The sequence below is a fragment of the Oncorhynchus gorbuscha genome, linkage group LG12 (assembly GCF_021184085.1).
Source record: "Oncorhynchus gorbuscha isolate QuinsamMale2020 ecotype Even-year linkage group LG12, OgorEven_v1.0, whole genome shotgun sequence".
In the NCBI taxonomy this organism is placed as follows: Eukaryota; Metazoa; Chordata; class Actinopteri; order Salmoniformes; family Salmonidae; genus Oncorhynchus; species Oncorhynchus gorbuscha.
In genome coordinates, this window is record NC_060184.1 from 58885448 (window position 1) to 58993473 (window position 108026).

General features: G+C 43.7%; 1 protein-coding gene and 1 long non-coding RNA gene across 3 annotated transcripts in view; one reads left to right on the forward strand and one right to left on the reverse strand.

The window, feature by feature from the left end:
• Window positions 1–20102, reverse strand: part of LOC123991163 (matrix metalloproteinase-16-like) — a 77558-nt gene extending 57456 nt beyond the window's left edge. The window contains exons 1-3 of one of the 2 annotated variants that reach the window (XM_046292443.1): window positions 19576–20102; window positions 1935–2083; window positions 789–911 (exon numbers count right to left, since the gene is read on the reverse strand). In XM_046292443.1, the coding sequence (XP_046148399.1) occupies window positions 789–911; window positions 1935–2083; window positions 19576–19701 (398 nt within the window). In that variant the 5' untranslated portion in view covers window positions 19702–20102. The remainder of the gene's footprint in view (window positions 1–788; window positions 912–1934; window positions 2084–19575) is intronic. The other variant, XM_046292444.1, reaches the window with a different exon arrangement.
• A 21261-nt stretch (window positions 20103–41363) lies between these two features.
• LOC123990326 lies at window positions 41364–99746 on the forward strand. The gene is made up of 3 exons (XR_006830625.1): window positions 41364–41632; window positions 98515–98675; window positions 99081–99746. It is a non-coding gene; the product is annotated as an uncharacterized LOC123990326 (long non-coding RNA).
• The last annotated feature ends 8280 nt before the right edge of the window (window positions 99747–108026 follow it).

Consider the following 108026-nt stretch of genomic DNA (forward strand, 5'->3'; position numbering starts at 1 on the left):
TGTGGGAAAAGTTTAAGGGTCTGAATACTTTCCGAATGCACTGTTATAATATAATATACTGTATAGGCACTGTCTGATGAAAAATGTAACTCAAATGTATTTATTTTTGTACATACTCAATATACTTTCCGAGTACTCTAGGACCAAGAGATGGTATTCGAAACAGCTTCTGAAGTTTGGCAATTCGTTAATGGGAAAATAATGCGGTTTTAAAACATTTCCTAAGAGGTTTCATCAGACAGCGACAATATAATACAATGCATGTAACTAAAACTGTAGTTTTTATCCAAAGCGACTCACAGTAAATTAAGTGAATCTCTTTTCAGTATGTGATCCCTGCAGCTACTGAACCGGATGACCTTAGTGTTGTTCGAGCCGCGATCTTCACAACTGAGCCGCACGGGACCTTTCAGATGTAGCCTAGCTGAGAGGGTGTCACATGTCTTCACCTAGTCAGACATTCTTATCTAGACTCATGAACACAGACATGTAGCCCAGACACATCCTCAGGCACATGTCAGACCCATAGAGTAAAGCCCATGTTTTAAAGTACTGTGTGAATTGTTTTAACCAAAAATCAATCCCTAATCCACCAATCACCAACCTACCATCCAACCAACCAATCAATCAACTCACCTGTATGTGATATGTTTATGCTGCCAACCAACCAACTAATAACAAACCAAACAACCAATCACCAAACAATCAAACAACCAATCACAAACCAACCAACCAATCACCAACCATCAAACCAACCATCCAACCAACCAACCAACCAATCAACTCACCTGTATGTGATATGCTTATGCTGCCACTTCTGCCCCGTGAGGGCGTACCGCTTTTTCCGGACACTGAATTTGGACGCCCCTCCTAGCTGGTCTGGTACACCACATCGGGGCTTCTTCATCCAGCTAGGAAGAACCGAGAACACCATTAGTCAAAACAGGATGTATGCTTGGCCTTGGCTGAACAAACTGTGTGGAATGGAATCCTGTCATTACTTCCAATACAGACATACTAGTTATCACATACTAGTTATACTAGTTATCACAAAGTCACACACACACACACACACACACATCTGCAAAGAAATAGACATAATAAGAGATACGCCTCACCTTACTGTGTAATCGCTAACGTCATTATACGAAGCACAGAGAAACAGAAAATGAGACTTTAGCATGCAGGTTAGTCATCACAAACCCCACCACATTATTGTAACTCATTTCATACACACATCATACAATTGATCTCAGCAGCAAAAAAAAGGTACTTGTCTCTCTAATCCTTTTAACACAACCAAACTGCAGCTTCTTTTGTGCATCCCAAATGTCACCCTATTCCCTTTTAGTGCACTACTTTTAACCAGAGCCCTATGAGCCCTGGAGAAGTGTCGTGCACTATATAGGGAACAGGGTGCCATTTTGGATGCAACCCTAGGGACCCCTACACATGTTGATTGGTTCAATGAGCAGCAGAGAGGCAGACAGGCAGACAGGGAGACTGAAGCTGTCATTCCCTTTTCTAGGCTTCTGGGTTCAGAGTAATACTGTGGCATTTACCCCAACTCTGATCTGCTGGTGTAGGTGTATCCGCTGTAAAGGAGCCCTTTGATCACATTAAAACGGGACACTTAACCTGTGTGATGCTAACTCTCTGTCTGGGAAACGCTCCCGTCTGTTCTCTTCTCTTCCGGAATGTCAAGCAGCGAATCAGAACACCCTCACAGGTGCGTTTATAACGGTCTGTGACTGTTTATTGGGCGTTTAGGGACGTTCATCAACCTACAATGAAGCTGTACTGCACAGGATGAATGATTTATAAAGCAACTTGCAGCCCAAAAATAACTACTCATTCTGTGATCAAGATGAATAATTATGGTCATCTCCTCTCTCACACCGATCCCCTACAACATGCAAAGTGGTGAGACTCACTCTATCGTGTTCCTGTCCAGCGATCCTGTGACGTTGAGGCCATAGAGACGCTGCATGGCAGCGATAGCAGACTGCATGGTCTGGGCCGTCCGCAGGACCGACATCCTGGGGTCTGTAGGGGGAAGGTAGCCATACGTCTGAAGCCATGTCTGAAGGGGGGAGAGGGAGAGAGAGAGAGGGAAAGGACACAGAGGTGAGAGGTCAGCAAATGGTCAATATGGGTCATATAATGTACAATTCCAATAAGGTAGGCTTTACATATAGTACTTCATAAGAGGCATTGAAACCCACACAACCATGAAACAGTGGTGTAAAGTGCTTAAGTCAAAATACTTTAAAGTACTACTGAAGTAGTTTTTGGGGGTATCTGTACATTACTATTCATATTTCTGGCAACTTTTAGTCTTACTCCATAACAATCCTAAAGACAATGATCTACTTTTTACTCCATACATTTTCCCTGATACCCAAAAGTACTGGTTATATTACGAATGCTTAGCAGGACAGGAAAATGGTCCAACTCCCACACTTATCAGGAGAACATCCCTGGTCATCCCTACTGCCTCTGATCTGGCGGACTCACTAAACACAAATACTTTGTTTGTAAATGATGTCTGAGTGTTGGAGTGTTCCCCTAGCTATCTGTACATTTAAAAAAAACAAGAAAATTGTACTGTCTGGTTTGCTTAATATAAGGAATTTGAAATGTTTTATGATTTTACTTTTGACACTTAAGTACATTTTAGCAAATACATTTACTTTTGATACTTAAATATATTTAAAACAAAATACTTTTAGACTTGTACTCAAGTAGTATTTTACTGGGTGACTCACATATACTTGAGTCATTTTCTATTAAGGTATCTTTACTTTTACTCAAGTATGAAAATTGGGTACTTTTTTCACCACGGCCATCAAATATGATTCAAGTGAAAAAGTAATATACCCTAAATTCAACCATAACCCTGCATGTAAAAAACTCTTAGTTGGAGAAGCAATGCCATTTTCAATTTTGGTAGTTGTTGGCACTTCAAATAATTTCCCAAAAGCGCCCATGCTAAAAATGTCAAGTGTCCATCCAGGCAGGAGGATTTCAGTAGCCAGACAGCAGCCTCTAGCCACAGTGTTAGTGAGGAGACAGGCAGAGAGACAGAAAGAGAGATCCTCTGATGACCTTTCAGCGTGGGAATGTTATCTATTATCACATCGTCTGCTTGTCAGAAAGCACTCTGATGTAATGGAGCTTTCAGGGCACCCAATAAAACCTGAGATCTCTAGACCAAGGGAGGAGAAGAGAGGAGATGAGAAGAGATGAGAGGCGAGGAGAAGAGAGGAGAGGCGAGGCAATGCGAGGCGAGGAGATGAGAAGAGAGGCGAGGAGAGGCGATGCGCAATGCGAGAGCGAGGAGATGAGAAGAGAGGCGAGGCGAGGAGATGAGAGGCGGCGAGGTGCGAGGAGGCGAGGCGAGGGATAGGCGAGGCAAGGAGAGGCGAGGCGAGAAGAGGAGAGGCGAGGAGAGGCGAGGAGATGAGAAGAGAGGCGAGGTGAGGCGAGGCGAGGAGATGAGAAGAGAGGCGAGGTGAGGAGAGGCGAGGAGAGGCGAGGCGATGAGAGGATAGGCGAGGCAAGGAGAGGCGAGGCGAGGAGATAAGAAGAGAGGTGAGGTGAGGAGAGGAGAGGCGATGCGATGAGAGGCGAGGTGAGGAGAGGCGAGGAGAGGAGATGAGAGGCGAGGAGATGAGAGGCGAGGCGAGGAGAGGTGAAGAGATGAGAGGCGAGGCGAGGAGATGAGAGGCGAGGAGAGGCGAGGAGATGAGAGGCGAGGCGAGGAGATGAGAGGCAAGGAGAGGAGATGAGAGGCGAGGAGAGGAGATGAGAGAGGAGAGGAGGTGAAGAGATGAGAGGCGAGGAGAGGTGAAGAGATGAGAGGCGAGGCGAGGAGATGAGATGCGAGGAGAGGCGAGGAGATGAGAGGCGAGGCGAGGAGATGAGAGGCGGAGAGGAGATGAGAGGCGAGGAGAGGCGAGGAGAGGAGATGAGATGCGAGGAGAGGCGAGGAGATGAGAGGCGAGGCGAGGAGATGAGAGGCAAGGAGAGGAGATGAGAGGCGAGGCGAGGAGATGAGATGCGAGGAGAGGCGAGGAGATGAGAGGCGAGGCGAGGAGATGAGAGGCAAGGAGAGGAGATGAGAGGCGAGGAGAGGAGATGAGAGGCGAGGAGAGGCGAGGAGAGGAGATGAGAGATGAGAGGCGAGGAGAGGCAAGAACGGCGAGGCGAGGAGAGGCGAGGCGAGGCGAGGCGAGGAGAGGAGAGGAGAGGAGAGGAGAGGAGAGGAGAGGAGAGGAGAGGAGAGGAGGGCCTTGGTCAAAAGCAGTGCAGAATAGAGGGAATAGGTGTATTTGGGACACAGTCATGGAGTAGTAAGCCAACAGCACTGAGCTGGAAGCAGGGAATAACCAGAGCATAAACACACACCTCCCTACAGAGCTATTATGGGGCTGCATTACTGCATTACACATGAAAAAGACCCACTCCTCTCATCTTCTCTCCTGCCTGGGAGTAAAACACAATCTCACACATACTGGAGCTCAAATCCATATCCACTCCACTCAGAGAGGGGGGGAGGGGAAGACACAGAGAGAAAGAGAGAGAGAAAGAGAGAGAGAGAGAGAGAGAGAGAGAGAGAGAGAGAGAGAGAGAGAGAGAGAGAGAGAGAGAGAGAGAGAGAGAAGAGAGAGAGAGCGAGAGAGAGAGAGAGAGAGAGAGAGAGAGAGAGAGAGAGAGAGAGAGAGAGAGAGAGAGAGAGAGAGAGAGAGAGAGAGCTGCACAGAGAAAGGCTTGGAATAGTCTTACCAACAGAGTCTCATTACCCCAGCAATGTGTTCACACAGACTCTTTTATGACCAACACAACCAATAGGCTACAGTGGACAGGCCTAGTGGTAGAAAGGAAACAACCTGACATACAGACATGTGTGAAACGTGTCCAAAACTACTATATTGGGGGCAAGCGTGAAAATACTGCCATCGCAGCAGAAAACCCCAAGGAGACAGCTATTGTAGTATGACAGTATGACGTCTCAATTGACATCCCATATTTCAATCAGATATAGTGATTGACACGTAACAGGACAGGGGTTTGACTGATCCTTGACTCCCTGATCCCAAAAGACCCCGGGAAAGGGAGTGAAGTAAAGAGAGTCCCACACGCAGTGGCAGTGACAGTTTGTCACTTGACTGTCTTCTACATGGCACCTGTCAAACTGCTGTGTGGAGAAATGGTGTGAGAAGAGGAGAGACGAGGAGAGGAGCCAGGGGAATAGAGCAAAGACTAGGTTGAAGCCTTGTGATTGCTCTGATTCATCACAGGAAAGCACATAGGACTAGTACCGTACCGTATGCATACGGCCACACTCACATCCAGGAAGACAGAGAGACCAGCGAAGAGCGGCGAATGTGACAGACAGACAATGGGACAGATTTCCAACAGTTGTCATCCTCCTCACATTCAGTCTCAACCTGCATCAACCCACTGCTGACCTTAGCAAGACTCACACGCTACGATATTGTTCTATTCGAACCAGACCTAACGTGAGGGATAATGCCAGCTGCTCCATGCTTCAGGACGGTAGTGATCTGTAATAGAGTGTGAAGTATGCAGGCTAGTTTACGTTCCACAGAGCACTCGCTACATCAGACATTGAGCTGTTGAGAGGGCTTATTCTGCCCCACTGCTCCTCCTGAATCACACACACCCTTGCAAACACACACACACACACACACACACACAGAGAGAGAGGGAGCCTTTCAGGATAGGATTCCGTGTGAACTAGACATGTCATCAGTCCTTCCACATCCCTGCACCTCCACCACCGCATCACCTCTCTGTGTTCTTCCTGCTGGATAGAGTCCCAAATGTCACCCTATTCTATATTCCCTATGATCTGCACTCCTTTTGAACGGGACCCAGAAAAGCCTGGGGGAGAGGGAGATGTCTTATTTAGATGACCTCTTTCTTTCTTTCTTTTGATATTTTCTGTAATGTTCTTATTTGTCCACGCAAGGGTTAAAACACAGGGAGCTGTTAAAGGTGTCTCTCTCTCTCTCTCTCGCTCTTCTCCATCTGTCCTTTGGGCCTTTCTCTCCTCGTCTTCAACCTCGCCTATTCTCTCCAACTTTCCCTCTCTATGCGAGGGGACGATAACACATACGCTAGATTACAATCCGGTGTGATTCCTAGTGAACTAGTCAGGTAATGACACTAGACACCACCTATAAATACACAGAAACAGACACACTGTACTGTACAATACCCAATAAGGAAAACAACGCAAATAGACTGATCATCGAATTCAGTGAACGTTGCGTTTTATAACTTGCTAGTGTATTGGAAAGCCACAACCCTCAGCTTTCAGGTACACTTGATAATCAGCAGATTATACAGTCATGAGACAAGGATCGATCCATCACTGTAAACTTGTAGAAAAACACGAGGGATCTGCAGGCCCTGAGAAATGTACTATAGAGGATCTCTCTTTCTCTATCTGTCCTTTTTCTTCTGCACATCTCTCTCCCTCTCCGTATCGCTCTTTCTCTCCCCCCCCGCTCTCTCTCTCTCTGCACATCTCTCTCCCTCTCCGTCTCCCTATCGCTCTTTCTCTCCCCCCCCGCTCTCTCTCTCTCTGCACATCTCTCTCCCTCTCAATCCCTATTTCTCTCTCCCTCTCCGTCTCCCTATCACTCTTTCTCTCCCCCCTCCCTCTCTCTCTCTCTGCACATCTCTCTCCCTCTCAATCCCTATTTCTCTCTCCCTCTCCGTATCGCTCTTTCTCCCCCCTCCCGCTTTCTCTCTCTCTCTCTGCACATCTCTCTCCCTCTCCGTCCCCCTACAGCTCTTTACCCCCCTCCTGCTCTCCCTCTCCCTATCACTCTTTGTCTCTCTCTGCACATCTCTCTCCCTCTCCGTCTCCCTATCGCTCTTTCTCCCCCCCCTCCCGCTCTCTCTCTCTCTCTCTCCTTGCACTTCGACCACAGCTCCTGGACGACATGGAAGCTGTTACAGTAAAAGACTATCTATGATTGTGCTGTCCCAGCACTTTTCTGGTGCTTCGGGGGGTATAACAGAAATTAGGATGAGAAGTGCACCGTTTAGACATTAGGTAAACAACGCCACCGCTATTCACAAGCGCTATCACTTTGTTTCCTGTGAGTCAAATGGGGCTCAATTGTTTGGCTAGGAATTAAAATATACATATATTTCAATGCTCAGCGGGGAATCGCTTCGATTTGGAAAAATGTGGTTGTACCACTGTCGATGTGCTGTTCCAGAAGAATGTTGTGTTCTGTGTGGAGGAGTATTATGTCAAATGTAAAAGCTATAAATAAAACAAAACAACAAACATCTGCGTTGGAGTTGTATATATTGTGAGGCATCCACATCCCAAATGACACCCTATTCCCGATTTGGTGCACTACTTTTGACCAGCACCCATAGGGCCCTGGTCAAAAGTAGTGCACTAAATTGGGAATAGTGTGTCTTTTGGGATGAAATCAAGTCCCCTAACACACAGCTCTTAGTTCAGAAGCTAATAAAGTTAAGCCTTGGCCGTTAGCATTGTGAAAAATGGGCTTTCAGGCTATGAGAACAAACTTTCTTATCTAAAAGCACAAGTGTTGCAGAAAGCTGAATTAGTATTTTAGAAAACTGGGGCTCACAGTCACAATTATGATATAGCCCAAGGGATTACAGTAACACATTGTCAACAAAAACAAAAATTGTCTTGTTAAAATTTCTATTATGATAGCTGTGTCTTTGAATTAGGCTAGGCTATGTAGGCTACTTAAGCATTAACCTATTTAAAAATCTTGCCAGAAGTCAATGCTTGTGTTCCAAACGACACCGTGTTCCCTATTTAGTGCACTAACTTTGACCAGGGCCCATAGGGGCCTCTTAGAAAAAAGGGTTCTTCGACTGTCCCCATAGGAGAACCCCTTTTAGTTCCTTGTAAAAGCCTTTTTGGTTCCAGGTAGAACTCTTTTGGGTTCCATGTAGAACCCTCTGTGTAAATGGTTCTACTTGGAACCAAAATAGTTCTACCTGGAACCAAAAAGGGTTCTTCAAAAGGTTCTCCTATGGGGACAGCTGAAGAAACCTTTTAGGTTCCAGATTAGAGGTCTGCCGATTATGATTTTTTCAACGGTGATACCGATAACGATTATTGGAGGACCAAAAAAAGCCGATACCGATTAATCGGCAGATTTATATACATATGTATTTGTTTTAATGACAATCACAACAATACTGAATGAACAATGAACACTTCCATTTTAACATACATAAAATCAATTTAGTCTCAAATAAATTATGAAACATGTTCAATTTATTGAAATAATGCAAAAACACAGTGTTGAAGAAGAAAGTAAAAGTGCAATATGTGCCATGTAAAAAAGCTAATGTTTAAGTTCCTTGCTCAGAACATGAGAACATATGAAAGCTGGTGGTTCCTTTCAACATGAGTCTTCAATATTTCCAGTTAAGAACTTTTAGGTTGTAGTTATTATACGACTATTTCTCTCTATACCATTTGTATTTCATAGACCTTTGACTATTGGATGTTCTTTTAGGCACTTTAGTATTGCCAGCCTAATCTCCGGAGTTGATAGGCTTGAAGTCATAAACAGCGCTGTGCTTCAAGCATTGCGAAGAGGTGCTGGCAAACGCAGGAAAGTGCTGTTTGAATGAATGCTTACGAGCCTGCTGCTGCCTACCACCGCTCAGTCAGACTGCTCTATCAAATATCAAATCATAGACTTAATTATAACATAATAAACACACAGAAATACGAGCCTTAGGTCATTAATAACTATAATTCGAAAACAAAACATTTATTATTTCAGTGAAATACGGAACCGTTCCGTATTTTATCGAACGGGTGGCAACCGTAGGTGTAAATATTACTGTTACATTGCAAAACCTTCAATGTTATGTCATAATTATGTAAAATTCTGGCAAATTATTTACGGTCTTTGTTAGGAAGAAATGGTCTTCACACAGTTCGCAACGAGCCAGGCGGCCCAAACTGCTGCATATACCCTGACTCTGCTTGCACAGAATGCAAGAGAAGTGACACAATTTCAGGTACCACATTGATTATATGCAACGCAGGACAAGCTAGTTAAACAAGTAATATCATCAACCTTGTGTAGTTAACTAGTGATTATGTTAATATTGATTGTTTTTATAAGAGAAGTTTAATGCTAGCTAGCAACTTACCATGGCTCCTTGCTGACTGCACTCGCGTAACAGGTGGTCAGTCTCCTCGTGGATTGCAATATATATATGCCGATTACCGATTGTTATGATAACTTGAAATCGGCCATAATTAGTCGACCATTCCGATTAATCGGTCGACCTCTATTCTAGATAGCACCTTTCTTTCTAAGAGTACAGTGCAAAGGGTGCCATTTGGGACAAAGACCAGGGAAGTCAAATGTGGACACGTAAAGCTTGTGTTCCTGTCAAACCAGCCATCGTACCAGCTACATTCTACAGCCATCTGCCAGATCCATCAACACAGACAGATTGATTTAGAGGGATCAGCTCTGTCGTGGTTTCCCCATCTCCCTGTGGGACAATAACCATGACAATCACATAACCCTTTAGCATTAGAAGGGAAGAGGAAGGGGGAGGGAGGGCGGCGAGGGGGGAAACGACTGGATGTACCACCGTCAGTCATTTAGTGTTCCTTTGTACGGTCGTCCAGTCATGTCTCTCTTCTGTCTTGAACGCCATGACACCACTTCAACTGTTTGAATCTCGCAAGAGCACGGGCAGATGCAGAGAGAGCAAATGATGAGTGTCGCATGCGTGTCTCCTTTCTCATGTATATACAGTGTTCATTCTCACCTTGATCTGGTGTTCTATAGCACCGGTGTCTATGTAAGGGTGCAGGACTAAAGCACAGGCTTTTGGCTTTTCATGTCAGACAGGCTCCCACTCAATATACTCGTATTTCTCTCCCTGTCCTCCTCTTCCTAACTCGATAATGATCAAGCTTGTAAGGCCCAAACAACTGTGTTCAATAGAATCGGAATGGGCAACTCTTGGCCTTCTGTCATTGTGGATCACCTCAACATGACTTGGACTCTTTCAAAGGTCACAAAACTGCACAAAAGAGCAACCTAAAAGTGTTAGACAAAGAACATGTACCAATCAGAGATGACACATTACACATCATCACAAATGACAATGACAATGACAACATACACCTAGCTACAGGTAGTTAGTGACAGACAATAATGTATAATATGAAAATGAACTACAGTAGCTTCTCTGTCAGTGTCTGTGTGTTGGTCACCTCAGTAGCTCCTCTGTCAGTGTCTGTGTGTTGGTCACCTCAGTAGCTCCTCTGTCAGTGTCTGTGTGTTGGTCACCTCAGTAGCTCCTCTGTCAGTGTCTGTGTGTTGGTCACCTCAGTAGCTCCTCTGTCAGTGTCTGTGTGTTGGTCACCTCAGTAGCTCCTCTGTCAGTGTCTGTGTGTTGGTCCCCTCAGTAGCTTCTCTGTCAGTGTCTGTGTGTTGGTCACCTCAGTAGCTTCTCTGTCAGTGTCTGTGTGTTGGTCACCTCAGTAGCTTCTGTCAGTGTCTGTGTGTTGGTCACCTCAGTAGCTTCTGTCAGTGTCTGTGTGTTGGTCACCTCAGTAGCTTCTCTGTCAGTGTCTGTGTGTTGGTCACCTCAGTAGCTTCTGTCAGTGTCTGTGTGTTGGTCACCTCAGTAGCTTCTGTCAGTGTCTGTGTGTTGGTCACCTCAGTAGCTTCTCTGTCAGTGTCTGTGTGTTGGTCACCTCAGTAGCTTCTGTCAGTGTCTGTGTGTTGGTCACCTCAGTAGCTTCTGTCAGTGTCTGTATGTTGGTCACCTCAGTAGCTCCTCTGTCAGTGTCTGTATGTTGGTCACCTCAGTAGCTTCTCTGTCAGTGTCTGTGTGTTGGTCACCTCAATAGCTTCTCTGTCAGCGTCTGTGTGTTGGTCACCTCAGTAGCTTCTCTGTCAGCGTCTGTGTGTTAGTCACCTCAGTAGCTCCTCTGTCAGTGTCTGTGTGTTGGTCCCCTCAGTAGCTCCTCTGTCAGTGTCTGTATGTTGGTCACCTCAGTAGCTCCTCTGTCAGTGTCTGTGTGTTGGTCACCTCAGTAGCTCCTCTGTCAGTGTCTGTGTGTTGGTCACCTCAGTAGCTCCTCTGTCAGTGTCTGTGTGTTGGTCACCTCAGTAGCTCCTCTGTCAGTGTCTGTGTGTTGGTCACCTCAGTAGCTCCTCTGTCAGTGTCTGTATGTTGGTCACCTCAGTAGCTTCTGTCAGTGTCTGTGTGTTAGTCACCTCAGTAGCTTCTGTCAGTGTCTGTGTGTTAGTCACCTCAGTAGCTCCTCTGTCAGCGTCTGTGTGTTGGTCCCCTCAGTAGCTCCTCTGTCAGTGTCTGTATGTTGGTCACCTCAGTAGCTTCTCTGTCAGTGTCTGTGTGTTGGTCCCCTCAGTAGCTTCTCTGTCAGTGTCTGTATGTTGGTCACCTCAGTAGCTCCTCTGTCAGTGTCTGTGTGTTGGTCACCTCAGTAGCTTCTCTGTCAGCGTCTGTGTGTTGGTCCCCTCAGTAGCTCCTCTGTCAGTGTCTGTGTGTTGGTCACCTCAGTAGCTTCTCTGTCAGTGTCTGTGTGTTGGTCACCTCAGTAGCCTCTCTGTCAGTGTCTGTGTGTTGGTCACCTCAGTAGCTCCTCTGTCAGTGTCTGTGTGTTGGTCACCTCAGTAGCTCCTCTGTCAGTGTCTGTGTGTTGGTCACCTCAGTGCTGAACTCATATGAACTTCCTGTGCCTGTCCCAGCTGGGTAGTGTCAGTGGATCGCTAGATAACGAGCTAGCGCCACATCATGCAGGCTCACTAATTAGCCTGGCAAGGAAATCAAAGGCTAACCTTTAAGGCAGTGGGAATACTTCATTAGAGAAGAGACACACACTTCCAAGAAGAGGAGGTAGCCATAGCAACATGCTTCTGGGACAGTGGCTGTCAACAAACAGTGCACATGGCTGGTATATCAAATCAAATCAAATTATATTTGTCACATGCTCCGAATACAACAGGTGTAGATCTTACAGTGAAATGCTTATTTTCCAGCCCTCAACCAACAATGCAGTTTCAAAAGAATTCTAATAATAAAATAACCCCCCCCCCCAAATAAGAATAAGAAATAAAAGTAACAAATAATTAAAGAGTAGCAGTAAAATAACAATAGTGTGACTCTAGGATAGATGATGATTTTCTTGCCGTGTGGCTGTGATCCGTCTTTAGATCGTAAACAGATATTCTCATGCAGACTACCTTTTAACAAATGACATTTCAGAACATGACACCGGCCTCTTGGGGTAGCTGACGTCACCTCTCTGCTCCTCGATGTCTCACCCTCGCCTCGGCCTGCTTGAATAATCCAGTAGGACACACGCCAACCGACCAGCAAGTAGTGCCAACCTTACCCAGGGTCGCCAAGGCAACACAGCCTGACCCACCTGCCACCCAGTGAAGAGATCGCTAAGTACACGGATCGCTCCGAGCACTTAGGCTGTAGCCCTATTAGGACCAATTTCAACAAAAATCACAATGTGGTCATGACACCAGCGATACTAATGATTATTTCCTGTTCCTCTTTGAAAGTGGACATTCTGAAATACTGACTAAATGTTTATGTCCTGGACCTAACAGAGCGCTCTATCACTTCTGAAATTCTAGGCTTCGTTCTTTTTTTTCTTTTTTTATGTAGACACACAAATCCAACTACTATTAGGTAAATGATAGCGTAATCAAAGATATTTTAGAACTAGTTCATCTGTGTCGTTTTCAACGGGAGCAAATGAGTGATAGTGGGCAGAACAAGCAAGGAGGTGGGCAGAGCCAAGCGCGAGCCAGCGAGCTCCTATTGGCGCGTTCTATTATGCATTTGCATACTTCCGCTAGGGAACGCCTACTCCGTGAAGTGCACGTGATAACTCAATCCACCCGTGCTCTCCTTGTAAACAACTTTTTACAACTTTGGCAAAGGGTAAAGTCTACAAAACGTAGTGCTCTCTGTTTGTCAGAGATGGTAGTTTTGGGAACAGAAAACTGTATTGAGATCAGGCTTTTCTTAGATGCCAAAATGTGCAGAATGTCAGCCCAGTTCCTTCTCGCTACATACTCTCCCACTGTCGGCACCTGGGCTTCCTCTCATCACCATATTTGGTCGGGAGTGGAAATTCCTGTCCGGATGCTTCAGATGTATACATCCGGTGAAACATCTGGCGCCATGTTCTATCTGTGGCGTAATGGCTCTGTCTCACAGTGTCATGTTCCCACGACAATGGATAGTACTTAAAACACACGACAGGCCTACTGCTGGTGACGACTACAGACAGCATCGCCTGTGACAGTGTGACTCTACCCTAACTAACACCGGACTCTTCAGCATCATTAAAGATTTAATAGCTCACAGAACTGCTATTAACCACGACCTCTATCAATGTATGCCTATGAAGTCTCAGAGAGATGCAGCGTGTGTGAGCAGTAGAGTGGATGATAGATAATGGAAGTGAGAATAATGAAAGAGAGAAAGGTTTGAGCAGGAAGTAGAGAGAGGGGGGGGGCAGAGAGAGAGCAAGGGGGGCTGGCAGAGAGAGAGAGGGGAGACAGAGAGAGAGCGAGAGGTGTGGTGAGGGGACTGGACAAATAAACACACACCAAACCAAGCAGCCCCTGCCCTGACCATTGAGCAGCCATTAGTACAGACCTCAGCATTGGCCTCGGTCCCACCATGGAGTCATCATAACACTGTTGGCCGCTGGCAGTACGAGACACACACCACACACACACCACCCGCTTTCAATTATTCAGTCAGCCAGGCCTCCCAGGCAGGGCATGCCAACTGGTAACATGAGTCATGTTAGGAATGGGCTCTGTCGTTACACTTGTGCCTATGTTGTGAGTCCTAGTGACAACACATCATACCCCATGCTAGATATTTAGCATGTGGGACTGAGATTGGCATAGCTGGCTAACTGTTTGTGCTAATTTTTGCATTGTATTCAAAGACACTTGCTATTGTATTGAGGTGTAAGGTCATTGTTGATTTCATAGTTTATTTCTATCAGAAATAGTACAGTATAGGTACAGTAGGTATACTTCATCTCTATATTCTATTCTCCCTCTGGGGTGATTTCTGTGTTTAATGTTCTTGGTGTAATTCAAACCCTTTGTGACTAATCATGCAACAGTTTTACACCTGATTCCCCGCTGAGGGAAACCACTGCATGCTAGATGTGGAGTGCCAGATAGTGGGCTCACAAGGTTATATTGCCTCAGTGTACGTCTGTAAGCATAAAGTGCCTTCGGAAAATACCCCTTGACTTTTTCCACATTTTGTTATGTTACATCCTTATTCTAAAATGGATGAAATAAAAAAAACTATCCTCAGCAATCTACACACAATACCCCATAATAACAAAGCTTAAATAGGTATTTAGAAACGTTTACAAATGTATACAAAAATAAAAACAGAAAGACTGTATTTAGACCCTTTGCTAAGAGACTTGAAATTTGAGCTCAGGTGCATCCTGTTTCCATTGATCATCCTTGAGATGTTTCTACAACATGATTGGAGTCCACCTGTGGTAAATTCAATTGACTGGACAGGATTTGGAAAGGCACACACCTGTCTATATAAGGTCCCACAGTTGACAGTGCATGTCAGAGAAAAAACCAAGCCATGAGGTCGAAGCAATTGTCCGTAGAGCTCCTAGACAGGATTGTGTCGAGGCACAGATCTGGAGAAGGGTACCAAAACTTTTCTGCAGAATTTAAATCCCCAAGAACACAGTGGCCTCCATCATTCTTAAATGGAAGAAGTTTGGGACCACCAATAGTCTTCCTAGAGCTGTCCGCCCGTCCAAACTGAACAATCGGGGGAGAAGGGCCTTGGTCAGGGAGGTGACCAAGAACCCGATGGTCACTCTGACAGAGCTCTAGAGTTCCTCTGTGGAAATGGAATAACCTTCCAGAAGAACAACCATCTCTGCAGCACTCCACCTATCAGGCCTTTATGGTAGAGTGGCCAGACGGAAGCCACTCCTCAGTAAAAGGCACATGACAGCCCGCTTGGAGTTTGCCAAAAGGCATCTAAAGACTCTTAGACCATGAAAAGCAAGATTCTCTTTGGCCTGAATGCCAAGCGTCAAGTCTGGAGGAAACCTGGCACCATCCCAACCGGTGAAGCATGGTGGTGGCAGCATCATGTTGTGGGAATGTTTTTCAGCGGCAGGGACTGGGAGACTAGTCAGGATCGAGGGAAAGAAGAATGGAGCAAACAACAGAGAGATCCTTGATGAAAACCTGCTCCAGAGCGCCTCAGACTGGGGCAAAGGTTCACCTTCCAACAGCACAACGACCCTAAGCATACAGCCAAGACAATGCAGGAGTGGCCTTGGGACAAGTCTCTGAATGTCCTTGAGTGGCCCAACCAGAACACAGACTTGAACCCGATCAAACATCTCTGGAGAGACCTGAAAATATCTGTGCAGCAACACTCCCAATCTAACCTGTCAGAGCTTGAGAGGATCTGCAGAGAAGAATGGGAGAAACTCCCCAAATACAGGTGTGCCAAGCTTATAGCGTCATACCCAAGAAGACTCAATGCTGTAATTGCTGCCAAATGGACTTGAACAAAGTACTGAGTAAAGGGTCTGAATACTTATGTAATTGCGACATTTCAGTTTTTTATTTGCAATAAATTAGCGGGGGAAAACTACTGTTTTGGCTTTGTCATTGGGGTACTGTGTGTAGATTGATGAGGGACGACATGTTTTTTAATCAATTTAAGAATAAGTCTGTAACCTAACAAAATGTGGAAAAAGCCAAGGGGTCTGAATACTTACCGGAGGCACTGTAAAGGTTACAGCTGTGGTTATTGAATAATGTCGTCTTCATTTCCAGGAAAAATCGGGTCTTTTTGTATGACTACAGTTATAAAATGTAAAGAAACAAGTGCTGAATGAGAGCGAATGGAAATGCTGCCTTGAACTTTATTCTGTCAATGTATACAATATATATACACACACACACACACACGCACACACACACACAAATATACCATAGAGTAGAGGGGAAAATATATCGAGTACCATGCCAGCAATTCGATTTTTTGCCATTTACTCTACAGAGAAACAACGACCTTGAACATAAAGTAGTTCAACTTTACTAGTTGAACCTTACTAGTAGTTTGTAGTAAAGTTGTTTCACGTAAGGCAATGACGTGTATGCTTGTTGGATCAGTACACTCTGATTCCTTTTAGTGTCTCTCCATCAGGGTCATATTCATTACTGGACACTGTGGCAAATGTTTTGCAACAAATAATGAAAACAGCCGTTTGTTATTGGTCAAGTTCAGGTAGCCCCTCCCCATGTTGGCCCTTTTGCTTCCGTTTCGTGCCTAGTGAATACAACCCAGGTAACATCACTGTGGTACTGTAGCCTACAGTCAGAGGAATGATTCTTATACATGTCTTTACCTTACCAGTCCCAGACACAGACAGGGAAGCTTAAAAATCCATTGTCTCACTGTAATTACTTTGTGTCTATAGTTCTAGTTTGGTTTACATGCATAACAATAATGTACCACTAGATACTTCACTTTACTGACAGACACAGTACCCAATGCTTCCTTTGTCCATCACAAACGTTAACGATGTCTCCTACACACATATTCTTGATTATCCATTGGGAAACATGCCACTTGAAAAGACACGAAACCATAAAAAAAAAAATAAACGACATCATTTGGTTCTCTCTCTCTTCCATTATAACAAGGGCAGACTAATGTGGGGGAAATTGCTTTTTTAGCAGAGTGGGAGACGGACCAAAAGAGTGATAATGTTCAGAAATGCTCGGCAAAATAAATACTGTACAATGCCTGCTGCATTGGAGAAGAAGTGAGCAAGTTCAACTTCAGGCCTCTCTGGGGTTATAGGACTCTCAACTAACAACCAATCAGATACAGGACATTGGGACCATTATTAAACTCTCCTCCAAACCCAGTGAGAATTTCTCTTGAATATAGTCTTGACCACCAATTACAGAGCAGCAGGTTTATGTCAACCGTCATCTTTTATTGTCCTCTGTGACCTATATGTGTGTGTGTGTGTGTGTGTGTGTGTGTGTGTGTGTGTGTGTGTGTGTGTGTGTGTGTGTGTGTGTGTGTGTGTGTGTGTGTGTGTGTGTGTGTGTGTGTGTGTGTGTGTGTGTGTGTGTGTGTGTGTGTGTGTGTGTGTGTGTGTGTGTGTGTGTGTGTGTGTGTGTAAAGAGTTGCAGGAGAGACAGGCTGCCAGACCCACCCTGTACTGTCCAAACCACACAGATTCACCACAGTACACCAGACCAACAACCATTTTTTAGTATCAGAGGGATTTAGGGATATGAATCATAGAATTTTGGTTCTCGTTCACTTCCTCGCGTAACAATAAACACCACACACTCTACACTGTATGAGCTTATATTCCAATGCCCATTCATTGTGTTGTGAATTTTCAACAAAGGAAAAGGTTTCATCTTAGTGCAAATGGAATAATACACCTATTGAGCTTTGTAAGGTCACACAAATGTATTTTGCTGTGGAATGACAAACATTTCCTTCCTGCTTTATAATGCAGTTGATCTGTTAGCCTTATCTCCATGCACTGACGGCAGAAAGAAGGGACTAAAAGCTCAACGTATTTGCATTACAATATGCTCTCAGCCATCTGATCTGATCTGAAGCCAGATCACAATGATCAAGGTTCTTCAGTTTCAGGCTCCTGGCTATGCTTTTGACCGTGCACCAAGACATGACGGCTTCCCAAATGGCACCCCGTTCCCTTTAAAGTGCACCACTTTTGACCACGGCCCATAGGGAGGGAGTAGGGTGCCATTTGGAATGCAGCCATGAGGTGGGGGATAGGGGGGGCAGCCCCCTTGTCATGTTGGCTTTGACATCTATTACTGCATGACCGGTATCATCTGTTTTTCATCTTCACAGGTTTGTATATGTTGGGCTTGCATGTCATGTGGATGTAAATCTTCTATTAGCAGTGTTAACATGCCAAATGCATAGAAATCCTATAATTCATCCTATATGTAAGTATATGGGTAAATGCTTGGTAATGGGATTATGTCCATTCAATTGCAAAGGAATGACAGAGCCATTTGTTCACTCACCCTAGAATTGACTATTAACATTTGACTCTATACATGTTTTATAGTTTTGGCACACATGTTATGCAGAAAGTCTACTTCTGGCACGGACTTTGACTTTACCACACCCTCCTTTAATTTTAGGGAGTGCTGGTCAAACTTCAGCTGGCACCGCCCTCTTGGCAGAATACTGACAGTTATAGTGGGTAATAATTTTGAACTTTTTATGAGCACCCGGTGCAGGATGGGGAGACGTGAACCTTTCGAAAGAAGGCTATGTTGTTGTGTTTATTTGATTTATTTTTGATATTTACAGAAACATTTGTGTAACATCAGAAACAAACCAGGCTGCGTAGGCCTGTAGCCTACTGTATACGCGTTATAACAATGCATTATAACCACGTTATAAGGTTGAAATAAATTATTAGGTTACAGCATCCACAAAGCACTCCCTTGCTAGATATTACAGACAAATGCGTCGAGCAGTTAAACAAATGGGATAAATAGTTGACCATTAGATATGTAGGCTACCGATGTATCCTGTTTGCTACTACAGCAGGAAAATAATCCGGCAGCAACTGAAAATCTGAATTATTATGTGGATTATAATTATTGGACATTTTTGTAGGGGTTGATACATTTTTCATCGGGGAAAATGAAGTCTCAAATTTCAAGTGGAAATTACAAACTTCCGAAGCCTTTTTAAAACCTCAAATATACTGCAAGTGTAACATTTCCTGTGTTGCAGGACATTTCTCCTACAACAGGGTAATCAAGTTTAAAGATCCTGATCTGTAAAGTGGGGAGTGTAAATAAATGTTCTCTAAATCTCATTCTTATTTGCCTTGGGTTGTGTGGGACTTCACAAATCCAATTCCCATCTTTGCGGTAGAGGCAATGGCATCACCAAATGAGCCAATAGCCCATGGTGCTACGTTATGAAAATACAAGTCATATTTGAATTAGGATACATAATCACAAGTTAGATCTCAGTTCATTATAATACCATTCCAATCGATGTTCAAAGTTAGTGACCAGATATATCAGCTGGATGTATTTAACAACAACCATTGAACCATAGAAGCATGCTTTGCTTCTAAAATGGCCTAACATATGGCTACAGGCACATTTCCACGTCTAAAATAGTAATAGTGTGAAGGAAAGGTGGACAGAATGGAACAGTACTGTTGTAGCCTGTCTAGTTCGCACCTCGTAAACACTCACAAAGAGGTCTGCTGTTGAAGCTCAATTCAACTTCATCCCTAAAGCATGGAGGGCTCATAAGCGGTTCTTATTCAAAAACCCAGGCATAAAATGGCATGCATTATGATCATATTTATCTTGGTAACTAGGAATTATTATGCATAAACCACCAGTGAAAAAAAAGCTAGCAGTACCCCGTTCCCATTCTTACCTCTACGCTGAACGGTTGTTCCTCTCCATTCACGGCACATAAAATCCACAGCAAGAATTGCAAGCACAACGTCCCTAAATAAAAGCTATTCAAACGTCTCCTAGTGTGAAATGCTAACAAAATCATAATGAAGCCCCTTAATTGTTTCTGCTTGTTTTATTAATAGTCAATCAAAACAAACGGACAAGGAGTAAATCCCTGGCGTCTCAGGCGGAGGCTAGGAGGAACATTGGCGGTGACCGTATCTCTCTCGCATGCCCGGGGAAAGAATGATCGTCGCCTCGGCTCGTCGAGGATGGAAGAGGAAGTTATCCGGAGAAGACAATAATTCGCAATTGTGTTGCAGATGTTCCGTTTTATTTGTCCACTGCTCAGTTCTCCTCAGTGGATCCACCTCTAACGCTGTTGTCAGACACATTTAGCTGGGGTCCTACACTGCGCGGCATAGCTGCTAGTTTTCAACCATAACTCGGATGACTGCGCCTGCGCTCTCTCTCCGAACCCCCATCAGAGCCGCATATTATAACACTCCCATTTTGGAGCCTGCGCGGCTCAGAGCGTCACGGAATCTTGGATCATATACCAAACTATATCATCGCTATATCGTACCTTATGGACAGTGGTGGAAAAGGGAGGCGATAAAGGAGCCCGAGGTTGTTATTCCTGGGGCCAAACACAAACGTGCTACCTTAACCAAACCAGTATGACAGAGTCTGTGTTGCCCATAACATCGTTGGTTGCTGAAGGTTGTTGTTGATGATGATGATAATGACGATGAAGCGTTCGATTATGATTAGCCTATATAATTGCACAGGCGACCTATTTCACTCATTATTACATGTTATTAGCCTACATGTTGCCCGTTCCATTGATGCTCTTACAGAAAAAGCTTTTTAAATATTTTAACACGAGGCTACTGTCAAGCAGCAACACTTTCATTTCAGATGTTCTCTGTACACTTTTTCAATTGCTAATGTTGAAATGTTTCTTGTTAAATGACTTCCGTATAGTCCGTGACAGCCCAGCATATACATCTTATATGTGGTTGTATTTGAAATGACACTATTCACTTTTATAGTGCACGACTTTTGACCAGGAGCCATGTGGATTTGGTTAAAAGTAGTGCACTATGTAGGGAATAGTGGTGCCATTTGGGATGTATACACCGTGATTGTACAGTAGTAGGCTATGATAAAAGCCGAGGAAATGCACTGTACGTTGTTGTTTGTCAAGTCCACCAGAGGGCAATGACAAGCTAAATGTGATATTCGATGAAAGGAGACGTGTCAGCTTGCTTACTGTACAGTACAATAGTACAATAGTTACGTATATGCATATACGTTATGTATATGCAAACACACAATGTCACAGTCCCAAGGATCTGTACAATATTTGCATTGAAGAAGAAAATGTACACAACAATCTAAGTGGAGTTAAAATTACTATTGCCCCAATCCAACCCCCCACCCCCACCCCCCTTGGTATGGCAACTACTTGGCATCCGAACGCAAGACGCTACAGAAGGTAGTGTACCGCCCAGTACATTACTGGGGCCAAGCTCCCTGCCATCCAGGACCTCTTTACCAGGCAGTGTCAGAAGAAGGCCCTAAAAATTGGCAAAGACTCCAGCCACCCAAGTCTATCTGTTCTCTCTGCTACTGCACGGCAAGCAGTACCGGAGCGCCAAGTCTGGGACCAGAAAGCTCCTGAACAGCTTCTACCCCCAAGCCATAAGACTGCTGAACAGTTCATCAAATGGCTACCCGGACTATTTTCTATTGAGCCATTTTTTTTGTTTAACTGACTCTATTGCACTGGCTCTATGCAAACTCACGGAACTCTACCCACACACTCACACATATTACACTGACACTCCATCGCACACACTCACACACTACATACGCTCACATACACACACACATATGCATATATAATCCTAAACCTAATCACCGACAGTGACGAGAAAGCCTATAGGGAGGAGGTCAGAGACCTGGCCGTGTTGTGCCAGGACAACAATCTCTCCCTCAACGTGATCACGACAAAGGAGATGATTGTGGACTACAGGTGAAAGAGGACCAAGCACACCTCCATTCTCATCGACAGGGCTGTGGTGGAGCAGGTTGAGAGCTTCAAGTTCCTTGGTGTCCACATCACCAACAAACTAACATGGTCCAAGCACACCAAGACAGTCGTGAAGAGGGCAAAACCTATTCTCCCCAAGAGACTGAAAAGATTTGACATGGGTCCTCAGAGCCTTAAAAGGCTCTACAGCTGCACCATCAAGAGCATCCTGGTTGCATCACTGCTTGGTATGGCAACTGCTCGGCCTCCGACCGCAAGGCACTACAGATGGTAGTGCAACCAGCCCAGTACATCACTGGGGCCAAGCTTTCTGCCATCCAAGACCTCTATACCAGGTGCTGTCAGAGGAAGGCCCTAAAAATTGTCAGACTCTAGCCACCCTAGTCATAGACTTCTCTCTGCTTCTGCACGGCAAGCGGTACTGGAGCGCCAAGTCTAGGTCCAAGAGGCTTCTAAATAGCTTTTACCCCCAAGCCATAAGACTCCTGAACATCTAATCAAATGGCTGCCCAGACTATTTGCATCCCCCCCCCCCTCTTTTATACCGCTGCTACTCTCTGTTGTTATCATCTATGCATAGTCATTTTAATAACTCTACCTATATATACATATTACCTCAACTAACCGGTGCCCCCACGCATTGTACCTGTACCCCCTTGTATATAGTCTCGCTGTTGTTAGTTTACTGCTGCTCTTTAATTACTTGTTACTTTTATTTCTTATTCTTATCCATATTTCTTTTAACTGCATTGTTGGTTCGTGGCTCGTAAGAAAGCATTTCACGGTAAGGTCAACACCTTTTGTATTCGGCACATATGACTAATACGATTTGATTTGATATTGATGCCACACTCTTTCACACTCTTCACATATGCTGCTGCTACTCTGTTTATTATCTATCCGGATCACTTTCACCCTTACCTACATGTACATATTACCTCAATTACCTCAACTACCTCGTACCCCTGCATATTGACTCGGTACCGGTACTCCTTGTATATAGCCTCGTTATTGTTATTTCATTGTGTTACGATTTCCTTTCTTAATTAGCAAATTTGTCTTACTTTCTAACTCTGCATTGTCGGGAAAGGGCTTGTAAGTAAGCATTTCACGGTAAAGTCTACACTTGTTGTACTTGGCGCATGTGACAAATACATTTGATTTGACTTTTGATTTTGATTTGAATCTAGTTTAATGAAGCAGACCAATGATTTTCCACTTAGAGTCAAATGTGATGGAGAAAAAACAACCAGAGAGTAGGTAGAGGGTGGCGAGGGGAGCCTCGACACCATTAGTTCTGTTGATGAGGTTTCAATTTGCCTGGCCTCCCCCTTGGGGGTCTTGTTGTACACAGTGTGTGTGTGTGTGTGTGTGTGTGTGTGTGTGTGTGTGTGTGTGTGTGTGTGTGTGTGTGTGTGTGTGTGTGTGTGTGTGTGTGTGTGTGTGTGTGTGTGTGTGTGTGTGTGTGTGTGTGTGTGTGTGTGTGTGCAGCAGCAATAAATGGGCAGAGAGACTCAATCTAAAGCCTTCACAAACATCTGCATAACATTGCTCTTTCATCCTTGTTATTGTGTTGAGAGATTATGCTGCTGATTTCATATGAGCCAATGTGTCACGCCCTGACCTGAGATATCTCTGTTTTCTTTATATTTTGGATAGGTCAGGGTGTGACTAGGGTGGGTACGCTAGTTTTTGTATTGTCTAGGTTTTTTTTGTATGTCTAGGGTTTTTGTAGGTCTAGGTGATTTGTATGTCTATGGTGGCCTGATATGGTTCCCAATCAGATGCAGCTGTTTATCGTTGTCTCTGATTGGGGATCATATTTAGGTATCCATTTCCCATTGGTGTTTGTGGGATCTTGTCAATGTGTAGTTACCTGTCAGCACTCGTTTGTATAGCTTCACGGTTTGTTATTTTGTTAGTTTGTTCAGTGTTTCATTCTTTAAATAAGACTGTACGCCTACCACGCTGCACCTTGGTCCGATCCTTATAACGAACGTGACACAATGGTTGAAATCCGCTGAAACTGAATGGTGTATAACTTTAGCAGGATAGCCTGCAATACTTTTTTTATGATCATTATATTCTGTATGTAGACTTATTTTATGGGAGATGTTATTGCTTTCTAAGTAACTGTTGTGTAGTTCTAAAATACGATGAATCAGTTGTTGGGAATTGTAATGGTAATTAATTATCTAGAATACCTACAAACTACTTTGTTCTATTCCGATTGGTCAGGTGTTAGTTAATTGCTGGAAGAGAACAGGAAGTAGGTGAGTTGATGAATGGCTGTAAGTTAGGTTAGGTCAGGGTGTGACTAGGGTGGGTATGTCTAGGTTTTTTTGTATGTCTAGGGGTTTTGTAGGTCTAGGTGATTTGTATGTCTATGGTGGCCTGATATGGTCAGTTGGTTCTTCATAAAATCTACTAAAGGATAATCGGTCTCCACCCAGTGTTTGTCTACAGCGAGAGTTATCCATACACCATCTAAAGAACCCACAAATATAGTAGACCAAATTCACCAGGTGAGCCATGGGAGCATACAATTGGAAAATATTATTGTTTTGAAGGTTTCAGCTAGTGATTGCTGGAGTAGCACACAATATACACTACCGTTCAAAAGTTTGGGGTCACTTAGAAATGTCCTTGTTTTTTAAAGAAAAGCACATTTTTCATCCATTAAAATAACATAAAATACAGTGTAGACATTGTAAATGACTATTGCAGCTGGAGATGGCTGATTTAAAAAAAATGGAATATCTACATAGGCGTACAGAGGCTCCTTATCAGCAACCATCACTCCTGTGTTCCAATGGCACGTTGTGTTAGCTAATCCAAGTTTATCATTTTAAAAGGCTTGTTGATCATTAGAAAACCCTTTTGTAGTTACGTTTGCACTGCTGAAAACTGTTGTGCTAATTAAAAAATCAATAAATCTGGCCTTCTTTAGACCAGTTGAGTATCTGGAGCATCAGCATCTATGGGTTCGATTACAGGCTCAAAATGGCCAGAAACAAGTAACTTTCTTCTGAAACTCATGTCTATTCTTGTTCTGAGAAATGAATGCTATTTTATGTGAGAAATTACAAAGAAACTGAAGATCTCATACAACACTGTGTACTACTCCCTTCACAGAACAGACTGTCTCTAACCAGACTAGAAAGAGGAGTGGGAGGCCCCGGTGCACAACTGAATAAGAGGATAAATACATTAGAGTGTCTAGTTTGAGAAACAGACGCCTCACAAGTTTTCAACTGGCAACTTCATTAAATAGTACACGCAAAACACCAGTCTCAACGTCAACTGTGAAGTGGCGACTCCGGGATGCTGGCCTTCTAGGCAGAGAGGCAAAGAAAAAGCCATATCTCAGACTGGCCAATAAAAATAAGATTAAGATGGGCAAAAGAACACAGACACTTTACAGAGGAATCCGGAGTCGCCTCTTCACTGTTGACGTTGTGACTGGTGTTTTGCGGATACTATTTAATGAAGCTGCCAGTTGAGGACTTGTGAGGCCCACCTGTTTAGCTATGAAAAAAAAAATCTAATATATTTGTAGCCTGTTTTTTACATTGTTTTGTTATTAATAAATGTCACATATCAGTTTGCAAACAAAGTCAAAATTATATATACATTGAGTTAATATAGCCGCACACAAACGTGGTCTCTGTTTTGCTTTCTTGAGTAAGACCGCTCCAAAATTCTGGTGTTTCATTCTAGCTCAGTGCTTTCTGTGGTGAAGGGGTAGCCAGCGGAAAATACAGAGTGTAGGTTGTTGGTCATCTTCTCTAGTTGTGTTCGGTGTTCTGTCACCGCAAAATATACAGGGAGAGCTTGAAAGTTCAATCCCCCTTGGTTGCTGCCATAGATTTACGTTAGAAGTGCCCATCCAAGAAGGTTCAAGGTCATTGGCTACAGATAAAATGACATCAAATCACATTACATCTACCGTAGTTTTGATTGGACCGATCATGTCAACATCATACTTTCAAAGTCTTAGCTAGTAAGGTTGACAAGCCGTCATCACCATGAATCACGTCAACAATGTACTGGCAAATCCTTTTCAATCCTTGTCATACGAAGAGAAATGATAGATAAAACGTATCGGTGCTCATAGGCCATTGGACATAAACATAACACAACAAGTTGGAAATCGCAAATTCAACAGTGAGTGAAGGAATTAGTGGCTAACTGCAAGCTTTGCCAAGGAATCCCTATTTTGCTTCCGATGCCTGCTATTTGGTGGAAAGGGTGTGTGGTCCAAGTCTGGGTTTAACGATAAACATTTACCCACAACACCATGTGCCAGAAAAGATTGAATACATTGGCCAAGCACGACTTCTGCCGTGTTCAAAACAAATAGAAACTTGGAACTGGGAAATGTCATGTTTTGTCATATATCGTCATGTCTTGTCCCTGTGCTTTCTCTTCTATTCGTTTCCCCCTGCTGGTCTTATTAGGTTTCTTTTCCTCTCTCTCTATCCCTCTCTCTCTCTATCGTTCCGTTCCTGCTCCCAGCTGTTCCTCATTCTCCTAACTACCTCGTTTGCTCTTTCACACCTGTCCCCTATTTTGCCCTCTGATTTAGTCCCTATTTCTCTCTTCGTTTCTGCTTCTGTCCTTGTCGGATCCTTGTTTGATGTTTGCTGTGCTGTGTTCTTATTCCGTCGTGTTTTTGCCTTCTTCAGATGCTGCGTGTGAGCAGGTGTCTATTTCAGCTACGGCCTGCGCCAACCCGAAGCGACCTGCAGTCTGTGGTCGCTTCTCCTGTTGTTCCCCTCTGAGTTGGTTGACCGTTCAAAATGTATTTTCCCAGTCGGCGCTCGTGTTTTTCAGAGATCCCAATTGTCTTGAACTCACAGAAGTCTAAGATTTCCTGTTATGCAGGTGAATGAGGACCCAAAAGCGACTTAACAGAAACAGAGTTTATTCCAGTCTTAACAGAAAACGAGTAATCCTGACTTCTTTCACAGGTAATGTCCAAACAGGAATAACTGAAATCCTCTACTGTAGAGGGGAACAACAGGAGAAGCGACCACAGACTCGAGAGCCAGACTCTGTCCCCCTGTACATAGAAGATACATGTTTGACTCGAGAACTAAAATAGTATCACCAAGTTAAGATTGATCGAAAATTCTCTGTGCTACACCAAACAGTATCTAATCTATAACTCCCAGTAATGGATACCAAAAATCTTTGGTTAAATCACATTATCTGGTGTAACAATCTGCAGCTACTTTTTGAACTGGTAGTAGAATGAAGAAATTACCAACCTTCAGATGCTTCAAGAGACTAATAGATATGTAATAACAATGGACTCTAGATTTGTTATTAAGATAATATGCACTGAAAAATAAATAAACGCAACATTTAAAGTGTTATTAAATGTTCCATATGCACAAAAATATTATTTCTCTTATTTGTTACCATCCCTGTTAGTGAGCATTTCTCCTTTGCCAAGATCATCCGTCCACCTGACAGGTGTAGCACATCAAGAAGCTGATTAAACTGCATGATCATTACACAAGTGCACCTTGTGCCGCTGAAAAAAAAGGCCACTCTACAATGTGCAATTTTGTCACACCACGCAATACCACAGATGTCTCAAGTTTTGAGTTTTGCAATTGGCATGCTGACTGCAGGAATGTCCACCAGAGCTGTTGCCAGAGAATTGTATGTTTCTCTACCATAAGCAGACTCCAACATCATTTTAGAGATGTTGGCAGTACATCCAACTGGCCTCACAACCACAGATCACGTGTATGGCGTCGTGTGGGCGAGCGGATTGCTGATGTCAACATTGTAAACAGAGTGCCACATGGTGGCGGTGGGGTTATGGCATGGGCTGGAATAAGCTATGGACAACAAACCACAATAGCATTTTATTGATTTCCTCATATAAACTGTAACTCAGTAAAATCTTGGAAATTGTTGCAAGTTGCATCTATACACTATTCTTGTTCAGTGTATTGAACATATTCTTTACTGTAGTGGATAGCTTGCTCTAGTTGTGCATTTGTCTTTGATGTTATCTCAAGCTGGTGATATTGAACACACACACACACACACACACACACACACACACACACACACACACACACACACACACACACACACACACACACACACACACACACACACACACACACACACACACACACACACACACACACACACACACACACACAGGCAGCAGAACAGAGAACAGGTGCAGCAGCCTCATGGATGGTCTGGTCTGTGTCCCAGACGTTCAGTGACGCCACACGGCATCCTAAAACTAGAGCACAAGCAGTCAATTTACCTGCCATCTGCACCACAGGCCCCTTTAGTTTCTCTCTCTCTCTCTCTCTCTCTCTCTCTCTCTCTCTCTCTCTCTCTCTCTCTCTCTCTCTCTCTCTCTCTCTCTCTCTCTCTCTCTCTCTCTCTCTCTCTCTCTCTCTCTCTCTCCCCCTCTTCATCTTACTCTCCATTCCCCACTTCCTCTCTCCCAGTCTCTCTCTTTTCCTCCTCTCTCCCAGTCCCTCTCTTTTCCTCCTCTCTCCCAGTCTCTCTCTTTTCCTCCTCTCTCCCAGTCTCTCTCTTTTCCTCCTCTCTCCCAGTCCCTCTCTTTTCCTCCTCTCTCCCAGTCTCTCTCTTTTCCTCCTCTCTCCCAGTCTCTCTCTTTTCCTCCTCTCTCCCAGTCTCTCTCTTTTCCTCCTCTCTCCCAGTCCCTCTCTTTTCCTCCTCTCTCCCAGTCTCTCTCTTTTCCTCCTCTCTCCCAGTCTCTCTCTTTTCCTCCTCTCTCCCAGTCCCTCTCTTTTCCTCCTCTCTCCCAGTCTCTCTCTTTTCCTCCTCTCTCCCAGTCTCTCTCTTTTCCTCCTATTTCCCCGTCTCTCTTTTTCTCTCAAATCCTATTTTTTCCCATTTAATTTCCTGCTCTGTAATCTTCAGAGGAGTCTTTAGCCTGCTCCACCACCACCACCAACACATTGCTTCTCTCCTCCACTCTCCCTGTTCCTCCCACGGTGCAGTCCTGCCAGGGCTAGGCAGGGCCCCACAAACCTCCAACCTCCCTCTCCTCCTGTCCTTTCAATCCCCCCCGCCTCATTTCCTCTCTTCTGCTCTCCCTCCATCTATCCTTCTCCAAATGTGACTCTACATGTAATATCTGCATCTGTTCTTCATTCACCCAGCCTTGTCATATTGGCAGCTCTGCTCCAAAGCCTTCCTTCTGCTTCCTCCTACTTCTGAGGGCCAGAAATGAATGAAAAAAAGCCCAGAAGCCTGCTGTAGGCTTCATAGGTGCACCACATTCTGCTCAGGTTAAGTAGTTGGAATTTGTTTGTCCCTTCTCCTTTGCTCTGTCTTTCTCTACCCCTCTATTCTCTCTTTTTTTCTGTCTGTTTCACTCTAGTTCCTCAGTTCAGTATCTCCCTCATAGGATCTATGGATCTAAATGTACTGGGACTTTATCCAACAAGGTTTGCAACCACATTGGAGAAAAACAATGTCCATGTAATTCTGATCGTGTCTGCCTGATGTAAGACGAACATTAGCTTGGAGGCTAACATCCAGCATAATCAGTGCAGCTACTCTACACCAATGGCGGATTTAGGTAAAGGCGACATGGGCAGCCACCCAGGGCGGCATCTTGCCGGGGGCAGCACAGGGCGCCGAAACAAAAACAATTGGAATGGTGACATTTGTGGGATCGGTTTTCTATCACTCATTTGCACGTCACGTCAATGATATCATGTCACCGTGTGGAACTGTGTGTCAATTAACCTTGTCAGAGTGGGCACCCTGATTCTAGTTTGTGAGCTAGGCAGGCTACTGCCTGGGAAGGTCTCCCACTTAGAAGTATGAAATGGGGAGGGGAGCTGGGGTTGGCTGACCTCAGGTCTCCCCACCGGAAGCCCGAGGTAGTGGGAGCGGGGGAATCTATCAAATAGCGCACCTCTGGCGTTGTACAGTACTAATGGAATTAGTCAAATCAGTCACACTACTGTAACGGCGTTCTTCATTTGTCGAAAGAGAGTCGGACCGAAATGCAGCGTGGTGGTTACTCATGGCTTTAATAAATGAAGAGTGATACATGAAATAACTTATACAAATGCAAAACAACAAGCAGAACGTGAAAACCTAATTACAGCCTATCTGGTGAAACTACACAGAGACAGGAGCAATCACCCACGAAATACAAAGTGAAACCCAGGCTACCTAAATACGGTTCCCAATCAGAGACAACGAGAATCACCTGACTCTGATTGAGAACCGCCTCAGGCAGCCAAGCCTATGCAACACCCCTACTCAGCCGCAATCCCAATAACTACAAGACCCCAATACGAAATACCACAAAATAAACCCATGTCACACCCTGGCCTGACCAAATATATAACGAAACACAAAACACTATGACCAAGGCGTGACAGAACCCCCCCCCTAAGGTGCGGACTCCCGGACGCACCTCAAAACCATAGGGAGGGTCCGGGTGGGCGTCTGTCCATGGTGGCGGTTCTGACTCGGGACGTGGACCCCACTCCATAAATGTCATAGTTCCTCCCCTTCGCGTCCTGGGATAATCCACCCTCGCCGCCGACCATGGCCTAATAGTCCTCACCCAGAACCCCACTGAACTGAGGAGCAGCTCGTGACTGAATTGCAGCTCGGGACTGAGGGGCAGCTCGGGACTGAGGGGCAGCTCGAGACTGAGGGGCAGCTCGGGACTGAGGGGCAGCCCGGAACTGAGGGGTAGCCCAGTACTGAGAGAAAGCCCAGTACTGAGAGGAAGCCCAGTACTGAGAGTAAGCCCAGTACAGAGAGGAAGCCCAGTACCGAGAGGAAGTCCAGTACTGAGATGAAGCTCAGGCAGGTAGTAGGCTCCGGTAGATCCTGGCTGGCTGGCGGATCTGGAAGATTCTGGTTGACAAGCAGATCTGGAAGATTCTGGTTGACTAGCAGATCTGGAAGATTCTGGTTGACTGGCAGATCTGGAAGAATCTGGTTGACTGGCAGATCTAGAAGATCATGGCTGACTGGCGGATCTAGTTGCTCTATGCAGACTGACAGCTCTGGCTGCTCCATGCAAACTGGCAGCACCTTGCAGACTGGCAGCTCCTTGCAGACTGGCAGCTCATTGCAGACTGGCAGCTCCTTGCAGACTGACAGCTCCTTGCAGACTGACAGCTCTGGCTGCTCCATGCAGGCTGACAGCTCCTTGCAGACTGACAGCTCTGGCTGCTTCATGCAGACTGACAGCTCTGGCTGCTTCATACAGACTGACAGCTCCTTGCAGACTGGCAGCTCTTTGCAGACTGACAGTTCTGGCTGCTTCATGCAGACTGACAGCTCAGGCTGCTCCGAACAGGCAGGAGGCTCCGGCAGCGCTGTAGAGGAGGAAGGCTCTGATAGCGCTGAACAGGCGGGAGACTCCGACAGCACAGGAGAGGCGAGGCGCACTGTAGCCCTGATGCGTGGTGCTGGCACTGGTGATACTGGAGCGAGGACACGCACAGGAAGCCTGGTGCGGGGAGCTGCTACCGGAGGACTGGTGTGTGGAGGTGGCTCTGGATAGACTGGACCGTGCAGGCGCACTGGAGCTCTTGAGCGCCGAGCCTGCCCAACCTTACCTGGCTCGATGCCCACTCTAGACCGGCCAAGACGAAGGGCTGGTATGAACTGCACCGGGCTATGCACCCACACTGTAAACACTGTGCGCTCCATAGCATAACACGGTGCCTGCCCGGTCTCTCTAGCCCCCCGGTAAGCACAGGGAGTTTGCGCAGGTCTCCTACCTGGCGTAGCCATACTCCCTGTAAGCTCAATAATTTTTTGGGGCTGCTTTTCGGGCTTCCAACCGCGTCGCCGTGCTGCCTCCTCATACCAGCGCCTCTCCGCTTTCCCGCCTCCAGTTCTTCCTTGGGACGGCGATATTCTCCAGGCTGAGCCCAGGGTCCTTTTCCGTCTAATATCTCCTCCCAAGTCCAGAAGTCCTTTGATCGCTGCTCCTCACGATTAACAGGGAGAGTTGGCTCAGGTCTAACTCCTGACTCTGCCACTCTCTCCCTGAGCCCTCCCCCAATACATTTTTGGGGGTGACTTTCGGGTTTCTTTCTGCGCCGCCGTGTCTTTCTCTTCGACTCCATTCTCCTATAGCCCTCTTCGCACTGCTCCAGCGAATCCCAGGCGGGCTCCGGCACTCTCTCTGGGTCGACCGCCCACCTGTCTATTTCTTCCCACGTCGTATACTCCAAGCCTCTGCTGTCCATAACGTCTTCCCTTCGCAGCTCCTGCTGCCTGTTACCACGCCACTCGGTCTGTGTGTGGTGGGTGATTCTGTAACGGCGTTCTTCGTTTTTCGAAAGAGAGTCGGACCGAAATGCAGCGTGGTGGTTACTCATGGCTTTAATAAATGAAGAGCGATACATGAAATAACTTATACAAATGCAAAACAACAAGCGGAACGTGAAAACCTAATTACAGCCTATCTGGTGAAACTACACAGAGACAGGAGCAATCACCCACGAAATACAAAGTGAAACCCAGGCTACCTAAATACGGTTCCCAATCAGAGACAACGAGAATCACCTGACTCTGATTGAGAACCGCCTCAGGCAGCCAAGCCTATGCAACAGCCCTACTCAGCCGCGATCCCAATAACTACAAAACTCCAATAGGAAATACCACAAAATAAACCCATGTCACACCCTGGCCTGACCAAATATATAACGAAACACAAAACACTATGACCAAGGCGTGACAACTACGAAATGCTATTCATAATACTGTGAATATATAGTTTCACAGACATATCGTTGCATTTTTTTCTGGTTTGTGCAAAATCATTAAGAATAATATAAAACTAGTCTGCACATTAACAAGGTGAATTGGTTTAGTCTTGACTTTTGGTTGACGGTGTTGGGGGATGGGTAATGTATTGATGCTCGAGTGCAAAATCAGCATTTGTCTTTGTTACTTTTTTTGTACATAGTTGTGATATTTATATAGGTTTAAATATTATAATTATTTATTTGTGTTGTTCTAAATGTCAGAATAAAAATTATAGTTAGTGCAGAATTGTGTTTTTTGGGGGGTGGTGGGGGTGGGGAGGACGCTGAAGGTGGGGTTTGCTCACTGCCTTACACCCTCACCACTGGTCAAGTCTTCCAGGAAGAGACAAGCCATATAAACCAGTGGATCAGCATCCAATCAACATCCAAGACCAGCTGACAGAGGAAATTGAGATATCAGAGTTTCTTAGAAAGATTTGACCGGCTGTTATGTCATTGGACTTCATTCTAGGAAGTTTGAAAGGAGACATAAGGCATTGCACTGATCGGCCTGTTACTCTAACCATAGCTTGAGAACTATCAATAATGGAAAGGATGCTTGGCTGTTTAGGCTTGGCCAGGGAGAGTAGGACAGACAGACAGTATCGCAGTGCATGGTATAAAAATAACCTGATTCCAGCCCACACGTTCCCATCACTGTGAACAGACTGGGTATTTACATAATAAGCTTAACCATGCAGTCAGATTTACACGAGCCAACTCTCCAAGAAACCAGCTAGAGTTTGTGAAAGTGATGGGGCTTCTGCCATCTGTGGTGAGAATTGAGAGTGTTTGAGCTTGTGATCGTGTAGAGCGTGTGTGTTCATGTGTGTGTTTTCTTCTAGGTTGTACTGCTTGGAAATTAGAGCCTGAGAGTGAGAGGCTAGCAGCTAGCTATTCTCAGAAAGTCACTTGGAGTCATAGTAATTGGAGCATCACCCAGGCCTAACCCACACTATCCACCAACAAGATGATGATGAAAGTCCACTCCCACTGGGGTAAAGTTTGTAGAGGGAAACCCCAGGTAATTGGCTCTTCTCCCAGAGAAGCACACAACATGTCATCGTTTTTTATAATTCCTGTGACAAACATACTTACAATACAGCAGCGCTTTGCTCACTGCTCACTTTTCTCCAATCTGATCCACACCTAAATTGGAAGTGGGACAATTGCTATGGATGCTGTTCTGCTGGTGCTTGTGGCGAGCGTGTCTCAGAGTGACCAAGAGAGTTTTGTTGAAGACTCCCAAAGTCTGTGAAAATGTGGAGGACGGCTGCCATCCCAAATCTGTTTATAGCATAGCACACAGTCACAGAATAACCAACCCCAACGAGTGATAGTTCCCATTTTCTCCTGCCATCACTGGATATATAAACCAGATGGTGGGAATGAAGATGTGGGCTTTAAACAACACATTTTAGACTCACTGCCACTGTAACATCAGAATCACGATTATTTTATTATATGAAGCGGTAGTGTATATAGTAAGCTTCTGGCGTATCTGATCTGTAAATACATTAGTTGTGTATATTATATAAAATGCTGGGTCACACAGCCAAATGAAAGGTTTTAGCTTCACTGTCCAAATAAATACATAGGGAAGTGTATAGTTACTTTAGGGTCTCAAAACACATTTGTTTTGTCAATAAAACACTAATATTTCCATTATTTATTTGATTCATTTCCCACTGTTTTCTAAGTCAGAACACAGAAAACCTACTGCTCTAGGACATTCAGACGTTTCTCTGTCGAACAAACATTGTCTCTGGCTCTATCCAGTTCTTCATTACAATCCATTTTGTCAGCTCTTTGCCACATCCCCTCAAAGGGGCCGTCTTTAGAAAAGGTTGACACCCACCGACACACAGCCATCGCTGGATTCCTACCGAGGATGTGGTTCTAAATATATAACTTTCATAGCTGTACGATAAAGAATGTGACCTACACACTTCCCTTAACCTGAGGTAAGTATGTGTGTGGAAGTCCAAAATGTTTTTATTTTTTATTTTTTACACCGGAGACGTAAACACAGTAGAACCAAGATAAAGCGAGCTTTTTTGACTGTCACTAATGCCATGATATTTTGGGTAAAGTAATAAAGAATGTGAAATATTTTGGGTAGATGTTGCTAAAAACTGATTGCAACTACTGTATAGACATTATAAAGCATGAGAAGGGCTAATTAATTCACAGGACATGAATTCACTATAATATTTTCATATTTGTATATGGTTTATTATTCTTGCATTATGTACTGGGTCATATGGGTTTTCTTTCCCATACATAAATAATCAATTTATGGGGGGAGCACACGACTACATTACTCCAAATATTGCCTGCTTGCTAGATTGATGAGTAGAGCCATAGCAAATCAACGGTCAGTTCAAGAGACAATAACCAAGCATTAGCACACTGGATAAAAGCTTTCTAAGTGGTTTCTAATTTGAGTTGTTAAGCTGTTACAAGTGACCCCAATTACTTTGTTCCCCTGGTCTCTCCTACTGCCCAACATAGTCTCCTAAGAAAAATGCTCAGTTGGGCAGTTTTTCTTGCTTCACTTAAAGCATACAAGAGTGCAGTGTGGATTATTGCCTTGTAAACATTTCAAAATGAGCTAATAACATCACATCATCAAGTACACATCACCGCAAACTCAGGAAAAAAAATGACTCGTATAAATCCCACTGTTTTATTGCCGCCAATATATTATTAATTATTAGTGTAATCTTTCTTTAAAAAACGTTGTGGTGAAGGAAAAGGAACCTTTGCAGGGGAAAGAAAGAGCTGATCCGTGGTGTTTTCAGCAGGCTTGCAGATTGATCTATAAATCTTCCAGTCAGGCTTTAATGTTTGCCATTCAGATATCTGCACCATTTATCTAAATAGAGTTTCACATGCATCAGGAAAATGAATTGCCCAGTAGGACATATATGCAATGGTGGGCACACAATGAGACTCTTCGAAAATGGATGGGTCTTCGGCTGGACTGTGGATCTCTGTATCATGTCCAACTAGTGTCATAGACTTAAGAGTAAAGACCTCAAGTGAACATCAATAAGAACCACATTCACAGACTGTTGTAGTGAATGGGTTGGCTAGCCTGGTGGATCTAGTGTACTTTTTTTTGCTGGTGATTATGGTGTCTAACCAGTGTCATAGCCTGGAATCCACATTGTATAATAACTCTCCGCTTCACTGTTGTTTCACTTCACTGATTTATTCTGGAGAAGCTCCATCAGAGGGATTGTGTCCCAGGCTACCAGTGGCAGGTTAGTGTTTATTGTCATGATTCAACTTCTGGAGGCAGCTCTGCAGAATAGTCACTAGCTGGCACAGTCACAAAGTCATACAAACTGATTTAAACCTAACTTTAACCTTAACCACCCCGCTAACCCTATTGCCTAAGCCTTACCTTAAATGAAGACCAAAAAGCACATTTTTATTTTCATGAATTTTTACAATATAGACAATTTTGACTTTGCAGCTCACCCATCTAGCGGAAATCGCTCAGTTCTGCTTCCAGGACCAGACTCATCCCAAAAAACTGCCTACCATTGTATAACCGTGTATAACACTCCCTCACCTGCACTTGCTGACTGGCACAGCACAGTTTAGTCAGTGAGTCAGGGTTATCAAGAAAAGGCACATTTTCTGTGATACGTTTACACAGGGGGCTGCTGGGAGGGGAAGTGCATGTGTACAGGCTCTGTGTGGAGGTCTGGTGGTGCCAGATCACCCTCGGAGAAAACAGATTACACACAGTCACAATGACATCATTGTATTTCTGTCCATGCAACAAGGAGGTAAAAACCACAACACACGGACAACACAGGCATGTAGTGTGTTAAATCCCTAGGACATTACAGACAATTCAGTTATATTACATGTGAAAAGCAACCAAGATCCAACATGGGAAACCAATGCTGCAAAATGGGAGGTTTTTGACTCTATGGGAGGTTTTTGACTAAATGGGAGGTTTTCTACTCTAGCTGATCCTTATAAGGAGGGACCACATGAAGAGAATCATGATGTAGATGAAGATTATAAGAATTGGTAGCAGCTGGCAAGACCCATGGCACCAGAACCATGTGGCGGTGGAGGATGGGGGGGGTGTCGTTGGATTATACCATGTAATGACAGACCCAGGGGGATCCTGGGATTATACCATGTTTTAACAGGCCATCACCAGGAGGACTGTGGGAACGTATTTTAAGAAGCCAGCCTTCGTTACATAACGGCCGACAGGTTGTTGGATTATCAGAGGATTCGGTGACAGGAGGAGGAAGAGGAAATATTCTGTCTGTCTCTAGTTTAGATTTCCTATTTTAATATCACACACGCTCGCGCACACATACACACGCACGCACACACGCACACACACACACACACACACACACACACACACACACACACACACACACACACACACACACACACACACACACACACACACACACACACACACACACACACACACACACACACACACACACACACACACACACACACACACACACACACACACACACACACACACACAAATGCACGCACACACACACACACACACACACACACACACACACACACACACACACACACACACACACACACACACACACACACACACACACACACACACACACACACACACACACACACACACACACACACACACACACACACACACAAATCGATGGTTTCTTAAAGCTGATCTGTTGTCAGCTCAGATATATAATATAATTTGATGATATATTAAACCCCCTGGCCTTACCTGTTAACCATTATTACTCACATTAACTCTGAGGTCAAGCTGTATACAGTAGGCAAACCTTTTACATACAACCATGACACACATGACAGTCAGTCAGTACTATTATAGCCAGAGACATTACAATAGCCTAGCCATTATCAACATACAGTAGGTCTTCCGAAACAAATACACGTGTTCAGGGAAGACGCACTGTAGCTAGATATTCAAAGTGAATGTCAATGATATGACAAGTGGCTCAAAGCTAATATAAACACATTGGATACACTGAATTGGATTATTAAAAGTAAATGTAGCCTGCAACATTCTAATGCCACAAGGAATACAGTGTAGAGGGCACGGGAGTGTGTCGGCGAGATAAGCAAACACGCTAGAATTCAGGTGATCAACAATAGGTAGCGCTTCTGAATGCAGATGAAGGAAGGAAGGCCCATTGTTAACAGCAGAGCTTTATTTCTCCTCATTTATTTATTTCCTAACGGGAATGAAACATGAGCGAGCGAGGGGAGAGATGTGTATCGCCGTGGCTCCTCGCTCGGCGCTAATCTTGTTACGTGTTGTGGGAGACGAGCGCTAACTGAATTGTTGTGCGTGTTGAGATAGTGGGGAGAGTAGAATATGGCCACACGTTTCTCAGATAACATCGATCAACGTCGCGTTTCAGACGGACTTTGATACGTCTCTGGGTTTTGTGTTCCTCTGTCGGGGGCCAAGCCCTTTTTCCATGTCAGGCTTTTTTTGTTGTCTCAATCTGCCGAGCGCGGACCTGTACAGTGTAGTCTGTCTGCCCTCGACATGTTATCAACCAGTAAGGCCACATTTTTACAAACATGATTTGTGTACAATATGATTTTGCTTCTGCTTGCATTTTGGTGTCTAGGGCCAGATCATTGTAAATCACTTTGTGTCAACTGCTGATGTGAAAATGTCTTTACAAATACATTTGATTGATCATTCGGGTTGAGTATCAAATTCCAATGGGCATTGTGGGAAATAATCATATTTCACTGAATAGAGTAAAGCTCTGCACCAGCCAGAAAAGCTTTATTTTAAACTATAATAGCGTTTCCAAGAGGCTCTCAAATCAATTACTTATAACCTTACACATCCAGCTCGTTGGATCAATGTAGAGTATAGTCAGGTTCAGTTGAATGATCTAATCTTGCCATTTACAATTACGGGTGGTGCAGTTATTGACTTTGGCATAGGGAACCAGAGTGACGCCACTCAGAGAACAGGATACTAACTGTACAGTACTCTAAACCCTGCAGCACACATGGCGAGGTGGCAGGGGACCATATGTGTGCCAGTGGGGGTTGAGGGACAAGACATATAGTCTGCAGACAAGCACACAATACACACACACAAGCATGAACACACCGCACGTACACACACACACACACACACACACACACACACACACACACACACACACACACACACACACACACACACACACACACACACACACACACACACACACACACACACACACACACACACACACACACACACACACACACACACACACACACACACACACACACACACACACACACACACACACACACACACACACACACACACACACACACACACACACACACACCATCCATTATTCCACCATATGCCAGGTTATACAATAGGATAACATCTTGTTTTTCCTTAGCAACCCAATATTTCAGATTCATTTCTGTCTCAATTTTGAATGGAGGACTTCATGAGCTGTAATCATGGGCCAAATCCTACCAAAACAGTTTGTTGTTTTATGTTTGTTGTTTTGAAAGTGTTCCCCTGTGCATGGTGTTATTGTGAAACCAATTTTGGCTGTGAATGAGCTCATCATCATCATCATCATCCTCTTTCCAATTATACACCTCCTCTTTCTCGCTCTCTCTCTTTCTCTCTCGCTCTCGGATGGCCTGTTTGACTGAGTTTCAGAGCTTGCTGTCATCTGGTCTCTGTGTTACTCACTTTTAGAAATGGGACACATCCCTCCATCCCTCCATCCCTCCATCCCTCTAACCCTCCATCCCTCCATCCCTCCATCCCTCCATCCCTCCATCCCTCTAACCCTCCATCCCTCCATCCCTCCATCCCTCCATCCCTCCATCCCTCCATCCCTCCATCCCTCCATCCCTCCATCCCTCCATCCCTCCCTCCACCCTCCATCCCTCCATCCCTCCATCCCTCCATCCCTCTAACCCTCCATCCCTCCATCCCTCCATCCCTCCATCCCTCTCCCTCCATCCCTCCATCCCTCCATCCCTCCATCCCTCCATCCCTCCATCCCTCTAACCCTCCATCCCTCCATCCCTCCATCCCTCCCCTCCCTCCATCCCTCCATCCCTCCATCCCTCCATCCCTCCATCCCTCCATCCCTCTAACCCTCCATCCCTCCATCCCTCCATCCCTCCATCCCTCTAACCCTCCATCCCTCCATCCCTCCATCCCTCCATCCCTCTAACCCTCCATCCCTCCATCCCTCCATCCCTCTAACCCTCCATCCCTCCATCCCTCCATCCCTCTAACCCTCCATCCCTCCATCCCTCCATCCCTCCATCCCTCCATCCCTCTAACCCTCCATCCCTCCATCCCTCCATCCCTCTAACCCTCCATCCCTCCATCCCTCCATCCCTCTAACCCTCCATCCCTCCATCCCTCCATCCCTCCATCCCTCCATCCCTCTAACCCTCCATCCCTCCATCCCTCCATCCCTCCATCCCTCCATCCCTCCATCCCTCTAACCCTCCATCCCTCCATCCCTCCATCCCTCCATCCCTCCATCCCTCCATCCCTCCATCCCTCCATCCCTCCCTATCCCTCCATCCCTCCATCCCTCCATCCCTCTAACCCTCCATCCCTCCATCCCTCCATCCCTCCATCCCTCCATCCCTCCAACCCTCTAACCCTCCATCCCTCCATCCCTCCATCCCTCCATCCCTCCATCCCTCTAACCCTCCATCCCTCCATCCCTCCATCCCTCCATCCCTCCCCTCCATCCCTCCATCCCTCCATCCCTCCATCCCTCCATCCCTCCATCCCTCTAACCCTCCATCCCTCCATCCCTCCATCTTCCATCCCTCCATCCCTCTAACCCTCCATCCCTCCATCCCTCCATCCCTCCATCCCTCCAACCCTCCATCCCTCCATCCCTCCATCCCTCCATCCCTCCATCCCTCCATCCCTCCATCCCTCCATCCCTCCATCCCTCCATCCCTCCATCCCTCCATCCCTCCATCCCTCTAACCCTCCATCCCTCCATCCCTCCATCCCTCTAACCCTCCATCCCTCCATCCCTCCATCCCTCCATCCCTCTAACCCTCCATCCCTCCATCCCTCCATCCCTCCATCCCTCCATCCCTCTAACCCTCCATCCCTCCATCCCTCCATCCCTCCATCCCTCCATCCCTCCATCCCTCTAACCCTCCATCCCTCCATCCCTCCATCCCTCCATCCCTCCATCCCTCTAACCCTCCATCCCTCCATCCCTCCATCCCTCTAACCCTCCATCCCTCCATCCCTCCATCCCTCCATCCCTCCATCCCTCCATCCCTCCATCCTTCCATCCCTCCTACCACAATCTGTTCTTATTATGGCACTGACTGACTGACTTTTAGGAAGGCTGTGTCAGTGGCCAACTCTGGTCCCTTCTTCACACCTCCCTCTATGACTCTCCCCTCCTCCTACGTCCCGTTTGGGCATCCAGATGGATCCTTGCTCCGGGTTCACACAGCCTCAGCTGGTAGCCCACTTTACCAGGAGGACATGACCGAAAAATATATCTCAACGAACGAAAGAAGAACATTTCAGGGATGGTACTTTTATAACAACAAGCAAAAAAATAAGCGTACCCTGAACTGTTGTATTTAACAGTATTAGAGTTGGACAGCTACATATTTTGATCAATGGCTGCACTTTTCAGAAAAGCATTGACTTGAGGCTCTTTACACAATAGAATTTAGAAGTGATCTCCCCAGAGAATTATATGTGCATGTGTGCTGTACCAGTGAGAAGTTCTACAGGGAGGCATTGACACGATATGAGTGAAAACCGCCATTGTCTTACATTAGACAGCGCTCCGTCGTCTGTGGTATCACAGTCTCCGCAGACCATAGACGTTGTGCGTTTTGTAGTTAAGTCTTTAGGTAGACTTGCTGTCTGCCATACAGTCAACAGCTTTTAATAATGTGAAGCTTTTAAATGGATGGCTATGGCAATACTATGGCTCTTGAGAAAGAGGTGTTCTATCATACACTACGGAAGAGCCATAACCCAATCACATCAGACTACAAAAGAGAGATGATTTGAAACATTAGGAAATGCAGAAATGCTCTCAGACTACAAAGGCAATTTCAGTTACGGTGGAATGGCAAATGACCAACGGGGAACATAAAATGTGAGTAAACATAAAATACATAGGTGATTAATAAAACAGCATAAGAGAGAGGGAGGGGCATATTGTGCTAAATTAGTTTTGTGTATGAGTGGATGAAATCAAATACATTTAGTTTAGTTCAATACAATTAAGGTGGTAATAGACTAATTCTGAGATGGTACTATAGGCAAAAATACTTATTTGGATATGCCCTAGCTGTGGGAGAATGTTGGTGCCGTTATCCCAAATGACGCTGGACTGTACTTCAGCATTGAGCATTCAAACCTCTGTTTCAAGGTGATAAAAACAATCATTGCACAAAACCATATTTGGCTCAAGTGGCAACTTGTAGTCCGTGAACTTGCATTAGGCATTGTGTGCACATTCTGTTGATACCAGTGAAAGTGAAACAGGGAAAAAACGACGAGTAACAAACAAGTTTTCTCGTTTGGCAAATGATCAAGAGGACCATTTGAAACAGCAGATTTTCTGTTTGCACCGTTCTCTATTATTTTTTATCTTCTTTTTCCTTTTGGCCAATGTTTGATTGATATTTTAAACCTGTCGCAACGATCTTCTCGACTCTAGCTATTCGCCATGGATCACTGCTTTGAGACAAACTTTAAGGGTGACACTCCACCCAGTGAGAACCATAACAACCTAATTGTATTACTGAATTGCACTACGAAAACAAAGCTATAAAAGACATTCAACTCTTTGGTTGCTATTTTTTAGCCGAAGGCAATTTCCATGGTGGTTGGAAACGCTCCAATTTTCTATCATCATTAACAACCTCAATAAACTAATAACACACCGGCAGTCCGGCCGATACTTGTCATGAAAGGACATGAAGATTTTATGGAAGCTAGCGGAGACAATTGTGTCATAAAAATCAAGTTGGAAATCATCGCCTGCGGATTGATTATTGCATATGAACTTCAGGAAACTCTAAAAACGCATCATTATAGTGGTAGGGGTTATTGATGTGTCGTACATTGCCAATCCCACTTCCGAAAATTCTATCGATGCAGATCCAGCGCACTGGAGGTATTGCTCCACGTTCTCCTTCAAATCCCAGTTTCATGACAGGCGCAACATGTATGTTTTGTTGTCGTTAGAGACTTCATAGCAAGGTGTCGGGATACACTTGTACTTTTCTTGGAAAGGCTTTTCCGTGAAATGAACGGAATACATTCAGTGACGTGTGTTTTATTTGTCACGCATCTATGGTGTCTAACACACAAATGAAGGCTACCAAGAAACCTTTAAGTATTGCTCCTTGTCAGCTTAGCCAATTGATCTGCACTTACAATGAAGTACCTTCATGTCAAGATCCAAGGACAAGCATGCCTTAAATCAATGATGACATGACGACACTGCAGAGATACGCACGCACCAACTTAGCATTGAGTTACTGCCGTCATATTCCTGATGAGGTTACTATTGACCTATTGACACCTCGTCTCTCTCTCTCTCTCTCTCTCTCTCTCTCTCTCTCTCTCTCTCTCTCTCTCTCTCTCTCTCTCTCTCTCTCTCTCTCTCTCCCCTTTACCCCCCTCTCCCATGTAACCTACGTTACCTAGGTTTCCTCAGAGATATGATTCAATGATAATGCTGTAGCTTTATAGATACAAATGAGTGCCTCAAGGCAAAGTAACCATGCTCCTCTCAACCTCTAAATTCCCCTTCTTGGTAAAGCATTGCAAGCCATCCCTGGGACTCCAGTCTTGGTGATCACCTGTGATCGATGGGGATATTATTGTGGGACTCAATGGCTTATCACACCATCTAGCAGGGGGCAGTAGGCATGGACTATGTGTTCATATATGTATTAGTGAATCTCAGATGCAGCTCTACTAGGTTAATTGCTATGCTCAAGGGTACTGCCGCTTTCAAATGGCTTGTATTCAATAGAGCTGATGTGTTTAATGGGACAGTGAAGAATAGGCTCTATTATGCCTACTAGGGAAGAGGGTGAACAAGAGGACACCGAGGCTATATTGGGCGATAGTCGTATTCAGTCCCTGAGTCATGAGTCATCTGTCAGAATTAAATCTGGTATCTTATTACAAAGGGCCAGGATTATGATGATATAGTTACACGGTATGTTGTAAACGTGTAGTGTACTCAATAAACTCTGTGAGCTGCTCGTTCAACTGTGCACAAATCCGGTTGTAGATGAGATGTATCTGACTCTACAATGGCACTCTATTCCCTACAGGATGTAGGGCTCTGGTCCAAAGAAGTGCCCTAATAGGGTGGATTTGACCAAATGCATCCTCTCATGAGATTTGGGTTCTGTGGGTCTAATGCAGTTCCTAAATAAGACACCTCTGAATGAGACACCTCTTCCTGATCAATCTCTATCTTTTCTTCAGTGACAATATCAACCGTGTTCGGTCTGGCTGGGAAAGTGAAGAGGATGATGGTTCTTCTGCCAGTATTTTCCCTCTCAATTCGTCCACTGGAAGATGTTCTCTCGCCTCCACATTATGGTGCATTGAGGCACTCAACTTGACAATCTGATGCTTCTGGTTGCCTTCAACAACATGAAACAGATATTAAGTTATGTCCCAAATTGCACCCTATTTCCTATGTAGTGCACCACGGGGTGGCAGGGTAGCCTAGTGGTTAGAGCATTGGACTAGTAACCGGAAGGTTGCAAGTTCAAATTACCCGAGCTGACAAGGTACAAATCTGTCGTTCTGCCCCTGAACAGGCAGTTAACCCACAGTTCCTAGGCCGTCATTGAAAATAAGAATTAGTTCTTAACTGACTTGCCTAGTTAAATAAAGGTTAAAAAATATATTTTTAAAATTGACCAGGGTATGTCCCAAATTGACCAGGGTATGTCCCAAATTGACCAGGGTATGTCCCAAATTGACCAGGGTATGTCCCAAATTGACCAGGGTATGTCCCAAATTGACCAGGGTTGCCATTTAGGATGCAGCCATTACACAACATATTATACAACACCAACTACCAAGAACAAAACAAGTTGCAGTAAGGACAAGACTGAACAATTCTGTGATGTGGTTTTAAGGTGAAAGTTAATGCTGTTATTTCATACATGTCTTCGGATCATTATGTCTGGGTACTGGAATGGGAAGTATCTATGTCAGCGCCCCAAATGGCACCCTCTACTCTACCTACGTAGTCCATTCCTTTTGGCCAGAGCCCTATGGGAATAGGGCTCTCTATTTGGGACGCACACTAAATGTGAAAACAGTCAGGTTGACTGAACTCCTTTCACTCTATGCAGACGTGCATACTTTGGACGCTTAAACATGTTCACACATTTCTATATTCTTCTTTACCACAAATATGCATTCGACAGTACATCTTGGGCTTTTCAACAGAGCCAGTGTCTCAGAGCTCTTAGAATGGAAGACAGCTTTATTAAAGATGGAAGGGGAGTGAAGAGCAATATGAAGTGGCCAAGGTAGGTAGAGATACAGAAAGATGAGAGATAGAGGCAAATTCTATTCATAGAGAATAACGAGATATGTGTCCCAAATGACAGCCTATTCTCTATGGACCCTGGTCAAAGGTAGTGCTTTGTATAGTGAATAGGGTGTTTTGGTGTGATTTGGCTATTTTTCTATGAACAGTTTCCCTCCAAATATGAATAGTTATGCGAAACGCTAATCACACACATACAGGTTCAAATCTGGGCCATTTCTTGAAGTCCATTTTGGCTTTGGCATTCATGGTTTGAAAGCAAACCTCCAATAAAGATACAACAGTAAATCAAACCCTCCAGTCTCCTCTAACCTGGGCCTCTGTTTCGGGCAGGTGTTTTAGTTTAAAATCCTCAGACAGAAACAATGGCAATAATGTTTTACACAGACAAAAGGATCTTGCTCCCAGAATGGTATTTCCTCTTCGAAGCTGCTGGAAACAATTTGGGAAGTGAGGCAGTATGCCAACTTTCTCTCTCTCTCTCTCTCTCTCTCTCTCTCTCTCTCTCTCTCTCTCTCTCTCTCTCTCTCTCTCTCTCTCTCTCTCTCTCTCTCTCTCTCTCAAATCAATTCAATTCAAAGGGCTTTTTTGGCATTGGAAACATATGTTTACATTGCCAATGCAGGTCAAATAGATAAACAAAAGTGAAATACATGTAAACAATCAAAAATGAACAGTAAACATTACACTCACAAAAGTTTCAAAGTTTTCAAATGTTATATTATGGCTATGTACAGTGTTGGAACGATGTGCAAATAGTAAATATGGCTTGTATTTACAATAGTGTTTGTTCTTCACTAGTTGCACTTTTCCTGTTTTAACAGGTCACACATCTTGCTGCTGTGATGGCACACTGTGGTATTTCACCCAATAGATATGGGAGTTTATAAAAATTGGATTTGTTTTCAATTTCTTTGTGGGTCTTTGTAATCTGAGGGAAATATGTGTCTCTAATATGGTCATACATTTGGCAGGAGGTCAGGAAGTTCAGCTCAATTTTGTGGGCAGTGTGCCATAGCCTGTCTTCTCTTTTTTTATTTTATTTTTTTATTTTACCTTTATTTAACCAGGCAAGTCAGTTAAGAACATATTCTTATTTTCAATGATGGCCTGGGAACAGTGGGTTAACTGCCTTTTCAGGGGTAGAACGACAGATTTGTACCTTGTCAGCTCGGGGGTTTGAACTCGCAACCTTCCGGTTACTAGTCCAACGCTCTAACCACTAGGCTACGCTGCCGCCCTCTTGAAAGGCCTCTTAAAAGCCAGGTCTGCCAACGGTGGCCTCTCTCAATAGCAAGGCTATGTTCAATCAGTCTGTACGTAGTCAGAACTTTCCTTAATTTTGTCAGTCACAGTGGTCTGGAATTCTGCCACTGTGTACTCTCTGTTTAGGGCAAACTAGCATTCCAGTTAGCTCTGTTTTCTTGTGTGAAGTAATTATCTTTTTGTTTTCTCATGATTTGGTTGGGTCTAATTGTGTTGCTGTCCTGGGGCTCTGTGAGGTATGTTTGTGTTTGTGAGCAGAGCCCCAGGACTAGCTCTAGGACTCTTCTCTAGGTTAATCTCTCTGTAGGTGATGGCTTTGTTATGTAAGGTTTCGGAATCGCTTCCTTTTAGGTGGTTGTGCATAGATTCATGTAATAACCAAAAAGTGTGAAACAAATCAAAATATATTTTGTATTTGAGAATCTTCAAAGTAGCCACCCTTTGCCTTGATGACAATTTTGCAAGCTCTTGGCATTCTCTCAACCAGCTTCACAAGGTAGTCACCTGGAATGCATTTGAATTAACAGGTGTGCCTTGTTAATTTGTGAAATTGATTTCCTTCTTATTGTTTGAGCTAATCAGTTGTGTTGTGACAAGGTAGCCCTATTTGGTAAATGATCACGTCCATATTATGGCAAGAACAGCTCAAATATGCAAAGAAAAATCATTACCTTAAGACATGAAGGTCAGTCAATATTGAAAATGTCAAGAACTTTTCAAGGTTCTTCAAGTGCAGTTGCAAAAACCATCAAGGACTATGATGAAACTGGCTCTCGTGAGGACTGCCACAGGAAAGGAAGACCCAGAGTTACCTCTGCTGCAGAGGATAAGTTCATTAGTTACCAGCCTCAGAAATTGCAGCCAAAATAAATGCTTCACAGAGTTCAAGTAACAGACACATCTCAACATCAACTGTTCAGAGGACACTGCATGAATCAGTCCTTCATGGTTGAATTGCTGTAAACCACAACTAAAGGACACTAATAAGAAGAAGAGACTTGCTTGGGGCAAGAAACATAAACGATGGACATTATGTCAGTGGAAATCTGTCCTTTGGTCCAAATTTGAGATTTTTGGTTCCAACCGCCGTGTCTTTGTGAGATGCAGAGTAGGTGAACGGATGATCTCTGCATCCCACCGTACAGCATGGAGGAAGAGGTGTGATGATATGTGTGTGCTTTGCTAGTGACACTGTCATTGATTTATTTAAAATTCAAGGTACACAACCATTATGGCTACCACAGCATTCTGCAGCGATAAGCCATCCCATCTGGTTTGCGTTTAGTGGGACTATACTATTTGAACAGGACAATGACCCACAACACCTCCAGGCTGTGTAAGGGCTATTTGACCAAGAAGGAGAGTGATGGAGCGCTGCGTCAGATGACCTGGCCTCCACAATCACCCAACCTCAACCCAATTGAGATGTTTGGGATGAGTTGGACTGCAGAGTGAAGGAAAAGCAGCCAACAAGTGCTCAGCATATGTGGGGACTCCTTCAGGTCTGTGGGAAAAGCATTCCTCATGAAGGTGGTTGAGAGAATGCCAAGAGTGTGCAAAGTAGTCATCAAGGCAAATGGTGGCTACTTTGAAGAATCTAAAACATTAAATATACTTGGATTTGTTTAACACTTTTTTGGGGGTGGGGGGGTTCATGGTGTTGATGTCTTCACTATTATTTTATAAAATAGAAAATAATTAAAATACAGAAATACCCTTGAATATTATATGTACAGCAATAGTTGAATAGGATGGCATTAACTAGAATACAGTATATACATATTAAATGAGTAAAACAGTATGTAAACATTACTAAAGTGACCAGTTTCCATTATTAAAGTGACCAGTGATTCCATGTCTATGTAAATAGGTCAGCAGCCTCTAAGGTGCAGGGTTGAGTAACAGGGTGGTAGCCGACTAGTGACAGTGACAAAGTTCAGGGCAGTGTACTGGGAGGAGGCCAGCCAGTGATAGATAGAAGCTGTTTTCAGTCTCTCGGTCCCAGCTTTGATGCACCTGTACTGACCTCACCTTCTGGATGATAGCAGGGTGGTTGATGTCCTTGATGACCTTTTTGGCCTTCCTGTGACATCGGGTGCTGTAGGTGTCCTGGAGGGAAGGCACTGTGCCTCCGGTAATGCATTGGGCAGAGGGCACTAGCCTCTGGAGAGCCCTGCGTTTGCGGGTGATGCAGTTGCTGTACCAGGGGGAGATACAGCCCGACAGGAGTCTGTCAATGGTGCATCTCTCAAAGTTTGTGGGTCTTAGAGGCCAAGCCAAATTTCTTCAGCCTCCTGAGGCTTCCTTCTTCACCAAACTGTCTTTCTGGGTGGACCATATCAGATTGTCAATGATGTGTACAACGAGGAGCTTTTTACCTTCTCCAATATGGCCCCGTCATTGTGAATTCTCCCTCTGCTGTCTCCTGAAGTCTGCAATCAGCTCCTTATTTTCCTGGCACCACTCCATGAGGACACTCACCTCCTTCCTGTAGGCTGTCACATCATTGTTGGTAATCAGGTCTACTAGTATTGTGTCTTCTGCAGACTTGATGATTGAGTTGGAAGCATGTGTGGTCACTGGCCCCGAGCTTAATGATGATCTTGGAGGTTACTATGGTGTTGAAAACTGAGCTGTTGTAAATGAACTGCATTCTTACATAGGTTTTCCTCTTGGCCAGATGGGATAGGGCATTGTGCGTTGCAGTGCATCGTCTGTGGATCTATTGGGGCGTTGTGCAAGTGAAGTGAAGTGGGTCTATGGTGTCAGGTAAGGTGAACGTGAGATGATCCTTAATTAGCCTCTCAAAGCACTTAACGATGACAGAAGTGAGTGCTTTGGGGCAAGAATTACTTAGTTCAGTTACCTTTTCTTTCTCGGGAACAGGAACAATGGTGGACATATTGAACCAAATGGGGACAGCAGACTGGGATAGGGAGAGATTGAATATGTCCATAAACACTCCGGCTAGCTTGTCTGTGAATGCTCATATTTGCTTTGTTGTACATTGTGCACAGAGGATGTTTTTGCAGAATTATGAATGCAGAGTTTCAATTTGGTGTTTGTCACATTTTGTGAATTCTTGGTTGGTGAGCGGACTGTGGTGGAAATTCTAACCAGAGCCTGTAGAGTTCTTCAAACAGCAACTTTATGATAAGATTTGCAAAAATGGAGCGGGTTAACACTCCACTCAACAGTGCAGAGTTAAGAGCCCAACAAACATAGTTGGGTCTCAGCTTTTATAGAAGAAGTACAACCTCTTTTGTCTATGTGGCAGTTAGCAGATGTGTGGAAACAACGACAGAACAGAAAAGCCGATTGGTTTGTCAGTACAGATTAAGATAGTCCGAGGTTGATAGCACGAGGGCTCAACAGTATATCTGCGTTTTGTCGCAGTTCACAATATAATGTTCTCCTTCCTGCAGGTTTCCATACAGCTGACTTCCTGCAGATAGTAAAACCACGGGATGTCTTACATACTGCGGTCACAGAGAACAGATCACAGAACATTACTTGCCCTAGCAGAGCTGGTTAGGCTGTTATGTTATCCAGAGTGTTAGTGACTGCAACTGTGCTGTCAGATTGTCCGTTCGTAAATGCAGAGCGTTTCACGTTAAGTGCGCACACTGCAGGCTCTGGCCAATAAGTAGCGTTGACCCAAAAGCTCTGACCTCACAACGACAGTCAAGCACCCTAGCTAACTGGCTAACATTGGCTAGCTACTTACAGACACATAATGAGAGAACACCCCCTCTGACAATTGTACTCACACTAGCAGAGCTGGTTAGGCTGTTTTCATGTTATTTAGAGTGTTGGTGATTGCAACTGTGCTGCTGGCAACAATTGAATTACGCTGTGTTGCCGACTATACTGACACTGGACATATTCAACGGGTGTTGAGCGTTCAAATTTGACCAGTTATTCTGTGCTCTGGCACACTAAGAAGAGAGTCTTCTCTTAAGAAATGTAGCTAGATACAGTTGAAGTCTGAAGTTTACATACACTTAGGTTGTAGTCATTAAAACTTGTTGTTCAACCACTCCACAAATTTCTTGTTAAAGCAAACTATAGTTTTGGCAAGTCGGTTAGGACATCTACTTTGTGCATGACACAAGTAATCTTCCAACAATTGTTTACAGACATATTATTTCACTTATAATTCACTGTGTCACAATTCCAGTGGGTCAGAAGTTTGCATACACTATGTTGACTGTGCCTTTAAACAGCTTGGAAAATTCTAGAAAATGATGTCATGGCTTTAGAAGCTTCTGATAGGCTAATTGACATAATTTGAGTCAATTGGAGGTGTAACTGTGGATGTATTTCAAGACCTACCTTCAAACTCAGTGCCTCTTCGCTTGACATCAAAAGAAAATCAGAAGAAACCAGCCTCAGAAAATGTTTTGTAGACCTCCACAAGTCTTGTTCATCCTTGGGAGCAATCTCCAAATGCCACTGCTCTAAAACCTCCAGAAAAAAAGCTAGACTACAGTTTGCAACCGCACACGGGGACAAAGATCGTACTTTTTGGAGATATGTCCTCTGGTCTGATGAAACAAAAATAGAACTGTTTGGCCATAATGACCATTGTTATGTTTGGAGGAAAAAGGGGGAGGCTTGCAAGCCAAAGAACACCATCCCAACCATGAAGCACGGGGATGGCAGCATCATGTTGTGGGGGTGCTTTGCTGCAGGAAGGACTGGTGCATTTCACAAGAGGATGGAAAATTATGTGGATATATTGAAGCAACATCTCAAGACATCAGTCAGGAAGTTCGGTCACAAATGGGTCTTCCAAATGGACAATGACCCCCAAGCATACTTCCAACAAAGTCAAGGTATTGGAGAGGCCCTGACCTCAATCCTATAGAGAATTTGTGGGCAGAACTGAAAAAGTGTGTGCAAGCAAGGAGACCTACAAACCTTACTCAGTTACACCAGCTCTGTCAGGAGTAGATTTGATTTGATTTGGATTTGATTTTTGATTTGAGGAATGGGCCAAAATTCACCCAACTTATTGGGTGCTTGATGAAGCTTGATGAAGGCTACCCGACCCAAGTAAAACAATTTAAAGGCAATGTTACCAAATACTAATTGAGTGTATGTAAACCTCTGACCCACTGGGAATGTGATGAAAGAAATTAAAGCTGAAATAAATAATTTCACATTCTTAAAATAAAGTGGGAATCCTAACTGACCTACGACAGGGAATTTTTACTAGGATTAAATGTGAACAAAATGGGTTTAAATGTATTTGGCTAAGGTGTAAACCTCTGACTTCAAATGTAGCTAGTTAGGTAAACAATGAATCCCAACACATGATGTAACGTTAGTTAGCAAGCCAGCCATCTAACGTTAGCTAGCTAGATAACAGTATACTTTAACTTGAAATGAAAATATTTAGTCAAAATTAGAAACACGTAATATCTGAAAATGTAGATAACTACACTATCTTACTCGTGGTCTGAAATCCGAGTAGACTGCCAGAGCGAATTTACCAGCTAGTACGTCTATGAACAGTTCCATTGACATTATATTGAAATGGATACTTGCATAATGGAGTCTCTAGTTAAGACATGTAGCTAGCTAGCTAGCTCACTAGCTAAACAATGGACCATAATCACAACTCATGATGTTACTACTCTGTATGAATCTGCAGGTAGCTAACCAACCAGTTCTATGGCTATAACTAGTCAAGCAAATGTGTCTGATATACGAAGAATAAGATCATGCACATAACGTTAGCTAGCGACCCAGCCAGCTAACGTTAGCTAGCTAACAGTACACTTGAAATGAAACCACTTTCAATCAAAATGAGAAACGTGTAATATCTTGAAATGTAGCTAGCTAGACTATCCTGTCGGATGCCATGCATGTTTGCCCTTGTTTGAAGATGTAATCCAGACTGACCATCTCCTTAGCTATCATACTCGAATTACACTGATTTCAAAACTCGGTCCTCCAGAAAGTGAGGAGCATGCACATAACGTTAGCTAGCGAGCCAGCCAGACAGCTAACATAAGCTAGCTAACAGTACACTTTAACTTCACATTAGGTTTTTGCAGTGTTACTACGCAATAAAACAAATTAAAGCGGCGTTCGAAACGATTACCTAGACATACTGACGAGCTCCAATAGACAGACACGTGCTATATGGCAGACCAATCCAAACTCATCTCTCGGCATGTCCAGCCACTCATTATCTCAGCCAATCATGGCAAGCTGGAAGGTTGCTCCCTTGTTCGGTGGCTAAACCAATTAGGCTTGTAATTTAACAATTATATTTGTATTGACAGATGGCATACAAGTTTGATATTAATGCACATGAACGTTCACATGTTCGAGAAGGCATTTCTGCCAAAAAAACGCATTTGGATGAAAACATATTTTTTAAACTTTCAAACGGCTCTCCTGTGAAGTCGTGACTTGCGACATATGCCTAGTTTCCTGAATCGGGTCACAAATGTGTGTAGATTTTGCCAATTTAACTGCACACCTGTTGTTTGTGTACATGGATTTAATCATGTTGAATGTTTTTCCCCCAACACCACTTTCCCTCAATTTGTATAGCAGACCCTCATGCCAAATTGAGTCCAAAGCTTTTATGAAATCAACAAAGCATGAGAAGACATTGCCATTGTTTTGGTTTGTTTGTTTGTCAATTAGGATGTGCAAGATGAATACCTGGTCTGTCGTACGGTAATTTGCTCAGTACATTGTTTTCACTGAGGAAATGTACGAGTCTGCTGTTAATTATAATGCAGAGGCTTTTCCCAAGGTTGCTGTTGATGCATATCCCACGGTAGTTATTTGGGTCGAATTTGTTTCCACTTTTGTGGATTGGGGTTATCAGTCCTTTGTTCCAAATATTGGGGAAGTTGCCAGAGCTGAGGATGGTGATAAATAATTTAAGTAAAGCCAATTGTAATTTGTGGTCTGTATATTTTATCATTTCATTAAGGATACCATCAACACCACAGGCCTATTTGGGTTGGAGGGTTTGTATTTTGTCCTGTAGATCATTCAATGTAATTGGATAATCTAGTGTGTTCTGATAGTCTTTAATAGCTGATTCAAAGATTTGTAATTGATCATGTATACAGAGAAAAATATAAACGCAACATGCAACAATTTCAAAGATTTTACTGAGTTACAGTTCATATAAGGAAATCATTCAATTGAAATCAATTCATTAAGCCCTAGTCTATGGATTTCACATGACTGGGTAGGGGTGCAGCCATCGGTGGCTCTTGGAGGGCATAGGCCCACCCACTTGTCAACCAGGCCATGCCAATCAGAATGAGTTTTCCCACAAAAGGGCTTTTTTCCCCCCACCACCCCTCAGATGAACCCGCAGATGAAGAAGCCAGATGTGGAGGTCCTGGGCTTGACTGATTACATGTGTTCTGTGGTTGTGAGGACGGTTGGACGTAATGCCAAATTCTCTAAAACAACGTTCGAGGAAGTTTATGGTAGAGAATGGAACATTCAATTATCTGGCAACATGGGTGGCAGCTAGCCTAGAGGTTAGAGTGTTGGGCTAGTAACCGAAGGGTTGCTGGATCGAATACCTGAACTGACAAGGTAAAAATCGGTAGTTTTGCCCCTGAACAAGGCAGTTGATCCACTGTTCCCCGGTAGGCCATCATTGTAAATAAGAATTTGTTGGCCAAAAAAATTCAAGCGTCTCTGGTGGACCTTCCTGCATGCCAATTGCACGCTTCCTCAAAACTTGAGACGTGTGACTAAACTGCACATTTTAAAGTGACCTTTTATTGTCCCCAGCACAAGGTGCACCTGTGTAATTATCATTTTTTAAAATCAGCTTCTTAATGTGTCACACCTGTCAGCTGGATGGATTATCTTGGCAATGAAGAAATGCTCACTAACACTTTACATGTTGCGTGTATAATTCTGTTCTGTTTATATGTTTTTACAGTTTGTTCTTTGTTATAAAGTCAAAAAGATTGGAGAATTGTTTTATCCATATATCTTCATTTCGGATAAATAACTGTTGATGTTGTTGTTTGTTTAGTGTGTTCAACCACTCCACAAATTTCTTGTTAAAAAAAAATATAGTTTTGGCAAGTTGGTTAGGACATCCACTTTGTGAATGACACAAGTAATCTTCCAGCAATTGTTTACAGACATATTATTTCACTTATAATTCACTGTGTCACAATTCCAGTGGGTCAGAAGTTTGCATACACTATGTTGACTGTGCCTTTAAACAGCTTGGAAAATTCTAGAAAATGATGTCATGGCTTTAGAAGCTTCTGATAGGCTAATTGACATAATTTGAGTCAATTGGAGGTGTAACTGTGGATGTATTTCAAGACCTACCCTCAAACTCAGTGCCTCTTCGCTTGACATCAAAAGAAAATCAGAAGAAACCAGCCTCAGAAAATGTTTTGTAGACCTCCACAAGTCTTGTTCATCCTTGGGAGCAATCTCCAAATGCCACTGCTCTAAAACCTCCAGAAAAAAAGCTAGACTACAGTTTGCAACCGCACACGGGGACAAAGATCGTACTTTTTGGAGATATGTCCTCTGGTCTGATGAAACAAAAATATAACTGTTTGGCCATAATGACCATTGTTATGTTTGGAGGAAAAAGGGGGAGGCTTGCAAGCCAAAGAACACCATCCCAACTGTGAAGCACGGGGATGGCAGCATCATGTTGTGGGTGTGCTTTGCTGCAGGAAGGACTGGTGCATTTCACAAGAGGATGGAAAATTATGTGGATATATTGAAGCAACATCTCAAGACATCAGTCAGGAAGTTCGGTCACAAATGGGTCTTCCAAATGGACAATGACCCCCAAGCATACTTCCAACAAAGTCAAGGTATTGGAGAGGCCCTGACCTCAATCCTATAGAGAATTTGTGGGCAGAACTGAAAAAGTGTGTGCAAGCAAGGAGACCTACAAACCTTACTCAGTTACACCAGCTCTGTCAGGAGTAGATTTGATTTGATTTGGATTTGATTTTTGATTTGAGGAATGGGCCAAAATTCACCCAACTTATTGGGTGCTTGATGAAGCTTGATGAAGGCTACCCGACCCAAGTAAAACAATTTAAAGGCAATGTTACCAAATACTAATTGAGTGTATGTAAACCTCTGACCCACTGGGAATGTGATGAAAGAAATTAAAGCTGAAATAAATAATTTCACATTCTTAAAATAAAGTGGGAATCCTAACTGACCTACGACAGGGAATTTTTACTAGGATTAAATGTGAACAAAATGGGTTTAAATGTATTTGGCTAAGGTGTAAACCTCTGACTTCAAATGTAGCTAGTTAGGTAAACAATGAATCCCAACACATGATGTAACGTTAGTTAGCAAGCCAGCCATCTAACGTTAGCTAGCTAGATAACAGTATACTTTAACTTGAAATGAAAATATTTAGTCAAAATTAGAAACACGTAATATCTGAAAATGTAGATAACTACACTATCTTACTCGTGGTCTGAAATCCGAGTAGACTGCCAGAGCGAATTTACCAGCTAGTACGTCTATGAACAGTTCCATTGACATTCTATTGAAATGGATACTTGCATAATGGAGTCTCTAGTTAAGACATGTAGCTAGCTAGCTAGCTCACTAGCTAAACAATGGACCATAATCACAACTCATGATGTTACTACTCTGTATGAATCTGCAGGTAGCTAACCAACCAGTTCTATGGCTATAACTAGTCAAGCAAATGTGTCTGATATACGAAGAATAAGATCATGCACATAACGTTAGCTAGCGACCCAGCCAGCTAACGTTAGCTAGCTAACAGTACACTTGAAATGAAACCACTTTCAATCAAAATGAGAAACGTGTAATATCTTGAAATGTAGCTAGCTAGACTATCCTGTCGGATGCCATGCATGTTTGCCCTTGTTTGAAGATGTAATCCAGACTGACCATCTCCTTAGCTATCATACTCGAATTACACTGATTTCAAAACTCGGTCCTCCAGAAAGTGAGGAGCATGCACATAACGTTAGCTAGCGAGCCAGCCAGACAGCTAACATAAGCTAGCTAACAGTACACTTTAACTTCACATTAGGTTTTTGCAGTGTTACTACGCAATAAAACAAATTAAAGCCGCGTTCGAAACGATTACCTAGACATACTGACGAGCTCCAATAGACAGACACGTGCTATATGGCAGACCAATCCAAACTCATCTCTCGGCATGTCCAGCCACTCATTATCTCAGCCAATCATGGCAAGCTGGAAGGTTGCTCCCTTGTTCGGTGGCTAAACCAATTAGGCTTGTAATTTAACAATTATATTTGTATTGACAGATGGCATACAAGTTTGATATTAATGCACATGAACGTTCACATGTTCGAGAAGGCATTTCTGCCAAAAAAACGCATTTGGATGAAAACATATTTTTTAAACTTTCAAACGGCTCTCCTGTGAAGTCGTGACTTGCGACATATGCCTAGTTTCCTGAATCGGGTCACAAATGTGTGTAGATTTTGCCAATTTAACTGCACACCTGTTGTTTGTGTACATGGATTTAATCATGTTGAATGTTTTTCCCCCAACACCACTTTCCCTCAATTTGTATAGCAGACCCTCATGCCAAATTGAGTCCAAAGCTTTTATGAAATCAACAAAGCATGAGAAGACATTGCCATTGTTTTGGTTTGTTTGTTTGTCAATTAGGATGTGCAAGATGAATACCTGGTCTGTCGTACGGTAATTTGCTCAGTACATTGTTTTCACTGAGGAAATGTACGAGTCTGCTGTTAATTATAATGCAGAGGCTTTTCCCAAGGTTGCTGTTGATGCATATCCCACGGTAGTTATTTGGGTCGAATTTGTTTCCACTTTTGTGGATTGGGGTTATCAGTCCTTTGTTCCAAATATTGGGGAAGTTGCCAGAGCTGAGGATGGTGATAAATAATTTAAGTAAAGACAATTGTAATTTGTGGTCTGTATATTTTATCATTTCATTAAGGATACCATCAACACCACAGGCCTATTTGGGTTGGAGGGTTTGTATTTTGTCCTGTAGATCATTCAATGTAATTGGATAATCTAGTGTGTTCTGATAGTCTTTAATAGCTGATTCAAAGATTTGTAATTGATCATGTATACAGAGAAAAAATATAAACGCAACATGCAACAATTTCAAAGATTTTACTGAGTTACAGTTCATATAAGGAAATCATTCAATTGAAATCAATTCATTAAGCCCTAGTCTATGGATTTCACATGACTGGGTAGGGGTGCAGCCATCGGTGGCTCTTGGAGGGCATAGGCCCACCCACTTGTCAACCAGGCCATGCCAATCAGAATGAGTTTTCCCACAAAAGGGCTTTTTTCCCCCCACCACCCCTCAGATGAACCCGCAGATGAAGAAGCCAGATGTGGAGGTCCTGGGCTTGACTGATTACATGTGTTCTGTGGTTGTGAGGACGGTTGGACGTAATGCCAAATTCTCTAAAACAACGTTCGAGGAAGTTTATGGTAGAGAATGGAACATTCAATTATCTGGCAACATGGGTGGCAGCTAGCCTAGAGGTTAGAGTGTTGGGCTAGTAACCGAAGGGTTGCTGGATCGAATACCTGAACTGACAAGGTAAAAATCGGTAGTTTTGCCCCTGAACAAGGCAGTTGATCCACTGTTCCCCGGTAGGCCATCATTGTAAATAAGAATTTGTTGGCCAAAAAAATTCAAGCGTCTCTGGTGGACCTTCCTGCATGCCAATTGCACGCTTCCTCAAAACTTGAGACGTGTGACTAAACTGCACATTTTAAAGTGACCTTTTATTGTCCCCAGCACAAGGTGCACCTGTGTAATTATCATTTTTTAAAATCAGCTTCTTAATGTGTCACACCTGTCAGCTGGATGGATTATCTTGGCAATGAAGAAATGCTCACTAACACTTTACATGTTGCGTGTATAATTCTGTTCTGTTTATATGTTTTTACAGTTTGTTCTTTGTTATAAAGTCAAAAAGATTGGAGAATTGTTTTATCCATATATCTTCATTTCGGATAAATAACTGTTGATGTTGTTGTTTGTTTAGTGTGTTCAACCACTCCACAAATTTCTTGTTAAAACAAACTATAGTTTTGGCAAGTTGGTTAGGACATCCACTTTGTGAATGACACAAGTAATCTTCCAGCAATTGTTTACAGACATATTATTTCACTTATAATTCACTGTGTCACAATTCCAGTGGGTCAGAAGTTTGCATACACTATGTTGACTGTGCCTTTAAACAGCTTGGAAAATTCTAGAAAATGATGTCATGGCTTTAGAAGCTTCTGATAGGCTAATTGACATAATTTGAGTCAATTGGAGGTGTAACTGTGGATGTATTTCAAGACCTACCTTCAAACTCAGTGCCTCTTCGCTTGACATCAAAAGAAAATCAGAAGAAACCAGCCTCAGAAAATGTTTTGTAGACCTCCACAAGTCTTGTTCATCCTTGGGAGCAATCTCCAAATGCCACTGCTCTAAAACCTCCAGAAAAAAAGCTAGACTACAGTTTGCAACCGCACACGGGGACAAAGATCGTACTTTTTGGAGATATGTCCTCTGGTCTGATGAAACAAAAATAGAACTGTTTGGCCATAATGACCATTGTTATGTTTGGAGGAAAAAGGGGAGGCTTGCAAGCCAAAGAACACCATCCCAACCGTGAAGCACGGGGATGGCAGCATCATGTTGTGGGGGTGCTTTGCTGCAGGAAGGACTGGTGCATTTCACAAGAGGATGGAAAATTATGTGGATATATTGAAGCAACATCTCAAGACATCAGTCAGGACGTTCGGTCACAAATGGGTCTTCCAAATGGACAATGACCCCCAAGCATACTTCCAACAAAGTCAAGGTATTGGAGAGGCCCTGACCTCAATCCTATAGAGAATTTGTGGGCAGAACTGAAAAAGTGTGTGCAAGCAAGGAGACCTACAAACCTTACTCAGTTACACCAGCTCTGTCAGGAGTAGATTTGATTTGATTTGGATTTGATTTTTGATTTGAGGAATGGGCCAAAATTCACCCAACTTATTGGGTGCTTGATGAAGCTTGATGAAGGCTACCCGACCCAAGTAAAACAATTTAAAGGCAATGTTACCAAATACTAATTGAGTGTATGTAAACCTCTGACCCACTGGGAATGTGATGAAAGAAATTAAAGCTGAAATAAATAATTTCACATTCTTAAAATAAAGTGGGAATCCTAACTGACCTACGACAGGGAATTTTTACTAGGATTAAATGTGAACAAAATGGGTTTAAATGTATTTGGCTAAGGTGTAAACCTCTGACTTCAAATGTAGCTAGTTAGGTAAACAATGAATCCCAACACATGATGTAACGTTAGTTAGCAAGCCAGCCATCTAACGTTAGCCTCGAGTCATCTTGGGTAAGATGCTACAGGCTTGGTATACCTGTATTTGGGGAGTTTATCTTATTATTCTCTTATTATTCTCTACAGATCCTCTCAAGCTTAACCAGGTTGGATGGGGAGCATCGCTGCGTTGCTATTTTCAGGTCTCTCCAGAGATGTTCGATCGGGTTCAAGTCCGGGCACTGGCTGAGCCACTCAAGGACATCCTTGTCCTAAAGCCACTCCTGCGTTGTCTTGGCTGTGTGCTTAGGATGGTTGTCCATTTGAAAGGTGAACCGTCGCCCAAGTCTGAGGTCCTGAGCGCTCTGGTGCAGATTTTCATCAAGGCTCTCTCTGTACTTTGTGCCATTTTTCTTTCCTTCGATTCTGACTAGTCTTCCAGTCCCTGCCACTGAAAACATCCCCACACTATGATGCTGCCACCACCATGCTTCACCGTAGGGATAGTTCCAGGTTTCCTCCAGATGTGACACTTGGCATTCAGGCCAAAGAGTTCAATCTTGGTTTCATTAGACCAGAGAACCTTGTTTCTGTTTTTACTTATTTTTATCTTTGTTTTTGTAATTGTTACCCCCTTTTTCTCCCCAATATCGTGATTACGATTTTGTCTCATCCCTACATCCCTACATCTCCCCAACGGGCTCGGGAGAGGTGAAGGTCGAGTCATCCACGTCATCCAAAACATGACCTGCCAAGCCGCATTTCTTCATACCCGCTAGCTTAACCCGGAAGCCAGCTGCACCAATGTGTCGGAGGAAATATTGTTCAACTGATGACCGAAATCAGCCTGCAGGACCCCGGCCCACCACAAGGAGTCGGTAGAGCGCGATGAGCCAAGTAAATCCCCCCGGGCAAACCCTCGCCTAACTCGGACGACGCTGGGCCAATTGAGTGCCGCCCTATGGGACTCCCGGTCACTGCCGGTTGTGACACAGCCTGGGATGGAACGTAGGCAGTAGATACGCTGCAACACTGCGATGCAGTGCCTTAGACCCCTACGCCATTCAGGAGGCCGAGAATCTTGTTTCTCATGGTCTGAGAGTCCTTCCGGTGCCTTTTGGCAAACTCCAAGCGGGCTGTCATGTGTCTTTTACTGAGGAGTGGTTTCCATCTGGCACGCTACCATAAAGGCCTGATTGTTGGAGTGCTGCAGAGATCGTTGTCCTTCTGGAAGGTTCTCCCATCTCCACAGAGGAACTCAGGAGCTCTGTCAGAGTGACCATCGGGTTCTTGGAAGAAGTTTGGTGCTTCCAAACTTCTTCCATTTAAGAATGATGGAGGGCACTCTGTTCTTAGGCACCTTCAATGCTGCAGACATTTTTTGATACTCTCCCTCAGATCTGTGCCTCGACACAACCCTGTCTCGGAGCTCTATGGACAATTCCTTTGGCCTGAAGGCTTTGTTTTTGCTCTTACATGTGCTGTATTTCCGTTTTCAATTTTGAATACATTTCTGAAACATTTCAAAAACCCTGTTTCCAATTTGTCTTTATTTGGTATTGTGTGTAGATTGACGAGGGGGAAATTATTTAAGCCATTTTAGAATAAGGCTGTAACGTAACGAAATGTGGAAAAAGTCATTGGGTCTGAACACTTTCCAAATGCACTGTATTTGGGAGGGAATACTGTCAGCTCCAGATAGATGTTTGTCCCCCTGTGTGCTGAGAATGTCAGATTATTGACCAGTTCTGGCATTTAGGTTGCCACAGACAAGTACATGTCCCTGTGCCTGGAAATGGCTGATTTCCACCACTTGGATGGAGAAACTGCAACTGTTGAAGTTTTTCTCTGTCCCTGTCTCTTTCTCTCTCGCTCTCTATCTCTCCCTCCCGCCTTCTATACTCTGCGAGACTTATAGGAAATCCCAGACGGCATGTTTCCCACCTCTGCTTGTTCTCTCTAGATCTCTCCTGTAGAGACTAGAAAGGAAACTCCTCCCCTAAAGAACTGGGGCTTTGTCCTTCTAGATCTGTGTGTCATCGCAACATTCAAAGCCTCCAGGGTTGATGGTAGGGGGTGTATTGGAGGGTGGGATTGAGGGTTGCTGTGTGTGTGTGTGTGTGTGTGTGTGTGTGTGTGTGTGTGTGTGTGTGTGTGTGTGTGTGTGTGTGTGTGTGTGTGTGTGTGTGTGTGTGTGTGTGTGTGTGTGTGTGTGTGTGTGTGTGTGTGTGTGTGTGTGTGTGTGTGTGTGTGTGTGTGTGTGTGTGTGCGCATGTGTGCAGTGGTGAAAAAATACCAAATTGTCATACCTGGGTAAAAGTAGAGGTACATCGATCGAAAAATACTTCAGTAATTGCTGAAGTATACTTAAGTATCAAATGTATAAATCATTCGAAATTCCTTATATTAAGCAAACCAGATGCCACCATTCTTGTTTTTAAAATGTATGGATATCCAGGGGCACACTCTAAACATTCAGATATAATTAACAAACAAACATTTGTGTTTAGTGAGTTCGCCAGATCAGAGGCTGTAGGGATGACCAGGGATGTTCTCTTGATATGTGCGTGAATTGGACCAATTTCCTGTACTACTAAGCATTCAAAATGTAACAAGTACTTTTGGGTGTCAGGGAATATGTATGGAGTAGAAAGTACATTATTTTCTTTAGGAATATAGTGAAGTAAAAGTCTTTAAAAAGATAAATAATAAAGTACAGATACCCCCCAAAAAACTGCTTAAGTAGTACTATGAAGTATTTTTTACTTAAGTATTTTACAACATTGTGTGCGTGTCTGTGTGCATGTGTGTCTCTGTCCATGTGTTATATCTGCAGACTGTAGGGCTCTGCAGGGTGTGTGGGTGTATGTGTGCAGAGAGAGTTAACCAGGCCCTTTTTGACATTATTCTGGGGTAATGAAAGTGGAGCAGTACTTTACATGCATGAGTCTGTCTGGGCTCCACCACCTTAGATTGCTTTCTTTATCAGTCGTCAGGGTTCAGTGAATCTGGAGGGGGGACATAACTGCATATTTCATAAGTACATTTATTCAATTGATTTCTGCAGTGTGCTGGCAAAATGCCTAATGTAGCCCAATTACTTGCTTTCCACCCTGTGTGTGTATGTGTGTTTGTGTGTGTGTGTGTGTGTTTAAACTGAGTAGGGACCTGGCACCATAACAAATAGAATCCATAGAACAGGCTGCCATTTTGAGTGTACCCATAGGAGCAAAGCTAGGTTGAAGATACCCAAGTAATCATTCCATACGGAAGCTTTTGAAAAGAAACAGGGGACCAGCGCCTTTGCTAACTAGCATTGCTGGTCCCTTAGTTTAGAATTCTTCCTCATTAATGCAAAGAGTTATGGGATATAATACAATGGGTGGGTCTAATCGTGAATGCTGATTGGTTAAAAGTTCATTACAGCCAGTGTCTATTCCACAAGTTATCACCGGCTAAATCTATGACGTTAAAATGCGTATTTACTCGGTTCCATCTGACTGGGCAATCCACTGTCTCATCAGCCCAGGCAGGGAAGTTATAAACTTTATCTCCACTATAAAAAGCATCCAGACATTATCTCACATTTCTTTTAGAGTAACATTTAGTTTTTAACAGCGGAGATTTGTATAAACCTTGCTGTCTGTCTCTCCGACATTTGCAACATTGTTTCAATATTCAAATTCGATCTCCAGATGTCCCAGAGTAATGCAAGTATAGGAGTCGGGATGAGAGAGAGGCAGGCAGCATTTCTCAGCCTGTCAAAATCATGAATCAGCTGGCATCATTTTTATGGATATAAACAAAGAAATGTCAATTGGAAAAGCTAGTTTGCAGTGTTTCCAGCTTCAGTTTGAAGTGATGGTTTTACCTGTGTTGTTGGCTCCTCCGAACAACAGTGTCCTAACGAGAGAGCCCATTTTCTATGCCAGGGGAAATCGTGCCTCATTAAATCATTGTTACAGATGTATCCAAATAAATGTCACTAGAAAACAGCTTAAACAAATACAGCTACTGTTCTTATTCAGTCTGCACTGTTTGACGTGACGGTAAGTTAGTCGAAATTGGCTAGCTAGCAAGCAAAGGATAAGAACGTTGCCAGCCAGCCGACTGGGTACATGGATACAGAACTAAAAGACTGAAAGACTGGGTCGCGTCTCTGGCAACCGAACCCATAGTACGAATGAAGCCGGCTTGGGTAGCAACCATGGATTTATTTCGGGACTATATCTTGTGGAAGGATGAAATAGTAAGAATAAATTCATAAAAAGAATGTTTTTAGTGAAAATATGTCAATCATTATTTGAATACTTTGAGATATCAGCTGATGTACGAAGGGCTATGTAAATAAATTTGATTTGAATATGTTGGTAACCCATTGTATAAAAATGATAATGCCCTCGAAGCCAGTGTTTGGAAACAAACACCAGCTTCGAGAGCATTATCACTTAATTTAGAATCCTCTTGTCTTAACCTTTATCTTCAACTTCATTGTCTCATGTCAGATGGTGTCACTCCTATGTGACGCTCGTCCCTCAACCAATCTGTCTTGTTGGATGAGGAACTCATTGAAATTAGAATATTAACGAGCATCCGCCATTCAAATACTAAGACATAGTTCCTTATTTATGACATCCCTGCGCTCTCATTTATGAAATATGCAGAATAGCTAGCTAACATATTACACACGTTGTGACAGTGATTTAATAATAAGCCACGGCAATGTCACCTAGTAGGTTATATGTTTTAATGTTAGACAGCACATTGTAGCTGAACGACCTTTGATCTATCCCATGACTCTGTGAGATACGAGACAGATCATATCGGTCGGAATCGATGCGCTATCTGATGTAAGGCAATGCTTCAACCTAGGAGGAAATTAGGAAGTGAAGGCAGGAAGTGTACCCTTCAATCTCTGCTGTTACTTGTTGAGTCAACTCAACTGACATCTTCTGTAGCCTGTCAACTATGTGTCTGTTTATCCCTGTTCTCTCCTCTCTGCACAGACCATACAAACGCTCCACACCGCGTGGCTCAATAGAATAATCCGTTATGGACCGTTCACCTTGGCATACCCTAATCTGGTGGTCCCAGCGTGCACGACCCACGTGGAGTTCCAGGTCTCCGGTAGCCTCTGGAACTGCCAATCTGCGGTCAACAAGGCAGAGTTCATCTCAGCCTATGCCTCCCTCAAGTCCCTCGACTTCTTGGCACTGACGGAAACATGGATCACCACAGACAACACTGCTACTCCTACTGCTCTCTCTTCGTCCGCCCACGTGTTCTCGTACTCTAATCCCAGAGAGCTTCTGGTCGTGCCCTCGGATGGTCAGCGGGGTGGTGGCACCGGGATCCTCATCTCTCCCAAGTGGTCATTCTCTCTTTCTCCCCTTACCCATCTGTCTATCGCCTCCTTTGAATTCCATGCTGACACAGTTACCAGCCCTTTCAAGCTTAACATCCTTATCATTTATCGCCCTCCAGGTTCCCTCGGAGAGTTCATCAATGAGCTTGATGCCTTGATAAGCTCCTTTCCTGAGGACGGCTCACCTCTCACAGTTCTGGGCGACTTTAACCTCCCCACGTCTACCTTTGACTCATTCCTCTCTGCCTCCTTCTTTCCACTCCTCTCCTCTTTTGACCTCACCCTCTCACCTTCCCCCCTACTCACAAGGCAGGCAATACGCTCGACCTCATCTTTACTAGATGCTGTTCTTCCACTAACCTCATTGCAACTCCCCTCCAAGTCTCCGACCACTCACCTTGTATCCTTTTCCCTCTCGCTCTCATCCACACCTCCCACCTTGGTATCCCAATTTTCCCCTCTCGCTCTCATCCAACACCTCCCACACTGCCCCTACTCGGATGGTATCGCGCCGTCCCAACCTTCGCTCTCTCTCCCCCGCTACTCTCTCCTCTTCCATCCTATCATCTCTTCCCTCCGCTCAAACCTTCTCCAACCTATCTCCTGATTCTGCCTCCTCAACCCTCCTCTCCTCCCTCTCTGCATCCTTTGACTCTCTATGTCCCCTATCCTCCAGGCCGGCTCGGTCCTCCCCTCCCGCTCCGTGGCTCGATGACTCATTGCAAGCTCACAGAACAAGGCTCCGGGCAGCCGAGCGGAAATGGAGGAAAACTCGCCTCCCTGCGGACCTGGCATCCTTTCACTCCCTCCTCTCTACATTTTCCTCCTCTGTCTCTGCTGCTAAAGCCACTTTCTACCACGCTAAATTCCAAGCATCTGCCTCTAACCCATCTGCCTCTAACCCTCTCCTCCCTCCTGAATCCTCCCCCCACCCTCCCTCTCTGCAGATGACTTCGTCAACCATTTTGAAAAGAAGGTTGACGACATCCGATCCTCGTTTGCTAAGTCAAACGACACCGCTGGTTCTGCTCACACTGCCCTACCCTGTGCTCTGACCTCTTTCTCCCCTCTCTCTCCAGATGAAATCTCGCGTCTTGTGACGGTCGGCCGCCCAACAACCTGCCCGCTTGACCCTATCCCCTCCTCTCTTCACCAGACCATTTCCGGAGACCTTCTCCCTTACCTCACCTCGCTCATCAACTCATCCCTGACCGCTGGCTACGTCCCTTCCGTCTTCAAGAGAGCGAGAGTTGCACCCCTTCTGAAAAAACCTACACTCGATCCCTCCGATGTCAACAATTACAGACCAGTATCCCTTCTTTCTTTTCTCTCCAAAACTCTTGAACGTGCCGTCCTTGGCCAGCTCTCCCGCTATCTCTCTCTGAATGACCTTCTTGATCCAAATCAGTCAGGTTTCAAGACTAGTCATTCAACTGAGACTGCTCTCCTCTGTATCACGGAGGCGCTCCGCACTGCTAAAGCTAACTCTCTCTCCTCTGCTCTCATCCTTCTAGATCTATCGGCTGCCTTCGATACTGTGAACCATCAGATCCTCCTCTCCACCCTCTCCGAGTTGGGCATCTCCGGCGCGGCCCACGCTTGGATTGCGTCCTACCTGACAGGTCGCTCCTACCAGGTGGCGTGGCGAGAATCTGTCTCCTCACCACGCGCTCTCACCACTGGTGTCCCCCAGGGCTCTGTTATAGGCCCTCTCCTATTCTCGCTATACACCAAGTCACTTGGCTCTGTCATAACCTCACATGGTCTCTCCTATCATTGCTATGCAGACGACACACAACTAATCTTCTCCTTTCCCCCTTCTGATGACCAGGTGGCGAATCGCATCTCTGCATGTCTGGCAGACATATCAGTGTGGATGACGGATCACCACCTCAAGCTGAACCTCGGCAAGACGGAGCTGCTCTTCCTCCCGGGGAAGGACTGCCCGTTCCATGATCTCGCCATCATGGTTGACAACTCCATTGTGTCCTCCTCCCAGAGCGCTAAGAACCTTGGCGTGATCCTGGACAACACCCTGTCGTTCTCAACCAACATCAAGGCGGTGGCCCGTTCCTGTAGGTTCATGCTCTACAACATCCGCAGAGTACGACCCTGCCTCACACAGGAAGCGGCGCAGGTCCTAATCCAGGCACTTGTCATCTCCCGTCTGGATTACTGCAACTCGCTGTTGGCTGGGCTCCCTGCCTGTGCCATTAAACCCCTTCAACTCATCCAGAACGCCGCAGCCCGTCTGGTGTTCAACCTTCCCAAGTTCTCTCACGTCACCCCGCTCCTCCGTTCTCTCCATTGGCTTCCAGTTGAAGCTCGCATCCGCTACAAGACCATGGTGCTTGCCTACGGAGCTGTGAGGGGATCGGCACCTCAGTACCTCCAGGCTCTGATCAGGCCCTACACCCAAACAAGGGCACTGCGTTCATCCACCTCTGGCCTGCTCGCCTCCCTACCACTGAGGAAGTACAGCTCCCGCTCAGCCCAGTCAAAACTGTTCGCTGCTCTGGCCCCCCAATGGTGGAACAAACTCCCTCACGACGCCAGGACAGCGGAGTCAATCACCACCTTCCGGAGACACCTGAAACCCCACCTCTTTAAGGAATACCTAGGATAGGATAAGTAATCCCTCTCACCCCCCCCTTTAAGATTTAGATGCACTATTGTAAAGTGACTGTTCCACTGGATGTCATAAGGTGAATGCACCAATTTGTAAGTCGCTCTGGATAAGAGCGTCTGCTAAATGACTTAAATGTATGTAAATGTAAATTTAAAAAAATACATTATATTCCATGGGTAATGGGATAGCTTGAAAGTAGTTCTGCTATTCGAAAATATTATCTAGGTGACATAATCTGCTGAACCCCATTTCTGGCTCAACCGTCTGAATAAATCTAAGCTAAAACAATAAATATGTCAATAATGTTGATGCTTTTTTGGTGAGGAAGTCTCAGTCTCGCCCCTTTTTACATTTAGCTAAGAATTCTTGTGCTTCATTGAGCAGTGTTTCTGAATTTTGACTATGGCACGAAAGCTAGCATAAATTTGTCCAACATTAACCTTAGCTTGCTAATGTCATCTTAGCCATTCACTATGAACCTTATTTCACTAAAACGATGCTGCTAACCAACCAGCTGCCTACTTAGTACTGCACACACAATGTTGAAACTTCCGACAAAAGCTAGCTGGCAAGCTACTGTAGGAAGTAGCGCTTATGCTTACATTATTATGAGTTTTCATGAAGCAGCCTTTCTTCTGCCACAAGTCATTGCTGTAGCCTCCAGAGTCAGCTGCTGACTGTGCTCAGATGACCCAATGATACAGTCGTGGAGAAACATGCTGATCTACCTGACTGATTTCTGACAACAGTCAATTCCTCTTAATTGTGGGGCTGCATGTCTACAACTCCGGGATAATTTAGACAGGCTAACCAAGCTATTTATGTCAGTGAAGGAAGAGCTAGAAACTGTGTCAGTGAGCTGGCTAGCTACAAAAAGGGAGTTAAACAGCTGCACAGAAAGTCACTGCACTGGCGACCAACATCCTGACACAGGATGGTTTTTATTTTCTCACAATTGCAAACTATTACATCACTGTCACAACGTTTAATAATTTATCTAGCTAGTTATTCTGTCTATATCATGGAGAGTCATATGACAACGCAGTGATATTGTGAGATTTGGAACTATCTTTTAAACATTTTTAAGGGGGTGCTCTATTTTCAAATTTGAATATGAGTTCCACGTTCTACAAGACAAATTGGTTGAGAGACAAGCACTGCGGAGGAGTGACGCCATCTGACATGAGACAATGAGTGGACACATGAGTTTACCAGTCAAATTGCCATGGTTTAGAAGATCCAAACCCATTCTTTGGATTCTATTTCTATCCTGGCACATCTTCCCTCTGTTTCCCTTGCATCTCTATCTGTTTCTCCTTCTCGTCTCTTTCTCCTCTTAATGCCCCTGTTTTGGCTTGATGTTTAAAGTAAAGAGTTTAACCTGGTCAAATGTCTCTCACAGTGGAGGCTGATGGATTGAGCTACAGGAGGACGGGCTCATTATAATGACTAGAATGGAATAAATGGAACAGAGTCAAACATGTGGTTTCAGTATGTTTGATGTGTTTCATACCGTTCCATTAATTCCAGTCCAGCCATTACAATGAGCCCGTCCTCCTATAGCTCCTCCCACTAGCATCCATTGGTCTTTCATCATGTGTCTTGCTCTCTCTCTGTCTCTCTGTCTCTGTCTCTGTCTCTCTGTCTGTGTGTCTCTCTCTCTCTCTCTCTCTGTGAATCTCCTCGTTTTACTGCCTGTATGTTTCTCTTCCTGTAGTGACTCTGAGTTTTGCTGTCCTTACATCCCTCCCTCCTCATCCCTCCCTCCTCATCCTTCCTCATCTCCTCTTGACACACCCAACCACCTCTCTTCTGTCTTCCTCATCCTCATCAAGCTCTCTCTCTCACATCCTCTCTCCCTCTCTATCCCTGTCTCTCTCAATCTCTCGCTCTCTCTCTCATCCTCTCTCTCTCTCCCCCTGTCCCCCCTCTCTCTCGCGCTCTCTCTCTTTCCCTCTCTCTTGCCTGTCCCCCACCCTCTCTCTTCCTGTTAAGCTGTATTCCATCACACAAGTGTCCTGCAGGCAAATGAAGACAGCCGAGGCTCTGCAATCCAACAACCCCCTTTCCTCTCCTCCATCCCTCCTTTTCCCCAGTCACACCCACGTCATAAGCCACTCCACTCTGAGCCACAATTAACCCCTCAGGCTCTGAGCTCCCCAGCTGTCGCCACGGCAGCATCACTATCTGTAATCAGGCAGCTTTTGGTGCTCAGCCAGGGTGGCGATGCTATTTTTTTTTAACCCCAGACACACACAAACACATATATACAAACACACATACAGTGCATTCAGAAAATATTCAGACCCCTTGACTTTTTCCACATTTTGTTATGTTGAAGTCCTATTACAAAATTCTTGCTACAAATTTTCACCAGTCTAATGTCCATTGCTTGTGTTTCTTGGCCCAAGCAAGTCTCTTCTTCTAATTGGTGTCCATGAAGGCCTGATTCACACAGTTTCCTCTGAACAGATGATGTTGAGATGTGTCTGTTACTTGAGCTCTGTGAAGCATTTATTTGGGCTGCAATTTGAGATGCAGTTATCTCTAATAAACATCCTCTGCGGTAAAGGTGGTCTTCCTTTCTTGTGGTGGTTCTCATTAGGTGGCAGTGTTTAGAGCAATGAACTAGCAACCGTAAAGTTTGCACGGTCAAATCCCTGAGTTGACAAGATAAGAAAATCTGTTTTTTCTGCCCCTGAACAAGGCAGTTTTCCCAGTGTTCCTAGGCTGTCATTGAAAATAAGAATTTGTTCTTAACTGACTTGCCTAGTGATATAAAAATTAGAGCCAGTTTCATCATAGTGCTTGATGGTTTTTGCGACTGCACCTGAAGAAACATTCAAAGTTCTTGAAATTTTCTGGATTGACTGACCTTCATGTCTTAAAGTAATGATGGACTGTCATTTCTTTTTGCTTATTTGAGCTTTTCTTGCCATAATATGGACTTGGTCTTTTACCAAATAGGGCTATCTTCTGTGTACCACCCCTACCTTGTCACAACACAACTGACTGGCTCAAACACATTAAGAAGAAAAATAATTCCACAAATTATCTTTGAATAAGGCACACCTGTTATTTGAAATGCATTCCAGGTGACTACCTCATGAAGCTGGTTGAGAGAATGCCAAGTGTTTGCATAGTTGTCGTCAAGGCAAAGGGTGGAAACTTTGTTTAACACTTTTTTGGTTGCTACATGATTCCAACAGTCCCAAGGTACTGTTTCCGGAATTTCCGGTCACAACTTGCAGACTTGTTTACGTGTTGCTGTGCGTTTTTGTTGCCAACCTTACTTTGCTACCTGACAACTTTACGGTTTTTACTTGTTAAATTACCGTTTATATTTTTGGTTTTTCCATCAACTTTTTATTTTCAACTTTTTCACTCCGGACGCTTTATCTGGACATGGTTCGTCAGGACCTCCAACAGCCGAAGCTAAGTAGTAACATTAACATGATGCCTTCTAATTGCAGTCGCTCTACTCATAATATACAGGAGAACGATCGCCTTACGGCGAGGATAGCTGTGCTACAAGCTCAGCTTCAGACGCAATCGTTAGGCAAGGGTAATTTCAGTGTAGGAAAGGATGAAACAGCGTCTGTGCCACCGGTAAGTACAGATAGTAACGTTAGTATAAATCCCCTCGCACGGTCCCCGCAGCCGGACAACTTTCTCACGGTTTCTGGCTGTAGGAATGCTCAACCCGTGTCGCTCATTCAGCCGACAGAAACTTTCAACCGGTTTTCCCCATTAAGCAGCGAGTCGGAGTCAGAGGCCGAGCCTTCTCTTGTCTCTACTCCTCCCGTTATGGGTCTGAGACGCTGAAGCTTCCCACCATTAGCTCTGACAAATTGAAAACTCTAGTCATTGGCGACTCCATTACCCGCAGTATTAGACTTAAAACAAATCATCCAGCGATCATACACTGTTTACCAGGGGGCAGGGCTACCGACGTTAAGGCTAATCTGAAGATGGTGCTGGCTAAAGCTAAAACTGGCGAGTGTAGAGAGCATAGAGATATTGTTATCCACGTCGGCACCAATGATATTAGGATGAAACAGTCAGAGATCACCAAGTGCAACATAGCTTCAGCGTGTAAATCAGCTAGAAAGATGTGTCGGCATCGAGTAATTGTCTCGGGCCCCCTCCCAGTTAGGGGGAGTGATGAGCTCTACAGCAGAGTCTCACAACTCAATCGCTGGTTGAAAACTGTTTCCTGCCCCTCCCAAAAGATATCATTTGTAGGTAATTGGCCCTCTTTCTGGGACTCACCCACAAACAGGACCAAGCCTGACCTGCTGATGAGTGACGGACTCCATCCTAGCTGGAGGGGTGCTCTCATCTTATCTACCAACATAGACAGGGCTCTAACTCCCCTAGCTCCACAATGAAATAGGGTGCAGGCCAGGCAGCAGGCTGTTAGCCAGCCTGCCAGCATAGTGGAGTCTGCCACTAGCACAGTCAGTGTAGTCAGCTCAGCTATCCCCATTGAGACCGTGTCTGTGCCTCGACCTAGGTTGGGCAAAACTAAACATGGCTGTGTTCGCCTTAGCAATCTCACTAGGATAAAGACCTCCTCCATTCCTGTCATTATTGAAAGAGATCATGATACCTCACATCTCAAAATAGGGCTACTTAATGTTAGATCCCTTACTTCAAAGGCAATTATAGTCAATGAACTAATCACTGATCATAATATTGATGTGATTGGCCTGACTGAAACATGGCTTAAGCCTGATGAATTTACTGTGTTAAATGAGGCCTCTCCTCCTGGTTACACTAGTGACCATATCCCCCCGTGCATCCCGCAAAGGCGGAGGTGTTGCTAACATTTACGATAGCAAATTTCAATTTACAAAAAAAATGACGTTTTCGTCTTTTGAGCTTCTAGTCATGAAATCTATGCAGCCTACTCAATCACTTTTATAGCTACTGTTTACAGGCCTCCTGGGCTATATACAGCATTCCTCATTGAGTTCCCTGAATTCCTATCGGACCTTGCAGTCATAGCAGATAATATTCAAATCTTTGGTGACTTTAATATTCACGTGGAGTACACAGACCCACTCCAAAAGACATTCGGAGCAATCATCGATTCAGTGGGTTTTGTCCAACATGTCTCTGGACCCACTCACTGTCACAGTCATACTCTGGACCTAGTTTTGTCCCATGGAATAAATGTTGTGGATCTTAATGTTTTTTCCTCATAATCCTGGACTATCGGACCACCATTTTATTATGTTTGCAATTGCAACAAATAATCTGCTCAGACCCCAACCAAGGAACATCAAAAGTCGTGCTATAAATTCACAGACAACACAAAGATGTCCTTCCAGATTCCCTCTGTCTACCCAAGGACGCCAGAGGACAAAAATCAGTTAACTGAGGAACTCAATTTAACCTTGCGCAATACCCTAGATGCAGTTGCACCCCTAAAAACTAAAAACATTTCTCATAAGAAACTAGCTCCCTGGTACACAGAAAATACCCGCCACACCAAACTGGAAGTCTTCCGACTAGCTTGGAAAGACAGTACCGTGTAGTATCGAAGAGCCCTTACTGCTGCTCGATCATCCTATTTTTCCAACTTAATTGAGGAAAATAAGAACAATCCGAAATTCCTTTTTGTTACTGTCGCAAAGCTAACTAAAAAGCAGCATTCCCCAAGAGAGGATTGCTTTCACTTCAGCAGTGATAAATTCATGAACTTCTTTGAGGAAAAGATCATGATTATTAGAAAGAAAATTACAGGACTCCTCTTTAAATCTGCATATTCCTTCAAAGCTCAGTTGTCCTGAGTCTGCACAACTCTGGCAGGACCTAGGATCAAGAGAGACGCTCAAGTGTTTTAGTACTATATCTCTTGACACAATGATGAAAATAATCATGGCCTCTAAATCTTCAAGCTGCATACTGGACCCTATTCCAACTAAACTACTGAAAGAGCTGTTTCCTGTGCTTGGCCCTCCTATGTTGAACATAATAAACATCTCTCTATCCAGCGGATGTGTACCAAACTCACTAAAAGTGGCAGTAATAAAGCCTCTCTTGAAAAAGCCAAACCTTGACCCAGAAAATATAAAAAACTATCGGCCTATATCGAATATAGGAATTCCATTCCTCTCAATTGTTTTTAGAAAAGGCTGTTGCGCAGCAACTCACTGCCTTCCTGAAGACAAACAATGTATACGAAATGCTTCAGTCTGGTTTTAGACCCCATCATAGCACTGAGACTGCACTTGTGAAGGTGGTAAATTACATTTTAATGGCATTAGACCGAGGCTCTGCATCTGTCCTCATGCTCCTAGACCTTAGTGCTGCTTTTGATCAAATCGATCACCACATTCCTTTGGAGAGATTGGAAACCCAAATTGGTCTACACAGACAAGTTCTGGCCTGGTTTAGATCTTATCTGTCGGAAAGATATCAGTTTGTCTCTGTGAATGGTTTGTCCTCTGACAAATCAACTGTAAATTACGGTGTTCCTCAAGCTGTACATTTCAATGAAACATGGTGAAGCCCCAGAATTGCCCTCGCTAGAAGCATGTGTTTCAGACATAAGGAAGTGAATGGCTGCAAACTTTCAAATGTTTAAACTCGGACAAAACAGAGATGCTTGTTCTAGGTCCCAAGAAACATAGAGATCTTCTGTTGAATCTGACAATTAATCTTAATGGTTGTACAGTTGTCTCAAATAAAACTGTGAAGGACCTCGGCGTTACTCTGGACCCTGATCTCTCTTTTGAAGAACATATCAAGACTGTTTTAAGGACAGTTTTTTTCCATCTACGTAACATTGCAAAAATCAGAAACTTTCTGTCCAAAAATGATGCGGAAAAATGTATCCATGCTTTTGTCATTTCTAGATTAGACGACTGCAATGCTCTACTTTCCGGCTACCCTGATAAAGCACTAAATCAACTTCAGTTAGTGCTAAATACGGCTGCTAGAATCCTGACTAGAACCAACAAATTTGATCATATTACTCCAGTGCTAGCCTCCCTACATTGGCTTCCTGTCAAGGCAAGGGCTGATTTCAAAGTTTTACTGCTAACCTACAAAACATTACATGGGCTTGCTCCTACCTATCTCTCTGATTTGGTCCTGCCGTAGATACCTACACGTACGCTACGGTCACAAGACGCAGGCCTCCTAATTGTCCCTAGAATTTCTAAGCAAACAGCTGGAGGCAGGGCTTTCTCCTATAGAGCTCCATTTTTATGGAATGGTCTGCCTACCCATGTGAGAGACGCAAACTCGGTCTCAACCTTTAAGTATTTACTGAAGACTCATCTCTTCAGTGGGTCATATGATTGAGTGTAGTCTGGCCCAGGAGTGTGAAGGTGAACGGAAAGGCTCTGGAGCAACGAACCGCCCTTGCTGTCTCTGCCTGGCCGGTTCCCCTCTTTCCACTGGGATTCTCTGCCTCTAACCCTATTACAGGGGCTGAGTCACTGGCTTACTAGGGCTCTTTCATACCGTCCCTAGGAGGGGTGCGTCACTTGAGTGGGTTGAGTCACTGATGTGATCTTCCTGTCTGGGTTGTGCCATGGCGGAGAACTTCGTGGGCTATACTCAGCCTTGTCTCAGGATGGTAAGTTGGTGGTTGAAGATATCCCTCTAGTGGTGTGGGGGCTGTGCTTTGGCAATGTGGGTGGGGTTATATCCTTCCTGTTTGGCCCTGTCCGGGGGTGTCCTTGGATGGAGCCACAGTGTCTCCTGACCCGTCCTGTCTCAGCCTTCAGTATTTATGCTGCAGTAGTTTATGTGTCGGGGGGCTAGGGTCCGTTTGTTATATCTGGAGTACTTCTCCTGTCCTATCCGGGTGTCCTGTGTGAATTTAAGTATGCTCTCTCTAATTCTCTCTTTCTCTCTTTCTTTCTCTCTCTCTGAGTACCTGAACCCTAGGACCATGCCTCAGGACTACCTGACATGATGACTCCTTGCTGTCCCCAGTCCACCTGGCCGTGCTGCTGCTCCAGTTTCAACTGTTCTGCCTGTGATTATTATTATTTGACCATGCTGGTCATTTATGAACATTTGACATCTGGGCCATGTTCTGTTACAATCTCCACCCGGCACAGCCAGAAGAGGACTGGCCACCCCTCATAGCCTGGTTCCTCTCTAGGTTTCTTCCTAAGTTTTAGCCTTTCTTCGGCGATGTCATCTACAAAATGGCTTCCAACACACTACTCAGCAAACTGGATGCAGTCTATCACAGTGCCATCCGTTTTGTCACTAAAGCACCTTATACCACCCACCACTGCGACTTGTATGCTCTAGTCGGCTGGCCCTCACTACATATTCCTCGCCAGACCCACTGGCTCCAGGTCATCTACAAGTCCATGCTAGGTAAAGCTCCGCCTTATCTCAGTTCACTGGTCACGATGGCAACACCCATCCGTAGCACGCGCTCCAGCAGGTGTATCTCACTAATCATCCCTAAAGCCAACACCTCATTTGGCCGCCTTTCATTCCAGTACTCTGCTGCCTGTGACTGGAAAGAACTGCAAAAATCGCTGAATTTGGAGACTTTTATCTCCCTCACCAACTTCAAACATCAGCTATCCGAGCAGCTAAACGATCGCTGCTGCTGTACATAGTCTATTGGTAAATAGCCCACCCATTTTCACCTACCTCATTCCCATACTGTTTTCATACTGTTTTTTATTTATTTACTTTTCTGCTCTTTTGCACACCAATATCTCTACCTGTACATGACCATCTGATCATTTATCACTCCAGTGTTAATCTGCAAAATTGTATTATTCGCCTACCTCCTCATGCCTTTTGCACACATTGTATATAGACTGCCCATTTTTTCTACTGTGTTATTGACTTGTTAATTGTTTACTCCATGTGTAACTCTGTGTTGTCTGTTCACACTGCTATTCTTTATCTTGGCCAGGTCGCAGTTGCAAATGAGAACTTGTTCTCAACTAGCCTACCTGGTTAAATAAAGGTGAAATTCTAGGGAGTTTTTCCTAGCCACCGTGCTTCTACACCTGCATTGCTTGCTGTTTGGGGTTTTAGGCTGGGTTTCTGTATAGCACTTTGAGATATCAGCTGATGTACGAAGGGCTATATAAATAAATTTGATTTGATTTGATTTCATAGTGTTGATGTCTTCACTATTATTCTACAACGCAGAAAATTGTAAAAATAAAGAAAAACCCTGGAATGAGTAGGTGTGTCCAAACTTTTGACTGGTACTGTAAGTATTCAGACCCTTTGCTATGAGACTCGAAAATGAGCTCAGGTGCATCCTGTTTCTATTGATAATCCTTGACATGTTGAAACAACTTGATTGGAGTCCACCTGTGGTAAATTCAATTGATTGAATATGATTTGGAAAGGTACACAGTTGTCCCACTGTTGACAGTTCATGTCAAAGCAAAAACCAAGCCACGAGATCAAAGGAATTGTCCGTAGAGCTCCGAGACAGGATTGTGTCGAGGTACAGATCTGGGGAAGGGTACCAAAAAATAAGCATCATTGAAGGTCCCCAAGAATACAGTGGCCTCCATAATTCTTAAATTGGAGAAGTTTGGAAGTACCAAAACTCTTCTTAGAGCTACCCGCCCGTCCAAACTGAGCAATTAGGGGAGAAGGGCCTTGGTCATGGAGGTGACCAAGAACACAATGGTGACTCTAACAGAGCTCCATTGTTCTTCTGTGGAGATGGGAGAACCTTCCAGAAGGACAACCATCTCTGCAGCACTCCACCAATCAGGCCTTTATTGTATAGTGGCCAGATGGAAGCCAATCCTCTGTGAAAGGCACATGTCAGTCCGCTTGGAGTTGCCAAAAGGCACCTAAATGACTCTCATACCATTATAAACAAGATTCTCTGGTTTGATGAAACCAAACTTGAACTTTTTGGCCTGAATGCTAAGTGTCATATCTGGAGGAAACCTGGCACCATCCCTATGGGGAAGAATCATGCTGTGTGGATGCTTTTCAGAAGCAGGGACTGGGAGACTAGTCACGATCAAGGGAAAGATGAACAGAGAAAGTACACATCGATCCTTGATGAAAACCTGCTCCAGAGCGGACCTCAGACTGGTGCGAAGGTTTACCTTCTAACAGGACAACGTCCCTAAGCACACAGCCAAGACAACGCAGAGTGGCTTCAGGACAAGTCTCTGAATGCCTTTGATTAGCCCAGCCAGAGTCCGGACTTGAACCCTATCAAACATCTCTGGAAAGACCTAACAATAGCTGTGCAGCGATGCTCCCCATTCAACCTGACAGAGCTTGAGAGATCCCAAATACACACCCAAATACACACCCAAATACAGGTGTGCCAAGCTTGTAGAGTCATACCCAAGAAGACTTGAGGTAGTTATTGCTGTCAAAGGTGCTTCAACAAAGTGCTGAGTAAAGGGTATGAATACTTATGTAAACGTGATATTTCAGGGTTTTTTTTATATACATTTGCTAGAATTTCGAATAACCTGTTTTTGCTTTGTCATTATAGGGTATTGCGTGTAGATTAATGAGGAAAAAACAATTTAATTCATTTTAGAAAAAGTCTGTAACGTAACAACATTTTGAAAAAGTCTAAAGGTGTGAGTACTTTCCGAAACCACTGTATGTACACATACACAAGCACACACTCATGTACACACGCTGTCATTTGAAAGGTTGCATCGCCCTTCCGCTTATACTTCCACCTCTTCCCTCGTCACTCACTCACTCACTCACTCACTCACTCACTCACTCACTCACTCACTCACTCACTTCCATGGAAGCCTTGTACCCTCCTCCCCTGTTGCTCTGTTGCATCACAGGTCTTCCATTCAAACTCCCCTATATGAAAGTATGTAGCTAACACTCAACAGCCTGTGTGAGAGAGCCGCTGAGGTACAGGGGGGGTTCCCATATTGATGTTGAGGTGAAACGTTACCCAGAATACATTCCTGCTACAGGGGAACTGAATGTCCGAAGCTGTGCTGTGAAGGGGAGTGAGCTAGGCCTGCCTTGGTTTGGTTTATTTATACAGAGTTGGGTGAGTGGAGACTGAGCTTGTATATATCCAGGGTGGGTTGTGGTGTAGTAGGGGCACTGCAGAGGGGGTTTGGAATGGACACACATGTCATGTCAGTAGCTAATGGTGACTTGGAGGTTGTGTTAGTGTTAGGGGAAAAACGAACTCTGCGGTCATAACTAGCATGATTTCCCATGTATGATAGGCACGCTTGCTATTTTCCATCATTTCAATGTGGAGGTCTGGACAAATATTTGTATCATCAGTGATGAGTGATGTTTTTTTACTTGGTATGTTACTGAAAACAGATGCCCTTACATGCAGAAGGACCGTTATCATTTTAAAACCTCCCCTTTCTGTTGTCAGATTGTACGCTTTTTTATTTGACTATGTTGCACGAAACACATTCCTTCTGTGACTTCATTCTGATGTCTTGGTATGTCATCCATCACAACATGGCACAATCATTTCCATACATGAAAATGATCAAAATTGAGTTGAGCATTATGGTAACCGGTTCTGTCAGTAATGCCGTGGACAAAATACAATCCCACAAATCATATACCAACGCCCATCACTTTTGATAATTTGAACATGTATTGATTGTAGGGTGGAGATAGAATGGCACACCGCTCTCTAACTTTCTGTGAGTTGACAGTCTAGCGTGTTAGCCTGTGTGTTAGCCGAGACACTTTGCGTTATTTGAGTTGATTGTTTTAATGGAATATTTCTACTGCATTGCTAATGTAATGGCTATAATTGATGAGGAGAGAGAGAGAGAGAGAGAGAGAGAGAGAGAGAGAGAGAGAGAGAGAGAGAGAGAGAGAGCGATAGAGACTGAGGGGTGGTGGAGAGGGGGGCCTAGAGCGAAGTCAATCAGAGTGGGGTGATCTGATGTGTGTGCATGGGGCTCGCCACTCGCAGAAATGTGTTGGCACCCAACCAGAAAATGGATTCGATTGGATTGGATGTGTGCTCTGCCCCCCAATCCACTCCTCCAGCCCACTGTCTATTTCAGCTTTCTGGCTGTCCCACGGTAAGACTTAAAGTATCTAAATACCATTTATTGGAGTTAGAGTGTGTGTGCGTATGTGTGTATGTGTGTATGTGTGTGTGTGTGTGTGTGTGTGTGTGTGTGTGTGTGTGTGTGTGTGTGTGTGTGTGTGTGTGTGTGTGTGTGTGTGTGTGTGTGTGTGTGTGTGTGTGTGTGTGTGTGTGTGTGTGTGTGTGTGTGTGTGTGTGTGTGTGTGTTAACAGACAGGGGAAGTGGGGGAGTGACAACCTGTCAGTGTTGCCCTAGGGTATATGGCACAGAATAGAATATGAACAGCACAAATAGGACATGGTATAGCATGTATCATGATTCTCTGGCATGTGTAGAGCCTGGGGTTTCTGCCATCTGTAGCTTAGGAACAAGCACGTAGGCGATAAGTAGATCCTCTGTCGATATGAGGCGATGTATGGATACTGGTTCATTTGCTCACTATCACAGGGAAAGTTAAAAGTAGTTCAGCACATCTTCCCTTAGGACATATCTTCCTTTAGGACATATCTTCCCTTAGGACATATCCCACATCCTGTTGGCTCTAAGAGCTGCAACACTTAGGTTGTTTTTATTAATTCAACTTTTAATAATTAGGTGGGCAAGCTATTTTCTTAAACCCTTACTTGGCTTTCTGTGGGATGCCTTAAGCTCTGGGGCATTGGCAGGAGATTTCCCTTGCTCAGGCTCTGTCTGTCTGTCAGTTGCGTATAATGCACATTATCCACCCCAAGACGAATTAAAGGCTTATTCCAGTAAGACACTCCCATGTCTTTAAATCAGGACCATGCTATAGCTTGCTCGCTATTCATCCAACGACTTTGTGCTACAGACTGTGTCGCAATGCCAAGAACACTTTGGCAAGAGTCCTCAAGTTTTTTCTCCATTATTTGAATTGCCTTTAAGCTATAATCAATATTTACGGAGCACTCTCCAACAGGAGGGGCAAGAGGACTAAGCATTTCTATCTCCAAAGCTCTAATTGGATTAAGGCTCAGTTGGAATGGTGGATCACGTCCATGTTATAGCTTTGGAGTTGCTACATCAGGTTTGGTCTGAATTCTGACATGGCTCTTCTTATTTGTCAGTCTGCTCAGAGAAATACATCATGAGGAAAAGACGGGCTCAAAGTGAATTGTTTTGAAGCCAGAGTAGAATTAATTTGGACAGGGGCGCAACTTTGGTTTTAGAAGTGGGAGGGACAAATTATTATTATTTAAATGTTTTTATCCAGTCGGATAAAACAGCCAACCCGACCGATCGGAGGCATCCACATTCCAATTATAAATATGGGGGGGAACAAAAATGCTATTTCAGAATGGGCCCCCCCCCACCCCCACCCACCCCTGCATTTGGACATTTGCTCTGATATGAACATGCACCAAGTTTCCATAGAACCATAATAAAAGACAATAAACAGAGTGGATAATGTTTTGAGAAAGAGAGGTAGGCACACATTTGAATCTGTTAGGGAAGATAGCAGGTGATCGTTAGGAAGATTTGGAGTGAAGATGGAGAGTCCAATGAGGAGAAGTAAAAAGAGGACAATGTGAGTGAAAGGAAGTGGTGTGGCCACAGTGTGAAAGGCCAAATGCCCATGCGGCTTCTCCATCTGGTTCTCTCGCTGTGTGCTTGTGTGTCTGTCTGTGTGTGTGCGTCAGGGTCAGTGTGTGTGTGTGTGTATGTGCTCAGTCGGACACAGGAACAAAACATATCTTCATCCCTCAGAGGCACAGTGAGTGTATATCACTGTCTACTCCACCAGTGGGCATTGAGGACATTTCGTTGTACTGTAAGTGTAACTGTCTGTCTGGTTGCATTAACAAGTGGCAGGTAATTCATAGAGGAGCATGTTCAGGCCAATAAATGGTGGTGAAATGCTGTGAGATTGACCTATTTCATCATGTAATGCAGTGTCGTGAAATGTATGGGTCTTTGGAAACATAGATTGGTAGAGTGTAAGTGTACATAACTGGGAGTAAAAATAAACCAAAATAAAACTTACTGAGAGGAAGTATTGAAATATTGCACATAGAAAACATTGCTATCAATGAGAATGATATATCTATAACTCACATTTCTATCTGAAATGGTCATATACAAAATGACATAATAGACCTTACTAGACAGAGAAATAAGAAGCACCAGTTTCCCCTTATGATCTGGGTTTAGCAATGTTACAAAGCGATATAATAGTCAGCAGCTACACTTATTCAGAGCAGCCTGCTGTCCAATCAGGACAAAACAGTAAAGTGCTTTACAAAGAGTTAGACTCTCATTATGCAAGCAACTTCCCAAACCAGGCCAGGCCATGACATAACTAAATTGCTTTGGAGCAATAGCTATTCAAATCGGTCTCATGGGAACATCTCACAGTATTGTTGCTGCTCTATAGAACCTGCTAAACTATGGCTGTAGAGGTGGGCATGATCCCTTTTGACCTCATCCCAATAACCCACTTGATCCTGAGCTACTCTTATCACCAGACACTCAAAACAGACCATGGATATCTCCCAAATGGCACCCTATTCCCTAGATAGTGCACTACTTTTAACCAGAGCCCTATGGGTCCAGGTCAAAAGTAGTCCACTATATAGAGAATAGGGTGCCATTTGGGAGATTCACCTGTTCTGGTTCAGATTCACTCCCATCCATTCTCTTCTAAAAACAAAAAAAGGGATAGAATGGATCTTGCATTTCACAAATCCCCTCTCAATCCTTGACCTATTTATTAAGCATTAGTTCAGACTATTTTCATACTTCTTATGTAAAATAAAATCTAGAATAGAATATGAAATAATGGTCAACAGTCTATGATTTGGTCGGTGACATGTTTTGCATTGTTTGACATTAGAAATGACATGTTACAATCCATATGGCATCATATGGACGGTAGAGATTTGTTTTCATACAATGACTTTCTCCCAACCATTAATCCCCATCCATTTTAAATCCTGTAGGTGACCTTAAGGGAACTTTTAACACTCAGTTCACAGCCAAAGAGAAAGCATAAAAACCACAATGCGGTATATAGAGTAGAGTGAGTTGGCCAACCAATCATTGTCCTTGAGTGAGTTGACCAACCAGCCTCTGTCCCAGGTTTTTTTTCCTCTTGGGACCAGAGGACGAGAGAGTGCTCTCTTATAGAGGGCGTTGTAAAGATCTCTGTTCACCTCCTCCAGCAATTCATTATCTTAAGTGTTCAGCTGCAGCCAGTGTGTCGAGTGGTGGAGTTGTGTTGAGACAGGGTTACTTTACCGTTCGACTTGGTCTTAACGTCTGCTTTTTGCCCTGTCATCTTCTGAGGCAAAACCCTCATGTGAACCCTAAGGCAGAGACCAAAAATATCAAGACCAAAATATAAACTAAAAGTGGTCTCACAATAAACAAAGTGCAATTTATAAAGGCTTTAAATAGCATACCAAAAAAAGCTTTATGTATGCTATATACAGCTTTTATAAGTTGTACTTTGTTTTAATAGTGGGACCGGATGGGTCAGTCTAGTATCCGCTGTCATGGATAAATATGTCAAGATTCACAGGGCGTTGGTACAGACTACTCTGACGGGGATATTTCAACCAGGGAGAACTGTATCCATAATGTGATGGCCAAATATGGTCCGACAAAACTAAGTGACGACAGCAGGCATCAATTTAGCCTTTAGTGAAGACATTTTTTTGGATAATAAGTCGTTCTTCGGAGGGAAATAAAGTTTTCATTTGCTCTATAATGTAATAATTTTCAATATCCTTTAATGGAGCAAAGGGCATGAAAATGAAATTACTGTGAAACTAAAACGAGACTGTTTTCCTTCTAACATATCTCATATTCAATTATCTACTGTTAAAGGGCTTTTAAAAGAGCCTTTCCAAAGAAAATGTTATCTCAGAGTAAATTGAGGTCCTTATCTTTGCTTCGCCATAATATTGGAATGCAAAATATTTTATTACTCGTAAAAATTCAAATGAATACGAATATGTATATAGAACTTGTCTTGCTCAGACCTGCTCTCCATGAATTATTTGAAGATTTAAAATGAGAGAACTTATCTACATACGTGTTAGGGTTCAGCATAGATTACAGCGTTAGGTTTAGGGTAGATTAGGGTTAGCTAACTATACTAATTAGCATAACACTTTAATAACCCTAACCATAGTCTACCCTAAACGACAGAAAAGTAAACTAGCCTAGCAATAGTTTATTTTATTACTTTACCTGATGGATAGAACTTTGGGTAACACTGAGGTTATCTTCGTAATGCTTTATCGTGTAAATACTGTATACACGGGCAACAGGTAGCCTAGTGGTTAGAGCGTTGGACTAGTAACCAAAAAGTTGCAAGATCGAATCCCTGAGCTGACAAGGTAAAAACTTGTCGTTCTGCCCCTGAACAAGGCAGTTAACCCGCTGTTCCTAGGCCGTCATTGAAAATAAGAATTTGTTCTTAACTGACTTGCCTATTTAAATAAAGGTTAAATAAAATAAATACAGTGCATACATGACTCGGTCAAAGCCTTGGCCACCTCAGACCTCTCGCTCTCTGTATGGTCCAGCTTGTGCCCCAGGTCCTGTGCCTCAGGTCCATTGCCTCAGGCCCTGTGCCTCATTTCCTGTGCCTCAGACACGTGCAGCATGAAGGATAAGAGACCAGCGCTGCTCTTCTCTTCTCTCCACTCAAGCAGCACACTCACTTTGCAGATGAGGTTGGCACGGGCAGGCTGCTTTGTATTTGAACCTAATTTATAACCTCTGCGTCAAGCATAGGGTGCATTAGGAATATCAGGCACATGGCTCTGTCCCAGCCATCCAGTCAGCCATCACATTGCATGGGCACGAGAGGTGATGGATAGACAGAGGAGGGGTATAGACCATGGTGGGTCAGGGGTGGAGGGGCATGTGCTTCTGTGTGTGTGTGTGTGTGTGTGTGTGTGTGTGTGTGTGTGTGTGTGTGTGTGTGTGTGTGTGTGTGTGTGTGTGTGTGTGTGTGTGTGTGTGTGTGTGTGTGTGTTTAAATGCATGTTCAACACAATTCAAGACAATAGATTTATAGATTTTCACATACAACCCCCCCCCTCTCTCCCCAAAATTGAGCAGACTGAGGTATGATTGTGACATAAACAATCTGTGAGAAACCTCCATTGTGTAAGGGCTCTCTAAGGGCTGTCAACACAATTAAATGAGTGACTGACGCTGAAATGGAGCCAAAATGGAGCTGACCCCTAAAGAACATGCTGGGGGAGAGACACACGGTAACCAATAGATTACCCCGTCACATACTCTCACTTCAAATTTGGGAAATGACACACACACAAACACACCCACACTCACTCACGCTCACACACACACGTTTGGGAATAAACAGCCCCGGTCTGGCATTGTTACCTCCACAGCAGAGCAGCCGTGATTCCATTTTCATTTCAGATCACTTCTCATTGGCCCAGGGTGCAGCGAGCTGAACAGATGGCGTGTCCCAAATGGACCCCTATTCTGTATGTAGTGCACTACATTTGACAAGAGCCCCATGGGCCCTGGTCAGAAGTAGTGCACAATAGTGGGTTATTTGGGATGCATTCAGAGTGTGTGAAGTGAGCGGTGATTGGAGCTGCAAATTGTTCACAAAGGAATGGACCGGGGAGATTGCTCAAAGAGGATAATGGAAGAAGTGTGTGTGTGTGTGTGTGTGTGTGTGTGTGTGTGTGTGTGTGTGTGTGTGTGTGTGTGTGTGTGTGTGTGTGTGTGTGTGTGTGTGTGTGTGTGTGTGTGTGTGTGTGTGTGTGTGTGTGTGTGTGTGTGTGTGTGTGTGTGTGTGTGTGTGGCCTGCGTCAAGTGCATGTGTGTGCCCCTGTGTACCCCATGTGTGAGTAAGTGAGCAATTGAGTCTGTTTGCAACCAAAAAAACATCTTCATTCTGGATAGAAATGTTACATGACAACATAAACATATTAACATTGATTTAGAACCAAGTGCATAATGCACACAGCTTTGTGTCGTCCTACAAGATTGGATCTGCTTATGAACATTTTTTAAAATGTGGATAAGAAAAGAGTCCGGAGGGTTGTGAATTTGAGTGGACAGGTGCATAGCCTACAAATCATAGCCACAGTCTCTCTCTTGCCTCGCCTGAGTTGCATCACAGCTTTATTTCAGGATTTGACCTCCTTTGATGACAGCCAGCCACATGGTCCTGTTAAATATGTATGCATTTATAAGAGAGTAAACATGTAAAGTTGTTTCCCCATCTTAAAATACTTGGAATCATGCCCTAAGCCAAAGGCCCTAAGCCACACATGGCTTTCACTGTTTCCGTGTGGTGGGAAGTCAACATGCTGATGTCATACATGTTTCTGTATGTTAGACATGTACAGAATATTTGTGAAGAGGAGTCAAAGTACATCGGAGCATAGGAAAGTCCCCTGTATTGACTTGGAGCCAATGGTGTCATGCTTCCTGACTTAATCACAATTCATCAGAAAAGAGCCTTCAGGCGGCACTACGGAACCGGGTTCGATCCCGGGCTGTGTCCAGGCCGGCCGCGTCGTCTGGGTTAGGGGAGGGTTTGATTGCACTCTGACACAGTCCCCAGTAGTATGGTGTTTCCTCTGGCACATTGGTGCAGCTGGCTTCCGGGTTAAGCAAGCAGTGCGTCAAGAAGCAGTACAGCTTAGCAGGATCGTGTTTCGGGGAGAACGCATGACTCTCAATCTTTGACTATCCCGAAGATTTTAAGATGGGGAAACAACTTTACATGTTTACTCTCTTATAAATGCATACATATTTAACAGGACCATGTGGCTGGCTGTCATCAAAGGAGGTCAAATCCTGAAATAAAGCTGTGATGCAACTCAGGCGAGGCAAGAGAGAGACTGTGGCTATGATTTGTAGGCTATACATCTGTCCACTCAAATTCACAACTGTCCGGACTCTTTGGTATAGGTATAGGTTGAGGTTATGGCCAATGCCAGTGGTGGGACTTGAGTACATGTACTTTCAAAGGATACATTGGTCCTCATGTCCACTCAAACACTCCAAGGCATATTTGTCCCCATATGACGATGTCATTAATCTAACAAGATCATATTACATGATGTAATTACCTGGTTAGATCATGTTCCATGTGTGGGTCGGTAGAGTGAGTAAATGACGAATCAATGTGAGGAGGTGAGGCATGCTGGGAAAAGGAGAGTGGAGTGAGAGATCAGAGAGGACGTAATAGGAAGAGACAAGAACAATGGGAGGATGAATAGAAGGGCAGAATGAGTTTCCATAAAGTGAGACGAGAGAGGGAGATAGGGAGGGGAGAATGAAAGGAAAGAGAGAGAGAGCACTGGAGAGAGTGAGTGAGAAGTGATGCATAACTAACAGAGAAGTTATGATGCTATAAGTTAACTGGGAACATGTTAGATGAGGCTTTAGGGAATATTCTTGGAAAGTTACCATGGACGGATCTGAAGTGCTCATATAAATCAAATCAAATCAACGTTGATTTGCCGAGTACCCAGATTAGCAGATGTTAAAGCAGGTGCAGCAGTGCAGCATTTCTAACAGTACAATAGTAATAAACAAATAACAAACATCAGAAATATCAGAATATGCAGGATTGGAAGGAGCATGTTAGAGTCCAGAACATATATATGATGTAGTAAGTGAAATCATTCAGTATTGCATGGATCCCTAACCCTAACCCTAACCCTAACCCTAACCCTAACCCTAACCCTAACCCTAACCCTAACCCTAACCCTAACCCTAACGCTAGCTTCATGTCCACATCCTGGTTCAATCCGAACCCTCAATCCTAACCCTAAGCCTAACTTAAGCTTCATGTTCATATCCTGGTTCAATCCTAACCCTCGCCTCAACCCTAGCCTTAACCCAAATCCGGACCCTAACACTAGCTACATGTCTAAAATCACCCCTTCATGTCTGAAACCCTTCAGACATTGACATTTTTCAAATATTTCATTCAAGGAAAATACTACCACCAGAGTGGACTCAAAAAAATCCACCTTTTCTTGAAAGGTTACAGGTCTATTTGCCCCAAATGAGAATTACCATTTGCTCACTGACGGACTGAAGGAAGGAGGCGGGAAGAAAAGGTTAGCCTTCCGCCACATATTAAGTAGCGCTAGCACGAGCCTGACCTTTCTAGCATCGATTCCCACCCAAATACCAGCTCTGTTATTGTAGCCATGGAGATGAAGATAGGGGCGAGTCATGGATCAGTGCACAGGCCCTCGCTGGCTTTCACTTACCGTAATGAGCCACATTAATGTGGAGGTTTCACACACACACACACACACACACACACACACACACACACACACACACACACACACACACACACACACACACACACACACACACACACACACACACACACACACACACACACACACACACACACACACACACACACACACACACACACACACACACACACACACACACTAATGTGTTGTTGAAATCTGATATTTCTTACATCTAAGCTAGAATCAGTCTGTGACTCACACTGCCTTCCCCTCTACCCATATCTAGGTTAGACTAACTGGAATTGTGGGTACGAATGACTCATCGCTGGCCTGAAGGTCAACTGACCAAGGCTTTGGTGGAGAAGTCGACTACATCATGACATTATGAGCACAGTGATCATCGACCTATAGGAAAGAGTTGCATCATCACTACTTCCCAACTGGCACCCTTTTCACTACCTAGTGAACTACAATTGACCAAAGCAAAATGATGGCTCACTACTTTAACATCATCATCCAGGTCAGTTCTAGTGGGTTTGAGTGGAAGTGGAAGTATGATTCATTTCAGGGGAGAATATGAAAACAACTAAATACATCATCCTATGCTGAGAAGGATAGAGGGGTAACTAGCATCTAAATCCTTTACATACCTGTAGTATTGATAACATTAGTTGGCACTAATCCACTTTTGAAGTCAGGATAATGACATGTTGTTGTTGGAAGCTTAAACAGGCCAATTAAAAACAGACTATTTTGAAAAGCTATTGAAATGTGACTTGGGGACTTATTTTTTTAAATGTATTATTCAAAGGTAGCCCATATTACGGGATTTCTTGAAATATAGCCTGATAGCTATGCCTATCGTTTGTTTGTTTTATCGCATTGTTATGCTTCAGTGAAGTAACGTTCTAGGAAGTGATCAGGCATTCTACACAGCAGCCGTATTGTTTTGTTATCCCTCGGTGTCACAAATAGCACTCTATGCCCTATATAGTGCACTACTTTTGACCAGAGCCCTATGCCTTAGGCAAAAGTAGTGCACTAAATAGGGAATAGGGTGCCATTTGGAATGTAGACCCGTCTTGTTGATGGGCATGCAGAAGACTCCCAAACACATTGATATAAATCCCCTCTGAAATGCTAATCTGCTTGGTCTGTTCTCTGTGTCTGTCATGTTTATCGTCTGTAGTACATCTCTTGGACTTTGTCTTTGTTCGCAGAGCACTTTATATGCCTCAGTATGTTATAGGATTCAAACACAAGTACTCACACTTTTAAAAGATGAAGAAAGCTATAAAATACATGTATTATTCATAGGATATATTTATTGTTATTGTCTTAGTTTGCAATCTTCTGACTTTTAGTGAAGTGAGAGAGTGTGATATCGTCAAAAGACTAATGGTGTGACTAAAGGGATTTAAAGTCTAGGGGTGTGTCCCAAATGGCACCCTATTCCCTATGTAGTGCCCTACTTTGACCAAAGCCCTTTTGGGCACATCTTTATCCCTCTGGGAAAGCTTGATACTGCAACTTCTAAGCACAACAACCCAATAGGGACACATGATACAGACATGGAACTATGTCCTGCTCAATGCCCACTCTGATCCTCCTCAACCCAGATTCATTCACAGAATGTCAAATTCAAAATACCTCAGACCTCTTTACCTCTTATATCAGTTCTCATAGGCAACTGAAAGCTGACGGTATAGATACTGTCCAGTACCAAATGCTACTGAGAACTATCTACAGTCCTGTGTGTCCCAAATGGCAACCTATATTCTAAAAACTGCTTGGTTTTATGGAATTGGTCGCTTAGTTGGGTTATTTTCTTTAAAAGTACACAACGATTTTGGTTGTTAATGCTGGGTTATTGATGCTGGGTCAGAAGGCTGGAGGCGTGTCTTAGTAGGGGTGTGGCTTTCAGATTGTTATCTTAGTCTTTAATCCAGTAAAGGGTGTGGAACTGCAGGTTGCCTCGGGAAGATAACTTAGCAGTTATCTTTTGTCCACCCAAAACAAGGGGAGAAATAGGGACTCTAATCAGGGGGAAAGATAAATGTTATTTGATTAGGGAATAGGAACCTGGTTCATCCAGCAGGGGGAAAACGAACAGAGGGAAAAGCAAAATGACAAGACAAAATTGACTGTTGTATTGTTGTTATTGTTGTTACATGTTAAGGTTGAACACCGACACTTTTGTAGCATTAGTTTGACTTATAAAGTGAATGAGTTCCTCAATAACCTATGCATATACCAACGTTAGGATAGTTACTACTGTTACAATAACCAATCAGCAATCAGCAATGTTACTATTTATTATATTAGAATATGTAATATGCATAAATATTCAAGGAACATGTACATTTGAAGTGTAAAAACTTAACAGGATGAACAAGAATAACATTTACTCTCATGGGGGCCAAAAATAAGTAGATGATAGCCACACCCCTAATAAGCCAGGCCTCCTGAAAATAATCTATAGATTACATGAAAAAACACTCAGTTGCTGAGGTCAAGTCAGCATGAGAGTGAATAAAACCCATTGTACAGTGCCTTGCAAAAGTATTCACCGCCTTGGTGTTTTTACTATTTTGTTGTATTACAACCTGTAATTTAAATGGATTTGGATTTCATGTAATGGACATACACAAAATAGTTTGAATTGTTGAAGTAAAATTCTAAAAAATAACTTGTTTAAAAAAAAATCTAAAAAATAAAAAACAGAAAAGTGGTGCGTACATATGTATTCACCTCATCCCCTTTGCTATTAAGCCCCTAAATAAGATCTGGTGCAACCAATTACCTTCAGAAGTCAAATAGTTAGTTAAATAAAGTCCACCTGTGTGCAATCCAAGTGTCACATGATCTGTCACATGATCTCAGTATATATACACCTGTTCTGAAAGGACCCAGAGTCTGCAACAGCACTAAGCAAGGGGCACCACCAAGCAAGCGACACCATGAAGACCAAGGAGCTCTCCAAACAGGTCAGAGACAAAGTTGTGGAGAAGCACAGATCAGGGTTGGGTTATAAAAAATATAATAAACTTTGAACATCCCACAGAGCGCCACTATATCCATTATTAAAAATGTAAAGAATATGGCACCTCAACAAACCTGCCAAGAGAGGGCCGCCCACCAAAATTCACGGACCAAGCAAGGAGGGAATTAATCAGAGAGGCAACAAAAAGACCAAAGATAAGCCTGAAGGAGCTACAAAGCTCCACAGTGGAGATTGGAGTATCTGTCCATCTGTCCATAAGTCATACACTCCACAGAGCTGGGATTTAAGGAAGAGTGTCCAGGAAAAACTAAGCAAACGCGTTTGGTGTTCGCCAAAAGGCATGTGGGAGACTCCCCAAACATATGGAAGAAGGTACTCTAGTCAGATGAGACTAAAATGTTGCTTTTTGGCCATCAAGGAAAACACTATGCCTGGTGCAAACTCAACACCTCACATCACCCCGAGAACACCATCCTCACAATGAAGCATGGTGGTGGAAGCATCATGCTGTGGGGACTTGGAAACTGATCAGAATTTAAGGAATGATGGATGGCGCTAAATACAGGGAAACTCTTGAGGGAAACAAGTTTCAGTCTTGCAGAGATTTGAGACTGGGTCTGAGGTTCACCTTCCAGCAGAACAATGACCCTAAGCATACTGAAAAATCAACACTTGAGTGGTTTAAGGGGAAACATTTAAATATCTTGGAATGGCCCAGTCAAAGCCCAGACCTCAATCCAATTGAGAATCTGTGGTATGACTTAAAGATTACTGTTCAACAGCGGAACCCATCCAGCTTGAAGGAGCTGGAGCAGTTTCGCCTTGAAGAATGGGCAAAAGTCCCAGTGGTTAGATGTGCCAAGCTTATAGATACACACCCCAAGAGACTTTCAGTTGTAATTGCCGTAAAAGGTGGCTCTACAAAGTATTGACTTTGGGGGGGGTGAATAGTTATGCACACTCAAGTTGTCACGTTCTGACCTTAGTTCCTTTGTTTTTGTCTTTGTTTTAGTATGGTCAGGGCGTGAGTTGGGGTGGGCAGTCTATGTTTGTTTTTCTATGTTGGTTTTTGAGTTTGGCCTAGTATGGTTCTTAATCAGAGTCAGCTGTCAATTGTTGTCCCTGATTGAGAATCATACTTAGGTAGCCTGGGTTTCACTTTTGGTTTGTGGGTATTTGTCTTCCGTGTCAGTGTTTATCGCCACACGGGACTGTTTTGTTCATTTCACGTTTATTGTTTTGTATTTCGTAGTGTTCCGTTTATGTTTTAAAATAAACATTATGGACACTTACCACGCTGCGTTTTGGTCCTCCGATCCTTCTCGCTTCTCCTCCTCAGAAGAGGACGACGAGGTTCGTTACACAAGTTTTCAGTTTTTTTGTCTTATTTCTTGTTTGTTTCACAATAAAACAAAAATATGGGTTGTTACCAAATAACCCAAATTGGGTTGTTTTTAATGCAGGATCTTTTTTAGGTGTATGGGGGGGCTCATAGGGCTTTGGTCAAAAGTGGTGCAGGACAGTATATTGGGAACAGTGTGGCATTTGGGACTTTGTCTGTACAGTGGGTTGAATTATGAGGCAGAATAACCATAGGGCTGTTACATAACCATCAGTCCCTTAGAGACGTGATGCTCGATGACCTTTGTTAATTGTGGCCTATGTGTGTGGGTGGGTGGGCCTGCGTATGTAGCCGGCTGAGTTGGAGGAAAGTGATATGTCTCCCACACACTCTCCTCTCTTTCATCATTACCCTCTCCTCCTCTCCTCCTTCTCCCTGTCTCTTCTTCTCTCCCCCTGTTGGAGTAGGGACCTTGTCCAGGAGAGAAAAGAGGAAGTACAGTGTGTGTGTCACAGGAGGCTGCTGAGGGGAGGATGGATCATAATAATGGCTGTAACGTAGCAAATGGAATGGCATCAACCGCACGCAGTTACTCACAAGTGGGATACTCAAGGGAGACTGAATGTTTACCAATAACTGCACCCTGATCGTGCCACTCCCACCGTCTTATCCCTGTGCCGTAGAAAAACAACCAGCACTCTCTGATGCAGCAGGGGATTTACATTTAACGTCAAATCTCCAAACAACGAGTATGGAAGTGTGTAAAATAAGGAGATATTAAGTCAAAATGGATTAGGCGTGACCTCCATGAAGTTAAAAGATGTTCTATATTGTGCTGTAATCCCTGATTTGTACTCTATTTGTGTTTTGACTTTTGATTTGTTATTACGAGTATTGGACCAGCTGGGCATATGGTTCAGCAGACTCAAATCTGTCAGAATTTAGGACCAGTGAAGGATTAAGATCATAACAAACCTTGTGGCATCAGCATCCTCCTATGGGTGTGTCCCAGTAGTACCCTATTCCCTCTATAGTGCATTACTTTTAACCAGAGCCCTTGTCAAAAGTAGTGCACTATACAGGGGATAGGACGCCATTTGTAATGCAGCCTCTAGCTCTGAACAGACTGGCATACCATCAAATCGACCGTGTCAGTGATGAAGAAAATATCAGCTCTCTTTCTGCTAAATTAACCCTGTGGTCTGATAGACTGAGAGCCACAACACCACTCTGACAGAAAGATACAGGTTCAAACTCAATAAACTGTTCACACATTTGATTTACTATTACACGATACACTAGCCTGGTCCCAGATCTGTTTGTGCTTGGCCTGACAATTACCACAGGAGTTGGCAAAACAGCACAGACAGATCTGGAACCAGGCTAACTACACACTACATATAACTGAACATATATACTATATGAAGTGTCCTATATCATGATTATATATCTATATTCAGCAGGCATGGTACTAAATAAATCATATCATGCTTTAAATACAGCCAAAGTACAGTAGCAGCAGATCAAAGAAAAGGGTCTGTGTTACATTTCACTAAGCACAGGAGGTAATGAAACATTCCTTTACTACTAGATTACAGTTTGTCTAATTACAGTATAATTACAATAGATTTAAAAGCGTTGTTTAATAATCGTTACCAGGCTTGTAAGAACAAACTAGGCCCACAGCCACTTACCCTGCAGTAACCACACCCCTCTCTGCTTTGCACACTCCTTTGATTAGGCCGGGCCTTTAACTAGTGCATTACAACTCAGCATTTGGCCGAGTTACAAAGCCATGAATAAAGACTGAAAAGACACATTCAGTAGAAGGCAGAGCCAAGAGTGCAGAGGTAGCCGAGCAGCAGCACCTGCAGCTTTTCATTTCCCTTTAATATGATGTGCTAGTGTTATTATGATGTATAAGTGTTGCACTGAAGAGCCCCAGATTTCAGGTCCGAGGTGAAGTAGAAGAAGAAGAAGAAGAAGATGGAAATGTGTCTGAGCTGAATGAAGAAAGCATACTGACTGCTGCATCCTGGCGGGCGGGTGGCAGTCGTGACAACCTAGAGCAGTGGATTGGTTGTGGATGTATGGTGATTTGTTGAGCTTGGGTGGGCAAACGTCTTGGAAGGGAAAGAGCTCAGAGAGCTTGGCACAACTTTGATTCCCTGCTACTGTAGTCAGGCTTGAGTGAGAGTCATCCTCACTCCCCACGCAAAGCAATATGCTTCGGTCATTAACAGTCAGGGACGAAGTGGGAAGAAAAAGGGGTGAGGATTCTTGGAGGGATGGGAGGGATGAGAGCTTGTTATGTTTTGTTTTGTGTCGGTTGTTTTCAATGTTAACATTTTACTGCAGTGGGCAAAATCATGGTCACACAGGGTGATTCTTGGTGGTCTTAAACAAATCTACTACGAAACAAAAGTATATACGTCACACAAATGGTTATTGGCTTAAAGACAAAAGACACCTGTACCATGTCAGATATGAAATGTTTTCCATATTGAATTTGCATCCCAACATTACACTTTATGTACGTCACAGAACACTGAAATATAACAAAAAGGTTTGAGATAGAAACACAGGATTTAAATAAAAAAAATACATATACACATATAATCTGGATTAACTATGAAATTATGATACATATGAATAACATGAGGCCAAAGAGGGCGCTTTTGGTCATTGACTGCAGGAAAGGGCTACAGAGCCACTGAACACTGTTACTCAGTAGAAAAACAATATTTCAGTCTTGGAGGAGTGTTTACTGACCTATTTCAATGCATCAAAATCCCCAGGATAACACAAGAAGTCAGTAATGACGAGGATGTTTAAGTTGCTTCATTTTTACATCTATCCTAGGTGTTTGGTACAGTATTTCTCAAGTTACAAAATACAGTCTGGCTGCTGGGCAGGTCTGTCTCACTGTGCTATTGGATTTAGAGCAGTCGCTGCAGCTGTTAACCCCATGTTAGTGGGCAAATGGGCATCATCAAATCAACACCCAACCATAATTTACCCGTTGTGACACACAGATGTTCACAACTCCGTTTTAGACGAGACTTTATGACCAAAATGATCCTATTTACACATTGTAGTCAAGTTTAACACTAGAATAACTGTTTATGACTCATATCGATGCTTCATAGGCCGTTTTCAAAGGGATCCATTGCTTGTTAAAGGCAGTCCCTCTTTACGGGATATTAACGGATGAGGGAAAGCTGCATTAAGCATGACCCCTGATCACAACTCTGACCTCTGGCTGCCCTATGAGGGATTTCAGCTTATTGCAGAGGCACAATCCGTCTCGAGTGTCAGTGAATGACATTGGCTGTCACACATTCCTTTGTACGTACCGATCAAAAGTTTTAGAACATCTACTTATTTAAGGGTTTTTCATTATTTTTGCTATTTTCTGCATTGTAGAATAATAGTGAAGACATCAATAGTATGAAATAATACATATTGAATCATGTAGTAACCAAAAAAGTGTTAAACAAATCAAAATCTATTTTATATTTGAGATTTTTCAAATAGCCACCGTTTGCCTTGATAATTGGGGATTTTCTTTCCTTCTTAATGCATTTGAGCCAATCAGTTGTGTTGTGACAAGGTAAGGGGGGTATACAGAAGGCATCCATCCCTATTTGGGATGTCCATATTATGGCAAGAAGAGATCAAATAACCAAAGAGAAATGACAGTCCACCATTACTTTAAGAGATGAAGGTCAGTCATTGCGAAACATTTCAAGAACATTGAAAGTTTCTTCAAGTGCAGTCGCAAAAACCATTATGATGAAACTGTCTCTCATGAGGACTGCCACAGGATTGGAAGACCCAGAGTTACCTCTGCTGCAGAGGATACGTTCATTCGAGTTACCCGCCTCAGAAATGACAGTTCAAGTAACAGACACATCTAAACATCAATTGTTCAGAGGAGACTGTGTGAATCAGGCCTTTATGTTAGAATTTTTGCAAAGAGACCACTACTAAAGGACACCAATAAGAAGAAGAGACTTGCTTGGGCCAAGAAACACGAACAATGGACATTAGACCGGTAGAAAGGTGTCCTTTTGTCTACAGTCCAAATGGGAGATTATTGGTTCCAACCGCCGTGTCTTTATGAGACGCGGTGTTGGTGAACGGATGATCTCTGCATATGTACTTCCCACCATAAAGCATGGAGGAGGAGGTGTTATAGTTTGCAGGTGACACTGTCTGTGATTTATTTAGCATTCAAAGCACACTTAATCAGCATGGCTACCACAGCATTCTGTCTAGTTTGGGCTTAGAGGGACAATAATTTGTTTTTCAACAGGACAATGACCCAACACACCTCCAGGCTGTGTAAGGGCTATTATACCAAGAAGGAGAGTGATGGAGTGCTGCATCAGATGACCTGGCCTCCACAATCCCCCGACCTCAACCAAATTGAGATTGTTTGGGATGAGTCAAACCTCAGAATGAAGGAAAAGCAGCCAACTCGTGCTCAGCATTTGGGAACTCCTTCAAGACTATTGGAAAAGCATTCCAGGTGAAGCTGGTTGAGAGAATGCCAAGGATGTTCAAAGCTGTCATCAAGGCAAAGAGTGGCTATTTGAAAAATCTCAAATATAATATATACTTTGATTTGTTTAGCACTTTTCCATATGTGTTACTTCATACTTTGTATGTCTTCACTATTATTCTACAATGTAGAAAATAGTACAAATAAAGAAAAACCCTTGAATAAGTAGGTTTTCTAAAACTTTTGACCGGTAGTATACATCACATGCATGTCTGACTGCAACACAAAAATGCAGTAATAATGTATAGGATCATATGGACTATACAACTATACATCCATCCTATTGTCGTGTCTTTAGTATCATTAAAGGTGAAGACTGTTATTTTATCAAATCAATTCTCTGTAATTATTATTACGTGATTAAACTAATCATGTAAATGTAATTAACTAGGAAGTCGAGGCACCAAGGAAAATCTTCAGATTACAAAGTTATAATTTTCCGAATGTAACTCTTCAGATATTTGAATATCTGATCAATTAGTCTTCTATTAATGAATGATTCTTTACAGTCTCATTTCAAACATCTTAGAATTCTTGGTTATCTGCACAAACCCATCCATACATTGATTGGCTTAATCGTTTATTTACTAACTAACTAAATAATCACAGAAATGCATACCAAACAAACGGTAGCTATTGGTTACTAACAATGATAGGGAAGATTCCCTAGTGGGCTAAACCGATATGACGGCTTGGTGGACAAAGGAAAGGGGGTGTGGACCGTTAAAGGAGCGGGAAAGACTAAATGGCTTCACTACACAGTGGATAATTATATTCATAATTATATTCATTGAAATGCTAATCCTTTGCGCATGAACGCTCGCTCATTGAGAAGTAATTGCAATCAATATATTTACGCCCATATGTCGTTGTTGTCTTTGTTTAAATCGTCGGCCCGTCTGCTGGAGAGTCAGTTCATCAGAGAGTCTCTGGTTACTTATGGAGGTAGCTCTATCTGCGGTTCCCGATGGTGTCTGATGTAATGGATACGCCAGGCGTCCATTGTTCTTAGAGTAGATGCTTAGGCGGTTGTCAGTATTCGCATCCCAGGTTTACATCATTTCTAGCTGCAAACTAGTCATTAGTATCTAAGATTTGCTCTTGTTCTTTAGGGATCGATAGTCTCAGAGTTGAACCATTTCCAGCTGTGTAGCCAATGCACAACATGGTATGGTTTTCTAGTCTTGGTACTCAACCATTCACAATCACAGCTCACGCTGGGGGTTTGCTTAATCTGAAGAGGATTTCCTCAGGAGGGAGTTTTATTCCTAACAATAGAAAAGGGCGGTTCCATGACGTCAGATCATGTCTGTGCTCACGGGGTCACCGCGGACTAGTTAAACTTTACAGGGAATACAATTGTCTCAAAATTAAAGTTTAACATCACATTACATAATTTCACAAATAGTTTAATCTTTACTCATTCATTTTATACAATAATTAGATGCAAATCCCATAATTGAGAAATGTACACATTCAGTGATATAGTTATGTGTGTTTCCTGTCCTTCATGAGGTCACCAATGAAACACACTCAACATAACTGTCCCTTAAGTGTCCACAGACCATTCCCACATTTTCACAAGTGGGCATATTGTTTCATTCTCCCATTTTGGGGAGTTAGGAGTTCGGAAATCCTTTGTTCACTCTGTGGTCTCTCTCTCTGCATGAAAAGGGGGGAGAGTCTCCGCCAGGAATTTACGACCTGAGATAACAGAACCTGGGTGTAGGAGAGAGTGAGAGAGAGGGGGAAGACACGGTCTACACCCAGAAAGGGCCAAGTCATGACACTATGCATCTGTCTACTGAAGAGGAAACAGAGGAGAAAATGAAATGGTTAGTGTTCCTGGTTGTTTGATGATGAATCTATATATCATGGAACATTGGACGTGTCGCTGTGAAACACGATGTTATTCCAAATTCTCCTACATGCAAACATGCGCACAAGGCTGTTTTGCTGTCCTTGTGTAAGAACAAAAACACAAACACACACACACACACACACACACACACACACACACACACACACACACGCACACACACGCACGCACACGCACGCACACGCACGCACACGCACGCACACGCACGCACACACACACACCACAGTGTCATTACAAATACTGAAATGAAGATTCACTCCAGGACCAGAGATGTGGCCAGTTGCATGGGGTTTGCTGCTCTACATTTCTGATTCCTCTCCTTGCCAATAACATGCCAACCTTGTCTCTTCTTCCATATTAGGGCAAGCAGGCAGACAGGCAGGCATTGGTTCAGCAGATCAGAGGCGCTGGGTGAGAGGAACAAGCAACAGGTTTTGAGTTCATTTCGACGCCATCTGCGGATGCCAACGATAGAAGAAACGGCTTGGTGGGTCAGACAGAGTTTGCATCTGGGAGAGAAAGCTGGCGTTTGCTGTGGACTGGAAGCCGGGGAGGAACTGCTCTTTAAACACTGCCTAAGCCTGAAAGAAAACATTAATGAAATGAGGAAGGGAAAGTTATACCGGGACTGATAAATTATTTCCTGAATTATGTCCGTTTTGATAGGGATTGATTTCTACTTTAGGGATGGAAGGAAAAAGGCATCCTTTTGATAGCCTGGTCCCAGATCTGTTTGTGCTATAATGTCAACTTCTTGTCATGCCAAACATGTAATGTTTGATATAATGTCATGTGTTGACCTTCAGAAGAAAAGAGAGAACAGCACAGGGAGTTTGAACCTGCTCAGAGTGTAAGAGAGACCGCATATTTGCTCGTAGCCTGAATATGAAAGGTGCAGGCCAAGGAGGTGTGGCTGTGGCACGGTACAGTATACAGCACTACAGTCCCTCTCTGCTCTCAGACTGTTGGGCCAGAGCACTCATTTCCTTAGAGAGAGAGAGAGAGAGAGAGAGAGAGAGAGAGAGAGAGAGAGAGAGAGAGAGAGAGAGAGAGAGAGAGAGAGAGAGAGAGAGAGAGAGAGAGAGAGAGAGAGAGAGAGAGAGAGAGAGAGAGAGAGAGAGAGAGAGAGAGAGAGAGAGAGAGAGAGAGAGAGAGAGAATGTATGGCCATATTAGAGACACATATTTCCCTCAGATTACACAGACCCAACAAATCCAATTTTGATAAACTCCCATACCTATTGAGTGAAATAACACAGTGTGCCATCACAGCAGCAAGATGTGTGGCCTGTTGCCACAAGAAAAGGGCAACCAGTGAAGAACAAACACCATTGTAAATACAACCTATATGATTTATTTTCCCTTTTTTACTTTAACGATTTGCACATCGTTACGACACTGTATGTCGACATAATATGACATTTGAAATGTCTTTATTCTTTTGGAAGTTGTGTGAGTGTTATATTTACTGTTCACTTTTTATTGTTTATTTCACTTTTTATTGTTTATTTCACTTTTGTTTTATCCATTTCACTTGCTTTGGCAATGTAAACATTTGTTTTCCCATGCCAATAAATCCCCTTGAATTGAATTAACAGAGATCACAGCAGCAAGATTTGTAACCTGTTGCCACAAGAAAAGGGCAACCAGTGAAGCACAAACCACATTGTAAATACAACCCATATTTATGTTTATTTATTTTCCCTTTTGTACTTTAACTATTTGCACACAATATGACATATAATATGTCTTTATTATTTTGGAACTTTTGTGAGTGTAATGCTTACTCTTATTTTTTTAAATACATTTTTTATTGTTTATTAAAATTGTGTTTATTATCTATTTCACTTGCTTTGGCAATGTAAACATATGTTTCCCATGCCAAGAGAGAGAGAGAGAGAGAGTGAGAGAGAGAGAGAGAGAGAGTCTGGAAGAGAGAAAACGCCAAAAGGGACCTTCATCCCACCCCTTCCACATGATCGCTCGCACGCAGCCACACACGCGCAAACACTTATTAAATTACCCGTCTGCCTTAATTATGGGTCCGGTATTTTACATTTATGTGACATGGCAAACAAAACGTTTGCCTTCCAGTGACCGGCTGTCTGCCGTAGAGCCAACAAGGTCTCACAGTCTCATTCAGTATTCAATGGTTAGGTTTAGGCATTCATTCCGACTGGTTAAGGGTTAATGTTTGGGGTAGGGTAAAAACACAAGGGCAGATGAGTGCTTGGCACTGAACCTGCAATCCTCCAAGCTGGAGCATGTGGTTTAAGCCCTTCCTCTATCCCCTTCTACAATGTCCTAGCAAGCCGCCAGCCTACTGGATGGTAATAGGTGCTCACGTTGCCCTTAGTGGACGGCGATGTTGAATTGTCAACAATAACTATGATGAAAAATACTTGTCAACTACCTATTTTTTCACTGATTAAAACTATGACAATAACGAGACCAGATGCCCTGGATTTAAAATAAAATGATAACTATATTGACGTGAACCCTCGTCTCATCTGTTTTGTCCAATCCTAAGGAGGCATGCATGCAGAATATTTCATGCAATCCTCCCGTTGGCAAAGTTGACATCTTTCAGTGGCATGGTCTGGTTGAGCTGCTCTCTCCAGCTCTCCCACACAGCTCCCAGGCTTCAGTCACTCGTCAATGTGTTGATCTGACGCGAAGCTAGGACACTTGACTTGTAACTAACCTCAACTGGAATCAATGTTTACTCTCTGTCTTGCTTTTCTCGCATCAGAAGCTCTATTTTCCCACGTGCGCTGTTATCCATTCATCTGTGTTGCCGCTCTCACGCTGCAGTCCGCACATGCGAGTTGTGGTTGCTTTTTTCCTATAGGAAAAACAAATGCTATTATAGTATATTACTGTACTCCTAAATATTAGTAAATACTTGTCGTATTTGCGCATCTTAAATTCTCCCTTTTTCAAGTAAACCACTTTTATTGACCACCCTTGACAGATGTAATCGGGAGAAAATCTGAGCAGTAAATGTTTAACATGTAGCCAAGGCTTTATAGCCTATATGGATCATTATGGCTGGTTTTGGTTACAATCTGCCACAATATCAATGTTGCCAGCTAAGCTATATGAGGGGATATTAGGCCTAGTTGGACAAGACTATCTAAATGTGCATCACAGGAGGTTGGTGGAAACTTAATAGGGGAGGAAGGGTTCGTGGTAATGGCTGAGCGGAATATGTGGGATGGTGTCAAATACATAAAATTATATTCGCTCCGTTCCAGCCGTTATTATGGGCCCTCCTTCAGAAGCCTCCACTGATGTGCAGATGATGGAAGTAAGGGGTAGCCCATGATGGAAGTTAGGGGTAGCCCATGATGGAAGTTAGGGGTAGCCCATGATGGAAGTAAGGGGTAGCACATGATGGAAGTTAGGGGTAGCCCATGATGGAAGTAAGGGGTAGCCCATGATGGAAGTTAGGGGTAGCCCATGATGGAAGTTAGGGGTAGCCCATGATGGAAGTTAGGGGTAGCCCATGATGGAAGTTAGGGGTAGCCCATGATGGAAGTTAGGGGTAGCCCATGATGGAAGTTAGGGGTAGCCCATGATGGAAGTTAGGGGTAGCCCATGATGGAAGTTAGGGGTAGCCCATGATGGAAGTTAGGGGTAGCCCATGATGGAAGTTAGGGGTAGCACATGATGGAAGTTAGGGGTAGCCCATGATGGAAGTTAGGGGTAGCCCATGATGGAAGTTAGGGGTAGCCCATGATGGAAGTTAGGTGTAGCCCATGATGGAAGTTAGGGGTAGCCCATGATGGAAGTTAGGGGTAGCCCATGATGGAAGTTAGGGGTAGCCCATGATGGAAGTTAGGGGTAGCCCATGATGGAAGTTAGGGGTAGCACATGATAGAAGTTAGGGGTAGCCCATGATGGAAGTTAGGGGTAGCACATGATGGAAGTTAGGGGTAGCACATGATGGAAGTTAGGGGTAGCACATGATGGAAGTTAGGGGTAGCACATGATGGAAGTTAGGGGTAGCCCATGATGGAAGTTAGGGGTAGCACATGATGGAAGTTAGGGGTAGCCCATGATGGAAGTTAGGGGTAGCACATGATGGAAGTTAGGGGTAGCCCATGATGGAAGTTAGGGGTAGCCCATGATGGAAGTTAGGGGTAGCCCATGATGGAAGTTAGGGGTAGCACATGATGGAAGTTAGGGGTAGCCCATGATGGAAGTTAGGGGTAGCCCATGATGGAAGTTAGGGGTAGCCCATGATGGAAGTTAGGGGTAGCACATGATAGAAGTTAGGGGTAGCCCATGATGGAAGTTAGGGGTAGCACATGATGGAAGTTAGGGGTAGCACATGATGGAAGTTAGGAGTAGCACATGATGGAAGTTAGGGGTAGCAGATGATGGAAGTTAGGGGTAGCACATGATGGAAGTTAGGGGTAGCCCATGATGGAAGTTAGGGGTAGCCCATGATGGAAGTTAGGGGTAGCACATGATGGAAGTTAGGGGTAGCCCATGATGGAAGTTAGGGCTAGCCCATGATGGAAGTTAGGGGTAGCCCATGATGGAAGTTAGGGGTAGCCCATGATGGAAGTTAGGGGTAGCCCATGATGGAAGTTAGGGGTAGCACATGATGGAAGTTAGGGGTAGCCCATGATGGAAGTTAGGGGTAGCCGAAATATTCGTTATTTAATATAAACAAATTCACGGACAATATTATGTGACTAAAATGGCTGCAACTCAAACTAGATAAACATTATCCAGCGATTTAGTCAACTGATAATAACTACAACTAACGAAGGTTGAAATAATTTAAATGTGACTAAGACAAAAAGGTATTTTTAAGACTAAAACTAAAATAGCTGCCAAAATTAACAGTGGTGGACGGTATTGAAGTCATGTCCCAACGTCCTAGAGACCTGGACAAACGTTGAATATTGAAGTTGATCTTGTGTGACCTGGCTGGTAGAGGAGGAGTGTGTGTGTGTGTGTGTGTGTGTGTGTGTGTGTGTGTGTGTGTGTGTGTGTGTGTGTGTGTGTGTGTGTGTGTGTGTGTGTGTGTGTGTGTGTGTGTGTGTGTGTGTGTGTGTGTGTGTGTGTGTGTGTGTGTGTGTGTGTGTGTGTGTGTGTGTGTGTGTGTGTCAGACACAGGAAGACATCTGTCTCTGAGATCACATTAACACCACTGCTCTGCCTCCTCCCTCTGCTGCTGAGAATCAAATGGTTGGGAACAGGAGCTGCCATGATGCCGGATGCTCACAGCCCTGGGTTAGTAGTGATCCCTGACATGGCTCTGCTGGTTTCAATCATTAGGCTTGACAAACGTAAAGGAGGACCTGTGACTCACTCATGCCTGTGCTCTCCTTTTTTTCTGCCTGCAAAATGAAAAAAATGAAAAAGGACCAAAAGGTTTCTAATAGGGATGTACCATCAGATGCATATCTTTATTCCCATTCATGTCACATCTATAGATTATGACCTAATGAATTTATTTCCATTGACTGATTTCCTTATATGAACTATAACTGTTCCTTATATGAACAAGTAAGTTTGCTGACAACTCAACAGTGGAGCTTAATATCACGCCTGATCACCGACAACGATGAGACAGCCTATAGGGAGGAGGTCAGAAACCTGGCAGTGTGGTGCCAGGACAACCACCTCTCCCTCAATGTGAGAAAGACAAAGGATATGATCGTGGACTACAGGAAAAGGATGGCCGAACAGGCCCCCATTAACATCGACGGGGCTATAGTGGTTCGTGTCAAGTGTTTTGAGTTCCTTGGTGTCCACATCACCAACAAACTGTCATGGTCCAAACACACCAAGGCAGTCGTGAAGAGGGCACGACAACACCTTTTGCCCCTCAGGAGACTGAAAAGATTTGGTATGGGTCACCAGATCTTCAAAACTGTATACAGCTGCACCATTGAAAGCATCGTGACCGGTTGCATCATCGCCTGGTACGGCTACTGCTCGGCATCTGACCATAAGGCGCTACAGAGGGTAGTGCATACGGCACAATACATCACAGCTTCCTGCCATTCAAGACCTACAGAACCCGTCAAAAGTTTGGACACACCTACTTATTATTTTTACTATTTTCTACATTGTATAATAATAGTTAAGACATCAAAACTATGAAATAACACATATTGAATCATGTAGTAACCAAAAAAGTGTCATGTTAATATTTGAAATTCTTTAAAGTAGCAACCCTTTCCCTTGATGACAGCTTTGCACACTCTTGGCATTCTCTCAACCAGCTTCATGAGGTAGTCACCTGGAATGCATTTCAATTAACAGGTGTGCCTTTTAAAATGTTAATTTGTCAAATTTCTTTCCTTCTTAATGCATTTGAGCCAATCGGTTGTGTTGTGAAAAGGTAAGGGTAGTACACAGAAGAAAGCCCTATTTGGTAAAAGACCAAGTCCATATTATGGCATGCCGAATAACCCCAGGCAAATAGCAGTAGCCTAGTCAAAGTCTGCACCGTACCCAGCTTCACGCGCTGACCAACGCAAGGGGGGCGGCCTGTTCCTGATTTTGCTCATCTGCACAACACCTTTATCATTCAAATGCTAAAATGACTTGCGTGATATTATGCTTCATTAGTTAAGTGATAACCCGTGTCATTTCAAAGCTTATTGTTATTTATCCGCTGTTGAAAATGCTGTTTTACCGGAATAAAAATAAGTTACCACAACTCTCATCTGGCTATACCTGCTGAACAGGGCATACAATTAATATATTTTATTTTGATTGTCCAGGTTTAGCATCAACAATAGTTTTGGTAGTTTTGCTTTGAACGATCAATGTATATGGTCATTTTTAGATATACAAGGTAAAGTTGACATGTTAATGAGGACAGCAATCACTGTTGCGAGGTGCACTGCGAGGTGTTAGGGCCGACATAAAGCTTTCCCAACAGCAGAGATTTCTTTCCAGCACAATGGAGGGAATCCTTACCACCTCTACACTTGGCTATCAGCGGAGCCTTGTCTGGCAGCGAAACAATTCATTCAGTTCAATTCATTCAAACGAAACATAGCTGACCATAGCTGACCATATCTCCCTGGCATATTACATCATTTATGCAGCAGGATATAAGGCATTTTTGGACTCACCTTGTTGTGCGCAGCGGTCCTTTGTTTGTCAAATTTTGTCATCAAAGAAAAAGATTTACAATTCCGAGTTGGATGACTGTTCAAAATGTATTTTCCCATTCTGACTTCCCAGTTGCGATGCTTGCGGTTTGCCACTGTCACCGATTCCTTCCAAACAACTCATTGTTGAATTTGTGATTTCCAACTTGCTGTGCAATGTTTATGTCCAATGGCCGATGAGCACCGATACATTTTATCTGCAATTTATCTTCATTATTTCTCTTCATATGACAAGGATTTAAAAGGATTTGCCAGTAGATTGTCTACTTGATTAATGATGATGACTGCTAGCTAAGATTTTGAAAGTAAAATTCCAATCAAAGCTACTGTAGACATAACGTGATTGACGTCATTTTATCTGTGTCAAATGACCTTGAGCCTTTTTGGAAGGGTACTTCTAATGTAACTCTATGGCAGCACCCAAAGGGCTCACATTCTTGATTTTATTTTATTTGTATTTTATTTTACCGTTATTTAACCAGGTGTTAGAGGAATTAAATTCCTATATGTTTAATACCCAATTCAATTAATACACTCAGCCCATTTCTAAGGATTTGTAAGAAACGTATTTGCATAAAATTGGCGTAGACCAGTCTCAAAAACAAGTGTAACGGATGTGAAACGGCTAGCTTAGTTAGTGGTGTGCGCTAAATAGCGTTTCAATCGGTTACGTCACTTGCTCTGAGACCTTGAAGTAGTAGTTCAGTTTGCAAGGGCCGCGGCTCTTGTGGAACGATGGGTAACGATGCTTCGAGGGTGAATGTTGTCGTTGTGTGCAGAAGGTCCCTGGTTCGCGCCCGGGTATAGGCGAGGGGACGGTTTAAAATTATACTGTTACATTGATGCTGTTGACCCGGATTACTGGTTGCTGCGGAAAGAGGAGGAAGGTTAAAAGGGGGGTGAGTGTAACGGATGTGAAACGGCTAGCTTAGTTAGCGGTGTGCGCTAAATAGCATTTCAATCGGTTACGTCACTTGCTCTGAGACCTTGAAGTAGTAGTTCCCCTTGCTCTGCAAGGGACCGGATTACTGGTTGCTCTTATGGAGATGTGAAACGATGGGTAACGATGACCTTGAAGTAGTAGTTCGAGGGTGAATGTTGTCGTTGTATGCAGAAGGTCCCTGGTTCGCGCCCGGGTATGGGCGAGGGGACGGTTTAAAATTATACTGTTACATTGATGCTGTTGACCCGGATTACTGGTTGCTGCGGAAAGAGGAGGAAGGTTAAAAGGGGGGTGAGTGTAACAGATGTGAAACGGCTAGCTTAGTTAGCGGTGTGCGCTAAATAGCATTTCAATCGGTTACGTCACTTGCTCTGAGACCTTGAAGTAGTAGTTCCCCTTGCTCTGCAAGGGCCGCGGCTCTTATGGAGCGATGGGTAACGATGCTTCGAGGGTGAATGTTGTCGTTGTATGCAGAAGGTCCCTGGTTCGCGCCCGGGTATGGGCGAGGGGACGGTTTAAAATTATACTGTTACACAAGCACTAGCGTTTATTCTCGAGAGTATTGAACATAATACAATTTACAACATGTTATAAACTGAAAATGACATCATTAGGTTTCAAACTGTCCCGTCCCTCCTCCACTCCAGTACAATGGCAGTATAGTTCTCAAGCCTTCCTACATCGACCACCACCAGTATAGATCATTTATGACCAAGCCAAAGCCTCCCTGTGTAGATAAGCATTCTAGCCAGTCTGACGATAAGTTCATTCGTTTCTACCAAGGAACAGACAGTCATTGTTCGAATTCTTGATTATAATTACACACATTATATTCAGTACTGGGATTAAAATAAAATGCATACATCTATACAGTAACATAATAGTATTCTGATTAGTCAGTCCTGATTGAAATGTATACATAATTAGTCATTATTGATTTAAAAAATCCCTTAACACCAGGTAGGCTAGTTGAGAACAATTTCTCATTTACAACTGCGACCTGGCCAAGACAAAGCAAAGCAGTTCAACACATACAACACATAGTTACACATGGAATAAACAAACATACAGTCAATAATACAGTAGAAAAAGTATATATACAGTGTGTACAAATGAGGTAGGATAAGGGAGGTAAGGCAATAAATAGGCCATGGTGGCAAAGTAAATACAATATAGCAAAAAACACTGGAATAGAAGATGTTCAGAAGATGAATGTG